This window comes from Seriola aureovittata, chromosome 5 (genome assembly GCF_021018895.1).
Source record: "Seriola aureovittata isolate HTS-2021-v1 ecotype China chromosome 5, ASM2101889v1, whole genome shotgun sequence".
In the NCBI taxonomy this organism is placed as follows: domain Eukaryota; kingdom Metazoa; phylum Chordata; class Actinopteri; order Carangiformes; family Carangidae; genus Seriola; species Seriola aureovittata.
Window position 1 is genome coordinate 25630804 of NC_079368.1, and position 144179 is coordinate 25774982.

Consider the following 144179-nt stretch of genomic DNA (forward strand, 5'->3'; position numbering starts at 1 on the left):
CTTCATTGTGAGTTTCCATGGTCACTCTTGCTTCCAAGATGAGCTGCGATTCTGGCTTTCTTTTTTTTTTCTTTAATGTCCCCCAATAAAAATTCACAGTAGTCCGTTTATCTCATATGCTGTTGTGTGTGATGTGTGCCACGGCGCTGTGTGTGAGATCCTTTCAATCCTTCCCAGGTGACCTAGAATTTTCTGCTCATGCACACCAAGGGAAAAACCTCCTGTACCCCAATGTAAGGGGCCACACACACACAGGCCATTCTCTCCATTTTATTTTTTATACTTTCTTCTTGTGCCCACGTTCCCTGCATTACCATATTCATGTTTATTGATTTGGCAATATTAACATGATGTCTGTAATAGAAAAGTCAAAGCTATCTAATAAAACCAGTCCAGTGATGTAAGTCTGATCGATACTGTCGAGACAGTAGGATCACAGACAACCCTAAAACTAAACACTTTTAGTGGCGTTTTGGGAGAAATAGCATTTAAGGGCACTTGGATATTATTTCTGGTTATTACACTGTGTCATGAAAATATTTTTCATCCACCAAATAAACTTTTAGACACACACTTGCGCATCAGCAGAGGTTTATATAAGCCATATGGATGCTCACTCGCTCTGTCTCACACAGTTAAAGCTAAAGAAGTTAGCACTGTTATGCTACTCTTTGCCTGTTATTAAAGTGACAGCAAATATATTTTTTTCCTGTTGTCACATCTGAGATAAAAAATAGGGTAAATGAGTTTTGTTGTGCAGGGGTGAAATAAGGAAAAATCAATAAGACTAATATGATTCAGGCAACGAGTATTATTTAGTGGAAGAAATGAATATAAGTCATCCACCCTCAGGGACCAAAGCCAGATGATATCATTGAGAGCCTGTTGACGTCAAACATCAGCCGCAGCAATATAAAAGCAGGATAAGTAGCATGAGCTGCTACTGAGTTCATTTGTGTTATTAGTGTATTTCTGTTGACATGAAGTCAGGGAATGAACCAGAGGACATACATTTCAATTACCTTTTTTTCTTTTTTTTATCTGTTTTGCCTATTTACTATTATTATTTTCATGACACCTGCTGTAGCAGAACTACCCGCTGCTGAATAAATGGAATCACATGAGATGTCGCCCGTAGAAGCGCTGAGCTAAACCTCAGCGTGGTCAAGTTGACCAAAGCCAAGCCGTGATGTTTAGTCTCTTACATAATCCACACTAACACAGTCTCTCACACAAGCTCATACAATGACAATAGGCTTGTTCAATTTCACTGAACAAGGAGGTTCATACTGACTCAGTTTAACTACAGTGCTATGTGGTGGCCATCTGAGGGGGCAGAAACACAGAAAAGTGGTTATTGGATTGTTTGCTCTCTGGTTTCAGCCATAGATGTGAGCGATAAATTATTGTGTGAAGCGCGGGCCTTGACATTCAGTGCACGATTTTGATTAAAACTCTTCACATATTACCACTTTGTGATTCAATGTAGGACAGAGAGTGATGTTCATTAAAAAAAAAAACCCCAAAAAAACCAGTTACTTCTGCTATGGTATGGTTTAGAAAAAGTGTTGATACACTATACACAGCCCAGTACAGGTGTTGTCCAGTGATATGAAGTCTGTCCTTTTCTGCCCTACGGCATTCATTACAGACAGGGAAAATGTGAGCGCACTAATGGTGTCTGTTGCTCACTTGTAGCCGGGGCTCTGTTTCTACTAGGTCATATACTCATTCGTCCTTCATTCATACACCACCACCTGAATTTTACCCCATCTGCAGGAAAGCATTATGTTATTTGGTGCTAATTATTTGTGTAAAAAAAAAAATGAAGACAGTATTTAATTGGGACACTTCCAATTAATTAATTCAAGTTAATTGCAAGTGTAACCTATAAAGTCAGTGCACGGTAGGTCAGATAAATATATAAATATGTGGAATTTGTCTATAGGCAAGCACACAATTCAGCATATGTGATGAATAAAGTTCCCACAAATAAATGGGCTTAAATAGAGCAGTTATTCCTCTGGAAATCAACATCTGCTCATAAACTCAGCATAACTAACTAAATTCTAACTTCCTCTATTTTTCTTCCTCTTCGTATCAAATTATATTGTTCTTTTCACAAACTACTTAATTTTAACAGGTTTTACACTGATTGGCCATCGGAAGTTACTATAATTACATATCAATACAATTGTGCGTAGTGTTGTTGCTACTCATTGGCCCACTGGTTTCATTTTCATAACAAATTCACTATTATTTTTTTACTTTACCTGCAAATAGTCTCTTAATCTAATAAACACAGGAAGAAATCTGTAATACATGCCCTGCGTTCAAAAACATGTTACCTCCTGTAGTTTTTCAGGGAAGTGATAGTTCTCTTCACACATTTTTTAAATAAATAAGGAGGACAGATAATGTTAAAATGTTTTTGTCTGTTAAGAGGCAAGTTTCTGGGCAGAGTCTTTAAGGATTTATCCTTGAGATATTATGTCTCTGATCCGTGCATACTGTACTGCACCCTCAGATCCTGGCATGGGTTTGTGGTTTCAGCCTCACAGTACCACAGTTCACTGTACATTTATCTGGAATTAGTATCTAAGCCTACCTAACAGGTGCCCACCCGCCTGCTTAAAGCATATCACACTGCACACCTTTGCTCTGTCATCGCCCACCTACCTACCAAACCCACAACCATCCCAACACATTCTCAACCACTCACTCAAAAGCTCAAACACAGACGGGCTTTGAGTGCTCAACATCTAATACACACACAAGTGCGCACACTCACACTTCACTCAACAGCTACATTCCAGGTGGGTTACCTAATTTAATTTTCTGCATCTAGTGGGTTGGATCTCCTTTGTCCTTGACCCCGTTGCTGCCTGGTCATCACCCCCCCCCCCCCCCCCCCGCCAGGGGGCCGGCCTGCCTGGCATATTTATAACTGGGCAGGAGAGGGACAACAACACTCACACCAAGTGCTGAATAAACACAAATTCCAAACCTGCCAGTCATTGCTCCATTTTCAATAATTACACCAAATGAACACGTACAAGCAGCCACTCTAATGGAGGAGGAGCGCTGGAGGTTAAACAGGATAAAATGCGGTTCCGGATGAAAAGAGAGTTTCGCGATGTTGACACATCCAAACATATCAACTCATCATATGCTGATTTTTACTCGGATGAGTCATGTCCTAACAAGAAGGGCTAAAAGCTCTATGTGTCATTACATATAGCCCCCTTCACAAACAGCGCACGTATTTCTAAAAGTAAATATGGAGAACGCACGACGTCCTGTCAGTGAGTTGTTATTGTTTTCATGCTGCTAACCAGGTCAGTCCAAGTTGTTCAGGCCTCTGCGCTCTTGTTGATGTGATCATGTTACATCAAGACTGTGAGACATCGACATGACTAATCCTCCTACACCCCATCCCAAACTTTTGTGTCTGACCATAAGGTTATAGTCATGACAGGTAGTGAAGTGCACAGCATTTGCTCACACAGTGTATGCAAACTCCCTGTCATATCTTGCTTGCCCACACACCAAGCCGGGCCTACTGCACCTGTCAGATAGCATCTGTTCATCTGTCCTCTGTCTTTCTGTGCTCTCTCTCCCTATCTCCCCCTCTCTCTCACACACTTACTCTATTATATCATATATCTGGAATCAATTTTCATCACTAGAAATATAGTGGTTACAGGAAAGTGTATAACTTTCGCACTGTTTGATAGACCAGCATACGAAACACGATCCGGGCTATTAAAATATTTGTGATACTGAAAAGCTGTTTGCTTTTCCCTGTACACACGCCACTCGACATGAGTAGGGCTTTCAGTAAACTAAATAATGCAGCGTGATGTGATATGATAATTGCTGTTTCAACAACCTGCGTGGAGGCTTGCAAGTGCGTCCAGACGTAAAATGCTGATAATTAAATCCCCACAACAGCAGGACAGGACCCCATGAAAACAACAGTTGCTTTATAAGAGTTTTAGCTGAAATTGCTCTCTTAGTCATTTCATGCCGCGTACAGACCTACATTATTTTTGCTCATTAGGTACATTGTGTATCACATAATTATGTAATATGTTTTATTAAAGTTCTTCTAAAGGACCATTTTAGGAATACATAAAGACTCTTAAACTTTTGTAAAATCTCTGTGGTACCAGAAGGGTGTGAATACTCTATCCTTGCCCTTGCCCTTGGTTTCATCAGCCTCGGCTTCTCAGTGAAGAAAAAGATTTTCAACACTCCATGAAAAATGAGCAGCAATACATTTAAATGGCTAAAAAAAAAAATTGCGCTCGTCCATGTGTGCTTGATCTATCCTGCACAATATTTAAACGGCCCAGCAGGAGGAAACACGTCCAGCATTCAAAAATAAAAGATATGTAAGGATTAAGCTTTTATACCACATGTATCCACTGCATGACTCCACAACATCTGTCTGGCTGATATTCTGTGATATCAATGTCTAGAACACATACAACAGGAGAGTATATGTATACGTATGTACGGATGTGAGGTCACACATAAATACCACATATGCCTGCGCACAAAGTATGGTGACCTAGTGAGTGTGACAGCAGATCAGCTGGGACAACTCATGCACCTATACTTGAATGTTGACCTTAGGACCCCTGACATTTAGGACTACCCCCGAGGGGTAATACAGGAGCGCTTAGCAACCAGACTAAAAAAGTCAGGGGTCAGCAGCGCTGCCAATCATGTTGAGGATCTGACTTCAATGAAGACATGCAGTTGTGAATGTCCACAAAGCAGTGGAAGCCATTTTAATATATATTAGTTTGTTATTATCATGACTCACAACCTGTATACATTTAGCTTGCATGTGGATGTTCCACGTGACATTAACTATAATGTGAATCGGACCAACATGGAGTTCTACCACAGCCTGTCTGATAAGATATCATTTAATAAAAACTAGGGACTAATATTAGAGAATTCATCACCAGCAGTCTAATGTGTGTGTACAGTATGTGTGTGGGGAGAGAGAGAGAGAGTATGTGTGTGTGTGTGTGTATGTAGGTGAAAAAGAGCGAGCGAGGACAGCAGGGAGGAACGCAGAGAGGCGAACGTTAGAGGGGTCATTTGCATGATGTTTGGAAATATCGCCATAGCCTCGGGCTCTCGCTAAGAATACTGAGCTCAGAACAAACTGAATTATTTCCCATACTCTGTGTTCATTCTGCCAAGTCAAGATAAATAAATGCACTTCCATGGTGCATTAAAGCAACCATATCAAGTAGTGCTCTCACAATTAGCTTTTCCTTTCCCCTTAATTAATGTTATTCAGTAATACTTCAGAATAATGACATTTAATAAGATCCAGTAGTGAAGAATATGATTCCTAATGCATAAATTGGACAGTATTACCATAATATTCATTTAAATTTTTATAATAGGCCTACGTTCCCTTCTGTGGGGACATATGTAGCTAGTAGTTTTTGTAATTGTGTATGAATTATGAGCTGATTATGTTAGAAGTAACATTTTAATATTAAATATGTACATGTATGTTTGTTGCCGTATTGGATTGTAAATTATGTGGTAGTTCATTTTAAACATGTACTGTATGTTTAGCAGGTCTTCGCATAAAATAATTCTGACTGTAAAGTGTATAATTTCATCCATTTGTCGATGTAATTGCAGATCTTATTGCTTAACACCCATTTAGAAGCGTGGCGTGTAAAACTTTCACCAGCCAACAATCTTGCAATCAGGTCAAACGATAAAGGGAGGGATGAACTCTTCATTTATGCTTTTCCAATTTGCTTGTTTTTCCATGTATGCAGCTTTTCTTTTATGGGCTATAAAGTTTATTCCCTGCAAAAGGAGCCCATCAGCCTGTGCTTGCCAGGTCTGTAAAATTGAATTTGTACTTGTAAGGTTAGCTGGATGAATGTGCTGTTTCTATTGAATACTGCTACACTGTCATTTGTACTTCATGTCCATGTGTGCAAGACGTTTGTCGCCCTCTGTCTAAAGGTTCAATGAGCTTACACATCCATTAAAGGTGTCATATTGTATAATGTGAGATTTCCATTATAAAGCAGGTCTAGGTTCTGTATTAACGCTGTGAAAGTATCAAAGCTCTCAGTCCACAGAAATGCTCACGGCGCATAGTCAGCAACTGACACCTTAAAACGAACCGTCAGGACTTGCGTACCTTTGTGATGTCACAACAAAGTAGTCTACTCTGACAAAGCAGTCACAGCAGTCTCAGCCATGCCCCAAGCTCAGCCCACTCAGACCCACCATCCAACCTTGCAGGGTTTGGTTTCTCTGAGTGTTAACCTGAAATTTGCTATATTGTTATTTGATTATCAGAAAACCGTCAACTCAGCAACCTGTTGTTGCTAGAGCTACAGAGAAGAGTCTGAAAGAGCACATGCAAAACTACATTAAAATGGTTTTTGTTAGTTAAAACCACAATTATGTCTTCTTATGGATATCAACACTTCAAATAGAACATTTGGAAAAGTGTAAAATATGGGACCTTATAGTTAATCATGTCTATGATACCTTCAGGATGACAAAAGGGGATGAAAATGCAGTGACGGATTTAAATTACAGGTGGTTGATCCAAATCAGATACAGGGTCCATCCATGCAGTGACCATTATTCTAAATGTTTTCAACTTTTATGAAATAAAGGCGTGAAAGGGCTCAGTTCTAAAGGTTGTCAGTTAGCCTTTTGTAAAGCACAGTAGAATGAGTATGAATTTAACGCAATGAATGCAGGTTACTTGAGATGCAAACCACAATGTTGTGTATATTCACACTGGCAATCATCATGTTTTTTTTTTATCATCTTGATGTCTTGTTTCAGACTGAACCTGGATTAATGAAAAACTGGAACACAAAATCACGCTGTGCAAATCTGCTAATCTGATCTCAGACATACTGCGTTCTCATTTGAAATACAATATGATGCTATCGACAGCAGGCGTGATAATCCACCTGAAGACAACATTTGCAGAGATGGAGGCTTCAAAAGAAACTGAGAGAGAGTGACATGATCTACAGTCAGAGGAGGAAAGTCTTGAATTAAGAATCAGATTAAAGTTGTGGCGAGCTTCATGAATAATGCAGCCAACGTTTATTTCCCAAGAAGTCAACTGTAAAACATAGTCCCCGCGCCAAGTCTCCCTGCTCTCAGTACTCTCTACATTTCATCCACACCAGTAATGATGGATGGCATTTTAAAGTAAACTAATTAAACCTGAAAAGGAAAATGGATTGTGTCAATATTTCATCCCATCAACATCATAACAGCCTAAGTGTCAGACTATTTCTTGCCATCAAAAAATTAAAAGCATAAATCAAAGGTTATAGAGCCAAAAAAAAGGGAGACTGGGTTTGAAAGTTATTGTTTTAACAGGATGACAAAATCATTAGAATCTAATTTATGACCCCGGGGCAAAGACTTTTCTATGATCTAGTGTTGGCATGTCAGTGTAATATCCCTGTCATCGCTTTTGCCTCATTCATTCAATGGGCACTGGCAGGAAATATTCTCTTTCCAATGGCACACTCGCTGTGAGTGAAACGAGCTGCCCAGGAGATGTCCAGCCTCCGCTCCCCTCTGGAAAAGCTGATAAATGGGTCAAATTCCACAGCAGTGCGCTACAAATATCACTCAGCCATTGTGTGGAATTAAGTTCTACAACTGTAAATAAACACCAACAAGTTTTATTTAACACCAGAAGTAAATGGTACCCGCTCCAGTATCAGTGGAAAAACAACTTTCTGATCAACACTTCAAATAGATGCCATTGAAAAATCAACGCTTGATGACTGTGGAAAATGTGCCACGTAAAAAATGTTTTCCAACCATTTAACAGACTCGTTTAACAGACCAGTTTTTGTGTGTTGGTTTGTTCATACTGTAACCATTGGTTTCACAGTGTAACTTTTTTTTTTTTTTTTTTTTCTCCTCACAGCTCCCTGTGAAAATTAGCTGTCACTTCAAATGAGGATATCTTCATTTCAGCATGTGTGAATACTTAGCGTAACACATCAGACGTGGTGTGAAACACTGTGTGAAAACCTGCTGTTTTCATAGCTCTTCATAGCATCCGACTGTCTACACGCGGCACGGAAAACATCTATCATCTATCCAGTTCACATTTCACTGAATAATAACCGTTGTTTTCCTTTTTTAGTCAAAATTTGAAAATGAGACTGTGATATCAGACATAAAAGCCTGAGACATGTGATCCCCCCCCACCCCCACCCCCCACCCCATCGAGTCAACCCTCACCTTCCACCAACACCACAATTTCAATCTCTGCCTCTCACCTGCCTTGAAGTTGATATTTTGTAGTGGCGTCACATCTTCCCATAATCCTCCTCTGGATTGGCTGCAGCCCCTCATCTCTCAGCCCTGAAGGTCAACATGTGAGAGGCATCAGTAAAAGAAAATGACCCGTGTGAAACACATTGCAGTAACCTCCACCTGAGCTGAGGTTAACCTACCTTGGATGAGAAAGAGAGAGAGAGAAATCTTGGTCATCTGACGCAAACATCTTTGTAACCCACCGCAAACCATTTCCCTAAACATTTTTCCAACAGAAGCATTTCACCTTATTGTTTCCAGGATGTTACTTTCTAGTAGTAAGAGCCTGCGACCTTTTCAAGGAAGAAACTGCAGCTCAGTCATACAATCCGAACGATCGGGATCTGGGAGTTTCTGTTTTCTCTGAGTTGCTGACTCTGAATATATGATGAAAGTAACTATGACGTTTTATTTTGATCAAACACAACTGAGTGGAAATATCTGCTTTGACAGAGACAGTGTATTTGTAATAAATGTTTTGGGTTTTTCTGATAAATCTTCTGTCAAACTACAGGTATGTCCTGATGGCTTTGTTTAGAGATCTTTTTTTTTACCCAGTATTTTCTATTATATTTCAACTTCCTCTCGCTGTAATTATTTCTATCCTTCTTTCTGAACTTGTTCTTGAAACATGTCAAAGCTGTCATAAATCATAAATCCTGACCTTGAATTCAATTCCAACTTTCTACCCCAGTAACACTGTGACATTCCACACTGTGACTAAGACTCTGAAATTTATTCAGCTTATCAGTTATTTCTGGCACAAGCAGCCACCCCCCCAACTCCCTCTCAATAAATATGGGGTTGACTAAGTTGATATGCCTCGGAGGCATTTTAAATATTCCCCCAAAAAATATCTATTCATAAAGCGGGGCAACGTAATTGGGTGATTTATGACCTTTTCACACCACTGGAGCGATTAACTGAAGACATCATTCAGAGCTGTCAATCAAACTGATTGTTCACATGGAAACGAAACACCATGCAGCCAATAAGGGAGCCGGCTGACTTGAGAATGATGCCTTCAAAAGCCTTTCACTAAAGTGGCCTTTTCAAGAGTGTCACCCTCGTTGTTATTGTGTTAAGATGAAACTTCTCCTATCAGAGAGCTGCACCGGCAGTAAGGGGATTAGGATCAAAGGCGCAGGTAAATCTGTGCACATGCATACATTCATGTTACCATCTCTTGGCTGACATGGTTTCAGCTGAACGCCGTCTCATCCCCCTGCCCTCCTCAGTGCTGGTCACAGACCTTGACTACGTTCAAGGCTTAATAGCACATCTGGGACGCATCCTCACATAAAGCTATCATTACCCCAGATTTAATGATGAGGCGCAGTGATTTGTCTTTATTGGTCTTCACAGACGCACACACACCTGCATCTTCGGAGCCTTCCTTTTGGTAATATCACCGGGAAGAACAACTTGACACTAATTGGCTCATCATGTCAAGTGTGTTCATGCATAAAGCATTTCTTTTTCTGATGCTTAAAAAAAAAAAAAAGCTTTGGAAAAGGATGAGATTGGAGAGGATTGCATCCTGGATGAGATTTTCAACACGTTTTATTCCAGCCCTACAGAGCGACGTCTACTTAATCTTCACTGTAACCCACAGTGTCGCTGAAAAAGCCTTTAATACCGACCAAGATATACTGGCAGCGTAGCTATTCCAGAATACAAGCTTTCTTTATTTTCTTGATCAAATCCAACTGTTTACATGTACCTCCCATATAAAGAGCAATGTTTATATTCGGTTAAGTCAAATTTGACTGATCTTCGTAACATCGCTAGGATTCAATTGGCTTATCAGGGGTCCTTTCCCCCCCTTTGGTCCTCGGGGCTTGCTGGCTCTCAGTCTAATTACCAGAGATAATGGAGGGTGAAGCTAAATGGCGCTGATGGGGTCCAGCAGAAGGTTATTAGGTGTCCTCATTAGTGCCCGACTGAAGTGAAAGGAGGTTTAAGGTCTTATTCTGATCCTGATGGATGGTGTACCTCTCGGTCTTTAGACGGTGTGATTCCACAGACAGCGAGGCAGAGGCACAGATAGGGAGAAAGTGTGCGTGTGTGTGTGTGTGTGTGGTAATGGCATCCAATTTGGCACATGATGAGACACGATTCTGCTTGAGTGTCAGAGGAGTATGTTCATTTTCTGTATTAGTTACAGTAGCAACGTTTAATGCAGTAAATGCATTGACAGATTGGATAATCCTGCCTCTGATACCGTGATCGCAGCATGTTCAAGTTGGACTGACATAACTTTTGTTAAAGGAGACAGCAGCAAAAACAGCATCACAATCATCAAAGCAATGTATTTCCGTTTTATTGTATTACTCATAGTTGCTCAGACACGTGTATATACAAATACAGATTATTTTTTGTCAAATTTTTTTTTGTTGTTTATATACTGTAAAAGAGCAGGTTGGAAATATTCCCCACTGATGTCAAAGTGGGAGCGGGGTTCAAAGGTGAGGGAAGAAGGACAGCAGGTGGTGTGGTGGAGGTTATACAAGCACGAGAAGAATGGGACAGGACAGGTGCACAAAATGAACAAGTGGCTCATCAGCAACAGGGGAGCTGACGAAGAGAGGCTTTGCCCTGGACGCACAGAACCTGGATCGATGATAGGCTTTACTCCGCTCACAATCCAGTTTAGGATTTGGCGGAGAGAGGGGGTGGGGTGGGGGATGGTGGGGGGGTGCAGTAATCCTTGAACTGTACCCAGGACCAATGTATACCGTAGGGACAAGTAATTCAGGGTTGTTAAAAAGGGAGAGAAAGTGAAGGGCCCTGTTGTAGTCTCTTCGACGCCAGCAGCCATTCCATGTAAAAGCACAATGGCAGAAAGCGTCTTGTACACAGACGGGGCTGCCAGGGCAGAGGCTGAAGGGCTAAGGCATGGGAAACACTCTTCTTTGCCAAAGAGGGTTGCCGCTTCCCATTCACTGCGGCAACAGCGAATGAGACACGCACACACACAAACTCAAAGGTCTCACACATTTTTTTTTTTTTTTTTTTTTTTCCACACTGAAAAACGTCCACACATTGATGTATACACTCCCAAATGTCTCCTCTTGGGAGAGCAGAGAGAGGATGAATAGTCAGAGGAGACGGACTGCAACTACATGGGATGAATTCAGTAGATGGGTACAGAAAGAGTCATTCATAGGAAACCAAAACTAAAAGTTGTTTTTGAACTACAAAAATGACCCACCCCCACTGTAACTTCACAACAATGGTTTGTGTTATGTACATTTGTCATCTGTAACTACAACAGCTTAATGACATCACTCAAAAGGGGGGGGGATGCAAAAACACACAGCATGACAGTGATCAGAAAAATCTAATACGTCTTAAAGAAAAAGAAAATAAGAGCAAAAGAAAACCTTCTTTTTTAAACTTTTTTTGACTTTTTTTGACTTTTTTTTTTTTTTTTTTTGTTTCTTTTTAAACATGTCATCAAGTTCATGCGCATGCCACATAATGAAACTGGTGAGATCCTTCAACTAAAAAGCCAACAGTCCACTCATGGCAGAGCTTTTAGCTGACCAACATGCTTTCAAACATTGAAGGCAAAAAAGTACAAAGAAAGCCGTCCATTAAGTCCCAAGTGTTTCTTTCCAAGGCAGGATCCTTATGTGAAGAGATGGTGAGGGTTGGTGACTGGTTTTGAAACATGTAACGGGTGAGCCACTTGTTGGCTAATGTCCAGCCTTCGGTACACTGGTACGCGTACATTTCCCACAGGTTTCCCCTTCGTATTAGCTCAAAGTTTCATTAGGCATTGAGGATCAAAGCACACAATGCATTGTTTGAGGACAGTACACACTCCGCAAAACCCAGAGATAATACCGTATTCATTTTTTAGAAAAGACATAAGAACCAAATTAATACTTTAATATCAAACACTATTTACATCAAGAAGTTTTCCTAATAATAATAGTCATAATCATCATCATCATCATCATCATCATCATCATAACAATAATAATAATTATACAGTTTTAACAATGATGTATCTCATTTTTTTCTTTTGTCCTCCAGAAAGGTACAAAACAGATACTAACCTAACACTACATGTTTTATGGTTGACTACCTCAGGATACACAGTATCCAGTTTATAAGTTGATCCTCATTTCCCAAGTTAAGGTGTGTACAGAATAAACCATGGTAATAATAGCAATAATGACAAATAGTAGTATTGGTAACTATAAGAGAGTACAATTGAAGCTGGTTTCTGATAAAAGTCTAGTGTTAATCTGCTGACAAGCGTCCATTTTGAATCTTATGCGGTCTGATTCCCTGTGGTGTTAGCCTGAAAATTAGTACCTCATTAAATGGCCTTGTCTCCTATTACCCCCCATAGCTGAGCTGCTATTCCACTGTAATAGCGTTGTTACCGTAGCACAAAAAAAAAATGGCAAAAGGCGAAGGCAGTCTTTCTGAGGGGGAAAAAAAAAAAAGGCAGCCACAAAAATGAAAACAAAGCAAAAAACAAAACAGTACATGCCTTTTTAAGACTGAATGGTACTGAACAGTGTGTTTGTCATTGAATCAGTTTTTTATTTATTTATTTTTTCCCCAGTAGTGCTGCATGGATTTTTAGATGTTTTGTCTTGTTTTGTTTTGTTAGGCACTCTAGTCACACTACCTTGGGTTACCTCCCATGTCTTTCTGTCTGTGTGCGTCTCTCTGTTTAATTCTTTCCGTCTCCTTCACTCACCAATTCTCTCAAACTGCAAGGTCATTGGTGCTTTAAACCACCCCCCCCCACCCCCCGCGGTGGAAATCTACACCCACCTCCCGAGACCCCCCAAGCCTTCCACCATCTATTTTTAATACCAGAAATAACTCCCCTTGCCACAACATGGGGTCCACATGCCTGTCATTTTGAACCTCATTAAAGAGTCACTTAAACCAGTAACACTAGGAGCTGAGGGTTGGACACGCAACTGCGCCTGCGCTCCTTTTCTTGCTCTGTTTCTCTCTTCCCTATCTGTCTTTTCCAAACCAATCGGTGCCCTGTTTCTCACACAAAACCTGACTCCGAAAGGCGGTCGCTCTCTGCAGAGTTCATTTCTCTATCTGTCCTTACTTCTTTGAAAGCAAAGGAACAAGCCCCTCCGTTTGAAAGAAAAAAAGACATAATAGCTTTCATTATGCTAACTCACCATGTGCATCAGTGGGAGCTGAAGGAAACTGAATATCATTATAACACAGTGAATTTCTTTGAACGTAAGTGCTAACATAAACCTGGCTAGACTAAACAGAGCTGTGCATTGCCTTGAACTAAATGGATATTTCTCTCTTCATGCAGTGTGTTTTCAACTAATTGGCACGACGCATCAGTCCCGTAAATGCCGCACTAACTGCTGCATTGAACTGAATGTGGGAACTAGCTAACTACTATTTGACGAGCATGATTCAGAGCTGAAGCTATGTTTAAAAGATGTGAAGAAAAAATGTGTGAAGAGAAGTTTCTTTAAACGGCTTCCCATGACCCCTGTTATTGTTCTCATTTAAGTGAACCTCAGCCAGTAGAAAAATACAAGATTTACAGTGTCTGCAATGTGAAAGTCAATGTTTGGAGACACCAATGGCAAAGTACAATAACTTAATGGTTTAGAAAAAAAACAAAAAAAACAAAGTGTGCAATTTAGCTGTGAATCATTTTTAAACAATAGTTTTAACAATCAATAGTGAAGGGGAAAAAAAGCTGCAGATGCAAATGTTTATGGGAGTGTTAATATCGACTAATACTCAAATGGAACAGACAACAATTGCCGCCCAGTCCAGTAAACATAGAATAAAACGACTGTGACCGTTGCCGTGAAATTGTGTGATCAGCTCTCAAAAGGTATTGATCCTTGATCTTAATAACAGGCCCACAAAGTGTCTGGTGAGAAAGTTTCAATTTTCAGCTGTTTTGACGCGAATGCTTTGGGTTAGTGTTAGCACAACGGAGGACAAGAGAAGGTTTTACTATCACTCACTCAGACTCTAAACCTGGACAGTCTGAAGATCAGCGGGCTAAGGTGCATGCCATTGTATTTCTCAGTGCTGTGGTTTCCAGTCTGACCTCTGCCTAAAACCATTACTCTCTCCCCCACATCTTCATCTTTCAGCTTTGTACCACACTTCCCAGTAAAATGGGTGCTAAAAGTCCCAGCAGAACTTGATCAAAAATATTTTCTGAAAGGCTTCTTGAGAGGTCTCGGGGTAACTATTTATTTGTGTATGTATATCATTTCTAAGACCTAGAATCTTCACTTTCCTACTGTGTAACGCTGCTACTGTCTACAACTTTGTAAAAACCCTACTGCTAATGACTGTTAGTGTAGAGGCATTTCTGTTTTTGTCTCTGTAAGCAGTGTGTGTGTGTGTGTGTGTGTGTGTGTGTGTGTGTGTATGTGTGTGTGTGTGTTTGTGTGTGTGCGCGTGCATGTGTGTTTGGGTAAACATCAGTGCTGCAATGACATAAACGTGATGTAAAGGGATGTCAAGTCACGGGAAAATAAGAATCACTAAGTGTCAAAAAACAAGATTTGGCATCTTAGTTGACGGTTTAAGAGGGGGGGGACTATCTCTCCCCCTTCCAACATCAACTTTTTTCACTCACAGACGGAGAAAGACCACTTAAATATTTTTCTGAAAAAAATAGAGGGTTCCTTGAGAAGCCTGCTCTGATGCCCAATCAAGCAAACACGCTGCACCCAAAGCCCTGCCCCCCTTTCCCTGCAGCCTCGGGCAGATTCAGGCCACACTAGGTGTAAATGCCCTCCGGGACAGAGGGAGGCGCTATAAAGTGAAGAGTGCTGCTAGGCAGACCAGCAACAAAGCCAGGAGCGGACTTGTGTTCTGCAGGTGTGGCGCAGCATTCGTTTCACTTCGGGAAGGCTCAGCTGGTTCATGACTGGTATCGTCTAAAGGAGAGAAGAAGATGCGAGGTGAATTGCTGTTTATGGTACAAACTGCAACAGTACATTACAGACGAGAGAAAACATTATGCGGTGACTTTAATCTCAGATGTTTTGTGTTGTGATCTACACAGCTGTAACCTGACAAAGGTAGAGACGGCAGTGCATAATTGAGGTGCCCGGGCTCCTGTTCATAAAGTTTTGTTCAGTGTAACAATTATATTTAAGGCTGTAATAGTGACGTCTGAGTTGCCATATGAACTTCAGTTGCTATATAATGTTTTCTACTCTCATCCTCAGAAACATTTTCAGTTCATCTCTCAGGTGAGGTGCCTCCTGTGTCTGCCTGGCAGTGGCATCAGTATGTGTGAGCAGCCATGTGCCAGCTGCACCATGGGAAAAGAGATGAACCATGCGCAGCAAAGGAAAGATCAGACAGAACCGAGGACCGGACAGTTACATAACTATACAAATGTGTGTGTGTGTGCGTGCATGTGCGTGTGTGTGTGTTTGTGTGGGTGTGTGTGTGTGGTAGCGGATGGACAGGGCAGCAGCAGATGATGGATGAATGTTTTAATTTCCCTCCTTTGGAGAGCATAATAGGGGAATGAGCCAAAAGTAGCATGCGAGGTGAGAGGCAGCCATGGAAGATGCAGGCAGGATAGCGAAGGCGGACAAATAGGCAGGTAGAAAATGAGGCAGCAGGAGAGGCAGGTGGGCATCACAAATGTCTTATGCTCTAGCGTTGATATGTCTGGCTTGTATGTAACATTCCTCGATTTTTAGAATGCAACATCAATTTTTCTTCAATTAATTTTCCAAAATTAAAAAAAAAAAAATTCAGTAATTTTAAATAATACTCAAAACATCAGTTTTAAATGACTAACGTCCTGTATTTGACAGTTTCTTCTCTACTGTATATTCCCAGTGAGGCGGGTCTCTGTGTCGTTTCAGACAATGGGGTGAGCGGGTGCTGGGAATGAAACGGCAGCATGTGGGTGAGATGTGGAGTGTTTCAATTCAGCGACTGGGTGAGACATGTATGAAGACATAAAAGTGCTGCGCGTTCTGAGCACAGAAAATAATCAGTGCTGCGCTACAGAGCCAAACCGCAACTCAGTGAAGAGTAAAACGTAAAATTGAAATTCGCCAAATGGATTGTTGCTGCGTGAATGTGTATGTGTAGACATGTCATTTAATGATTTTGTTTTTTGTTTTTTTTACACTGGCCATGTTAATTAGAAAACACTCAAGTGAGTGATCCTGATAATCAAGACTAGAATATGGCGCTCAACATGCAGCTGGAAGTGACAACAGTGTGAAACATGCGCGTCTATGAGAAAATCATACGTACTGTAAACTGACACATCAGCATGCAGTAGAACCCCACAGTATAATTACACAAACAGCAATTTATAACGCGTAAGCAGCGACGGTGACGTGACACCACTTTGGAAATGTGGCGTACAGTCAGTGTAAGAGAAGCATCAGGCGGGGAGGTGGAGGGACACAGGTCAGCATCCAGACAAACGGCTCGAAAGGAAAGAGGCACAGAACAAGAGACACATGTACAGATGTATGGAGGTCACACTGAAGAGAATCAAAAAAGGAAGCAGGAAGCCATACTAACCTCGTGGTTCTAATGTATTGTCTACTTTGTCGTTTACATCAAAAACACGGTCATGTACGCCTATAGTTTTCACACAGCTGTCTATAACAGAAAATAGGGAGAATGAGAGATCATTAGAGGTATATGCCAAATAGGTTAGTGACATTTGAAGCCCCCCCCCCCGACCTCCCCCCCTTCAGCCCTGAAATCAAACATCCCAAGCAACAAAGCTCATGGCAACATTCAGATGAGGTATGAAGTGACCTGAATTTCCTTTGATGAGATCATCTATCATCCTTCTCATAAAAAAAAAAAAAAAAAATAGCTTAGAAGTAAAGCAGTTCTGTGATAAATGTAAAGGGGGTATGTTGGACAGTGAGCAAAAGGTAATTGAGGAGGCAGCGAGGTAACAAGAGACCTAGACATAAATTGTTTTGATTTTCAATCCAAAATGTATACTTCAGCAAGCTCTATTACAAAGCCTTGTGTTGCATGCAAACACTTACTTGATGGTCGGACGAAAACTTTGAGCTTCAGGCATGTTTTCCTCCCGTTCTCAGCGATGGTGGAGGCTGAAAAAAAATGCAATAAACACAGGTAAAGAGGGTGTTACTACAATACCACAAGTGCTATCACGTGTGCAGTAAACAGTAAAAATTCCTCGTTTTCATTTCCACCTTCTGCATGAATAGATTTTTAATAATTAATATATTTTCTCTCCTGTAGACGAGTTTAAACTGAGGTAGTTTATTCAGGAAAAAAAAACCACTTTCAGGTCGTTAATGTTGTCTCTTAAGTGGATTTAACAGGGTTAGTCATGGTTTTTGTGGAATAATAGGTAGAAAGTATTTGCAGATGTGCTGGAGAACTCTCTCAGGGGAAAGTGAAGTGCTTTACTCACAGTTTAATTGTAGCATTTTAGGTTTTTGCTTTTTCTTTTTTTTTATACAACTGGCAGAAGCTTAGGAAGGATCAAGGAATTTGCATCATTTCTTTAAAAAAAAAAAAGATATCATGTTGTGCCAATGCTTTGTAATTATACATTTATGTATTTTCCTCCCATAAAGACCTCAACACTTTTCAAGAGACACAAAGTTCACACGCACCGAGGAGGATGTACGCGGTGCATGTACGGATGGTTTGCGGTTGCTGTCAGGAAATGGATCCTTTCCTGTCAAGCCCATGGGGTGTGAATCTCTGAGCGTTAGCCTACGTAGCGGTTGAATCACATCCCCTAAAAATATCATGTGGAGAATGCGCGTGTGTGCGTTTGTGCGTGTGTGTGTGTGTGTGTTGTGTGGTTGACCACTAATGGTGTTGTGGTGAGACACCAGGTGCTGTCTCCTGTACACGAGGATAGGGGTCAAACACATGGCACCGCCTGCATCCATCATGGCAGCAGAACATACAGTGGTTTAAAAAAAAAAACAATATATATATATATATATATATATATATATATATATACGGTTGGCCTCGTATCAAATGGAGAATAGTGTAGGCTTTTCCACGCTCTGGTGACAATGATGCAATGATGCTAATGCTATTTGCTGTTACTAGTTTTCATTACTATTTTCCCCCCTCCAGCTCCACAGAGACCATATTGTTGCTGTCTTTTGGGCATCATTTTATGTCTTCTGTGGATCATTCCACAGCTGATGCAATGAAACCAAGCATTTCCAAAGGCTACCATTTGGGATCTGTCAACTCCTCTCTAGTGAACCTTTACCTAACCCCTCCCCTCCCTTCTCTCTCTCCCAGCTGTGTCACCCTCTCCACTCGTCTGTCAGCGTGGTCATATCCACTCATCAAAGCTCAACTGACTTGCCGTCATCATATTTACAGCACGTGCACTAGCAAATTTGCAAACATGCAAACAAGATACAGGTTTTCATATCTGTGTGGTAGTCTTGCTACATGTTTTTTTTTTCTCTCATCTCCTGTCAGCAGAATGTTTTACATTCACAAATGTCTCTCTACATGTCACTGCAATCAATGTCCCAGCATCTGTTTCATGTTGAGGCAGTGGTAAAAGCAGTGAGCTGTCTTCTGTAGCCAGGGGATGTGTTTATTAAGAGCATTACTGACTAATAACTGCAGGAAAAATGGTCAGAAGAAATGGAAATCTATTCCATTTTGCATGCTCTCTACTCCCCTGATTTACCCTGAGATCCAGATGACAGTTTCTTATCAAATTCACGCTGCATCCTCTTTCAATCATTTCCATTTTGCGAAGCCTTCTCCACAGCTCATCAAGTTCTCTCTCTCTCTCTCTCTCTGTCCCTCTCTTCCTCTCTCTCTCTGTCCCTCTCTCCCTCCCTCTCTCCCCCTCTCTATCCCTCTCGCCTCATGACCTCGCTTCTACCATTTTAATGTTGTCGCTTCATCAGCTGTTATCTGTTCCTTAGTCATGTGTCAGTGTGCGAGAGAGGTGACTTGAGATCAGATGCTATTCAGCAGATGCAGGGGGGAGGGGGGATGAAGACAGAGAGAAAGAGAGGGGGAGAGAGAGGGCCTTATTATTTCGGTGTGGAGGCAGCTGATGACACGCTAATGAACCTCGGCCACCGTCGCTCACCCACTCAGTCACATATACACACCAGTACCCACACAATTTATGTCACTCCTCTTATTGCTCCACTTCTCTTTTCCACCGCTACTTTATGCTCCCATTTTCAACGTGCGCACACACACACACACACACACACACACACACTATCTCCAGATGTCTTATCTTCATCATTGTTGTGGGCAGAGCTGAGTCACAGCCATCGACACCAGCCACTTAGGAAAGGCAGCTGATCATGAGAGAAGTATGGCCCTGATGAAAATGGCAAAGAGCATGTGGGAGACTCTGTCATGATGACAGTTTGCGAAGCTGTTGTGATGCTTGTAGATTTGACCGCAACACGCTTTTCTACCTCCTACACGAAAGAAAATCGTGGACAGGAAGGCACGAGAGTGGACACATATCATGATTGTGTCACCGGTAATGCATGTGGCATTCAGTATTTATATGTTTTCTTTTAGATGTTTGCCTTAAGTATGAAGCTAAACCAGTTTTAGAGTATAAATACAGCATATAACACTTTTATGTTCTTTAACGTGGGAAAAGTAAAGTTGAACCGAGCCTGGATGTGGCCACTGTGTTGACACGCTGTGGATGGCTGAGGTGTGTTGCTGTACATTCTTGACTACAAAGGAGAGATCAAGCTTTGGCTCTACATTCCTTTCTTGGTAGCAACTCTTCATTCTATGTTTGATGAGGATCCCTCCGCCCGGGCCCGAGCCGTCCGCGCCAGCTCCTGTTTATTTTGGATTAACATGCTGCAGAGGGCCAGCTTATTGTTCTTGTAGGCCGTAACATCAACACCTGCTATTCTGGTTCCCATCAGGCGCACAGCCTCAACCATCAATCCATCTAGTCTGAGCAAGTGGCTGCTTTGAAGGACAGGGACCCTGAAAAGAAGTCCCAGGGACAGGGAGGGAGGGGGTAGAGGGGGGGAGTGGGGGCCGGGGTGGCGGATGGCGAGAGCGAGGTCAGGTTACTCCTCCAAGCCTTGTCCCCTGGCTGGTAATGGCTGGTCCCCTCAGTACGCTGCATTATGCATCAGCATTAAGGCAAATGGAATGAAGCAGAATCCAATTACGGAAGAACAAACAGGTGGGCTCAGTGCGGCTTAGGCGCGGTATTGTTTCAATCACAGGCCAAGCCAAGCTTTATTGCAACTGTAATGTTATCTGGAAAACACATTTCCTTTCCCCTCTCAATGGAAGATTCAACAGCACATTCCAGACACGAGGACATAAAACCACGTGTCTGGCATGATGGGGAAGCTAAAAGCAAAGTTTAGGTTGGCTAAATACAGCATATATTATCACGGCGGGATATTGATTTGGCGTAATGGCTCAGCTGTAAAAGAATACTGTAGGGTGAGGCAGTCCAACTGCTACAAGAGGATTTGTTTGTTATGTTTTTTTAGCACTGAATCCGGTGTCATCTGGGATCTTCTCGTAGTCCGTGAACCTTTGCCAAGATTTGGTCTGCAATATCGCAGACTACCAAGGAAGTAATCCACTGAGAATACTTGTGCCAAATGTCTGCAAATCTAAACATCCACACTTTATATGAAACTGTATTTTACTGTAAAGCATTCCTTCAAATTGAGTTTCAAAAGCCAGGCCTTGTATGCCATCATGTGAGAGCGTAACATGAGTAGCATCATGTTAGCATGCCCCTGCATCACATCTCCTGATGGCTTTAATAACGGTGCTCTAATCCTCTGATCCCTGCTTATTTGTTGGGATGGTCCGAGTTAGACAGAATGCCCTGTGATGCTGTGTACAGCGTTGAGCTCTCCTAGCTAGCTAATTCTGCTAGCTCACTGAAAAACAGGCCGCTGGCCTTGTCTTTGATTCACTGAGATTGCTCATGTGGCTTACACAGTACAATCCCTGCCAGAGTTTAGATCCAGGAGTCCGAGTTTACACAAACCTGAGTCCAAGGCAGAGAACATACATAGACAAATACCCACACACACACACACACACACACACACACACACACACACACACAGCATTACTTTCCAGAACCTTTGAGCCATCTTCTGCCTGCGTTTCCATCTAGCTAATTAGACAGTTTGCAGCCAGAAGACATTTCTCCTTTCCGTGTACAGAAATCACTGCTGGGATTCATTAATGTTGGTTTCAGGGTGTGGAATCAGTCAAAAGAGGCCAATTTTCAGCTAAACACGTGGAGGAAAAACCTTGAATTCAAAAGTTTCAGACAAAGAAAAGAAGAGAGAGAATATTTACATGCCTCCTTCAATAGGTAATATTAGCTGCTCCATTGTCCAACTCTTTAATACCTGCCATAGCACACACACACAGTGTGAATTCCAATTAAATGTACATATGCACTGATATAATTACTGAATGAACTTGACAAAATGTCCTTCCCACTTTCAAAGCAGCATATTTTTCTATTAAGACACTTTAAAAAGAGGGAAAAAAATATGATAAAAAGATTTGAAACTACAAACCAACAGACCAGAGATTGTGTACGTGTATGTGCATGTGCATGTGCCTGCCTACACAATATGTATGCGTGCGCGAGAAGATGGAAGAGGCTATCCACTGAAGAGGCCCATTAAGCAGATGTTACAACAGCGAACACACAATAGGAGGGAATGAGGGAGCTGGGAGGAGCAGTGAAAGACGAGGACATGGATTCAGGCAGCAGAGGGAACATAAACTCTCCCCCCGGTGAAAGCTGGCCTTTTGCTCTTCCCTCGCATCTTTTCAGCTTCCACCAAAAGTGATCCAAAGTCATCCCTCATTCCACTTGCACCGAGACAACAAGGTCACAAGCAACGAGGAGAAAGAATGAGAGAAAGAATAAGCTTAGCTTGCCTAATTATACAATCCGCGAGTTTGTCATGATCATCTCCCTTCACTATTGTGTCAATGTACATCAAGCCTCATCATTTTGTGAAAGACAACATAATGACGCTTTAACAAATTACTCTGTATTCTTGAAAATGAAAAGCGAGGAATGCAAAGACTGAAAACTTTTGATTTCCATCATCTCATTCATGTCTTCATACTCAATAAAGTTGGTGATTTATAAATCGAAGGGGGAGTTCAGCTTTTTAAAGCAGCCACTGAATGATAAATCACTGTACATAATAATGTTTCATTACTGCACTTAGTGTATCACATAGAATCATAATATTATTGTTATGGCCTAAGTATCCACCCACTGAATAAACTGTGCCTGTGTGTATGTGTGTGCGAATGTGTGTATTATAATAGAGGAAAAAGAACAAATAAAAGAAGAATAACCAATTAAACATAATGACTAATGCACTGGGTTAATAATATATGTGTTAATGGTTTAATGGCCAAGGATAAAATGTCCTTGCCTATGTGATGATGAATCCTAATCAGCTCCTGAAGACGGCTGTTAGATGCATGAATCATAATGGGCCGAGAGGAACCTCGTGCCCTTTGCATCGCAGCCCTCTCCTGCCCTACTTTCCCCTTCATCTCTTGGCTTTTCACAGCCTTTTCCTGTTTTTCGGCAGACAAAGTGATGACTACTTTATTGCCGGTCAAACTGAAATAACTTGATTAGAGACTTTTCTCTCTCTCGCCTTGTCTTGGCTGTCACCAAGTGTGCCATGACCTAGCTCACGGTCTATTATTAGCCAAGTGTGGCCAGTGGGGTAGCTCGTTGTTTGACTGTTTTCAATTTATTTTTGAAAAGCGGACTCTTGGAACACCAGTGTGCTTGTCACAGCCAAACCTTTAACAGGTTTTATTCTTGTGTTATTGGATTTTCTCAGAAGCCGGTAGACCGAACTGATTGATTTGTTACTTATCTTCTAATATGTGTTTTATGGGCATATGCAGATGGGAGACAAATTGAAGAAACTTCAAAATAAAGTGTCTTCGTATAAACCACGAACCACCAGAATAGCTTCAATGTGACTTGGCATAGACTTTGTAAACGCCACTAGATGGATGGGAAAAACAAATGATACTCCCTCATTTGGCGTTTTGATGATGCGCCGTCGAACATGAGCGAAAATATCTTATAGGTATTCATTGTGTGTTGAGGCCACTGCATATCATTCACATCATTTTCATACTCGACAAACTACTTAGTCACCTTGCCATGCCCTGTATGGAAATATTTGCATTTGCAAAGTTTTCCCATTCATAAATTCGGCGCTGTCACATGCAATCTGCGCAGCGAAAACTAAATATCTGACAGGTATCTGATGTAAAAGTGACACGGGGAGGGTTAGTTAGGGAGTTCTGTCCTAAAATCCAGAGAGAGAGGTGGGATGAAAAGGGGAGACAAGAAATGATATAGTATCCAGGGGAGATGAAGGGGGTGGCACGCCTATCCATCTATCAGGATTATAATAATGCATTCCAGACAGTGTGCATCTGTGTGGCTTTTCTGTCCATGCCTGTGTATGCATATTGTAGATGAGAGCATGTGTATCTGTGTTTGTGTGTGTATGTGTGTGTGTGTGTGTGTGTGTGTGTGTGTAGCTCTCTGTCACATTACTCCATGTTGCCGGATCATTTCTGAATGCTGATGACGGGGGTTGATTTTTCATGGAAATGGATGAAAGGGCTGAGTTATGATGGTGTCCATATGCAGGTTCCCCTCCTTGTACCACAAATGGAACGGCACTGGCTCTTTATCATTATTAGCCACCCTCCCATAGCTCCCAACAAAATACAGACTGCATACACCGTCCCCTGCCTCTGTTTCATTTGGCCATTAATACCATTTTCCTGTTGCTGCTGCTGCTGCTGCTCCTGCTGCTGCCTCCGCCTTCTCTACTATCTCTACTCCTTTCTCTTCTCGAGAGCAGCTTGAAGGCGCGCAGTGTATCACAGGATTTATGATCCATCACAAGACAGCTATAGTCCATGTCTTGGAGAATCTGTTTGAGCTTTGTGTGCAGTCCAGTAAAGCAGAACAAGACCTTATGAGATCTTGTGAAAAAAAGAAAAAAAAAAGCCTTATGAATATCAGAAGGTTTTCTCGCTTGTTAGCTTGGTATTTATGATCAATCTTTATTCTTGTGTTGCATTGTGCATATTTGGCATACAGGCATCTGCCGAGTGATTGAAGCCTCACAGAATGTTTTTCATTTTCGCAATCTAACCCTGTGCAGAATCATCGCCCACCAACTCCCTCTGGATTTTGTCGGCCATGTAGCAAAGTGTTCATTTGAAATCCGGTGCAGACTCCACTGCAACGTCCTTCTTCCTTGCAGTGTCAAACCCAGAAATATCTATAAAATAACTCCAGCTGCAAGTGAGACACAAAGGTGTTATTGATTGTTTTCTGCGAGAAGCAGTTCCAGTCCACGCAGGTGAGCGAGTCAGATGGCGAGAAAACGACATCTTTTCTGCCGCCAATCTGCCACTGCATGATCACACCGAGTGGTTTCCCATTTACCACACATTTTACACGCCTAACAACACCATAACGCCGCTCACTCATCTCTTGCAGTGAGCTGCCACTGATATTGGATTTCTGCCCTTCTCAGATTAAAATCACTCAAATACAAGATTGTGGATTGTGTCCATATTAGAAAAAATGTGCTTGCGTCAGCATTCTGCGAGATGGGTTTCACTTAAACCATGAATGCACTGTGAACTGCGACCCGAGCAGAGCTCCCGACTGTCCTCTCTTATCCTGTCTGTCTCTCATAGAGGAATATCGTTCCAAGGCGCAACTCACTCACTGCTAATACTGCATTTTGCTGAGCTGCTTGCATATGTTTTCAGCGTTAGACAGCTCCCTGCGTCTCCCTGACTATGGTCAGAATGCACATCTTTAATGTATTGCTCTGTTAATTCTTTCTCTCTGTGACCCCCTTGTTAGTCTGTCTTGTGTTGACCTGTAGAGAAAACACAGCAGGCTGTTGTCTACAAAAGCATCAGGCTCCTGACTGGCTGTAGTTGTTTTCCTCTTGTCTTCAATTACCTGCCTCTGACAGAAAGAAGAGGCTGACGCTAACAAAAATGAAGAATTATGACCTCCATTTGAGTAAATTCCCTCCGTACTGCTCGCATTGATTAAGCTGTTTCTGTTGTTGAAGCAGATGACAGCAGAACCCTGTCTCCTTTATCTAATTTTATCAGAGATGCAACAAATCAACCTTCGACCCGCATCAAACTCATAGGGCGAAAACACCATTAACGGGCATTTTCTCTGCAGGAATATGATTTGACATCTTAATTTTCATCTACAAACAAGAAAGCTAATCAATCACATCACTGAGGGCAGATTTTTCATCCCCCGCTTCCCTCGGGTCATTTGGCTACAGAAAGTTATTAGAGATGAGGAAAAGATGAATATTCTGATACTGCAATGTTTATATACATGATAAAGTCTCTGCTGTTCTCTATGTGGTTGAATACTGGGTTACTCTAACTGAATCAAATCAGTGAAATATTGATTGGGAATACATTTTTCTATCTTCATAAGACAGTACAGTTACAGAAACGCTATAATAACGTATTTCATCATTCCCCCCTGGATGATGAACTGTTACATCTCAGGGACATGAGCTCATTTCTCAGTAACTGATGCTAACCTCTGCCTCGTGTGCTCCTGTACAGCGACCTCTGCCTCAGGTCACATTGAAATTTCCGTCTAGTGCAGGTGCGCAGTATAGCCGGCTTCAGCGGGTAATGATGCATAAGATTTCCTCTGTTAGCCACGCTACGCTACGCATCCACAGCCTGTAGATAAATGGGCAACAAGGGCAAAGTCTGACCACTGACTTTGTGCTGACCTGGAGATATCACCGTACCTCATACAGTAGAAATGTTGAAGCTAGCCGTAGTCACTGTTTGTGGTGTAATAAGTCGACACTGGTGGCCAAATGAATTTTAAAACGTGACTCATTATGGACCTTATGTTAATGAAAAAGAATAAGTCACTAAATATTTCAAATATGAAAGCAATCAGTCACTAATTACTGTTGGAGGTTCATTATTTAGACACTTGCCCCGAGGCGCTTCAGCATTTCGCCTGTGTGCACAGTATGTGATGATAAGATGAACATTTAATGATCCTCGTGGCAAAATTGTCTAAATTCACCACAGCAGGTGAGGCCATTCAGGACGATTGGCTCTCCCACATTCCTCGGCTGTAGATGATAATATTAGTAAAACATTCTCGTTTCACTTAAGGCAAAACATCTCTTCAAGTATCTCTGTAGTACTTTGAGCATGTTGTTGTTCATTCAGGCCACATCAACAACCACCATAGTGTGAAAACTAAACCCAAGATTGGCGTCTGTGTGTCCGAGTAGTAGTACATGTAGAACTAAAGAGCTCCTAAAAACAAAAAGATGCCTGAGCCAAGAAGCTAGAGTGGAATCAATGTTTACTCATGGCTGCACAGCAGTACACATTGATAACTTGAAATTTGACAACAGAGTCTTTATTCTCATTAGTAACAATAATGAGACTGGATATCATCACAAGAGAGCTGGCAAACCGCCGTCATAATAATAGTCTTAAGTTCAATATCAGCGAGACTGCTTCATAGTTCAATAGGCATCGAGCGTCTCGGAAATCAACCTGGATGCATGAGATTAAAACGCGCTAAGCTCTGCCTTCACTTCATTAAGCAGGTATGACAAACGACTGACGCTACACCGCTCAAAGTGTTTCATCAAAAGGCTTTTTGGGCTCGTTTGTGACAACAAGAGGCTGCAACAACTGCAACCGCTCCCCTCCTTTCCACACAGTCTTTGCTGCAGAGATAACATGCATGCAGGTCCTATCAGGTTTATTGTTCCTGGACACAGACACTGTTTTTTCTGGCTGTATTTTTCTAAGCTCTGACAGAGGTTACCCAAGATCTCTAACACTGAAAGGTTATTTATCTCCACGCTGGAGTTTATCTGCAGGCTGTGCTTTACTGTGACATGACAGGCACATTTAGAATTCTGAAATATTCAACATCTTGCTTAAGACCATTTCAGTAGGACAAGATGCTTGACAACGAGCATCTTTTCACACAGGGGGCTGTTTTCCCTTCTTACGAGACCACGCCCATCGCTTTTTTTTTTTTTTTTTTTTGGGTATCATATAAACTCCAAGGATAATATTCTTTGTTTTAAAGTTTATAAATATTTTTAATGTGCACCCACTGGATGTTGTGCCAAGCAGCTGACGGACCTGTTTCTATTGGACTGTGTAAGCGAAGTTATGAAATGTTTTATGGACGCATCAGTCAAAAGCACTTAATAAGCTGATCAATATAAATGCCTGAAAGATCGCAAAAGGAATATTTTCACCGTCTAATTTAATGGAGTTGTTGTGAAAGCGGAGGAAGCCCCATAAAACAAAGTACAGGCAAAATTTGACCAGCAGTTGGACTTTGTTTGATGTTGTTAAATAAATGAACTGTGCATGCAAATATATGGCACACAGGGGAAATAGAACTTGAAAAACCAGCCAGAAAAAGTTTACTCAAATGACCATCGGTTGTTGCAGTTGATGCCAAACAGACCTGCTTGTGGTGTGCCAACAAGATTAGGGAAGATTTTCAATTGCTGTGTCGTTCAGTTTTGCTGTTTTAAAAAGATTAGAGATAATCAAGTCTGAGCCAGTGTTTTTAATTTGTTTTTTCACCATCTTAACTCCTGAATATTTATAATAATAGTATGTTAAGCCAGAATGTAGTCCCTGAGAAAATGACAGTAATTAGGTTATACTCTTTTGAAAAATTCCCTGTTGTGATTTAATTTCGCAGCCTGTTTACTTATTCCTCCGTTACAAAGTTGTATTTATCTGAATTCTGAAGATTAAAGGAGAATAAAAAATGATGTAAGTCGATGCAACCTGAAAAGGTCTTGTGTGTTTCTAGTGCCAGGGCATGGGGAAAACTTCCTCGTGGTGGTGGTGGTGATGGAGGATGATGATGATGATGAATGATGATGATGATGATGATGGTGATAGTGATACAAACCGATGCCGCCTATGAATCGGCAGGTGTAGCAATGTAACTACCTCTCTCCCTCTCTTAATCGCCCTCCCTCGGCTTTACATTCTGTCCACTAAAGAGACAGTCGCCGTCTCCCCTGCTTCTTTCTGGACATTCAGGTTGGACACAATGGCGCTGGGAAATCGCATGTCAGATGACTTCATGGTAGATGACTTTAATATCCGGCACAGTAGCCAGAGAGGCTATATGCTAGAATCGTTCAATAGCCAATGAAGCCGCGGGCCACTAAACCAATATGGCGTGCTACAGCAGAATGGATGTGTTCCATGGAAGCCCTGTCGGTCGCAGTGTAATTTAATCCAGCCCTTAGGACAAGCATCTCTCAACAGAAATGGAAAAAAAAAAATTTGTTAGAAATAGAGACTTGAGGGAGTGGATGAATTGTATAACCCTTCGCTAACCCCCATCTACGCTCCCAACTTCAGAGACTTCCATTTTTCCCTTGTCTCATTTAGTATGACCGTCAATGCAGATTGGCTATAAAAGCAAAGGAAAATCTGGTTACTTTTGAGCAGACAAATGGGCAAACACCTGGCTGTTGAAAAGCCTGCAGAGAGGATCTCAGGCTATTTGTTTTCTGGACAAGCTTGAGAGAGAAAACACCTATTCACCATGGAAACAACGGCAGACTTTTTTTTTTCTCTACTCCGGTCTGTAATTCTTAAATTGTAACAGAGGAGAGAGCGAGAGCGAAAACATGTGAAATGAATAAAGGGACAGAGGTCCTGGCTGGCTGTCAGCTTAACTGCTTCATAAAAAAAGTGCCAATTTAGAAAACAGATCTCGGCTCGGCTCGGCTCAGCTACGCTCCTGACTCTCTCAACGCTGTCCCTGAGATCAAGAGAAAATGAGAAGACACAAGGGTTTGACAGCCACCTGGAGCTGCGTCAACATAAGAGACCAAACTTTACAGATAAATAGACACAGGTAGTGTGTACAGCCAGCAGCATTTAGCAAAAGAGTGTTAACTATCAAGACTGACGCCCCCTCACCTCAGCAAAGTGCACAAACCTCTAAACCTTTCCCTCAACAGCTGAGGCAATAATACAAAACACTGTGTGATACTACGCTAATGCCACCCATATGAGAACATAATTGTGCTTCCTGTTTTTTTAATATCAGCGAATCCCTACATGACAAATGTGTTTTGAGCGAGTGACAGCGACTGCGCCTACTGACGGTGACTCCTCCGTCTCCCGTGTGCCTACAGTCTGTGGTGGGAGGAAAAAACTCAACTCAATTCCACTCTATCACCTTGCTTTGATAAAACCTAATTTCCCAGGGGCTTCAAGTTCAGATGAACCCAGTTAGGCTCGGTTCCTACGCCAAGAAGCGGACAACTTAACATCTAACGCGAGCTGAATGGGAGCAGAACATATAATGCGGAGAGGGAGGGCACTCCTGTTTGAAGGATACAGTATTGTGAAGCAGGGCGAGTGAGCTATAACTTTCAAACTGTCTCAATTTAACTCCCCCCGTGAATTCCATTGCCATTTTAGGGAAGAGTTTTCCTCCAGTGATGAGAGCGGAGTGAAAAGCTCGGCTGAAAGCAGAGCATGAAAGCACCTACTCGGATCACTGTCACGCCACTCTCAAAGCTCTAGTAGTCAACTTGTGAAAACATGGTTGAAGGGTAGTATGTGTGTGCGCCTGTGTGTGCGCCTGTGTGTGTGTATGTGTGTGTGTATGTGTGTGTGTGTGTGTGTGTGTGTGTGTGTGAAAAAACCCCATCACGTCAGGAAAAGGTCATGTAGGTTGTTTAGTTCGCATAAAGTTAGGTTACCTTCGGTTTCATATTCTCTCTGTGAATGAATGTGGGCTTTTGGAAAAATATCACACACTTCTAATATTGACATGAAAATTATATTGAGATCAGCTGCAATTGTCTCATCAGTCTTTGGTGTCAGGTGATAAATCAAAGGAATGTGAGGAAGAGCATGGCACATACAGATAGATATATTACGGGGCCCTTTGCTAGCATGGTTGGGGTCCACTTTTCTCCTTTAAGTGAAGGTCCAACATTAATCAGTACAACTTCATTCTGAGTGATAAACTTTATCCTGTGCTGAAATATTTCTGTCCTGACTTGATGAGTGAGACTGACGGTAAATCACACGCCATTAACTTTGCAGTCACCAGAATTCGGGGGGAATACCGTGAGAGCTAACTCCGACATCTTCAAAACACAGAATGATGTAATACTATTTTTAATGATGGTGCTCCGTCTCTCCATTAGTGTTCTGAAGACTGTGAGAATCTACGCCAGGGAGCGTTAAAAGCTGTTCTGTCTGTGCGTGTTGGCCCACTTTATATAATGTTTTTTTTCTTTTCCTTTAATTTCTCACCCATCTGCATATGTGCTTTGTGCAATGCAATCATGACAAGGACTCACAGATGTAGTAGTATTCTCTGCCCGGTCTGAACTCGAAGCCCAAGGAGAAGGGAGTGAAGAGCTGGAACTTCTCTGAAAACTTGAGCGGCCCGTTCGGGGAGTGCGGCCTGTTGCACTCCCAGCGTTTGAAGCCCTTGGCGGTGTGGTCGCACGTGCTGTAGCCATCGTAGTTGACCATGTAGAGGACGTAGCGCTCCGTCCGCTCCTCAGGCACTGTGTCTTCGTAGTGAGGACAGTAGACATCCAGGTAGTCATTTATGCACACGTCGATGTGGTAGTCCCCACGATGGAACCTACAGGAGAAGAGAAGACAGGAAGAGGTTAACCTTTTTGATATTTACACAAGTACAACTACAGAACTCCTGATTCGCAATGATTTTCATGCACTTCAAAAACAGACTCAGACAAATCTAATAATCTTGATATATCTGTGTGTGATGCATCAACATTGCTTCAGATATTATGGTTAAAAGTTGGTTTGAATTGAGAATGTATACGCGGCGAAAGCAGGTTTGATCTCTCAGTATTTTTTTCAGTGGTGTGGAAATTTACAAGCACCAGGGCTCTCATACTCTGGCTTCAATAAATTTGGGTGGGTTGGTTTATCTATAAATCTATCACTGCAACAGATATTCACACACACACACACACACACACACACACACACACACATACGCACACATCTGCCCTCCGAACAATAGCAAACTGAAGTGTCTAACTCAGAGAAAATATTCTTTCTCGAAAAGAGTTACGTTGAAAAAAAACAAAAAAAACACAGACAGACAACCTCAGGCTGAGTGCAAAGTAGAAATGATCACGGGGATACAGGATGGTCCAGACAGTAAATGTCATGATAGGAAAAATACACAGCCTGGCTGTCTCTGAGGGCTGTGCACTGAGGCATCTTTACAGCTGCAATGATCTAGAACAGGCCACACAGGGTCAGAGGGCTTGAATACATACAGGCAGATTCATCAAAAGGCCACACACTGTCCCAAGCTTACATCTACACACACACACACAAACAAACACAAACACAATTTCTTCTCTGCCGCCCACAAAATAGGTCTCTTGCCTGTGGAATTTTCACAGCTACCAAAATTAGAGAGAAATTCCTGCGTTGTGAGTTCCTGGTTGGGTCTAGGATGGTGTGACCCTAACTCTGCGGCCACAGGGGACCTCACAGAGAAAATATTGGACACCTGTGAACCTACTAGGTTTGCCCTCAATTTGGCACACACACTCGAAGCGCTCTGAGAGTGACGACGCCAACCACAAAGTTGCACAGCTACAGACACACACACACACACACACACACACACATGCGCGCACACAGCTGGTGCCACTGACTCATTTCACCCAGAGGCCAGGTGGTGTGAGTTTATAATTGAGACCCAGTCTTTAATGTTGTAAGAGCACAACCTGACAAGAGTTTTGACAAAACTTTTAATTGAAAACCGCCACTGCTGCCTATAAGAAGAGCTCCTCAAGCCCCAGAACACACAAGGGGCAGGGCGTATAACAGGCTAAAATAATTTTATCCTGAGGACTCTGGAGCCTCAGGATTAACATACTGAAGCAGCACTCTTGCAGCATGGTGACCTCTTTCTCTACCCATGCAGTCTTCTCTAAGGCTCTCATGTACAAAATGTCCATTTCGTCCTATAAAGATTTTCTGGCTCCTTTTGATAAGGGTTATAAAGGATGAGGGCTATTTTCTAAAACAGTTCTTGCAGTTAGTGGAAAAAAAGTATATGTGATTTACATTGATTGGCAGTAAATGTCTCAGACATCGTTATATGCTGATGAAAGTACAGTGCTGCACAATGGTATAAAAATGTCTCTTTCTCATTCTCTTTTTCCCCGTTTCTGTGTTTCCACCCACTTATTTTGCCTTCCCTATTCAAAACAGCTCTGCTCTTCTCGCTATTTCAATGTGATGTTTGAGTTCTGACTCTAAAGAATGGATTTTCTAAGATCAAATCGCTGTATATGTGCTGAAAATGCTTATCCTGCTTGGCTGCTTTTACTTCAATCTGCAGTACGTCCAGACAAAGTATGCGGAATTGCAATCACAATGTAAACCACACCACTTGTTTTTGAAGATCAAATAGCAATTTGAGCAAAATCTGGTTTTGGCGCCTTCCCTTGTCACTTAATTCATGCTGGTAATCAGATGATTAATGTAACAATCAAGCGACAAATCGAAACACTGTCATTTCTCATTACTGTGATCATATGTGTCCTCTGGCTCTGCTCTGTATGCCTATGTATGTGTGTGTGTGTGTGCGTCTATGCGAGCAACAGCTAGCATGAAATGCTGTTTTTTCTGTGTTTACCCATGTAGGGTAAAAACCAATGTGAGGGTGTTTACAACCAAGGCATGGAGTAGCTCATCTGTAACATCTCATTTAAAACATGTCTATGGAGGTCCAAGAGAAGCCATGCATCTCCCTCACTGCTTTAAAATGTCACTGACTTAATGGTCACATCCTCCCATCCGCTTGCCACAGCATCTGTGTGTGTGTATGTGTGTGTGTGAGAGAGAGAGAGAGAGTGAGAGAGTACGAAAGAGAATGAGTGTGTATGTATGTGCATGTCTGTATATGTGTGTGTGTGTGTGTGTGTGTGTGTGTGATGTTTCAGCTGCCCTTCTCTCCCTGCCTCAGCAGTCAGAATAGTGGCTCGTGGCCCTGACTGCAAATGAAGCTGAGGATGTTTGGGTGAGTGAGCACATAAAAAGGGACAGGACAGGCATTTGTAACACGTAACGCACACACTCACTCACTCACACACACACATGCGCGCGCACACACATATATATGCAACAAATACACAAGCAGTACACACCTCCATGCACATACACACCCACGCACATACATTAGGTTTGTGTTATCAGTTCAGCGAGCTCCCTGGCACACTGGCAAAGGAACAGAAGTGAGACAGCCAGAAGCTGCTAATGGCACCGAGTGAGAAAGAGAGTGAGGGTGAGAAACAGACAGGGAGGGAGAGAGAGAGGACCTGGTTCCAAAAAGAGAGTGAAGGAATACAAAAACGAGGCAGCAAGACTGAATACTGCTGATACTATTGCCAGGCTCCCAGTGAATCCAAGTCTTTGCCGGAGTTATTCAACCATGCATTTATCATTAATCGAGATTGACTGTAAATTTTCTCCAGATCTATTCAGCGCAGGATTGTCATCAAGATGTGTCCCAGAAAACTTCTTGAATTTTGTAGGGAGCTGCGTTTATTGTCCTTATAAAAACCCTGTTATCGGGGGACTGATGTGGGAGCTTTAGATGTGCCCGGTGTCTTGTTTATAGCGACGGCAGCCTCAATCGGCTGCAGCAGAAAGAGGAAAGCGTTCTTCTCCACAAAATGGACATGTGTTGTTCAAACATACATCAGCCTCTGTGCAGGACACACGAGCACCAAGAGGGTTGCACCAGTGGAATGTAAATCAAGGCTGTGCTCTACAGTTAGAATCCCAAAGAGTGAAATATAGGCAGGAGTGACAGTACAGTAACACTGGAGTCAATAGAAGAGAGTAATTGCAAAGATACTGCAGGATCAACTAATCCATGGGGCACAAAAGAAAATGTAAATTAAAGCTCCATCGCAATTGGCTGTTTTGTGTGCATCTGTCAGCGATATAGTTCTGGAGTTAGCCACCAGAATAACTATAGATTTCCTCAGTGTTTAATTAATTAAATTCATCAATTTCAATGAGCAGTTATATGTTGATATACAGTTACATTTACATGGCAACAATGCATTAAAAGTATAATTAAATTGACCACATAAAAATTGATTTCCTTATTCTGTCTGTGTTTAATGAAATAAATATGAAACTTATAAAATGACCAGCTGTTGAGCTCTGTCACAAGAAGGGGGTGGCTACCTTCAAGAAGGTAGCAGCAATGTGCAACATGTAGCAACAAGCCTGTCAGAGGCGCCGTGGCTGCATTTCGGTGGCACGCCCCAGAATCCATACAGTGATGGCTTGCCTGTTTATTTCTATTAATGTTCCCAAGATGAAAGATAAAAGCTGGTAAAAAAAAATAAAAAATCCCATCAGAAACAGTCCAGATGGAGTTGGCACCGTGTACCCCCGTGCTCCGCTTCCAGCGCCACACACATGCACACACACTCCACCCAAACCACCACTGTCACTTCCCTGTATTTTACAACATACTTCTGGGAAACTTCATGAGCAGCAGTCTTCTCCATCCTTGTGAGAAATGAGTAGCAGCACAGTGTGGCAGCGGAGGCCTTCTAGCAGTAAAATAGATAATTAAGGAGCAAAGTTGGATGCCAGGCTAATTGTCAGATGGTGATAATTACATGTCTTTGTTATGACACAGCTGTCCCAGTGATCTGGGGATCACAACACAAAGCCAGGGAAATCAGCTGGACACAGTGTGTGGGTGCATATGTGTGTGAGTGAGTGAGTGAGTGTGTGAGTGAGAGGGAGGGAGATAATCTTTATTACCGACTGATTACATTTTCACACTGTGCCCTCAGGGCTGAAACTGAAGGGCCAAGTATTGTCAGCACGAACACACTTACACACACACACACACAAACACACACACACACACACACACACGGATACACACACAGATACACAGAGACACGCAAACATAGAGTCACAAACAGAGAGAGAGACTTTGGAAGAGCTTGAACAGTGAAGTGAATGCAGGGTAAGGTGGCACACCACTGCAGTTGCTGATTGGCTCATTTCCATTTCAATTACACAGCCCAGTGACACTGCTGTGCATACACTCGGGCACACACACACACACACACACACCTACACTCACAGGAGAGACAAACACACACAACTGCATGTACACGCAAAGAACCTGCGTGCGCACGCACACACACGCACTGTACCCAATGAACTCCCAGCAGCCACTTCTCTGAGCTGTGCACCGGTGGCTGCAGACAGAAAGCAAAGAAGGACAGGGAGAGATAGCTAACCTGAGTGAAAGAGAGAGACAGAGAAGAGGAGGAGAGAAGAGCTCGGTGGCAGGTAGAGGCAGAGAGCAATCCGAGGCATCTAACCAGTTGAATAAGTGAGACTCAATAGAAAGAGGAACTTTTCAGCTGACAGCCGCATACATTACAAAGTCGGCGCCCCATCTACCTGAGTATAAAAGATAATCTTTGTCTTTTTTTTCCCTCTGTTTTGTTTTCTTGCTTTCTTGTTTTTTCTTGCTCCTACCGCTTCTCTTTCTTGATTTTTTTTTTTTTTCGTCTGCCTGAGATTCTCGCGTGGCCCAGTCTCGCTCGTGACCCCCAAATCAGATCTATTTACATTATTTCACCTCTCCCTGTTGAAATTCATACATCTGATATATTTTCAATTCAATATCCTCAGGCAATGGAACGTTGCCTGATAAATCAAATCGCAGTAACCCAGAAACTAGAAATGTACCGGATCCTTAAGCTAATCTGTGACTGTTTTGTTCCCAAACGTTTTTCTGTATCCTTTTGAGTGTGTGTACACTTAACGCAGGTGTGTGTGTGTGTGTGTGTGTGTGTGTGTGTGTGTGTGTGTGTGTGTGTGTGTGTGTGTGTGTGTGTGTGTGTGTGTGTGTGTGTGTGTGTGTGTGCGTGTGCGTGCATTTTCCTAAAGTGAAAGATCATTTGTTGATTTTGGTCCAGAGGGAAAATATGTTTAGCCAAGAGGAGATGAACTCTGACTGAACCCTGACCAGAGTACACATGCAAAAGGCCTTTTCAGGACCTTTCAACACATACGGCTCAAATGCAAATCACAAACAAGTCTTGATATAGTTTGTGCAGTTGCCTAATTACGGATAATTGGTTTGGGAACCGGGGATGAAAGGCGGAGAGAGTAGAGGGAAAGAATTGAAAGACAAAGAGAGGCAGAGGGAGTGAAGAGAGAGACTGTCGCGATTGATCATTCCTTGTTTTTAACAGCAGTCAGAAAAGGGCTCGGCCTTCTATCCAGAGAGGTTTTCTCCGTGTTGTAACTGAAGGCGAAAGGAGTGTAATGGAGAGCAGGGAGATGGGCGAGGAACAGATAACTGCATCCAATATTTACACTCCACAATCATCTTGACTGTAAAATTAAATTCCTCACCAGCCGACCATTTCAACAATTGTCTTTTCTTTGGGACCTGCAGATGGAAAACATTCGTTTAGTCTGATGGACTGGCAAGAGATGACAATACCACCTTCTGGGGATATTCATATTACAGCTCGTAACTCACAACAGGCTATTTCGCAACCAGTCCAACAATCACACGAACCTTAACTGTAACTCGGCTCGAACACTGCTCAAAAAGATTAAATGTCAAATGTCAACGTCTCAGACTCTCAAGAGACACGAGTGTTCAGACAGGTTGTAAACAAGCCGGCGGTGCAGCCAGATTATCTAGACCATCTGAAATGTTGGTAATAATCCCTCCTTGCACAGTAAAACTGTGGTTGTGCACCATACTGGGTTATAGTTGAACCAGAAGTAGGTCTGTACGAACACTTGGACAATCATTTTACCCCGCGCTCTTGTTTTCTTCCGAGAAGGCTGGTTCCAGGAGGTTCTCTTAAAAACCTGCACTATCTCACCGCTTGTGTTTTTACTCGCGCCAACGGACCGGGTTGAAGCAGAGTTGCCACGTTCCTTGATCTCAGTTGGTTCTGATGAGAATGAGTTAACCTTTCAAACTCTTTAAGATCTCGTATCACATTCACGACTCTGCTCTGACTCGGTTGTAACACCGTCTGAGAGAGAACATGATGCAGCCACCCCAAATACTGCTACGGAGATAGAGAGGTGTCCCAGGAGAAGGAAAGGGCAGTGAAGTCAGAGGGAGAATATGCGCGAGTGTCACTCCTTGATATACAGTGGGGTCCGAAGATCTGAGACCACTTGTGGTCTCGAGACTTTTTGGGACCCCACTGTATGAGTTGACAGCCACATTCCTCTCTGGCTAACTGGCTGATAGGCTTACAGCACCGGGAGGGGTGTGGGGAGAAGACAGAGAGAGATCAGACCTATAGAGTATCACATATTAATCATATGGCCTCTGGGACATGGTGGAAGGCTGGGCTGTGTGTGTGTGTGTGTGTGTGTGTGTGTGTGTGTGTGTGTGTGTGAATGTAACAATATTTTAATATATTTACACAAGATATCTGCTGTAATGGACGAACACACACACACACACACACACAAACACACTCACACACACATATACATATGAGTATATAGTTGCTAGTCACGGTGCATTTTACTGTGTCCATCTGCTGTAGCTTTATGGAGGGTGTACTCCAGGCTCAGAGCAGGTGGTCAGCCCAGTATAATATACGGACTGTCATCAGTGAGGGACACAGAGACGTACCCATGCATTCCTTCATCTCTCTTTTTCACATCATCCTCCCATCCCTTCCCCTTCTTCTGCACTTCTCCTCTCTAAACCTTCTCCCTACTCCACATCTCTCCATCCCTTAACCCCCCCCCTTCACTGCTCCCTCACTCTTCTCACCCCCCCCCCCCATCCCCCCCGTCACCACCAACACCGCTGCCACCCTTGACTGTGATCTTATGATATTCATTTCTGCCATTTATGTCTGTCAGCGCTCATTTTGCCCCAGGGAGACAATGAATTAAGAGCAGTGACAGACAAGTTCTTGTTCTGCTCTGGGTGCGGAGTGAAGCGGCGAGATGTAGGGCTCCAGTGAGCGCTTGATGTCGTCTGCATCAGCGTGCTGAAGCTCAAATCCAAAACAGAGGAAAAAAAAAAAAAAGACAGATACTTCCTCTGAGCTCATCTACTCACAACTCTGTCAAACAACCATTTTTATGGGTGTATAACACTGATGTGTGTTGGCCATATATGTGAGTGAATGACTGAGTGTATGTATGTGGGTCTGTGTTTATCTCCCTGTGTGTAAAAGGGTTTCTTTATGTCTCCGCTCGTCACCAAGGGAGTCGGGGGAGGAATGACACATCCCCTCCCCGACATCCTGTCGGACCCCGGGGCCATTCTCCTGAATCACTGCTGACCCAAACCTTCTTCAGTCCCTTTTGTAAATACTGTACTGCTCCGACATGTTTACCGGGACCACATGTGGTAGTATGTGCACGGCTGTAGATGCGTGTGAGTTTATGCACAGTCGCACATGGGCAGTTAGTGTCAATTAATAGCTATCCATCATTGAGTGGGGGAAACGTGTTCGCTATTAATCATAAGTCATTGTTTTATAGTGACCAGGTATTTGGCAGCTGAGACGGAACAGCAGCAATGAAACGGCTCTGAGCCGTGTAACATGTCTTCCTAATGTGAGAGACGGAGAGATAAGCGCTCCCTATACGGATGGGGATGGAGATGAAACCTTGGTTTGCTGTTTACCCCGTCACCTGCGCCCGGGCCAGCGAGCAGCAGTAGGTTCCAGGGGGTTAGATAAACACAAACACCCCACATGGCTGCTAAAAGTTCCCATGTGTCTGCAGCAATTAATGCTTACATAAGTAGAAGTGACATAACTAAACACATGGATGGGCGTGTGTGTGTGTGTGTGTGTGTGTGGTGTGTGTGTGTGTGTGTGGGGGGGGGGGGGGGTGTAACATGCGTGTGTAAACACAGATACAAGAAAACATCCCCAGGTGCATGTCTGAATTTGGAAACAAACAGTAGGTGATATTGCACAATGTCCCTGGATGGAAACCGTAAATGGAGCTAAAAGGGTCTCTTCAAAGTAGATGAAGCAGTCAGTGGATTTAAAAAAAATGTATATATATATATATTTTTTTTTTTTTTTTTTGGGGGGGGGGTTCAAATTCAAATGTGAACCATGTTCCATCACTTTCTTTCTCTCATACTATTTTTCAAAATTCGCCATACACATATTACAATGCTTAGGTGCATTACATAAGGTCTCCATCTCTTCAAATGGGCTGAAGCTGTAACTGGAGGATTTTTTTTTTCAAAAATTCAAAATATGTAACATTTCTATGACTTTCTCTCGCACTTTTGAGTAACTCGCTGCACTCTGGAGACGATGTTTAGGTGCGGAAAGGCCAAAAACGCATATACGGAGAATAGAAGCCTCTGCTCACTTCAGTCTAACGCTAGTGTTTCATCCCACCAGGGCAAACATGCAGAACGGCAAAATAAGTACATTTTGAACAATGAAGATGATCTCTTGAGAGCTGAACTACTACTATACACCCACACTTTCAGACTAACAAAATAACAGTTGATCTCAATGGGTCGACACATCATCTAACATGTCTTTGCCATCTTCTTCCTGACCTGGGTTGAGCAAAGACCGGGCATTCTTCTGCTTTTGTGAAATGAGGCGTTTTTATTGACTTTTAAAGACCTATAACCTACTTCCTCAGTTTGTCTAAAAGAGACAGAGTAACAGAGAGATGCATGTGTTCAGTACACCTACGTCATATCTCCTGTATGAGGGGGCTATTACACACATACCTCTCTCCTCTACCTCCTTTTTTTTTTTTTTTTTTTACTTCATCCGCCTCCTTTGACCCACCTGTGTATGGCGCATTACAGAAAAAATGTCAGCCCACTTTTCTTCTGTTGTTCCTATGTAAGCCCCACTCACTCCCTGTCTCACTCTGCCTTTCAGGACAAATGATCAGCAGATGGATGGAGGAGTGAGATGAGTAGGAAAACTGGCAACAAAAAAAAAAAAAGGGCAGAGATGGACAAAGAAATAAAAGAAGCGCACCATGTGGGAGACACAGGAGAGATGCAGAGTGGGAGGAGGGAAGAGAAGAAAAGCACGTCTGAAAGTTTTAAAGCTGGCGAAATATGGACGGGAAACATGAAGGGAGAGGGGTAAACATGTGGGGAAAAGATTACATAGAAGCAAGGATGAAAGGAGTAAGAGCGGTGAAAAAAAAAAGAGGACTCACAAACATGTAAGTGTCCTGCTTGTTTCCTCTCAGCCCGCCGGTATTTTCACCCAGTGCATTGACCATTAGGACTCACATCACAGCCATGCGCATGCTCATGCACATGCACATGCACTGAACCCCCCCCCCATACTGTATATACACTGACCTTCAAGGTAGGTTGCCATGGAGCTGTGTCAGGGTGTTATAATGTCACCACTTTCATAAAACCCTTGCCCCTTTCACAGTTCACAAACCACTGATATGTGTTACTGGTGTGTGTGTGTGTGTGTGTGTGTGTGTGTGTGTGTGTGTGTGAGTGTGAGGCTTTCTGTGCTCTAGGCTGAGTTAGGTATGCAAAACTTAAAGAGGGAGCCATGGGAAGCCAGATGGTAGCAGTTATGCGTTATCTGTGGGATGCAATTGCTTTGCTGACAGAGTGTAGCTATAGTTGTGCCTTGTCTCTACATCACTGTTGTCATGTGAAAGCCCTCATTCCTTTGGGGATCCCTCTTATCAAGTGAGAAAACTCTACAGTTAATACAACCCTTTTTAAATCCCTTCAGAGAACAGTAAAAAATGTATTGTCATCAAGCTACCAAAAAAATGGTTTTCCTCGTCTATGCTCAGATTTTTACCCAGAATAAGCTGAGACTAAATGTGTGTTAGCTGTTCGCCGCTCATATGAGATGCTCAAAGCACACAGCTGAAGAAAATTCCCCATACGTGCATGCATTATTTTTCTTCCTTTAGATAAATGTTTTTGCCTTTTATTTGGAAGTCTGAGTGTCGTTACTTTACAATCATATTGTAATTTTATGTGACATTATCGCAAAGTTTACAGGGAAGATTATTCATTTTACTTCCCTTGCCTTTGAAATTGTATAAGCACATGGAGTTATCCCAGCATGTCGCTATTTCAATCTCCACCAAGGAGGTTATGTTTTCGCCCGTGTCTGTTTGTTTGTTTGATGTTTGTTTATAAGCAGCATTACACAGAACGTACTGAGCCGATTTGCACCGAACTGGAGAGCGGGATGGGTCATGGGCCAGGGAACAACCCATTACGTTTCTGGGCAGATCCGGATCATTTACCATGGATTTGAATGTTTTTCCTCTGAAGTCTGGTGTATGTTGTTTTACATTGGCCTTGGCGGAGGTATGCGCTCTATTGAGCGCATTTTCTAGTAGGCTGCTTATAAAGACAGCAAGTGCTGCTGGGAATCTTAAAGATGTTAACAGTCTGCATCGGTTAAAACTCTGTCCACCTCCCTCAGCTTAACTTGCATATTTTCAGGGTCATTCCTAGATTTCATTCTTGATTACTCCTGGATAGTTTCATATTACACGAGTCTTCACCAGACTGGTTTAGATAAAATCATGTTTGGAAATGTGGTGTTAGGCGTCAAGCACCCACCCCGCTGAGTTAAAACTACATGACAAAGCTTGTTGGGATTCTGATCACAAATGTTTGCTCCAGGCTCATTTTCTCAGTCTTTCCACCATGATCTATGTCTTTCCACCGCTACAAAGTGTTACTTCAAAAGTATTTAATTTAATGGATTTAGCTTGTTCACATAATAAGATGATGCGTCAACCATTCATTTTTACACTAATTACTGTCTTGGGGAAATATAAGTGGGCTGTGAAGGGAAATGCAGTACAACACTGGCATCTTAGATTAAAGGAAGCCAGGCCATTGATCTAAACTCTACCCGGATAATTTAAGAATAGACTCAATCGCTCTACCTCCATGTTGCCCAGCAGACAGAGTTTTTGCTTTATTTTTTTTGTTTCCTGTGGCCTCCATAATAAATAAATGTAGGCTAATCCCTCGCTGTACTGAAGGATTCTTACTTGTGCCAAATGATTACGTGTTTACAGCTTATGTGATGACATGTTTTCTCACATCATATCATGTTTTGCCGCTGCTGTTATCTGCATCAGTCTAGACGGAGTACACCTGCCTTAGTCATGGTGTAGTCTACACAACACAACGTTGGGAGACAGTGCTGCCACAGCCATCAGATAACAGAAAAACAGCAATATTTCCTTATAGCTGTCATCCTGGCAACTATCCAAATCAAGTTTTAAAATTTGAAACTAGGATTTATTAAGGTCTAATACTTTCAACTTAACGGTGAAAACCTATCACAGTGAACACAATCAGATTAAAGCGAGCTGCACAGCCCTGTTTTCTCACCAATCAGATAACAACTTTCAAGTTCAATCGCAACTTTTAAGAACAATCGAAATTCACCAACGTCCTCGGCGTTATGACTTTGTTATTGAACTGAAGATCTGGCAGACAGGAGATGTGGTTGATGTGGCGGCAGAGGGAAAGAGGAGGTAATTTCCAGAGCATCTGCTGATTGTAAAAGGCAGAGTGTTTTAAAGAGCAGATGGTTCTGGGGAGATGATGGAAGTCCTTCATAACCAGCCTCGGCACAAAGCAACAGCAGCAATGCTTTCCATAAAGGGACTGCTGCTTCTAGTTATTACAAAGTTGTTTTTGTTTTGTTTTTTTAATCACATGCTCAGCCGCAGAACAAACATGTACACATAGCCATGCATAGCCGTCATGTATGTAGGCATGTGCATACTTTCATTATCTGCGAATCTATCAATTATTTCTTCAACAAATTGATTAATCTTTAAATCTATTAAATGATCGAGAAAGGGGACCCAAGGTCAAATTGCTTGTTTTGTCTGACCAACAGTTGAAACCCCCCCCCCCCCTCAATGTTTTCTATTCACAATGATAGAAAACAGATGTAGCACATCTTCATATTTGAGCAACTGGAGTGAGCGAATGTTTGGAATTCTTGTTTGATAAGAGCAAAAACATGGTGTGTGTGTGTGTGTGTGTCAGAGGGAGATATATAGAGACAGCGCGATGTGGCGAGGCGGTCAGGAGGACAGAGCAGTAGCTGTACCTCCGGCAAGGGGCGGGGGGGTGGGGTCAACAGCGTTTTTTGTCAGTGGGGGGCTGACACATGGGCCTCTCTGCTAATTCCTCATGCCTGTTTAAAAGCTATATGTTCCTTTAGCTCCCACTGTATAGGCATGTGTGGAGTGTAGGTCTGTGTTAAAGCAGTGAGTTCATGTGTGCATGTATGTGTGTGTATGTGTGTGTGTGTGTGTATGGTATGAACAAAGCCTTCTCCGGGACCTTCAGGGTCAGCCTCCCATGGAGAAGCTGTCAAGGTCCCAGGCAGGGGGTTAAGTGGTGTGTCGGGTACATGGGGCTGTGTGTCTTATTGTGGGCAATGCCTGTCTTATATAGGGCACAAAAGGTCACTATATAATATAGACATATGCATGCTCACACTCATACACATTGCCCTCCTCACACTTACACACACACACACACAGATACAAAATTGAATGCATACATTCACATGACACGCATGTAGGCACATAAATCCCTCAGAAGTTAAAATGTATAGTTCAGGGCCAGTTTGCAGTTATCCTTGTATTGCCCTCTTTATAAATGGCCATGGGCTCTTTTTTTGTATTTATTGCAGACAGACCTTGTTCAGTGTTAACGTACAGACTGGTCTGCATGTTTGGCGTATCTGGCAGACAACTCTATTCAACATCAAAATGAAAAATCTATGCTGTTTTGAAAAGAAAACTGCTTTATTCAAAATCTTGACTGGTTCATTGCTGTGATGATCAAAAAATTTGTCGCACTACAGTAGCGGATACATGCTCCAAATTTGAAAAAGCCTGAGTGACCTCCGAATGAAAACAAAGTGTATGAAAAGGTTTCTTTCTGCTGCTGGTGGTGATGACTCCTGTTTATTGATACTTTTGCACAGACGGTGGAACTTTCCTTCCCTTTCCTGTTTCCCTCTGAAGAGACTGAGTGTGTTTCTCTTTGGAAAAGAGCAGCAAACAGGATCAAAACGCGCAAAGTGGGAGCAGTCAGTCCTGTCCTTGCCTTTGATCCCGACTCAGACCCGTTTAAAAAGCCCAGTTTGACGGAGCAGGAACTCTGTCAAGTTAACGGAGCTTTGTGTCACGTCAAACAAGCTAAAAGATGCTCAGTGTGCCTTTGTTCTGCTGTCCTACGGAGCGGGCCTCGGGCGATTAGTGTTGCAATACACGCTGCCTGTATGTGGGAGGCGGTGACCTTACTGTATGTGCATATATGTGTGTCTGTGCAGTGGTGTTGATGGTGGTTGTGTGATAATAACTGTCCCTATTTGTGCAAGCTTCAGAAAAGGGATAAACAGTCCTTATCCAAACCAGTCATTAGGAGGAGAAAAAGCTAAGCAATGCTGTTAATCCATGTGCGCACACAAGCCAAAACCTCATCATTCCACTTGTCCAAATATATGCACACACGCACAAAATCCCTCCCCATATCATTCCTCTGACAATAAAGATTCTGATTGATTCCTGCTGAACCGGCATTCAAACTAATTGGCCTAGTTGGGTTCCCCCTGTGGAGGCAGACAGAAGGTTTTGGCACTAAAACAAGGTCTGTAGGTCATGTCTTGGTGGGCACAAGCTACATTCTGTTCACACTTCCAACTGTGAGTTCATGAACTTTTGAACTCGCCTCGCAAAGCAGGAAATTGAAACAATAAGCTTTGGAAAGAAAATGAAATTTCAACACAGAGACAGGATTTGTTATACTAGCAAATGATTTGGCCCCTCTGTGCCTGTTTATTTATTCACTGTGGTTGGTTTTGGGCAAACAGAGAATTCCCCCCGATCTACGCACGCACACACATACATATTCACAAAGGGGTTTTTATGGAAGCAAGTGGTGACACACTGTGGACAGGTTTTAGGAGGTTTACCGACATGTGTGGTCTAAAGTTAGCGCAGTTGGAGAATGCCTTCCATCCTTGCGTCCATCCATCCCTGAACGTACACTCCTCCCCAGCTGTCTCCTCCATCTCATCCCCTGACCTGAGCTGGCTGTCAGGGCCTCCTGCTCCAACATAGCATTCTGCACATTCGCCACATACCACGGCTGGGTACAGCAAGACCTCATAAAATAAAATGACTATCAATCTGTATTATCAAAGAGGTTCCAATTGTCACTTAACGACTACAGCTAGGACCATATGTTGCACTGGGTATGGTACATATGGCGTATTATTACAATAATCTTTAATAGTTTGGGGGGGGGGCTAAATGGATTTCACATTTTTTGGCTTTGCAACATTAAGATAATGTAAACTGTCTGTTCGAATGAATTCTTTCAACCTTCTCGCATGTTAATTGCAGCAATATCATTTTGTTCATATTCACATTAACAACGCGACGGTGATTCTGGCCAGTATTATCCCCTCTGTCTGTCCTCCATTTTGTCCCTTTCTCACTCCACCTGCTGGTCTCTCTCCACACTCCGATGCCAGTGTGTCGAAAGCCTAAACCGCCTGGTATTGATGTCCCCATCAGGACACAGCAGGGGCCCCTTCATCACGGACACACATGCAGACACACATGCAGACACACATGCAGATGCACAGATGCTTGGGTGAGATGTCCCAGTTGACGCATTAGTCAAGCGCTTGTGTGTGTGTGTGTGTGTGTATATACGTATATGTGTGGAGGAGATGGTCCACATCAAGACAACGGCGTAGGTTTGGCTGAATCCTCCCACAGGTGTTAAGGTTCAGTTCAAACACAAATCATTTCTCACACTAATCCCCGCTCACGCCCTCACCTGCATGTTTTACAGTTTCTGACATTACACAGCTGTTAACAGATCCAGCCATATCTCCTGCTTGTTTTTCTACGGACGAGTATGCCTTTTTCAAGCAGTGAGATAAAAACATAAATTCCCATAAATACTGCTGACCTTTTGTTTTTCTTTTTTTATTGCGGGGAAAAAAAGAAACATCAGGCAGATATTTGGAGAGTGAGCAAACAGACAGATCAAGATAAGGAAAAGACCAAAAAGACCAAACGATCCAAGACAAACTTTTTTTTATATATATGTGATGAAAGTAAAAAAAAAAAAAAAAAACTTCACATTTCAAAGAACATCATGGGTGTGAGCTGGAAAAATATGATTTTCAAAGAGTGAGAATGTCATAAGGTAACAGACAAAAGAAGAAAAGGGGAGGAGATTATCAAAGTATTAAAATGAAAATCATATGTTAGTATCTAATTGACCATCTCTGCAGTTCAGCACATCAGCGTGCTGTGTGAGGCATTCACAGGGGTTGGTTTAATATCAGACTCCGGTTTCATGCTGTTTGACTGAAATAGGCTCATGAGAAACACTAACTTATGGAAATGGAGAGAGAGACAGAGCGATAGAGAGAGAGAGAGAGAGTGAGGCGGAGGGAAGAGACATCTGTTAAACTACAGAGAGCACTCGCACGTCTCATTTGAGCAAATTTGACAGATGACAATGGATCAAAGTAATACCAGAAACAATCAGTGTTTTACAAAATACTACAAAAGTCGAGGCTGCCGTTTAAATCACTGACTTACAGATGGTCTTTAAGACAGACAGACAGACAGACAGACAGACAGACACACACACACACACACACACACACACATACACACACACACACACGTCACAGACACTTTCACAATTCATCAGCCCCAGACTCTGTATATCCCCCCCCCCCCCCCCCGAATGAATGAGTGGTGAAATATTTTGATGAATCACGAATAAAACAGCTGAGGAAATTATTTGATGGAAAAGCTTATTTATTTATCAGGAGGATGCGGCAAAGGGTGGGGAGGAGATGTGGGCGGTGAAGGGAGGGAAACCTGGGATTTAGTGAAGTGGGTTATGGGTAATATTTCCACATGCTTCCCGGTCACAGTTGGTTGGCCTTAAATTAAACCGGCGCGCAGGAGGGCATGGCAATACTTTTGAACATGTATGCATGCGCACAAAGACACACACAAACACACACAAGCGCAAAAAATAACACGCATGTACTGCGCAGACACACATTTCAAACATGCCACAGACTCGCAAGGGACCGAGTGAATCAACAGAAATTGTGTTTATATGCCTACATCCAATTGAGCTGCTCAGATTTTCATTATGAGCATCTATACTAAACAAATAGTGTCTCACATTAGAAACAAACTGATGGCCCAACCACCAATGAGCATCATGACGGGAGAAAAAAACACACACACACACACACTGAAATGCATACACTCAGGAAATGCTGTAATATAGCAGGCGTACACTTCTGAAGCTGAGCGTGCTCTTGCATAAAACATCAGGCGTTGAGCATTTTAAGTGCTTCTATTGTAATCAGGCCAAAGCCATAACAGCTCCCATAAAAGGCCTGGTGAGAGTGGCTGAAGGTCCATTTAGGCATCCAGAACAAAGAGCATCACTTGATCAATAGACAGCCTCGTTAGGGCAATATGCTGTGGCGGGCACATTCTTAGACACAAGGGGGATGACGGTAGGTGGGTGTGACAGGGCAGGGGGTAGATGGAAGATGGTCCCCGGGGTGTTCCTCTACTCACGTGCGGGCTTTGAGCAGAAAAGCAACAGTGCACAAAGTTAATATTACAGACATGAGAACAACAATCGCTAACCAAGTGCTTTGTGCTTGTGAAAAACTCTAATGAGGCCCTGTGTGTGTTTGTGTGTGTGTGTTTGTGTGTGTGTGTGATCGAAAGCCACTAAAAGCTCTTTAGGGGCACCTTAGGGAGCTATCCTTCATGACTTATCAACTAGGCAGACAAGCAAAAGTGTGCATACACATACACACACACACACACCTACACGCACTTATACGCACAAAGTGGATCCTTAATGAACCCTTGTCAGTTTGAAGGGAACAAAGGTTAGAGAGAAAGAAGAGAGGGAAGAGGAGTGGAGAGTGGGGAGAAAAGAAAAGAGTGGAGGGATGGAGGGAGGGAGGGAGGGAGGGAGGGAGGGAGATCCTCCCTGGGTTGTTTGGCCTTGAGATCGATCGCTTATCACTGTCACCTAATCTGTCCATCTCTCCTCCCTCCTCCACCCCCCCCACCCCCTCTGTTTCTTTCTCCCCTCCCTTCCCTCCATCTCGCTCCGGTGCAGAAAGGTGTGGAGAAAATGAAGGGCAGACGGAGATATAGGGAGACAGAATGATGGAGTGTGCACCTCTCATGAATAGAATTAGAGAGGAGAAAGAGGGAGAGGAAGTCAGTGCGGAGATGGAGTAAAAAACAAAGGCAAATAAAGACCAACAGAAAGTGAAGTGGAATGACAGTAAGCGCCAAGTGACAGAGAAACACAGAGAGAGAGAGAGAGAAGGGATGCTGTGCAGCCTACCAATAAATCTACAATAAATCTTTTCAGCAACACACTTCAGATACATGAACAAAAACAGAAAGACCAAAAGAAACGATGGAAAGAATCAGACACGATCACATCCCCTGGTCACTCACACTGGCAGAACTACTTTCCACTATGCAGAGGCAGTATCATCTCAGGTCTGACTGGTAGCCTAAAGAGCGGCGGATCAGCTTGGCAGCAGCAGTTACATCCCCGAGTCAGACATTTGCATTAAACTAATTTAGTTTTAAACTTCAAAAACAGCACGTAGAGCTTTTAATCTTCCCTCTTAACAACATTTGTACAATTGCTTAAAAAAAAAAATGTAAAAAAAAATCCCCATATTCATGCTGTAAATGTAACAACTGCAGAATAATCCTTTTTGTGTTTGTTACTCTTTACACGCACTAACAGAAAAGAATAGAAAACATAAATGATACGTACATACACTTACATACAGCAGTAGCATGCGGTAGGTGAGCTATAAAACTGGGTCAGACCCAAATTCTGTCAACCTAAAATAAAATACTGATATTAATTATATATGATGTTGTTTTTCCACCGTAATTCAAAACTTAACAACATCTGAAGCCACACCTGAGCTCCCCGCATGGCCACAGTGCAGCAGGTGAAAAACCATCGCTCTGTACTTTTCTCAACTACCCTCTATTGCACAATTATTACACACTGCTTCCCCCTTCCCTTTCACGATCTCCTTCCCTCCCTTCCTTCCTTCCTTCCTTCCTTCCTTGCTTTCCTCCCTGTTATTACCCCGCTCCTGTTCCCTGCCTCCTGGCTGTCTTTTGGCAGCACGGGAGGGATGACAGATGAGAGCGAAGAAACGAGAGACGGAGACATCAAGGAGAGAAAGAATGGGCTGTTGTTTTACGGTTGCACCTCGAACATTTTATGGTAACGCTACGAAGATTTGACTCCAGTGCTCACAGCAAACGCACTGTAAACAACAGTAATGAAACAGCTCCGCATGCAATTTTGAATATTTCCCAAATATTCACCAGCCTTTAGAAAAACTGATACGTAGCTCTGCAAATGTGCCTCGTGCAAGAGAGGGAGACAGAGTGAGACAGGGATTGACCAAGATGTGAAGTGGCCCACTGTATTTCCCAGAGGGTCATGTGGAAACAATAGAGGACAGATGATGGTGTAAGAGAAAGAATAAAGGACATTAAGGATGGTGTGAAAATTCCCTCTTTAGCTGCAGTCGGGGCTCCACTTAGGGCTGCAATTAACCTGAACACTTAACCCCCATCAGAGAGACAGAGAGAGAGAGATGGGTGCTGAGACAGAGAGAGAGAGAGAGAGAGAGAGAGAGAGAGAGAGGACAGTCTAAAACTGAGCAAAAGCAAGAAAAACTCCCAGTTTTCTCAGACAGCAGTGAACGTTCTCCAGACTCACCACACACACGATTCCATTTAAGAAGGATGGGCCATCTGATGAAAAGAAGATATCTAATGAACCGAACGGCAAAATTACACAAACTACATCCACAGCGAGCGAGCACTTTTGTCTCGTCTCTTGAGTGTGCTTCTCTACATACGCTGAATTATCCTGTATTAAAAGCACTCTTTGCCAAACTGCCAAGCCCACAGCATGCCTCCACTTCAGACACAACGGATTTGTACTCTGTGGTTGAATTTGTTATGACTCTGACGTGGTTTATTAGATGTCTCCCTTTCACTTTTCCTCTTTCTCAGAGAGGATTTGTTACATATTTTTTTTTTTTTTTTTTTTTTTTTTAGTGATATCCTTTTAAATCCCCACATTGATCCAAGCCAAAACTCTGAGAATAAATTCCTCTGGCAGGGTGATAAGCAGCTGAAGTATTGCCCTGACAGCAAGAAAGGAAGCCGAGTTGGAGTCTTTCCTTTTGTTTTCCTGCACTCAGTTCTGTTCCATGAAGTGAAGCTTTAATGGCATGACCATTGATTAAAACCACTGCCAAAATGCATGGCACAGGGGAGTAGAGACAGGACAAAGATGTCCAAAGGAAAGAGAAACAATATGCAGGCTGTGAGTGTGATGTTTGATGTCAGGAGATTTGGAAAAGAGACAATAACTGGAAGACAGACACTGTAACACAGGGCTATGCTTGTGCACTGCATATGACAAGCCCCCCCCCCCCCCCCCACCCACCCCCCACATACACACACTGCAACAGATACAGGACCACTGCTGAGAGCAAGACTTTTTTTTTAAAAGACTGTGTGTATGTGGTTAAGCTGTTCAGATAAGTCACACACACACACACACACACACACGTTCTTCTGCGTCCTTCAGTCTGTCCATCCGCGCATCCTTTCCCTCTGTCAGTGCAAGTCCTGTCTCAACATGTATCTCCACTTCCAGCTCTGCCTTGCCACTCTATCATTATATCTTCCACTGCCATCCTACTCCTACTCTCATAATGCAAAGGCATATATACACACACACACACACACACACACAGTACACACACACACACACACACAGTACAAAGTCCTTCTAGCTGTTGGTCTCCAAGACATTAGACATTTGCTAGAGAAAGTGACAGAGGACAATACCGGAGAAAACAATTTGTTAAAGTATTATTACTCATAATTGTGCAATTTAGCCCAAAAGCACAAAGAGAGTTTAATTTAGTCTCAGTGTCTACTAAAAATGTCTCTCCTCTTGTTTAAGTGCCTGCGAGACACTGCTGAGATGGGACAGACTCGGCCAAGTTTAATTGCCTTCCCTTGCGTCTGACCTCGTCTGGGACATCCCAATCATTAACAAACATGGCTGACATTTTCATCAGTTGTCTTGTATTGTCAGCAGCGGAACGAGCTCCATTATCAGCTCAGCCAACATCAAGACGGAAATTATGCTTGGTGATGTGACAGGAGGTGAAACAATACGGTGAATGCCCGGATCGAGATATTGGCACACCTTCAGAAGCCAAGTTCATTTTTTATTTTATTAATTAAGTATTTTGTGTGGAATTTTACACTTGTTTTTTTTATTTGTTTCACAGGGACACATTGCACAACTAATTGTACTATATACACTCGTCAGTTTATTAGGAACAAACTGTGTTAAAGAGGTGTTGATTCAATTGCACGATCATTTCGGAGGCTGCAATTTGTGGCGCCGTCTAATTGCTTTCCATTCTGCTCTGCTTTGTTCACCCCCATTCAAATCAATGAGGGCAGGCCAAATAACACAGCCACCTCTTTGTATAATGCAATGCAGTTAAACAGGAACTCAAGAGTCATTTAAGGGGAAAACTGAGTGTAAACTAAGAAATCTGAAGAGTACTTCAAGATAATCTGACTGAAAGCTGGGGCATTTTCTAATCTGGGATGGATTCATCATGTATTGAGTAAAAAGTAATCTGAGAGAGCTCATCGCTGTGATATATTACCAAATACCATCTGGCAGGGAGGACCACAGTTAAATGTTGACAGTAATGACAATTTAGATCACCGGCCTTATTAAATAAAGAGCTCATTTGTGCAGACATATGGCCAATCAACTCATTGCCTGGCACTTCATCATGCACGCACACACCCACGTGAGTGTACACACACACACACACACACACACACACACCAACAAAACAAAAAGCATAAAAGAGAGAGAAAAAAAAGAAAAACTCTAACTGCATGCACATTCACACACAGATGACAAGATATCAAGACATGCCTTTGGCTGAACATTCACTATGACGTGTTTCGTCGTAAGCCAAGTCCTGTTCGCTGAACATAATTGACACTTTTTGCATCAGCACAGTGAATCTTGTAGTGTACTAGATAAGTTGAAGACACAGACTGGCACATGAACACATGCAGTTTGTGGCTGCGCATGCTTGTCCAAAAAAGCATCTATTCTTCCCAGTTTAAACATGATCTTTCTCTATTTCTCCCCCTCACCCACCACATAAATCAAGCATCTGCCAGTTTGCTAACCAGCAGAAGCTAGGGACTGTAATACTGTTTTCAAAAACAGAACCAAGTCCTGGAGGAATATTCTCAAAAGCCCAAGAGTAAAATAAACATTTTTATAGCACACAGACGCACACATTACTCATACGTGTACGACTCTGTGGAAGCGAAAAGAAGAGTTGTGCGATTGTTGGTGTGGGGCCTTAGAGCGAGGACAGACAGACAGCTGGGACTATCTTTATTGGATTCCTCATAAACACTCCAAGTGTTTGTGAGAGTGGGTGTCTGTCTCTCTGTCTGTCGTCCACATGCCTGGTTTGTAGGGTGGGTGCAGGTGTTGATCTGTGTAAAATGCTCATGACGCAGCTCCTGTTTTCCACACTTGCAACTGGCATTAAGCTCTAAGTGAGCGAAGGCACACACACACACACACATACACACACACATGTACGGGGATAAGTGGAAGAACATGAGAGGGACAGAAAGCGGAGAGGGAGGGAGACAAATATCCTTTGTGTTCTCCAAACACAACCATCTGCATCATCTATCTAATCTTTTGCCTTTCTTTCGTTTCGTCCATCCTCTGCTCCTCTGTAGCTTTCAGCCGCCTCCAGCGACACAATAGCTCCTGTTACGCAGAGATCCCGCTATATTACTGTTAAGAAGACCCTTCATTATTCCGCCTTTGCTTGTTTACACCGAAACCAAACAAAGCTGGCATATTGCCGCCCCAGTATGTGATTTTTAGATAGCATGCCGGCGTTTCCTGAATCTAGAGGCTTGACGTGTAACACAACAGTGTCAGCATCTGTCCCCCCGCCACGCCGGCTCTGACTTTTACATGGACGCCAAACCCTCTCACCCCACCCCTGTGCATAAGGGGCTGTTGTGATAATCAGTTAGCTCGTTGTGTCTGTGAAAGAAGGGAGCAGGTTAGCACTTTAAATGGAAAAAAAAAAGATTCAGCACGAAACTCATTACTCATTTAGATCGAGCTGAAAACATCAATAAGAAGAGTATTCGGAAGTGACTTGGTCCTTTGTTTCGGTTGTATGTCCACATACGTACAGACACTATTAAGAAATGGTTTTGTCTGGTTTGATTTGCAAAGACTGCAAAAGCTCGAAGTTATGTCTGTATTCATGACAGCCAGAAAAATATCTTTGCGGGAATCAGATTACTGACTCTCAAACCTGATAACACGCAGTACAACTATTACTAAGCTTTCAGTTGTTTTTGTTCCACCGTGTATTCATAACTGTTATTACAGTCTTCCCCCCCACGGTGTCTTTCACTCGGTATCGCTCCTCTTTTGTCTATTTCTCATCTTCACACCTCTCTTGCCTCTAATCCTCGCCCGTCAGCATGTCACTCCACTCTTCCTTCCATCTTTCGTTTCCACATCCCTCATCTAACCATCTTACTTTTCGTTTTCTCTCTCCGCTCACACCTCTTCCTCCACCTTTCTTTTTTCGTCTCCCCTCTCCTATGCTCTCAGGTGAAGTTTAGATAAGGTTAGAGGAGGGGATTAGTGAGAGCTCTCTGCCATGTTTGCCTTTGGCACAGAGGACAAAAGGACTGGGACGTTTACACTGCTCCGCCATCTCCATTCACCTGCCTGTGTGTGTGGAAAACAGCTATGCAAGGACACACACACACACACACACTCACCTGTGTAATGACTGTGTCACCGTGCCCCAGTTATGAACTGAATCAGCATAATCCCTTCACACTCCATTAATCAAGAAAAGGCAGGCTGTAGTCTCACAAAAATGCACAAACACACACACACACACACACACACACACACAGAAAATACAGTGCTGACACATATCCTCACCCTGTGTGGTCTGCCAATTTTAGCTGGTCCCATGGGCTGATATTACTGGTCTAGTGAACCAAGTCAGACACAAAAGAATCCACAATAGCATGCACAGTCTACAGGTGTGTGCACATATTTTTTTTTTTTTTTTTAAGAGAATATGACTCAAGCTGCTGAAGACGACATCCTGTGCAGGGATATTACAATATGATTGGCCTTGTTTCCACCACAGGGCCGAGCAGAGCTTAGCAGGTGGTTCTCATTATTGTAATATTCGATATCTCTCAACATTTCTCTTTCTGTTCTCTTTTCCCCATCTCGTTTCCCGCGGAGATGATTAGTTAGCTCACACTTCAGCCTTTAATGAAGAAATTTGACTTTCGATCACGCGCTGTAAACATCCCGTAAACTCGTGCCACCTGACCAACGCGGGTCCCGTTTGCTGTGGCAGTTCCCTTATAGTGCCTGTCATCCATATCGCTCCCTGTGCTGTGCCTAAACAACTGCAATGATAGCTCACGCTTGTGCATGTGCCAGCTGAAGCCACAACACTCAGGTATTGCTGGTAAGGGAAAAGCTGCCAGATTATCCCGTGTTATGATCACAGATTTCTCTTTTTCATTTGCAGAACTTTTCCATTTCTCTTCCTACGTGTCTAAAAAAAACAAAAAAAAACCCCCCAAAAAAACAAATACAGTGCTAAATGATTCTCTGCTGCAGGCCGGCGATGACTAATCCTTTACCCACGACTACTGGGACAACATTTCTGTTAGTAGGTCAAGTGAAGGATGAGGCGAAACATCCATATCATAGTGCAAATTTATATTGGAGTATTTTTCAAGCCAGTAACGCCTACACTCTTAACTATCCGCTGCCTATCCGTCTATCCATCAGTCTGTCAGTCCCAGCTGGGCATAACCTCAGGGCTGAATTGGTTGGTGGTCCAGAGCAGACTGTAATCTGGAGCTCCTATCATCGGGGATTCGCTCGTCTGCCTGTGTGATCAGACAGACAGAGTGCTGAGCATTTGATCACCACTGATACCGAGCCCAGTGGGCGTTGAGCCACCGCAGAGAGACACGACAATCAGTGAAATATATACACAACAACACCAGAGAGCATAAGTACAGATTTACACACACACACACACACACACACACACACACACATATACGCGGGCCACAAGAAATCGTATACATGAAGATAGACTGATTCAGTGAGTGGGCAGAAAAAATATTGAGTTAGTTTGGAGAAAAACAAAGACAGAGAAAAAGAAAATAAGCAAGGGAGGGGGACGAGTTTGTGTGTGTGTGTGTGTGTGTGTGTGTGTGTGTGTGTGTGTGTGTGTGTGTGTGTGTGTGTTGTTTTTCGAGCACCCACCTATCAGTCAGGGCCTGCAGGCAGGGAGCAGAGCAGTGTGGGTAGGAGAAGTGTCAGCTAATCTGCCATGATTGATGTGTAAGTCCAAAACTGATGAAACTTTACTGTACACCGCAAAGGTCCACGCAGCGTCGCGCGCACAGACACGCGCACGTCCGCACACAATACACACAACGCGCAACAGTGAATGACTGTTCCTGGGGGTTGGGGGGATGCACACATGATAATCGCACGTGCACCTTGATCTACTACCACTCACAGCTCATCTCTAAGCCGCTGTCTGCATCCTCTAAAGCCCGAGATTTTCTGCCATAGCTGAGGCTTTCGGTGAGACATGCTCTCCATTTCACCTAATTGGCCATGAAAAATGGAGGACAAACATAAACAGCGACTGTCATTATGTGCGTGCATGACCCGCATGTGCTCGTGTGGTGCGAGCGACATTGTGCGTGTCCGCATTTATGTATATATATATATATATATATATATGTGGGAGCCTGGAAAGCGTAAACTGAGGGTATTCTATTTGTTTTTAAGCCTAATTGCCGAAATAACAGTGTACTTTCAAACAGCACCCAGATGTGGCGAGCTGGCTCGACTATCAGAACACCCACACAGAACTGAGAGAGAGAGGCAGAGGAATAAACAGAGAAGAAGGGACAGAAGGAGAAAGACAAGAAGAGTTTTCTGTCAGAGGATAATTTTCAGAAAACAATCAGTTGAAACGAATAAAGAAAGACAGGAAAGAAAAGGTGAAATACAACCACATCAACCTCATCTCTTCCCTTGTCTGTCATGTGCTCAAAGTCCTTTTCTCCAAATAGTTACACACACACAAACACACCCTTCACCTCCTTGAGAAAGGACCTCCTAAACAGTGATGTCACCGGTGTGAGAAGTGAGCAACAAGGGGTGTGGACAGAAGTTTCTTGTTTTTCTTTGTTTACAATGATTCATCTGGGTAGCTCTCAATCACAGTGTGTTTATAAAGGAACGATCATCATTAAATATGCTAAAGGTCTGCGCTTTGAAGCAAAAAGCAGCTTGAGCAAGTGAAGAAATAACTTTAAATGTAAGCCTTTAACTATTTATATAATGACTCACTCGATGTTTTCAAAAGAGCACTTCATAATCGCCAGTGCGGTCTTTCTGCAACACTCTCTATTTCTTGTTAATTCCTCTCTTCCCTGGAGGCTTTGAATCATAACCAGACTTTGGTGCTGGACCGCGGTCAACCGCCATGCTGCACAGATACAGTGTCCTCTATTCAAACACACACAGCCACAGTATATACAGCGATGAGCGTGGTGTAGGTGTTGCTATCTGAACTCAATCTGTGTAGGTCAAACAGGGATTAAGTGTTCTGTACAGTACAGATGCAGGTACACACACACACACACACACACAAACACCGGCAGTGGCTATGGTATGTCAGAGAGGAGAGCAGTGCATGTGGTCTTTACCGTAACTTTAAAATCAAAGAGTGATGATGGTGTTTATGAACCTTATTGTGAAAAGTATGAACATCGCTCTACAAGAAGCACAAGCCCAGCTAAGAGCTTTCAAATGATGTTTTAATTTGCTCTTTTTGCGATACAGCAGATGTTTGACGAAAAGGAAACCAACAAGTCCTTGGAGGTTAATGACAAAATTGGTGTTTTGCCTTTGCCGAAGAGAACCTGTATGACATTTACAAAAGTGATTCATATGACTGTTTGCTGAGCTGCATCCTCTATGGTAATGCTTGTTAGGGAATGATCATTGCTAAAAGAAACCAAGGTTAACTGTCGGGCAGAGACAAAGTAGATGTCGAAGTCCAATATTCTGTGCATCCATCCATCCACCGACCTCGTCCCTACAGCTTTCTGCGACGCTGTAACAATGCCGAGGTTCTTCTGGGACTGGAGCAGTCATCATTCACAACCACAAGAGGCTGCTTGTCAGGAAAAAAAAAACCTGAACATGGGTCTTTTTTAGTATTTGAGGCACAGACCAAGTGAGGTCAGTGCCAAAAGATAAAGGAGTTAAGTTGCGTGTTCATCCCAGTCTCATGTCAAACTTGTGAGGACAGGCCGAGCAAACTTTCTCCAACCTCCTGCTGCCTGAAGTGTGTGAGGGGAGACGGCGTTGAACGGTGATGCTCAGAACTAAACATTAATGTAGGAATGTTGTTCTCTGTTTGACCAAATCCAAATTCCCACAACAACTTACGAACACTGTGTCATACACACACACACACACACACACACACACAAACAAACGTTTAAAACCACAGCACACATGCATGCGCACACACTGAAACGGCACAGGTCCTCTCTCTTTTTTTCCCTATTGCAATTAAAACTTAGAGTGTCCAGACAGGCAGAAAACAAGGAGACAAATGCAAAGGTCCTGCACATTTCAAAAGCCTCCCAAACAAATCTTCAGTAGGTCCCCAGAGCGAAGGGGGCCTGGGTTAGGATTAGAATCAGAATCAGTAGTAAGGGACATTGACATTCTACGCAAGGTTTGTTGATGGGAAACTTTGGCAGGCTTGTTCGGTCGTGCCGGCCTGGAATTCCTGATGAGGTGATGTCTATCTTATCAGGGAGAGATGGTAATTTCTGAAGTGTTTTACATCAATTCAGCTAATTCAAATGGGATTTGGACAAACAGCAGTGCTGCATCCAATCAGAAAGGGAATGCTGGCTGTCGCACATATTATCCTCGCCCCGCCCCCAGAACAGCCTCGCTAACACGCTCGTATGCACGTAAACACATGCCCCGTTAATGGTCAAAGCCTGGTAAACTGTGTTCCCGCTACTAGTGAGATGCAGAGTGAGAGCGGTAATGGTGGTCCTGCTGCAGGATAGGAATGAGAGGAAAGTGTCCTCCTTCAGCAGTGAGTCTCTTGAGGGCCAATTAGTCAGAGGGGCCATGGTTAATGTAACACAACCCTCTTCTCTGCTTTATTTCCTTTGATGGCTCCTTTACCCGCTGCTAAAACATGTATAACAAAGCACAGCAAATTGGGGTAGACAGTCATTCAGAAATTGGCACATGTAAGGATTTTACACATTGTGAAACGTGCAACGGTTCTTAAATCGTGATCTGGAGCAGTTCTTTTCTGGATGTTAAACAAATGAAGATTATTCCTCTGAATGAAGGTGCTACTTAAATTACTTAACGTGTACTCTGCGGATAGTTGTGTCTGCCTTCCAAAGTGTGAGTATTGATACGTCTGAGGAAGCTTTAATCAGAGGTCTAACACCTGATTGGTTCTTGCCGGCTTGCTTCCTCCTCTCCACCGGCATTCTTTCCTGGTGCAACAAAAGTAATTACCAGAGACCTCTACCTCGCCCTAGGGACAGAGAGGAGAGCATATGCTATCAGACAGACACACACACACACACACACACACACACACCTACATACACACTCAGATTAATACTGTCCAATACGTGTTCACCATTTCTAGCTCCCTGGCCACTGAATGACAGCCTAGCTAATTAGAATCTGATTTACCCATTTAATGAAAAAAGGAATAATTAGATAGCTAGATAGCAGCCAGGAGACATTTATTCAGTATGCATTGTGAGTCATTTTGTGTGTGTGTGTGTTGTGTGTGTGTGTGTGTGTGTGTGTGTGTGTGTGTGTGTGAGTGTGAGTGACCTGGGGGGGATAGAGTTTTGAAATGGGATGCCTGATCATGCCCCCCATCTAACTGCTTTCTAAATGAAATTACTGTTCATTAGATACACATACGTAAACGCTCTCGCTCTCACAAATGCACACACACACACAGACACTGCACATACTGCATATATACAGATGGAAGTACCAGAGCATTGTGTGAACATGTAATTCTTTCCCATCACAAAGCAGTTACACTTTCGTCTCTGCTGCTGTGTAACACTGACTAGGTGATGCTTCCTTCATTTTCCTTTTTTTAAAAAAAAAATTATTTCCATATGGCTTTCTCTTCAAATTGGTGTGTTATTTCCATGTCAGATTGTGATTGGACACAGACTAATTTGATTTAGACATTGGGAATTCATTTTGTCTTGCCACATCTCCTCCAAGTGTTTCAGAAGAAGTTTGATGCTATTTTCAGCTCGAAGCCTCATGAAGCCTTTTGCCTCTGAGATACCTACTGTGTGAAGGTTTTGTCATTACAAGCAGGGACTTCTTAATTCCATAGCTCGAATTTAATGTCTCTAAAGGGTATGGCACATGGGTCTTTTTGAGGAAAGGAAGATAGGCATTATTGCTTTAAATGCAACAGGGAATGATGGATGGGATGGAGCTAATGTGGATAATGCAGTGCACTAGGGCAACATATGAAACATAGCTGTCACGGTTGATAGTTAAATTGTTAATCCTGACTGGATTTGAAATCTTGTGTGTAGTCTTAAGAGCTTATACTAAACTCTGGGTCTGGGATAGGCAACCTCTTACGAGATGAGGATGAAATTTAGAAACTCTTCAAGAAGCACAAACTTTGTGCTGAAGCATTTTCTTTTTCATTATCAGAGAGCAAGAGTCATTCAATAAACAAAGCACATTGGTTCTTGGATTATTTCGGTGCGTCCCCTTGCTTGCAGCAAACTTCAACATCCAAGATTCAGCTGCCAAAAAGCATCACTTTCACAGGCTATTGTTGTCAGAAAATCAATTCTGAAAAAAAACAAAAAAAACATGTGGATGATGTGAAAAAGATAATGAGAATTTGGTCGTTTGTTGCACAGGAAAGATTGCAGTAGAATCTTAAGTCTTAGATGTCAGCTTCCAACTGAGCAAACCCAAAAGAGAGACTTGTCAGAACAGAGTCTACTTGCATCTGAACCGTCCAGAGATTAAGCAGCCAATAGGTTAAAAAAAAAGAAAATCAGTCTAAAAACTTGTAGTAGTATGCATTGCAAAATCTTTCGCAGTGACGTGAACTATGCGCGGTTTTGCAGGATGGTCTAAAACATGCAGAAAAATAAGCGGTACAAACCTTTCAAGTGATAAAAGTCGTGGACAATTTATGACATTTGAGCAGGTGAACTGAATGCAAAATACTTAACAACAAGATGGACTGCACACAGATGGACTGAGAGGCGTCTGCTGTTTGTCCGTGAGCATGAAGCTTAGGTAAATACTCATAATGGGCAACCTCCCGGTGTGAGTGTATGTATGTCTCCAATCCTTTCTCCCGTTGAAACTCTTCCTCTGGCCTTTGATATGCCGATGTTTTCTTAGTGAAACTCTGAGCACGAATAAAAGGTAAAATTTAAAAAGAAATTTCAAAGTGAAGGTCAAAACTATTTGAGATGTAAAATGAGTCAAAACCTTCTTTTACCCTTCTGGCTCCAAACGCTCCATATGGTGTAAACAAACACAAAGGGCATTCGGTAATGAGATGGCATTGTTACAGTCTCAGGTTGTGGGCATAAGAGATTATGACTAATGTGTGAACGTGTGGGGACGGGAAATAAATTGTCACAGAGGCAGCCTCAAAGAAAAAATATGCACGTACACAGATGTAGCTTAGGTACACAAGGTTTGGTTCATGTCTGTTGACAGCAAGTAAAAGAGCAACACAAGTCCACTGGCCTACAGTGAGATGCCAAAATTGCTTTGTTGCCACCCACACCCTTCCAGAGAACCACTTTCTATGCTGGAAGTTAGAGTAAGCTGCTCTCGAGGCAGAAATGCCCGCCCATCCTCAGAGAGTTGATGGAGCATTCACCTTATGCCTCATTGAGCTGACTCACTGTAGCATTGCAGAGGATACGGCATATGGGAGGAAATAAATAAACAAATGCCCCAAGTGTCCTCTCTCCATCTTGGCTCTGTGTCGGCTCACAGCCGGGGGCTGTTTCCCCTCCCTTCATTCAGCTCTAGTGAGAGCAGCCCCGAGCGGCTACTGGGACCTGTGTTGATCCATCATGGTTCATCATTATGCTGGATCAACCACCATCCTGATGCCTGAAGAGCAGCGTGTGTCACAGAGGAATCTGTCACACTGGTCTTTCCACTCTTAACTCCCACAGTCCTCTGCCCTCTCTTTTCCTGTCTCTCGCTTTTCTTTTTCTCCCTCACACACACACACACACACACACACACGCACACACACACACAGCTATACCTATATAGTTATATACAACTGGTCAGACAATGCGTCCCTTCTTTGCCATGCCCCCCAGCGTGCTTAGTCTGCCTGTCAGGAAACTGTCTCACACTTCCAAGACAGCACACCAATGCCTTTTTAAAATATCCAGATACACACAGAACTGGTAGGCCAGCTGGTAGACAGGTACATGGCAGGAAAAGTAGATAGACGGCTATGTCCTCAGGGCCCCTGATTAGATGACTTACTGCTGGCAAGGGTTGCGGCATATTGGTATCTGTGGCACTCCTCAGATCAAGTCCCTCCTTGTTTCCTGCTCGGGCTTCAGAAACATCCCGTCATGACTTCAGTGCAAGAAATAGGGCGTTTGCGTGCAAGTCAAAAGAAAATAGTTTTAAGTCAATATGTGTTTGTGTGAGTATAAATGTAGTGTTGTTTGTGGAAAATGCAAGTGAGACATGCCTGCGTGTATCAACAAATGTTCCTGCATGTGAGTGCAAGCTTCAACCCAAAGTTTGAAACTTGCCCAGGGCAACACACTAGCTCGGAGTCACAGTGCTGAGAGGGAAAGAGAGATAGAATGAGTGGCATGAGGGTGTTTACAGTAAACAAGAACAAGGGCTGGCAGGCTGGCTTGCTATTACGCAGGAATGCACCCTGCTCTCACCTTCATTCTTTTTTTTTCTCTTTTCTTTTTTTTTTTTTTTTTGGCGTCTTCGGCTGGCTCTATCCACCAACACAGCGGCATATTGTCACTCTGACATACAGCATGTGTGAGTTATCTACTTGGTGCCTACACATAACAAGGCTGACCTCAACAGTATGTGGCGGCGTGTTTAATTGGAAACGGAGAGTAGAGTTAACAAAGTAGTACTAGACTATCTATGTTTGCGCCCACACTGATCTGGGAGCATTTGTATGTATGGGGTCAAATGACTTGATGTGGCTCTTAATTAGAAAGTGTGAATAAAAGAATGTTACGAAGGCAAAGTACCGCTGAGAATCCGTCTGCATGTGTTTTCCATCAAGGACAAGAAAATATACTGTGCATGACTATAGCTAATAAATATCCCACTGATGCAGCTCTGTCTTTTTCTACAGCTGACGAACAGGTGTTGCCACTGTCATTTGTAATCATTATGTCCCCTCCTTTGACAAGCAGCTCTCAATCAAACAAATTCACAAACACATTTATACATAGGTACATGTTCACACACACACCAGAGTGGCTGTCGTTTGTCTTCCACAGATCTATCTGCCAAGTCACTTTTTTTCCTCTCTATCTGTCTGTAGGTAGGGATGTTAATTATCTTAAGTCAAGGGAGGCACCACCAAGTCAATTTTGAGATATGATCTAATCTCTCCTTCTTTGATCCCCCCCCTCCCCATACTCCTTCTCTTCCTGTCTACTTCTGTTCCATGCCAACTGCGCTCACCATCTTCATCATCATATGACATACTGTTGTTAAGCAATCACTTGGGGCATCATTAATATAAAGTGTTATTTATAGTGACTTGTACCTGCCATGTAATTTTTGACTGTGTAATTATTCCGAAAAGCATACTCTGTGTTTTGTTTTTAACTGCTGTTTACTGTATATTTCTGATCCTATTATCTATTGTTCCTCCTGGAAACGGGTCTCCACTTATCTGCACCGTTCCCTCTTGCTAAATGAGACGAATACTTAAGCACACAAAGCGATTACATATAAGCTTACTCTTATATACAGATGGGTTTCCTCTGATCTCTGAGCTTGTGGTGTCCCAGATGAGTTCCTTTGCTCACAGTTTGTTTTTACAGAGACTGTAACAAAAGCCCAAACTAACCACGTCTGCATGTACACATTGCATATAGTGCAAATACAAAGGCACGCAGCAAAAACAAAAGTGCAGACAAATGCACGTGCACGGCCATTCCTCATTTTCTTAGCTGGACTCTCTGTGGTTTTGTCAACATGGCAAAAACAACAGGAAGACAAAAGAAATGTCAGGGCAGCCTTGCATTGTTCCCTCACCCTTGAATTTATTCCCATTTCTGTCTCTTCCCTTCTTCCCTTCTTCCTCCTACCTGCCTGCCTCTCATCCCTCCTCCACTTTTTACCTCCACCCACTGCAACTTTGCGATTTCTTCCCAGTCCGACCCCTCCACCCCTTTTCCCCCTTTGCTCGCGTTGTCTGCCACCAGTGGCCCGACGTCGTCTGAGGAACTTCAAGCTCGATTGGATTGCGCAAAGATCATCGTCTTAATAATTCTGGCACTTCTTCTACCACCACCCTCATCTCCACCCTTTTTTTTTTCCTCATTGTCGCTTCGTTACAAAATGTCTGTTCTGGTTAAATGTCTGGCCTACATTCCTTTGCTCTGCCTCAGCCCGCACATCATCCCAAGACAGGTCCAAGTCCTCTCTTGTGACAGGGTGTGTCCTCGTGTCCTGGTTTTGGGCCAACCCTTCTCTTCACTTTACTACCTTTTATTCCTACCAGTCACTTCTCTATATACTATCCACTTCCAGTCGTCTCCCTGTCGTCCCGTCATCCCATTCGCCCCTAAAACTCAGCCTTCTAAGAGATATAGTAAATCCCTGTTGTTGTCCCTTTGCTGGTCCATAGAGAACAAAACCGCAGTACTCTTCTCCTAATCAAAGTGTATTTCCCCTTTCAGTCTTTTAAAGGAAATCAAACAAAGAGAGAAGAAATGCATAGCTGGTCCCGGTTGCTAGGAGACCCTGTGTCCACGCTTCAAGCAGCTATTCACAAGCTTTTATTTACTTCTCCCTCCCTCTCTCTCTCTTTCTCTCTCTCTCTCTCTCTCCCTCTTTTCTTCCTCATTCGATTTTACTCAGATTCACTGTATCTGCTTATTGTCCTATTACTTTATCTCTCACTATCTGGCAAACTAAGACAACGAGAGAGGGGCCAAAAAGACGAGGGATGAACTTAGGTGGAAAGAGAGTGCTGTCTGTTGCAGAAAGATGAAGGGAAACTTGAAGAGGAGGAAAATAAAGTGAAAGTATTGATTTTTCTCTCTTCTCCTCCCATCTCCTGCTTTGTGTCACACAAGGGGACAGTTAAGAAATCAAAAGCCCACCATACAATTTCTCTTTTTCTTTCTTATTTTCCTCTTTTACTCCCTTTTCTTTCCCCCACGCTCTCTTGTTTTTAACTGCCTTTTTTTTTTCCTCTTCCTCTTTCTCTCCCCTATCCACTATCAACATCCCTTTGCTCTGCCAGATTTCTATCCTCATCTGTCTCCACTCCCCTCCCCTCTAGTCACCTACAGCCCCTCCTCCTCCCTGTATATTTTTTCTGTCTGACAGCAGCGCTGGAGGCCTGGGGCAGTTGAAAGGAGGTGTGGTAGCCATTAGCCAAACACCTCGAATCTGCTACAGGGTGGGAGGATGAAGCAGGAAAAAGAGGAAGAGGAGGAGGACGTAGTGTGGTAGATCCAAGATGATCTCAGTTGCATGTTTCCTCCCCTGTTCTGTTCCGTTTCATTTTGTTCTTCCCCTGCACGCTCCTAATGGCTTCCTAATGACAGCTTGCAGGCACCACACACCCTGCCATTTATAACCATCTAGAAGGAGAGACTGGGTGGGTGGGTGTGTGTGTGTGTGTGGGTGTGTGTGTGTGTGTGTGTGTGTGTGTGAGTGAGTGTGTGTTTGTGGATTGTTTAGAAGACAGGGGGGACATTAAAAAGCAGATGCACCTCATCCACATTGGGTGCACAAACACACACATGCTGTTAGCTATCATCCTACGCCGTCCCTGAGTAAACAACAGTAGCCCGAGGCGGCTCCACATGAACCTGGAGGTGACAAAGAGTTTTAAAGTCTTAAGATTCATTTCTAGCCACATGTAGAGTGAAAGCCATCAGCGGAGGCTAGTTTGTCTAAATACCTGCTGGCAATTTTTTTTTTTTTTTTACATGCAATTCACAGTTTAGCTCTTTTTCTCTTTCTTTCTCCACACAAATCACACAGAGGTGCAAACAAACCAAACAACTTGGCACCAAACTGTCAGATTCTTCACGGCTGGTTGTTAAAGTAAATGTTGACCTGTGACTTATAAAACAGAGTTTTAAAAAAAAAAAAAAAAAGAAAAAAAAAAGCTCAGACTTTTGCCTTCTCTGTATACAAGTAGTATCCACACTTTAGTCAGGAAGACTGTTTGTAGTTATATTCGACAGTACAGACTCTCCAGCAGCATGCTGAAGATTTAACTCACCGCCCAGGGCTAAGAGAAGACAACACAGCAAACACTTGTTATTGACATATGGATTACATAACTTCCAGAGACAAGCCTGGCCATGGCAAGTGTGGTGTTTCATTAGAAATTGGACTATAGAGGAAGCCCGGGTAGTGGAGGCAGTATCAGCAACAACAGCAGTGTGTGTCAAGTAAGAACCGGAGGGATGAATGAAGAGCTGAGAAATTCAATTGAACCACCGGATTTTTTTGTTTTTTGTGTTGTATTTCATTGACAACCAGCGGACATGTGTGTGTGAACCGAACGCTGTCTCTAAATTAAAAATTGAACATGTTGCCATTTGTGAATTTCAAAACACATAGAGGGAGTTCTATAACAACACACTAGCTGCATACATGTAAGATCCTATCTCTGTTTGAAAATCATTAACTACATTCTTCTTGGGCTGGGAAGGGAATTCCCTCGGCGGATAAAGAGTGTGTATGTGTGTGTGTGTGTGTATTGAGGGTGTGGATGGGGGATCAAATCAACACCTTCTCACAGGCTCTCTCTGATGTCTCAGCATCTGTTGAAAAGGTACGCCACCCCACTCAGGAAGAAAGAAAAAAAAACTGTAACAACACACATAACCAGACAGACCAGTTACCTGAGAGAAGGTAACTTTAATGTTCAGATTCCTAATACAGAATAGCTAATAATACGTGTTTGCCTCACCTCCTGCCGCTCTGTATGCCTGCCTGTCAGCACGTCCTTCTTTACGGCAGATTCATCTCTTCTACTGAGACTTAGATTCTCCTGAGATTACAAAACACAGAGTTGCCATTGGGAGCGCATCCTCAGCTGTTAGCAGAGACGGTGGCAGCCATATGATCACAGTGTTGACAGGCCTCCATGACCTCATCCATTTAAGTCCATTTTCGGCTCAGAGGCAGAAAAGGAAAGAATGGAGGGAGTGAATAGAGGAATTGAAAAAAAAAATGAAGGAAAAGGGAGGAAGACAAATAGGGAGGTGGAAAAGGTAAGGAGAGGCAGAGAAACACAAGGAGAAAGAATCAGAAAGAGTGCAGAAGGGAACAAAGGGGGAGAGAGCATGGAGAGGAGAAGAAGGGGGAGAGAGAGACGGAGAGGGAGAAGAGAGAGCACCTGGCAGCCACTCACAATGCAAATACACTTCAAAGCGTTGCTGCAAAAGATGGGATCAAATAGTGTACGCTGCAGAGAGATGGGGTTCTAGGAGGTGACTGGGAAACTTAACCTGCATCTTCAAAACCCACACAAATGCTGGTGTGCACCTGAGTAAGCCACAACGTGGAAAATAAAAGGCAAGAGGAATCAGAAATTCCCAGAGAAAGAGAGCGAGCGCCAAGCGTGTACGATGACGTTGCGAGAGTTCAAGCAAGGTAATCAAATTGGACACACGGATCATGTGTATTATTGTTATTATATTGTGGGCGTTCGATAAACATCATCTTAATGTTCTCTTTAAACTTGTGTCAGCTTCTCACTCGGGCTGTCTCATCAGCCTCCTCTCTTTCAGTTCTAATTCACTTAACATGGCCGGGATGAGAAAAAAAAAAAAAAGAGCTGATGGACGAGATAATGGAGCTGACTCGCAACCTGTCTATATACCAGTGTGTACATGAGGCCAACACACACACACACACACACACACATATTAGCATACACATGCACTCATGCATATACCTGCATGCACACAGACAGATGCACACGGCCACAAGGCGGAGATCAGGATGGAGTGGATAATGAAACTGCTTCTGACCCTGTCCACTTATGATCCTCTGTCCATTACCCAAATGGACACCACTCTCCTATTGATCACAGCCCCTTTCTCTTTCACTTCTTGGTTGCTCTTGTCGTTTTTCATCTCGTTACCTCTCCGTTCATCTGCATCGCTTCGCTGATGGTTTCCGTGACTGTTGATGGGACTATAAATCAGGGGCCGCGCCTGCCGATTATCACCGCGGAGACCAACTGAGCACACACTCCTCGACCCTGAAAAACCCCAAATGTCCTCATTGGGAATCATAGACACCTCCTAAGACATGCACAGTGGGTCTCCAATGGGCAAGTGTCCTCTAGCTTAAGTCTACCTTTTGTGAGTAGGTAGCAGACAGAGGCATGTGTGTGCGTGTATGTGTGTGTGTGTGTGTGTGTGTGTGTGTGTGTGTGTGTGTGTGTGTGTGTGTGAGTGAATTATGAGTTACGAGGGCAGTAATGGAACCCCTTCCTTGACGTGAGGTGCTCGGCTCATTCGAAGTCCCGTCAGCCGTGAAAATGTCAGCCATGATCTAGAGGGGCTGGAGCAGGTTTATGACATCATCAGCATGCTGCCACAGCAGAGATATGGCAACGAGAAGCCTGATATAGTCTGATCTATCCACAAGGTCTCAAGTCGTGCAAACAGTAACAAAATGTTAGAACAGGCTATGTTCCGGAGAGCTTCATTCTTTCCCGAACAGAATGAGACACTTCGGATAGTGAGGCAGCATGAAGAGCGGTTTGAACTCAATCAAAAAGGTACACACTGAAAGCCAAACAGGAAACCTACGAGTGTGTTGCGGGTGAAACAGAGGGACATTGGATACAGGCATTTTAACCCGGTATTTAGTCTGTGGCAGGGGCTTTGCTACTTGTCTGGTGTTTGCCTGTGCCACTTTTGGTGCCAATCCAAGCAAACTAGCGAGGCTGTAATCAGAACAGGACAATCACAGGGGATTGATACTAGCGTACACCCTTTCACCGCATATGCACATTAAGACACTTAAAAATATGCAAGTACACACACAAAAGCATGTGCACACATACACACTTGGGCATACACGCAGAAAAGGAACCCACAGATGTACACAGTGGGCGCTCTAACCCTGAGTCTCGCTCCCGAATTTCTAAACATATGGTTGTCTCCATTAAGCCGGTGGAAACGCGAGAGGCTGAGCTTATGGAAATGATGTTTCACTCACTGTCAGGGGACTAATGTAAATAAATGTTCTCACAACAAGGCCTCACACCCACAGGGAGTTTGAATCTAACATGTTGAGAAAGCATTGGCTTCGCAGTCTATCTTGGACGGACAAATGATGTCGGTTGCTGTTCAAGGCCGCCGCCCCGATTGTTGTTTACCAAATTCCTTGGAAACACTGAGTCCACTCTACCATTAGTGCCAAAGAATCATGGTCATTCATCTTTTCAGCACAGTGAAACAAACACCAGCACGTCTGTTTGTTTGCATGCACTCAGGCCTATGAGTTTCTACTTGGCTGTAGATGCGTCACCTTTCACAAGAGAGTGTGTAGTCTCCATGGAAATGAAATTTTCATAACGCCCGGGACCCTGACGAGGATGCAACATAACATTGAAGGTCTCAGAGGAACCACAGGTGGAGAAATGGGGAGACATAAATGAGAAAGAAAGCAGACAGAGAAAGGGGTAGAGAGGGAGAGAGAGAGAGAGAGAGAGCACAAACGAGCAGGACAGAGAGGAGTAAAAAAGAGCACTATGTGGATAGTGGTAAATGATAGGGTACAACTAAATGAGGGTATGTAATTTGGGGTGTTTAGTAATTACACTGGTTTGACAGAGCCATGTCAAACCATCCCTTCCTTGATCCCCCGCTGCTTGACTGCCTGCGTTTCTGCCAGCATCCTCATGTTTTCCACATTTAGCTCTTCTCACTCTCCTTCCTGCGCTCCCTCCCACTTGCTATAGCTTTTAAATGCTCCACTCCAGTCAGCGAGCATCAGTCAAAACATTTTACCAGCTGTATATCCCGTCTACCCCCACCTTGATTTGACAAGCTTGAAATATAGAGGAAAATGTTAATATATGTTTTCTACTGGCCACTGGTCACCGGCCAGGTCTATGAAATTCGTTTATATTGGTGGATGCTGTGCCAAGGGGTTGACTGCAGGTGTGTGTGATCTTATGGTGATTTATTTCATCCCAAAAGCATATTATTCTGAAGTGTGAATGTGGTGAGTGTGTGTGTATGTGTGTGTGTAAAAGAGCAAGAGAGAGAGAACGTCAGTGTTTATGTGTTTATATACAGGACTTAAGTCTATGTGTGTCCAAGAACGTTCCTAAAGCTCGAGCACCGACTGTGTCATAGAGGGTTTAGTTGGAAATGTTCAAAAAGGGAAACGTTACTTTTCTCTCAAACATCTATATTCACATGCTGGGTTGATAAAATCCACATTAGTGAGGCAGGAAACCGGCAATAAAACCCGACACATGGAAACAGTCAGGCTCCTGTGATTTTGCAGTAGTATATGGGCTCCAATGAATATAAACTATGATACACCAATGATGAAAGACTAAATAGAGAATAAAGTGGGGGTATAGAGGGATAAAGAAATAAAGAAGGAGAAATGTGTGAATGTGTGTGTCTGATTGTCTTGGATACAGTAACAGTTGATATCACCGAGCATCTGATTGAGGTTTTCCAATCCAAAGTTTTTCTTCCTTGTGAATGGTGAACACATTTAAGTTAATTTGGCTGTTTCCATACGCTGAAACCAAAGGACAAATGATAATGAGTCCCTGCTGCAATCTGGAGCCCGAATAGCCACATACAGGCGCGCACACACACACACACACACACACACCACACACACACACACACACACACACACACACACACACACACACACGGGTACAAAAGGACTGAAAGGGTGTTGAAATGAACATAAAGCCGGCATTAGTTTAACCACTCCAAAGCCCTGGGAGAGCTGTTCTTCTCAACCCCACCCCCCTTATTACATTACATGACCACAGATTTTTAACAATTGCACACACAAGCATATAAACCCATATCCACATACCCAGGTGCACACACAGAAACACATGCACTACGCTGCTTCCAAGTTCTATTTGACTGCCCCGGGCCCCCCGACAGTGTTTGAACCCTGACCTTGTCACATTCGAGTGTGTCCGAGGGGGAAGGGGAAAGGGGAATCGGGGGGGGGGTTCCTAAGGATTCGATTTTACATGGAGGAGGTCGCGGAGAGCTCGATCCTCAGACAAAAGCCCCGGTTGTAGCGGGTGTCTATGGGTCGGGGTGGGTCACGGGTCAGCCCCACACTCTAACCCCCTCTTTCTGTCTCTTGCCTTCTTCTCTTCCTCTCTTCCATCCATCTCCCTTTTCAATGGAGAGGAAGATCCGAGAGGAACAATGGCCTTCTTCTGCCCCCACTATCATCCCAGCAGTGGGAATGCATACTGAACAGGGGCCACCGAGAGCCAAGGGGTTCTTCTTGCTGCTTAACCTATTTTCTCCTCTTCTCCGTGCTTTTCACCTCCCCTCGTCCATTAAACTCTCCGCCCTCCATCTTCTCCACCCACCCCTCCTCCTTCCCACATTAGCCTCATTCTGCCTTGGCTTGTTACTGAAGCTAACAAACAAATGTTTTTTTGTCTTCTAGAGGCATCATCTGCTTTTTATGTGTTACAATGAAATAAACATTACCCAGTCAAACAGAGAATCTGTATTTTAAGCTACCTGCCTCTACATCATTTCCTGCATCACGCTCCGACCATCTCCCTCCACCTCTTTCAAAGTCTGCCTGTCCAGTGGGCCTCACAGGCCTCTCTCCAGCTGGCACTACAAGCTGACCTTTGCCACAACAAAACAGCTAGAACGCTCTCTGTCTGCTTACACGCACGCAAACACACACTCACGCAAACGCACAAAGACACACGACTACCAATGCAGCAGGAATGCCAGCAGGAGCACGAACGAGGCCGTGCTAGAATACAAAATGACAGCCTTGTTCCTCTTTCAGCTGAGGGTTAAACTAAAGAGTTCCCCCTGTTCTTCCCTCAGCCCTCCATTTCGTGCTTGTCTGACCCCTCTGGTCCTTCTAGTTGCACCTTAGCAAGGGGGCTCACACTGAAAGGTGGCAGCCAATCCGGGTCCAAATGTGATTAATTTGCTGCATTCACCAGGGTTGTTCCCCACACACAATAGAAATGGACTGTCTAGGAGTCCATTAAAAAGCCTCACAAGCCAGAGGGCCCCCATCCCAGGCACTTGGCAACAACCAGGAGGTCACACACTGCAGTCAAGAAGTTTTTAAAGGTGTGTGTGTGTGAGAGAGAGAGAGAGTGCGCAAGGCTGGGCGTGCATGTGCACATACTTTAAAGTTTTTTTTTTTCCTTTCTTTTTAACACGAGAAATAATATTTTTTTGATAGGCTGGCATGTCACGATATCTGACAACAATTCCACATAACAAGGGGTGCTTCTTCGACTGTGTGATGGGAGCCCATTAAAGGGATTTCCTGTGGTAATCAATCATGAAAGGCATTTAATGCGACAGCCATTAAAATTAGCCCCCATATCTGACAGAAAAACCATAGAAAGCACTTTGGTAAGCCGCTCTTTAATATGTGTGTTGTGCATATTGTTGGCTTGCATGTTTTTGGACCTCCTGCTAAGTTGGAGATGGCAATCTCTTGTTGTTGAAAGCAGTGCATTTAATGCCAATTTAAATCGCAGAGAGAAAGCACTAGGAAGGAAAAAGTTCAGTTCAAAAATAATGCAAGACTGATCATAAGACAGGGATTTCTCTGAGGCTTAAAAGAACTACACAGAGAGTAGATATACACTATCTTTTATATGCTGCACATCCTCACTTGCATTTGTATTCGTGGTTCTGCTCCACTTATGAAGAATCCCTCTGTCTTTGTTTCCCATCTCTCTCCCTCTCTCTCACTCACTCGATCTCATTCGCAGAAACACGGCTGAGTGCTAAACAATGTCATAATTAGTCCTGATTGATGTAGCATATTAAGCAGCAAACAATTAGCATACAGTATATTGCCACTCTGGCCATCTGAGAATGACTGATGTGACTGACCCGCGCTAAGCACAAGCTCAATAACAGAGAGAGAGAGAGAGAGAGAGAGAGAGAGAGACGCACACGAGCAAACGCGCGCTCAGAGAGAATGAAAGAGTGTTGCTTCATAGGCAGGGCCACAGATTCAAGCACATTCTGTTGGTAACCTTTTTTCTTTTTTTGGTCTGTTATTTTTCTCACAAACAAATCAATTCAATTTGTAAGATAAAAGGTTTAAAGCTCTCATGAGTAATTTTAACACTGCATTGAATACTAAATAAGAGCCCATTTCCCTCAGTATGCCAGATAGGGTTTTTTTTTTTTTTATTCCCCCCTCTTTCTCTTTAAGGTTCAAATGGTGACTGGAGGGGGGGGGGGCTTCATATTTCAAGCATGAAAGCAAATGTTCATAATTCATTATGTACTTACACTATATTGTACACAGAGAGAGTGAATGAAGAAAGCACCAGGATTTAAAGACAAACACATCGGGGAGATTATGCGCAGCATGGTACATTTCAACTCCAACCAAGCATGTTTAACATTTGTCATTGTTCTCTCACGGTTAAGTATGGTCTGCCATTAAACATCAAGAATCCTCCATTCACACAGAGTGAAATGGGAGAAGCCTGCCTATTGTAAAGTTGTCCATCACAGCTGAAAGTTTACACCTAGGCTGTATAACAAAGCAGAAAAGATTACAGGGTGTATGTGTTCAGCTACTGGATGGCTCCCCGGCACATCAGCGGAAACGCACCATGCAGGCGAGGAGACCGAGAACGACGACACGCAGCTCACGTTTACCCGCGCGCTGTTTTTAGTTCAGTCAAAGGGGAAACGAGCGCGGAACAGGGGGAGGGGGTCAATTATCCAGCTTTGTTCTTAGTACGGGACATCATCTTATCCCTGTACAAAGCAGAGACTGAGGCAGGGCCCCTGAAACCACTGCGGCCAATTGTTCTCTCTCAGTCAAACAAATGGGAGGCAGGGGTTCACTTGTAGGAGGGGTTTAACGCATGCATGCCGCGGGCCTTTGCCTTTCCATTCCAGGAGTGAAGATTTACGGCAAAACACAAGCCTTTATGATTCTAAATGTACACAAGAAAACCACTTTGTTCCCTCAATTTCTTTTTCTCCCCCTCTGTCTGTCCTGCTCTCTTATTTTTTCCCCGCTCTCCTTCTATCATTTCTCTCTGGTGCAACACAAGACCTCATGCATCTACTACAGAATCTCTAGGGCTCACAAATCCCTGTGAGGGCTCCCTCGGCAGCTACAAGCCCAGCCCGGGGCTCCCTACCTGCAGCTCTGTGCTTTGGATGCTTCCTTAGGGACCTGGAGACATAGGGGAGGCAGGCTGGAGGGATAAACACAAATTTAATACTACTGGGAGGATTTAAGAGGTGAGAATATGGGAGAGAGCACGGGAGGTTATAAAAGCAGATGAAGTCAAGAGAACAACTGAGTCAGAGAAGTGGAGAAAGGAGAGGGATGAGTGAAGGATGAGTAAAGTAGTCGCTCGCAAAGAAGTGTTTTGTGTGATGTCAAAGTATGTAGCTGTTTCCCATGGGCATGGGCAGGTATGACTGGGCAGGTTTCCCAAATGTAAATGAAACAAGTGACAGCAGGTGAATAAGGTGTCTTTCTTTAACAGAACAATGACTTGCTGAGAACACCCAGCAAATTTGTTCCTGCGTTTTTTTTTTTCCTCCTTTACTTTTCTCCCACTTTTGAAGCTTGCAGAGTCGTCTAGCCTGTTTCTGGTTTCAGCTATACAGCAAAAAGACGTTTCACTATCACACACCTATCCTGCTAAACAAATCAGCCCCTTTGTAACTGTTTGTAGCATCAATGGATGCAGACAGAGGTGCAGAAGTGACACCTCTGAGTGTCTGTTTTATATATGTGGGTGAGGTTGGATTACTGTTTCTGACTCTGCCATGCATCTGCCGTTTTAGAGAATGCTGACGATGACTCCATACTTGAGTATATGCAAGCTGTGTGTGTGTGTGTGTGTGTGTGTGTGTGTGTGTGTGTGTGTGTGTGTGTGTGTGTGTGTGTGTGTGTGTGTGTGTGTGTGTGTGTGTGTGTGTGTGTGTAAAGCACCATGGTGTTGAAAGAATGCTAGAATAAAGCCACAGGGGATGGAGGGCACTCCTCATCTCCCGCCAACAGAAAAGGTCAAACTCCTCAATATTAACTCTGGCTCAGGTCACCACGCTGATTACGCTACAATAACCATTTTACCCCAACCCCCACCCCCCCACCCCCCCCACACACACACACACACCCACATACACACACTTTTCACTCTGCCCGTCCTCACACGTCCATTTGGAATTAAAACCCTCCTCGAGCGAGAGAGAGAGAGAGAGAGAGAGAGAGCCCTGTCGGCGCCCAGCGCAGACATACATAAACACATTCTCACACAATCGTCCGCAATCACGATCCTTTACGAGGGTCTTAGCATAAACCCAGAGCCCTCGGAGACCCCCGTGCTCTCCATGCCACGCCGCGCAGTGGAAACATAAGTTGATACGGTCCAAGTGTGAAAATGCCCTCAGACACACATACACAGATCGCGGGAGGCACGATTGCAGTACACACATTATAGGCTTGAGGAATGTTGTGGGTTTCCATTGGGGACTTGACCTAACCTCCAGCCACTGCCTACACTCAGCATTTCTTCACACGACGCCAGATTGGAGGTAGATTAGGATAAGGCCTAAACCCCTTCACCCCTCTCAGTCCTGCTACCCCTTCACCCCTCCCCCGAGACCCCGACCACAAAAATGACTTTTTCCTCACCAAACTTCAACTGAGAGGAGTGTGGCGTAAGGGAAACTGTGTTTTCTGTCATACTGAGAAATCTGGATCATGATGAATTATGGCATGCTATAACATTGTGGGTGAGATGATGCAAAACTGTTTTGAATTCACCACTCCTTGTGTTTGCTGGATTCTTCAGCACGCCCCATCGTCTGACCAGTTATGAAATGTGGTAACCGTTTCCCTGCGTGTGCATATAAACTATCTGACATCAAGTCAACTGTCTAGATGATAGTAAATCACGTCACAGTTTTTCTTGGCAAACCTGTTGACGGAGCAAGCTGCAGCAGACTTCAAAGAAACCAGTAATGGGCATGTGTGAGTGTTTCAAACACACCCACTCCCTCCCCTCATGTCAATAATTACAGAGATAAAATGGACTAATTTTCTTGCAAATTGGTGGTAGTCTGATTGCTGCCACACTGGGGAAAAAAAGACTGGTATTATATAAATCCATTAAAACTGTGAGGAAAAAGGGCAAAAAAAAAAGGGGGGGGGGACATGGGCACAAATGCAACAAAAGTAAATATATAAATAAAGAAAATGAAAGGAGCAGAAGTCATCATGAGTGAATTAATTTTGGCTCAGCAGTGCAGCTGTATTAAATGACACCTAGTGAAACGTGTGGCTAAAGCTGTCATCTCTGGCGCCTCCTTTCTACACTGAATCATCCTAATCCTATCTAATACTCTGCTGCTAAATGTCTGTCTTTGCTGCCTACAGTGTCTTATATTAGCCTAGTGTTGTGTTAAATTATGTGGCTGAGCTTTTCCTCCCATTGTGGCAGCAGAGAAAAGGAATGAGGATACAAATAGGACATGATTATATTTAATACTATTCATAAGGTCGTAACATTCATGGTCACAAAGGGTCCTGGGGAGTCTGAAGTTGGTATTTGAATTTCCATCTGTTTCGTGAGTCAAAAGATCAAAACTTAATTCTAAAAAAAGGGATGAATTATTAGTGTATTTCACATGACATTTTCAAATTACACACTCTGGACAAAAACAAGACATGAATGACTTAATGTCTTTTCCCCACACGCACACACACACACACACACACACACACACACACACACACACATACAAGCACAAGTGGACATCTTTAACACAAAAAAAAACTCCAATAGAAGCATCTTCATTATCGGCACTGCTGATTCAGAGGCTAACAGTTGAGCTAGGAGATAAATCTGTGTTAATTGTGAGTCTGGATGCTCCTATTGCCACGTTAAGACACCACACCAAGCAACAGCTTAGTGGATAAATCACATTTACCACTAAGAGATGCCACACACTCGCCTATCCGAGAGCTGAAAAATTAGTTCCAGGTACAAAGGGGACTTGTGACGGATCTCCTCCCTGGTCTCATATCTGCTCCTACTGTGATCTGGGCCATCCGTGGGTGAGGGATGAGACTCCGAGAGCAGAGAAGAAACACTTTGTCATCTCTGACGATGAGAAGGAGGAACTGTCAGGTATAATCAGCAGGGTGACAGGGGTGGAAGCAGAGATGGGCGCAATCTGAGGATGGATGGAAAGAGGCTGGCATCCCTCTTGTTAGCGCAAATTATTAATCCCGCTCTGCTGGCTGCAGAGTTTAGAGTAAAACAAGAGGGAAAGCAATCATTTATCTGTCACAACCCCTTTTTTAGGAATTTATGAACAAATCGTACAATGTGCTGCATGTTCTGACACAGTTTCTCCGCACTACATGGATTGATGTTTGTTCTTGTGACCGTGACCTCTAGGTGTTCACATTAAGCAAATATCCGGTCAGGACTTACTCGCAATGAGTTGCATAAAGAACAGATTATACAAAACAACTCTGCATTCAAAGAACTGTGTTTGACTAACCTGCTTCTTTTCCTTTCAAATGACTCGCTATGTGTGCCAACATTAGGGTGAGCGGGCGGGAGGAGAAAATCCCAGGATGAACTTCTTTATTGTAGAAAATAATAAGGACATTTACAGGAACGCCCCTACACCACACACCACGCATTGGTGTCTTATCAAGACTGCAGGACATGTAGAAGAGCTTCTTTACTTATTTCATATCACTTTGCCCTGTTTTGATAGCAAACATAGAGCCTGCAATTTGGCCTGAACTTAATTATTTACTCATTTTCCCCATGGGAAATATGAGTAAATAATCTCTGCTGATAAACAAGCTTTAGCTACAGTGCACACACAGACACATTGAGCAGTAAACAAAAGGGGGAAATGCATCATTTTAAGCTATCAATTACCTCGTTTGATTCCCCCGGTTGTAAAAGAGACAGTGTGAGCCAGGAAGCCCCAGGGCAGACCACAATGTGATCCAGAATGGTACAGAAAAAAAAAACCATGGAATCACCACTGCTGAACAGCTACTGAAAGACTGAATGAAAGATGTATGCGTCTTGGTTCATCACAAGTCATGCACATTGTAAATAAATTCAACATTAACGAGACTGCACAGAAACTGGTTGCACCACATATTCAAATTCATGCACCTCCACTGGATGTTTTACTTACATAACATTCTAATACATTCTCAATTCTACTTCCTTTCCTCTTTAATCCCCCAAGTCTCTTGCTCTTTCACTCGAGTGTGCAAACACACACGCTCACAAAAACACAAACCTGATGTTCTGACCACAAGGGAAAGAACTTTTTATCACAGTAGACAAGGGGAGAATAAAATGCATCCATTAGCTTGTAAACAGCTGTAATCGCTCTGTAACAATGCTTATCTACCCTGAAACAAAAAGTCACACACATACACAAACAAGCACGTACACACAAGCGCACACGTGCTGTCATTCTCATGTGTGTCTGACTTGCCTAGTTGTATTTAGGAGGTGTCTGCATTTGCAGAACAAGATGTGTTGACCCTTTCATTAAGGGAAGAGCTCACGATCCAACTAAGTGAATTTGCAAAGCAATTCCAGGCTGGATCTTATTTTGCTGTTGCAAAGCACCGCTCTTAATTTCTATTGATTGGGGAAGATTGATGAGATGAGCAGAACAAAGTTTTTACCTTTCTGTCAGGCTTGAGGCCTTAGAAAAAGAGAGCATGATGGCCTTGGTATAGTGTGTGAAAGGAAAGAGAGAGAGAGAGAGACAGATCTCTTTTTATCTCTTTTCCACTCTCTGACCTCCAGATGGAATCAGGGAGCTGTCATGAAGAACTGTGCCCAGTGAGGGCATAGGTTCCTGGGCTACCTTTTCACCACGAGGACCCTATGACCAGAGTCCCCCGTGTGGGAATGAAAGAGGAGAGACAGATGAAAGCAGCAAAGAGGGGATGACTCCCCTGATCCCCTCCTGTCTTCTCCGTCACCCACCCGGAGGAAAATTTAATAAAGTCCACATACCAAGAGCCACACAAGACAGAGATGAGAATACATGAAAGGAGAGATGGAGAGATGGAGAGATGGAGAGAGGAGGAGATGGAGGGGTGACAGTGATGACTGACCCCTCTCCCACGGTGTCATCTCTGACCTTCAGAATAGCCAGAGAGCATTGAACCCCAGGAGGCAGGATGAAACACAGAGAAGCCACACACACACACACACACACACACACACACACAAAACACAAACAATGCTGACACAAAAATAGAGCTTGTGTTCAGACTAACGTACAAAAATACACGCACGCACGCACACACACACACACACTGCTGACACAGGCGCACTCCCTCACACACAAGTATGCGCTCATTTATTTAAGTTCAGCATCAATTCCTGTGAAATTGGTCTGCGGATTATATGCCAATTTCAAAAATAGGATTTGAAAAAATATGTCTGTGATTCAGCAGAGAATGAGCCCTATTCATAAAGGTACAAGAAAGCAAGAGTCATGGGATCAGCAACAGACTGAGACACACACACACACACACACACACACACACACACACAAGCAAGGAGAGAGAGAGAGTCTGGTCCGAGTGGCTGTGTCCTTGAGGGAGGATTTGGTGAGTGTGTGAGGAGGGAGTGCTGGGTGAAACAAAGTGGGCCATGTTGGCATCACGGGCCACTCAGACAGCGACACACACACGCTCATGCACAGAGCCAACAGTGTTAGCTGTGGTAACATTAATGTGTCCTCTTTCATAGATGATTACTCCCAGCAGGAGAGGGGGCATCTCTTTAATGACAGTCTTTCACACCCAAACACTCCCGCTAGACAGAAAGGGAGGGAAGGAGGGAGATATTTAAGGAGGAAGTAAAGCAAAGAGTTGAGGATAAAGGACACATGGAGAGCGGTACAACATGAGGCAGTGAAGGAGAAGGATAAAGAGAAGGAAGAAGGGAAAAAAAAAAAAGCGAGGGCAAATGAAATATGGAAAAACAGCAGAGGCATGGCAAAGATAAACAGTGGCTACAGGGGACAAGAAAAGGACGAGGTGAAAGCGAAAGACCTGAGACAAAGTCAGGAAGGATGAAAGAAAAAGAAGGTGAGAAGACTGTGGTGAACATGGGGAAAGTTTAGAAGAAAGATAAAAGGAATAAATCATGTAGAAAAGGGTGAAAAGTGCAACGGATGTGTAAGTTTTGTGTAAGGTTGTGTGTGCTTGTTGTGTGTGTGTGCAAGAGGGCTATGTGTTTGTCAAGTGCCAGCCAACAGATGGTGTCTAATCTATGAAGGGCACCCCCCCTCCTTAGGGCACAGCGGGAGCTAAGGACCCCAAGTGGTGCTCATACACTCATCACCCACTAGTGGACTTGCACTCTAAAAAGAACAACAGAACAACACACACAGACGTGTAAAACGCAGACCTATATACACTCACCCATTCATGTATTGTATTGTATAGACATACCAATTAAAGGGTCTGTTCACCCAAAATACAAAACAAAAACCAAGCTTTCTGATTTCCCTCTGTGTGCAGACATGTGGATAGTTTTGGTTTTATTTCTCCCTGTTTTTAGATACCTGAGATCTCCATCTTTAACCAAATACAATGGAAGTGAATTGAATTTCATTGAAAAATTCAACAGCAACATTTCTTGCCACAATGCATGTCCCAGTTACTCTGGATAAGCCACAGCACACCCTGCAAATGTTTCTTATTGAAAGTTTTTCTTTAACCAGAGAAATAGTGCCTCTGAGGACTGTTGGCGGATTAATGGATTATCCAGGAACGCTGCTTTTAGAAAGAGATCTTGCTGCTGAATTTCTTTAAGGGCATTTTGTCAACGCTGTGAGCAACACAACCCAAATTTCATTCGCCTCCTTTTGTAATGGCGACGATTTCAGATTTGGGTGAACTGGCCCTTTAAGTTAATGCCAGAGGTGAATTTTTCTTCGGAATAAAATCTCTGAGAGGCATTTTGTCATGAAACTGCTGTCACATCCAATCCGTCTCAAAATTAGGTATTTCACGTGATGCTTTTATCCAGAGCAAATTACATTGAATGAGCAGGTGAGGCTCCGGCATCAAGAGCACTCAACACTTAATGCCGGCTGTCAGATCTGCCTTTTTTTTGTTTTTATGGCACCATCTCTCCAACCGCAAGAATAAAGAATAAAGCATAAAGTGAATTAACCTAAACCACTCATGCATGCTATGACACATATCATATGCACCCCCTCTTCCTCCTCAAACACACACACCCACACACACTATAATGTCTACGTGGCTTTGCATGGTGTCTGTCTGGCGTAGCCCCCAGTGCTGATGCTGCTGTGACAGCTGTCTGAATCAGCAAGATCCAACATTGACTGACTTGACTGGGGAAAGGTACAGCCAAGCAGGAGCCGAGGGTTGAAGGTGTACGCTCGTGTGTGCATGTAATTGTGTTGTCTTTGTCTGTGTTTGTACATGCACACGGCTGCTCAGACTCCAGGTGTGTGCAGGTATAATCTGTTATGTGTGTGCCTGAATGTGAAAATGAATGACAAAAAAAAAAAGGACGAAAATGAGAGAAGGAATTGGGAACCATGTGGGATGAATTAGGCATTTCTGTTTAAAAATTGAGGTCCTGAAGGCCTGATGAAAACCTTGGCATGAACAAAGAGGAACTGTTAGTCACACCGGCCCCCCTTGGGTTCCCCCGTCCTGTGACAAGCAGTGAATCAGAGGCCATTTACTCTGTAATACACAGAAATAATAGCGTCTCCAATCAGCAGCTATTCTAATAGGCCTAAATTACTCCGCAATACCACCTTGTCAATTTTGAAGTTATTTTTTCTTGAGCTGAATGTGTAACGGGAAGCTATTGTATTCTTTGTGGTGAATATCCAGAGGACTCTGTGGAAATTGCAACAGCTTCATTGTGTTCAGTAGGTGTGTGTATTTAATTGTGTTACATTGTTGCTTGATAAATGTTTTCTTAACTGACAGTATGACTGATGTTTTAACTACACGAGAAAAACACACACACACACACACACACAATGCATTTTGTAATAGAAGGTAAAGGTGACTCAGTGAAGGGAAAGGTGAATGAAGTCTGCGTTGTTTTAAAGGGTTCATTTCTCACAGATATGGGTCATTCCATCTCTCCATGCCTTGTTTTTTTTTTCTTTACTGCCTTCTACTAGTACCTTTTTAAAATTCAGTCCATATAACCGGGCACTTTACACTATTAAACCCTCCCTCACCCCGCCCCCAACAGCAGCTCGCACTGTCTGATCTAGAGACACAGGTCATTTGTCATCAGAGAGGGGAGCCGGAGGAAACAGCAAGCCCAGCATGGGAGCTCCACACTGGGCCTGACAGCTCTCAATGCTGCTCCACAGAATTGCTGAATATAGTCAAGTAGTCAAGTAGCAGTCGGAGAGAAAGAGAGGAAGAGAGACAGGGATGAAGAAGCGGTGTCAGTGTGTTTGCAACTGTGTGTCAGTCCACCTCTCTGATTGCTTTTCTGCGATGTGTGTATGTGTGTGTGTGTGTGTGTGTGTGTGTGTTTGGGCCTACACGCGCTTGCCCGTTTCTGTTTTCTCTCAGGACAAAGCTTGACTGGGGACAAAGAGAAGGTTAAAGCGGAGAGGACTGCAGATAGAGTCAGCTCTGCATATATAGTGTAACCTACACAAACCACACACACACACACACACAAACACAAACACACACTGAAATGCATATGCTTATAGACTCACACTCAATATCCACACAGGGTGAGGGGTTATAATGGCAAGTGTTATGCTCTGTTGTGCGTGTTCACTCTCACCGACCCTATAAGAACTGATATGACTCTCATTACTTACACACACACATAACACACCCCCACACACACATTCAAACTCTCATTACAAGCCATCCCAAAGGAGGGGGAGGAGGAGGAGGCACACAGGAGAAGAGGGGCACTGTAAATGCATTCTCAATCTCTTAACTTTCTCACCTTTCTGCATTACATCCTCGCTGCGATAAGAGGGAGGGAACAGGGAAGGAGAGGAGGCAACGTAAACTGAATAAAATGATCAAGAAGGTGTGTAGAGACTGGTGGACTCGGGGGGGGGGGGGGGGGGCAGCAACAAAAGAGTGCATGATAGTCAAGAGAAAACAGGTAAAAGGATGGCCGACCCCTCGCTGTGACACTTTTATAGCGCGCGCTTGTATTTTATTCCAGTGTACATGCAGATACTGTATTGATTTGGGCTGTGAGGGGTAGGCGATGGCAGAGGGGTATTAAATAAAAGAAAGAGGGGGGGGGGAAAGAATGAGAAAATCAATTCCCCCTGCTTTAATGGCAGGCAGTCCTTTGAAAAGGAGGAGAGAGAGAGAAAAAAAAGAAACAGGGGAAGGAGAGATAGAAGGAGAGGAAGGGAAGAAATAAAATAGAGGGGTGTTGGTCAGCAAGCCAGGCCAGTTCATTTGAGCCAGGCTGTTCATGGTATATCTACTTTCTCTGCACCCTTGCCTCAGCCCACACTCCTCACTCCTTTTGTGGCTGGATGCTCTGGTCAGCACATTCTGCCTCTTTGTCTGCAGAACCTTCACCTTTCCTGCTGTTGTCAATACCTGTATTGCAAAACCAGGGGTGGGTGGAAAAGCAGCGCGCCGCACTCGGATGCGCACTCACACACACGGATACAGACAGGTGCGCAAAGTGCACAGCGCAGTTCACACATGTCCACCCCAATCAGTGTTGGAAGCCAGTAAAATGATGGTTTTCGGCATCTGTGTGTGTGTGTGTGTGTGTGTGTGTGTGTGTATGTAGAGTTCAAAAACATTGCGTGCCAAGAATCACCCAGGGAAATCTTTTTTCTTTTTTTTTTTTTGTGGGTCCGCCATGTGACCCAGCCTACCCCAGCCTACATCGACAGCATAAGCCAGACATCGACCACTTATCTACCGGCTGCCACCCTCCTCCTCCTCCTCCTCCTCCTCTCCCTTACGCCTTCCTCACTCCACCCTCCACCCAAACCCCATCAACGACACGGGACCAGGCAAGCGTGAGAGAAGGGCTGGCGATAGACACGAAATGTGGCACGAAATGCAGAAACGGAGCCCCCTCAGACACACATAGAGTCAAGCACACAGACATCCCAGCCTTCCAGCCAAGCCTACAGTGTGGTTAACTCCTGGCATGCCACGCAGGACCAGAGGCAGCTGTTCTTCAGAGAGACACCATGGCTGGATGGAAAAAAAAAAAAGAAAATCTTCCTGGTGGTGTCAAAGCAACCAAGAGGCCTATTTTGCTTACATCTAAATCTTTCAAAATAGCGCAGTATGTATCTTTCAAAGTAAAATACCCTCTGTGCATGATAATACATTCATATAGTGTTATTTTACTTAATGCAAATCATGGAATAGAAGGAGCGTATTTTCAGCCTTATTCCCTGGAACTTTTTGAAAAGAAATTATTTTATACGGTCTCATTTAAATGATGCTTCAAAGTTTCGGCCCACTTTTATAATAATAGCATAATAACTGGAAAATTACATTTTTATGTCTGCGGGGGGGGGTTTGGATAACCTTTAAATCTGCAGTGCGCGGGTGATCTCCTGCTACTCTGAAACACGTCCCCCTGACCTTCCAATTAGAGCTCACTACCCAACAGCGGCAACACACTAAATCTTCCCCAGGCTGCAGGTTTGGACACCGGCATAAAACAGCCTGCTATAAAATCATTACTGGGCTGTAAAACACTGGAAAAATTCACAATTAAAAGACCAGCAGAGACACAGAGAAAACAAAGGCAGAAGGAGAGGAATTATTGTGTGTCCAGATATGTGAAAGTAAAACATTTGCGCAACAGACACAATAACATGCAATTCCACTGGGAGATCAGGAGGCAGCGAAGTTCTGTCTCTCGCTGAGTTTCAAGGACATGAAACAGAAAAAAAATGAAATTACCACCGAGATATAAACAACTCATATTCCAACAATGCAAGTGTTTATACATTAATCCATATGATAAGCCGTGACAGGCAAATAACGCTGCATCAATCATGAATCAATTGGCTTTTCTGGAATTCTCATACATCACAATATGCAATGTAGCAAATAAACATACGGCTAATCTGAGCTTTGCTGTGACATTTACTTAATTGGCTATTTACATAAAAACTGCACATAAATAACACATGTTCAGACAAATGTATCAAAAGGACAGTAGCTCATTCTTCCATCAGCCATGTGGGTGTTTAGACTAAATGCCATCCGTGGGCATTAGCAGTGACATTTCATGATGAGACTTTTTCTTGATAATACACTAATTAGGTGTAGACATTCGAGGGTTCCTCACAAAATAGACGGGGGAGAAATACATTCCTATTGCTTTGCTGCTAGACACATAACACATACAGGCATGTGGAGTAACTGCACAGTTACATGTAAGTATGTAAAAGTAAACCATTAAGTGAGGCAATTAACAGGGGAGTAGGATGATAACACATCTAACTGCTGTACAATCTAATTAGTGACACCATAATAAGCCATTATATCATATTAATGACATTACATTAGAGGCAATGGGGGGGCTTGGGAGCTGGGGGGGACGAGAGGGGGGGGGGGTTGACGAGGAGGGCTTGTTTCAGATGAAGCGTGTAAAAGGTCACAGAGAAATGATTTATCGAATGCGGTCTCATCAGATTGGAGTCAGAAATCGTCCACTCAAATTAAAAGTGAAACTGTAGTGCTTTGTGAGCTGAGTCTGCATGCAGATCTGAGTCTCAGTCCACTGTGGGAGGAGGATTCCCTCAATTAACTTCACAGTGAGACAGAAAGGGGTCTAATCCATACCTGCTAGTACTGATAGCGTTCCAGCGCTGGCACGCTGAGCCAAGCTGTAAATAAATAAGCATATGAGCTCAACTAGGCATACTGGCCTCGTCACGTATCCCACTGCTGGATGACCAGGAGTGTACTTCACATGGGGGCTGCCACTACTATCCCCATGCACCACAGCAGCAGCGTTGTTTACTTAATATCGGACTGTTGATTATTGATGTTTCCTTTAATTAAAATTCTTTTCTCATTTGGGATATCACAAATGAATTATTCTCTTATAAAAAAAAAAGACTACTTGCAATAAAAAGCATTCTGCTCCCTGCAATTTCTCTTTTAATATGATAAAGGCGACTCTCTTAAGAGTTTAAACACTATAAAAGATAAACGCATCCATTCCAGAAGACCACTGCGAAAACAGCTCAATGCAGCATTTAGCCCGAAGTAGGAAGAGAAAAATAAAACAAATCGATGGTAAGCTTGTAAATGCTGCAATTTTAGTTTGAAAAGGAACTAACTAACTAACATTAACAGGCCCTCTATCACTTATCGATCCACATTTATTACTTTTAAATGTGGGTAATGGGGAGGGTTTGGTGCAATCTCTGTCTGCATCTTTATAGAAAGGCTCCAGTAGGTGTATGGGCCTTAAGTGCACTCGTAAATTGGTTTTATGAGTTTCTGAGACATATCGCTGCTAATGTTTCCACTCGACGGCTTTATGGCCACATTGTAGTGACTCTGGTGAAAGATACTTTCTAATATATTGCAAAAGTGATGTTGACAAAAAAAAAAATATGGCTTAGATATACAGCTTTCATTTAAATGATAACAGTGTGTTTGGCACTGCCGCTAAAGAAGTTCCTCTTTTAGAACATAAAGGAGAGTCACAGAAAGTGAAGAGGAAATAACCACTTTCAATTTCAGTTGAATTTAAAAGAAACTGTTTATGCATTCGTTTGTGATTAAGTGCATTTGCATACATGTAAAAAAACACATGTAACAAATAGTTTACTTTTCACGTAATGCTAAATTATAATGATATTAAGAAATGATCATAAAAAAACAGCATGCAACACTGCTGTGATACTTGAGTGAGTGTGTGTTTGTGTGTGTGTGTGTGTGTGTGTGTGTGTGTGTGTGTGTGTGAGCGAGCATTAGTACACAACTGTATTGTTCTCCAGATGTTCTCTTTCACAGCTCAGTAAAAGACTACCGGCATTCAGCTGGCTTTCTATTTTTCGTCATCCCCGTTCCTCCTGCTCACACCATCCGATCCCTCCATCAAAGCAGGCCACTTTGCCAAACATGATCCCCGCCTGTTGTGTATTGGTTTGGTTTCGAGAAGCGGATTAAACAGTTCCCACCAACCCTCTGATGTGGACCTTATCTCAGGTTTCTCTTGACACTGGCAGTGCTGTGGTGTTATTAGAAGCTAAAGGGCTTTGTTATGAAACACAAAAGGCAGAGCTAGGCAGCAGTTAGTAAGGCTTTGTTAAGGGTCAGAGAGGTGTTAAATAGACTACACCTGGGGCTGTGTTAACACCTTCACCTGAGCCATTCTTACTTCCATGGAGGTGTGTTCCATTCAGCTGAGGAAACTCACAGAGAAGACTGGACTGGAGTTATGAGGAGGCAAAAAAAAAAAAGCTGACAGAAATATCAAGACATATCTGGCTGTAGAACATGATGCAATAAAATTAAATAAATGTAAATCAATCACTGCTGTTTATTGATCGGTGTTTCACGTGGTTGTAATGTAATGTCAGTGCCTCTCTTATCTACCCGAGCAAGCGGGTAGTGAGAGAACCTGCTGGATTAGGTCCAAATGAAAACAAACCCATGAGGTCTAGCGTGAGGCTGCTCAGATAACAGAACACTTGTGATTAGTCCTCTCATCTGATATAAAGGATGAAAATAAACTTTTTCATTCTAAAATCAAATTAAATCCAATTTAAAAAAATATATATATTTGACCACTGTGAAGCCCCAAAGTAACTTTGAGGGGGTGTGTGTGTGTGTGTGTGTGGGGGGGGGGCACATTCTGGGCCAGCTCAGCGTCAGGCCTTGTTACTCTAGTTCCCCATCTCCTCTCCCTCCCACCTCCTTTCATCCCTCTCTTATCCCCCTCTTATCCCCTCTCCTCTCCCCCCCTCTAGACTAGTCTGGCTGGCCTACACACGCGATCCTCACGCTAGCTGGGCCTAAGCCCCGTAAAGGCTAACACAGCCTCAGTGTAAAAACTCCTATAGGGGCCCACCTCCATCCCTCTATCCCCCCTCACTACCCCACCAATCCCCCCTTTTCCCTTCTTGTGCTGCCTGACTACACTTTCGCTTCGCATTACTTCTGCTATTCTAAGTTTTCCACTTCTGAGCACTATCAATTATGCACTAGAATAACAGTGGGGCCAGGCTTGGCAGGAGGACATAAAGGCCGATTATGAGTGTGAATAATTCAGCCATCTTCGTGCCATGTTCCTCTTACCACTGATACAGGCAGGAAGGCTTTGCTGCTAATGTACGACAGCAGACACAATCTGACCTGGCCTTAATGTAAGGACGGCTCTCTACATCCCAGAGAAAGGAGAGGATGGAGAGCAGAAGATGATATAAAAAGTGTGGCTGTGCTGCATTATTAAAGCAGCTGTGAACCTGATGTCATTCACAGATCGACAAGTCCGTCACTGTCACGGGCTTTGCGACTGACACCTGTCAATCTGTTAACAAGAAAACTAGAAAACAAGCCGATCTTAAAGCAAATTGATTATGATATTTATGTTTTATATTTATTTAAACAACTTATGAGAAGTACAAAAAGAGATATTTAGAAAAAAATGCTGAAAGCAGATAAAACTCCCATAGAGTAAATGTGTGCAGTTATAGTAGCCACCATGAATGTTTATGGTTAAGGTCATACGAACCAGACAAGCCGACAACCTTCCATCACCTTCATGCTCAAAACATCGTCTACCTTGACTTCATTTTTCATGAATTGCGTGCGAAGGTTTGCAAGTGCTACTCTTCTTAGAGATCACAAACAGAAATGAATATTTCATCACTCCACCCCAAAACCCAAGCACACTCTCTGAGGCAATACGAGAATTATGATGCATCTCTTTTCCCACAGGCTTATAATTGACTTCAACTCTGTACCTCATAAAAAATAATACTACTCAAACATGTGCAAATTGTCAGGCTTTTCTATAAAAAAGGTATAATGAATGTAAGATAAGTTTGCATTTTGTACAGCTAAGCCAAAAGTTAAACAGTGGAAACTTTCAAATTCATTAAGTTTGACTGAGGAAAAATATATAATAATGAATATCTAGTTAAAAAAAAAAAAATCTGAAATCATGGAGTTTTGTTCAACGTAAAAAAAAATACACAGGATGAAAAAAAACAATTTTCCAAAGTATTGTATTGCATTACACTGTAGAATATTATTTTGTGAAGTGTAATATATACATATTTTAAGAAAAAGAAAAAAAATTAAAGAAAAATTAATTTTTTTAAATAATTTTAATTACAAATCAGTGTAATTTTTTTTTTCTCAAATGTATTCAAAGTTTAACTTTTAAATGTGTTTTCAATGCCAAGATGCACAATATGTTAGTGCGCCTTTAAAATGTCAAAAGCATATTAGCCACAAAGCTTCCAGGCCAAACGCTATTTCATGTCTGAAAAAAAGGCTCCTTCACTCCCTCTTATTTGTGCTTCCGTTTGCCATGCACGCTCTAATCCTGGCTGGAATGTCTCCGGTCGTGGAGTCCTGCGGCCCAGAGGAACAGAACAGCAGGTGAAACTGAACTCTCTGAGGACTTGTCCCGCCTCACTGCTACTCCAGTAGTTCTGACTGTACAGTTCAGCCAGACCCTCTGTTAAACAAGAGCCCAAATGTCTGGAAAAAACTATTCTTTTATTGTTTTCTCTGAGCCAGGAATTTGTTTTTCATAGGACAAATAAATTAAACAGTTTTAAAAAAAAATATTTTTTTTTTAAATGCATGAACTTTTCCAGTTGAATTTAAAAAAAAAAAAAATTATTAAAAAAAAAAAAAGGGTTTCTTTCATCTCTGTCTTCATTGTTCCCATCCAGTGGCGTCTACACCTGGTTAAGTATGAGCAGATTATTACAGATTATAGATAGTTTTATTTGCCTAAGAAGTTTATCCTTGCTGAGTAGCTTTAATCACAGTTGCCTAATTAATGCAATTTTCAAATGTCTCAGATTCTAAATAATCCAAAAACAAAAAACGATTCAGACATGGCAGCCATATTTACCTCTTTGTGTCTGTCTAGTGCCACACACACACACACACACACACACACTGTAGCTCTGTCTGTCTGTCATGGGGTTGAGTGCTTAAGTAGAAATGGGACGGAGGTTAGGGTGGTGCATGTTATTAAAAAAGATTAAAAGGAAAAGAAAAAGAAACAGAAAAACAGGGGGGAAAGAGAAAGAGAGCGTAGGCGACTGTCAGTCAAGTGCGTCAGCCACAACATTGAGCCTAATGCTGACAGTGGGCATGCTGGGTCACCTCAGCAGGACCCCCAGAGCCACGAACAAGCACAGCACAGTTAAAGATCTGCTAATCCCGGAGAGAGGAGAGAGGAAAGGAGGGAGGACGGGAAAGAGAAAAAGAGGACAATATGGCACGAGGAGCAAAAGAGCGGGAGGAACCAGACTGCCCTATATTCCAGGGATATTTGGCGGGATAAGGAACAGAGGGCATGGGCTGGGTGGGTGGGTGGGTGGGTGGAGGGGGGAGTTAGGACAAAGGAGGGAGTTATCGAGGAAAAGATCTGATGGTGGTGAAATTCACAGATCTTCTCAGCCCCTTAACAATCCCAGAACTAAACCAAAATCATCAAACCGCTCTATCATTACCTCGACATTCACGAGGTAAAGTGACGATTGTCTCTTCAATAAATCTAGCAGAGTGGTGTTTTGGTTTGCAAAGCTCAACAGTGAGATTAAGGACATTAAAAACTTTAGTATGCATGACAATGCTGGCGAAAAACACACACTCCTGAGGATGTAGCCATAGGCAGCGCTCATCACCTCTGTTTATCCGGAGGGCTTAGGCCACTTTGGGGACTCCCCTTAAGTCTCACTTATCTCATTAGACATTTAAAACTGATTAATATGAATGCCAGCAGAGGCCAGCTCAAGGCATTCTTAAGAAAGGAGGGAAGGAGGAAAAGAGAAGAGAAGGATGGGGGGGGATTTTAGAGGAAGGGGGTTTTTGTGTCTCCGGACAATGAGCTGATGGCTTTTTAAGCCTCTCAGTGGCTCTGGGTTAATACCCAGGGCTGCAGTCATGGGATAGGCCGCGGTTCAAAGGCTGCTGCACTCCAAGGCTCACTGCTCGCTGATTTAGAGGAAGAAAATAAACAACCAGAATAAATACCACATCTCCTGCAACTTGAACCTCACTAAAGAAATAATGAACTGCCCTTCCAAACGAGAGTTTTGTGTGTGTGTGTGTGTGTGTGTGTGTGTGTGTGTGTGTGTGTGTCTGTGTGGGTTTGTCGGTCTATGTTCTTTGGGGTGTCATATTTGGTTATGTGGGATAATGTTCGGAGTAAGCCAGACCAGTCAAAGCTGCACTCAGATGAGAGGAGAGGGTGAAGATGGGATTTATCACACATTCTGGGGATCAATCGTTTTTCCTTCAGGGGAAAAAACACACTCAGTACAGTTTCACACTGGAATACCAACCACCACACATAAACAGAGACTGACACACACACACATACACACACACACAATGCAACTTCACAAAATGGGAAAACTATCAAGCAGCTCTCAGAGGAGCAGGCTCAGAGAATTGGGTCAAGAATAGTGCTGTGCTCTGCTATAGTAAAGGGTGTGTGTTTCTGCTGCTTCATTAAAGCGGGCCTCAAAGCAGAGGTCGGCTCAGGATAACTGCGCGCACGCATGCACACACACACACACACTTGCACATGCGCACAAGTAGGCCTAACTATGCAGATGGGCATGCGCAGGAGTTGCAAGCAAACACGTGGACGTGCCCACGTAAGGTGCACGAACATCGATACACACAAAACGCAAACCACTCGCCTGTCTGAACATCAAACCCAGATTCAACTGAAGACGTCAGACTCAGTTCTGTGTTCTACATTTTTAAACATGATTTATTATCTGCTTGATTCCAGATTCTTCTTAGAGCTCTGATCAGACAGGCATCTGTTGCCTAATAAAAGGCTCGGAGCCAGGAGACTAGATCTGAAAAAGAGCTTTTCAAGCCAAAGTAGTCGCCGTTGAAGTTCAGTTTGGTCGTTCTTAAATTTAAACATGAGACACTTTTAATACAGTATGAGAGATTAAAAAATTATTTTAATTTAGCATTTCATTTTTGGTCAAAATTCCACTTAGCCTTGTTAGACCCCAAGCCTTCGAACTGATGCAACTAGAGAGACAAGCTGAGTCAAAGACAAATACAAAGAGATTTGTTTCAAAATGAGATATCCACCATTTGAATTATAATCATGCATAATTATCCACATAATTCATCACAGTGAAAGAAAGCCCATCATTTTATGACCATCACTTGCAAAGTAGATCTACTTCTGAGGACAAAAGCAGCTCATTCTTATTGTACCAATTTGTCTCCATCGCAGATATATAGCACTTTGGAATGAACCCCTCCATTAAGCCGCTACATTACACACACCCTAGTATTCCAACTGTGCTACATGCATTTCAGTGGAAAACTCACTTTCAAGGGCACGGCGTGCAATGTGTCACAGCAGTGAAGACCGGGATGCAACTTTGTACCACAGCACCGGCTTCCAAGTAAACACAGCCCTGTGTGTGGGACGTCTTCAGTGTCAGGGGTAACAAAGCAGGGGTCTAAACCTGAGCAGGCTTAATCCTGTCTTTGTAGAAAATAGCCCCGGTGTCACCAAACCCCGGACCGCAAAGACAACACCTCCTCGGGGTGAAGACCCAGAGTCTGTCCCCTGGAGAACCACCACCAACCGAACGACCGGCCGACCAACTGCGGTCACCGCCAAGGTTGACAGAGACAGACAGCAAGCCACATGCATCTTTAAACCTTGGCAAGGACAGAGAAGGAAGGTTGGGGGTGGGGGGGGCAGATGAGCTGGATGGTGTGGAAGGAGGCAGATGAGAGAGGATGGATGAGGCTCGTTGGAAATGAGGGAAACTGCCACCTCGTCTTTTCCACACACTGTGTCACCCCTGGCGACTACATGCCTCTCTCCTCGTGTCTGGCGCTCGCATTATACTCCTCCTCTCCTCCCTTTTTCTGTCTGAAAGCGTACTACAACTTCAGCTGTGCGCACTCTCCCTTTCCCTTCACCATTCACACCATTCTCCCTCACTCCTCTCCTTTGCCCTCCCTTTTTTTTTCTTCTTTTTCTTTTTTTTTTTTTCTCTGCCTCCGTTTAAAGCGCATGCATTACTTTCAGCCGTGGCTATGTGGAGTGGACAGAGAGAGCAGAACAATGGCCGCCTTTCAGTCTCATGGCCCAGCATTGGTGGGGTGGGGTGGGGGGTTGGAGAGGGGGGATGCGGGGCATTGGCTGCTAGTATTTTTCTCTACTGTCAATTCAAACAGGCTAATGCGGCTAGCTTATTATTGGCATGTCTCGCCACAACGGTAGACTGAACAAAGTGAAAGCGACATTGTTTGATTGTTTGTTTATTTATATTTATGGCAGTGGAAAATTGTCGCAGCAGCGGGAACTTTATAAAGGAGGTGTTCACATTAAAAACAAGGCCAGGGTAACAATTAGTCCTTTCACCCGAATTCACTTCACCTTTTTATGCCTGTGCCAACGCAAACAAAGAAACGCCAAACGAAAACACGAGAAGCTGAGCACGCCATCCAAGGATATTCACCACAAAACAGGTGAGGAGGTGATAACACCATCTCTGGCTAAAAAGCAGCATTTTATGACCTCGAAAAATTTCTATTTGGGGATATAAAAGTCTGGAAATAAAACAAGTAGACTCTTTCAATTCCAAAGGGAAAGAGAGACCTCACAATTGTACAGTCCCTGTGTGTTTCTCAGTCTGTCTGTGAAGACGAATTACCTCATGAGTCATTTACAACAGCTTACAACCCGTCAATTAGGTCTTTATTCACAAGTTGGAGATGTGTTCTCTTCTGGGATCTATTCTCCACACTGCTGCCCAGCTAGAAAAACATCCAGTCTCTCCCTCGCAGCCCCCCAAGTTAAATAAGGAAAACGGCAGTGTAAGGTCCGAAGCCAGCCTACCATGAAAGGAATTATCTGTGGAAAATGTGTCTGGCAAAAAAGCGAACAGTCTCAATCGTTCCCGTCACATTTTCCAGTTGAATTGTGAACAGTGACAGAAACAGAAAAGAAAATTGAAACCCATCCGTCGTTTTGGCCTTTACATACTGAAGTGTAGGTCCTGTAAATACAATATGACTTTGACAGTAAATGAGTTTAACGAGGTCAAATCAACCAAAGCAGAAAGAGCTTTCTTAAATCAAGCACATGTATGTGGCTTTCTCTCCCAACTGTACACTTGAAATGCCTTGGGCTGAGAGCAGAGGGCACGAGAGGCTGTCAGACCCCTCTCAGTAGCGCCCCTTTCTGGTCAGGGGTGATAGATCAACCAAGCGTTACTACAGTAACAGCTGCTTCTAAGCCTCCATCTTACAGAGGAGAGCAGAGAAGCTGAAGACGGATATGGTAGCGCCATTTTCAGCCATGAACGAGGACCTATAATACACGATGGCGAGATTCCTGAACTGGCGTCTTGACCCCTTTTTGGACCTGCAGCGATCCTGTATTCCTGTTAATCACTGCTTTTTAGGGTCTGAATGAAACATGCTTTTCTGTGATGGGAGTCAAATGAACCTGACAGCAAAATAGTTTTTTCTCTTTCTCTGTCTACTATGTTCATATTAACTGCAAATCTACTGGAGTGATCACAGTGAAAATACAACTTTGGACTGACTGCAAGGTCCCACAGCTGTTCTGTGGTGGCACAAAGTAACTTTAGGAAAAATAAAGAAACAGTCGGAGGGAAAAAAAAAAACTTTCCCCAACTATGAAATTTAAGGTGAAACTGAGACAGCGAGAGCAAGGATAGAGAAAAAAATTGCCCCTGAATAAATACATGCATCTAGTAGAAAGGCAACCAAATAGCAAGAAAGGGAAAAATTATTTTTATCGCTCTCATGGCAGAATATAAGACTCGCATCGGGCTACGCATATGTGGGTGTTGCATAAGCTGGTTAATACTTTATTGTTTCCAAGTAGTGCTATACGGACTGTTCCTCTGAAAGCCACGGGTTGAATGAGGGCTAAAAGAAAGATCTCTCAGCTGATAACAGTGTTACAGCACTCCATCTGACCTTGGAGTGATTACTCTGAAAACAAAAACCTGGACATTAAAATCTGGTTCCCCAGGCAAAGGAGGGAAACATGTGCAACTGAAATGAAACTGCCAGTCAATACTGTCCATTTCTGTCGGTATAATGAGAGACTCTGTCTGCTCTTTGGTGGATAACCTAACATTAAAATTGATGATGGTATTTTTTAAGGCTCTTAATACCAATTTAACACATTTAAACTCAGTCAGGCTGAGCGATACCTATCTAATCATGAGCAAACACAGGTTTTCTGGTGTCGTGTTCAGGTAAATGAATCAACGCAGTGAAGGTCAAACAGCTGTAACAATTGTTCAAAAGTATAAGCACAAGACACAAGACAGATTTTAGAAACAAAACGTTTGAAAGTACCTATTTACAACAAACTAGCCTACCTAATAACCTAACCCAATTTTGAAGCAAAAAAAGTATTAATTAAATAAATGATTTTCAAATAAATAAATAATGTTCATATATATATATATATATATATATATTACCAGGGCTGAATGATGAAACACTATCGAAATCGCAATATGGCCAACTGTAATATATAAAATCGCAAGAGCTACGTCCCAGCCTACAAATCATATTCTCCACACGTAATGGAACAGGCTAGTTTGGTACAAGACCCAACAAAAATCACAAAAACAAAAATCACATGAACATCATATTTTTTATTGTGTATTATACAGGGCTGAACGATATGCAAAACAAAAAATAATCGAGACATATATATGCCAAAATAATTGGAAATTTTTTTTTTTTGTATATTGCCCTATATAGTACATAAATAAAACCTATATATTTATATTACAGCTGAATGATATGCACACAAAAAAAATCGCGATTATTTTGGCAGATACTGTGAGTGCGTTATGAGTCATAATTTCAGTTGGAATGGTTTTCATTTCATTTTCACTGAAAAAATGTAAAAATGATGATGATGTGATTTTCAGATTTTTGTTGGGTCTTGCACCAAACAACCATGTTCCTTTACGTGTGGAGAATATGATTTGTAGGACAAGGAATCTCTGTAGCATCACAATGTGACACATTTTACCTTTATCAAAAAAAACTGCAGCTCCTGCGATTTTGGATATTACACTTGGGCGTATTGCGATTTCGATAATATTTTGATTAATTGTTCAGCTTTAATTTATATATATATATATATATATATATATATACATAGATAGATAGATGGAGGCTGCTTTTATTTCACTAGAATTAGCATATCCAAGGCTACAGCCTGCCCACCAGGCACCCCCGGCGACAGGGCTGCTTCTGTCCGCCGCATAGCACCTCCACAAGGGTCACGGCCAAGAGTCCTCCCCCTCTTCCACCGCACGCTGAAGAACAGCTGCTCTGCCAAGCACATTGACTAAGCATTGACTACTGCCTGCTGGGCTCATTTTCTAGTTAATAGAAAAAAAAATCTAATTTAAATGGAAAGTGCATTTACAGGTCTGGTGAGAAAACAGAGTGCCATTTAAACCTAATAAAAGTATTACATCGCACAACACCATCATTACAGTTTGGTGGTTTTCCGTCAAGTCGTGTGTTTATTTTTCAATATCCTCTGTCTCGCGGTCTTTGTGTCCCCTACACTCACTGTCCCCGCTGCTCGGTTGGTGCCTGTGCTTGCCAGAGCCACAGGCATAAAAGAATGACAGAGCAAGGGGTCATTAACGAGAACTAATCACTCCGCAGACAGAGAGCAAAGGAGGGGGGAAACGAGCGCCAGAGCAGTGGAGAGTAAAACAGCTCCAAGCGAGTTAGTATAAAAATGATAAGGTGGACATGAAAGACTAGCATGGGGTCAAAAACTACCCACATGAGCAATCAAAGGCAATATAAATTTGATTTTCAGAATTTACATTTTAAATAAAAGCTGGTATTGTAATATACAGTACAATTTTCACATCTTAGATGGGTGTATGGATGAACTTTCCACCTCCATGCGTACGTGCCTTTGTTAGTGTACAGCCAGCATTTGCGCACGCACACACACACACACACACACACACACACACACACACACACACACGCACGCACAGACAGACAAGGCGTTTATTCGTGTTCCATTGGCTTCTGACAGGTAATGATAAGTCCAAAGGAAAAAGATGAAATTATTCTGGTATCTATGAGTCTTAAGGAGAGGAAACAAGCCCTATATGACCTCATGGCTCTCACACACACACACACACACACACACACACACATACTCAAACACAGACAAAGACACGACTGCAACAATAGGACACAACTACTTTATGTAGACCTCCAGTTACAGCACATTGTAAGAATGAAAATGTGAAAAACTACACACAAAGCAGCATGTTAGAAAAATGTTTGTTGCACTACAAATTATGCTGCAAAATACATATCACCTTGAGCAATTTGCATGATCACAACCGCATCTAACTGTTTATGTTAATAACACCTTCCACTTCAAGGAGAGTTCTAGTTACTAGTTTGTCATTCACAGGCCACAACTTTTTTTTTTTTTTTTGCTTCGTTATTCCTCGCCGTATGTGCGTGACCTCTCCCCTGAGCTCCTCTCAGAGCGTGCCTGACCTCTGCGCGTCTTTTTCCACCATCAACCGTGGAGGGACTCCCGAAATATCTAATTGTATTCATTCATTTTCTGTACCCAGCAAGGAGAGACGGAGCGAGAGAGAGAAAGAGAGAGAGGGAGGGAGGGAGGGAGAGAGAGAGAGAGGGGACGTGGAGAAGCAGAGTGCTGAGAGGCAACACGGGAGAAAGGCGAGGAGGGATATGGGGAAGAAGAAAGGGCGAGGGGGGAGAAAGGAAGGAAAGAGCCATCTCTTCGGTGTTCCAGCTGAGACATCATTAGAGCAACGGTCTGTCCCCTCATTAGAATAAATACTCACAAGCAAAGAGAGTCAGAGAGATAGCAGAGGTCAGAATCCACCGAGAGAAATGTCCCTTTATTTTTTAACTTATTTCAAGTTGAAGGATCTCTCCATAGACAGATAAAACTTGAAGATTTCTTACTCTTCTCGAGAGTAGCACCAGAAAATAACTTTTTGATGGACAAAACTCTCAAAGTGGAAATTAAGGTGCTATGAGAAAAGTTCGAAGGAAAACTGAACCACAGGCAGAAAAATGAAAGAGAAAATGTGAGTGTGTTGAAGAGAGGGAGGGAGATAAAGGTGTTATTCAGAATAACAAAGAAGTTAGCAAGTTTCTGGTCTCAAGCTGGAGTTGTGAAACACAACGGTGGAGTGAAGCCAACAAAACAGCGAGGAAATCCCCTTCGGCCCCTACCCAACTCACCAACAACACAAACACTCAGCAGACACAACCGTGGCACCGCTAACACAAATTACGAGACTCCAAACCGATAAAATTCCACACTAATCCACCAATTGCTTGTAATTTCGACCGCTGGAAAAAACAAATGTAAGACATTCTAACTAGCAAAAACATTTTTGCCAACAAAAAGCTTCCATTTCAAACACAAAAAGTCCTTATTGGAGATCCTCCATTCGATACATCTGACCCTCTAAACTGTAAAGGTCTCTACACCAGAGTGTTTCGTGCGCCAGTTGTTCAAACAACAACAAAGTCACCTCTTGAGCTTCAAGCCACGTCTTATCCTTCACACTTTCCCCCGCATCATTGCGCGTTACACACATGTAATGTAATATTTACTTTATTTTGATCACTTACTAATGTTAGGTTTTAAACTTTTATCGTACTGTAGTTAGACGCACCCTGAGAAGTGAAACAGATGAGGCGAGGTTTGTGAGCAAAAACAGTTTTTAGTTGAGGTTCACTAGTCTGTGTCTCCATGTACAATCTCTCATCTCTGTCTGTGCGTCTCAGGTGATGAATTACAAACACTGATGGGAAATATCCAACTTGGGCACAATGAATTGAAATCTAAACAGATTCTGTGACAAACTCAAACTACAGTCTCAGTGTGATGGATTATCTCGCTTGGGCAATTTTCAAGTCTGTGGAAGCTGCAATTTTTACAAGGAGCAAAAAAACATTAAAAAAAATGAATGGCAACAAATGACTTCTTCTGGGTTGGGGGAGAGTGGGGGGGGGGGGGGGGGGGGAGTAAAACAAGCCCTGAATGATCTTGTTCAGACACCAATGAGAGCGAATGAGAGTCAAACTAGAATGAAGGAAAAAACATTGAAATTATCCTTTAAGTTACCTGCTAACATTATCCATGACAAATGACATTATTGCTGTCACACGTCACTCGGGCTCGAATGTGACTATTTGGGCGTTCACAGAGGAAATTCTTGGAGCAGCCGTACTTTGGGTGAGACCGTGCAGCCTCAGAACAAAGGCAGACGGGAGGCAAGTTACGTTACAGTGCCACACCAGCCTTCTACAGTAATGCATGAAGAAAGGGACTCGATATTTATTAACTGAGTCATCAATAAGACGGGTTTGCTATCTCTGCCTCTCTCCGTCTCCTCTCTGCTGTTACGTTACCTTTCTGGCTTCCTGCCTCAGCCCTGTAGGGGTGAGAGTCAAACAAACTCTATTTAGAGTAAGTATAACGGAGTGACTGGTGTTAGCCGCATTACAGCCTCTGTGAAAACCTGTTTCCTTTCCTCAGGCAAGTCAGAGCTTCAGAAACAGATGAGGCTCAGGAAGCTATCTCTTCCTCGAGACTTTACTGCGGACACAAAGAGAGTAAAAGGCACAACATGCATGCAGACTAGTGGATCACAAAGTTCTTCATTCCTCTCACCCTCTCACTCTCTCTCTCCCTTTCGGTGTTAGTGTGTCAGATGTGAGATTAACAGGATTTACTTAAATTTCCCTTTTTTTCTAACTACACTTTTTTTTTTTCTTTCACTGAAACTGAGAAAACTTGTCAGCACATCTGGAAGATATCAAGTTAACTGAGCAGCCAGTCAAGTCAAAACTTTTCTTCTTTCTTTTTTTTTTTTGTCGAAAAAAAAAATGTACAGTCTAATTAAAGTAGGTCTATCAACAGCAGGAATCAAGATTAAACTGAAAATTGTGTTTGCCTCCATTGAAGAGAGCGCTCCATAAATAAACAGCCAGGGTAAGTCGGAGCAGAGACCAAGACCACAACAGTCATGGTCTACGGTATATCAGGCCGAGGATCTACGCACCCTGCTAGACTGGCCCTGACTTCAGGAGAGCGCTTACAGTCAGCCCTCCGTTTGTACCCCTGACCACTAATTGCTTCGAGCAATAAATCATGTTTTCCCAAACTTCAAACTGAATATAAATAGTTGTGCAACAAATTCAGCATGTGCTATTAATGGCTTTGTGCGCACTTGGAGGCTAAGCTGAGGATTTTATTCAGCAAATACTAAGTGCCGGTGGCAGTTGAGTGAAAGATCTATGTAAACTCCACCAGCAGTGTTTAGACTTAATAAGCCCGGGACAAGGCTGTACAGTCTAACTCCATGAGGGACTTTTAGCGAGGAAATGCTGTCTCGACAAACACGTACACCGAACACCGAGACTGTCTCGAGACTGTCCGGGCAGAGAGAGGCTCGACCCGAGGGCTGAGGCACATCTGAGAAACTTTTACTTTAACTTTTCTGAAGACCTCTAGTGTGGCCCGTCTGAGTCAACAGCACATAAAGTCTTCACTTCACTGCTGGCAGATTTTTGCTGAATCTTTATTATGTTGAACACACACTTGTCCTTTTGTTAATTTATATGCAAAGTGAAAAGACTACACTTTTAATTCCTACAACTTGTGGCAATATTTAAATTAACTGTCTGAAAAAAAACTCAGAAATAAATACTTATGTACATTTTTGAAACATTAGTTCAGGACAGTGTGCCTCCAAACTTCTGAACGTGTAACCATTCGTCTTCGCCAACATGTAGAATATGGGAAAAACAATATGTAAAATTTCATTTTAGAATAAAGAAGCTGTACATTGTTAAACTGAGAGAAAGTTTTCAAAAGTTTTCAAAAGGGTAAGTCCCTGGTTTCCACTGTTCTTACTTTAATGAAAGCCTTTTTATGCAGTTACTGCACTGGGTTTTATTTCCCAGAATTGATTTGCATTTTTTAGGTTTGATTTTAGTAAATAAATCTACTATTAAACCACATTTAATTGGAATTTTTTTTTTCTACTTCACAATAGTGTGCTTCAAATGTCGAGTGTCCGAATACACAAAAGTACATTATAATGCTGCACAGTTTTTAAAAAAAAAATGTGTTGTATTGGCTGGAGAATATCTAAAATTTAACATAAATTAATTACAATTTGTTCAACTTCTCTAGGAAACGTGTCTTCACATAAAAAAGTCATTCAATGACTCTGTTAATGAATAAATGTTAACAGAAAAAAAACTGAAGCTCTTTGGAACCATAAACACTCACAAATTCTAAAGTAAAATCATCATAATACTGCACTTGGGCTTCAGCTTACTGAGTTTTGTCATTTGATGTAATTCTCCTGCCATGGTGCCTCTGTGATATTCATGAAGCTCTGCTTTAGATACTTTCAGAAGTGCTGAGACCGCTCTGTGCCCAGTAAATGACATTATGATAACTGTAGTGAATTTCCTGGTGGAGCTGTTTAATATTGACTGATACATTAGGCTCTTAACGGCTAAATTTAGTATTTTCTAGAGGTGAAACCTCACAATATACAAACTCTGAGCACAGAAGCTCATACCAAAGCTTTCCTTCTCACTGCACAGGGCGTTTGGCCTGTTTGACTACAACTGAAGTTTTTTTTTTTTTTTTTTTTCTTCCAAATCAAGTCACTGAGCCTTCACGCAGTCTGGTGAGGAGGTGAGCGGCCACATTTGGTAGGAAAATTGACTTTGTAGGATTCGTGCTGATGTGGATCTGTTAGGTGTTCAGCATAGAAGAGACTGGTTAGATACTGGGGTTAATGGTTACATTGGGGTTGTCTAAAGACCCTGCCTGAGTCCGCCGGACAGAGAAACAACACAAGATAATGCTCCAGGTTTTACAGCTCTGTCCCTGTACCTACAGCTGAACAATTCACAGTGAAACGGTAAATTCCCTTATCGGAGCAATATCGACAGCGAGTGGAGCGATGCAACATCAGACGGTTAATGTTATGTTCGGGCCTTATTACGCACGGTTTTAATCTGTAGTTTCCTGGGACGCGCTGTTTGTGAGCAGCCACGTATTTAAAAAGAAAAAAAAAAAGACACAGCACAGCTTACTCTCTCCTGTTCCTGTCCTCGGCTATAGCCTGTACCTACAGCTACTGGCATTATGCCCTCACTGCGGAGAATAAACACCGATGTGGTCCAGCAAACCTGCGAACCCCGTGGCTCATGCAGATGCGAGGAGAGGAGACGGAACATCGCCGACTCTCCGCGGTAAACCTGCCCTGGTGTGAGGCCACTTACTTGGTGTTGGTCCGGTTCCAGAAGACGGCGTAGCGGTCGGCCACCACTTTGGAGCTGGGCTCCTGGCTAAAAACACACATCAACAGCACCAGGCAGACAAAGAGGACCATTTCCACTTGCAGCATCACTACGGCGAAACTTCGGCACGTATTCCTCTTCAAGTATGGGTCAGTCAGTCGAGTTGTGCGAGCGCTTCAACCGGGACAGGTGACGAGTCTCATTCACCTGTGGCCGTGTGTGTCTGGCGCAGTTTGTGAATGCTACACAAATACAAACGCGCGCTGCACAGAAAAGGCAAAATTGTGACCATTCAAGGGGACACTTGAGATGACACTTGTTCGGTCTGACGGAAATGTAAAGTTAGAAAACCAGCGCGTCAGTGTTGTTTTCTCTCTGATGCAGGGCGAGGGTCCAGTTGAATCATACGCTTTATTTCATGCGGGATGTCAGCTCGGACAAATCCGTGGTGGGCTGACAGAATATCTCTCTCCCTTTAACGCACAAACAGTGAGATCGGCACACACAAATGCGCAGCACAACAGGCAGTGTCTTCTGTGGTGTGGTAATGTTCCCTTTCTGCGGGGAGCTACTGGATGTAGCCTGTGTCAGGACAAATGACAACTGCTCAACACTTCTTCTTACTCCAAACCCAAAGCGCAGGGGATTATTCAGTCCGAGATGTGATGGAGAAAAGAGAGAGAGAGAGAGAGAGAGAGAGAGAGAGAGAGGCTCAATGTGTCCAATGACGCCGTGTGGCGCACGTCAGATGTCCATGTTCTCCAGGCAACTTTTTAAAGCCATACAGTCAGTCAGTCACTGGCATCTGAATGGCAGTGTTAGACCCGGTCTCTCGTCTCCAGAAAAAAAAATCCGAAAAAAAAAAAAGGCTGTTATCCTTTCTCAGCGATTTACCGGGAGGTGTCACGGCCGAGGTGGGGAGGAGTCCTTCTCGGTGTCGGAGACTACGGACAGCGTTGTGTTTTCTCATGCGCTTCTCTCCGTGGAGACGCTTGTTTATGTCCACATCCCAAAGTGTCCTCCTCATATATAAGCCATCGTGCGACGTGCAGGCGTGAAAAAAACCTCGCGTTCTCCCATGTGCGTTTCGTGTAGTCTTCCTCTATTCTTGTGTTTGGGTTTGAAACGCCGGGACACGCAGGAAGGTGAGGGCAAAGGCAGGCAGCTCCAGACGCCGACTGAGAGAGTGGGTTTGGTTACGGAGGAGCGGGGGATAGTCCCATTGGTTTGAAATTATTTGAATGGGCGTCACTCGAACAAAGCCAAGCCCCTCCCCCGCCTAAAACCGAGCTAATTCAATTACCGAGAGGTAGAGCTGGAAGGGGACGGGGGGGAGAGGTGCACAGGACAGGGACCGCTTTTAGATACTCTACTGTCAGATCCGTCCGATAAGTGCGCGCGGCGCTATTTAATTACATGCAAACGGACGCAGCGGACCAAAGAAGACCGTGAGCTCCAGTTACTTTCTGTCTGAGTTCAATTTGACTCAATTCCAGTGTGTTTTTTCTAATAACAAGAAAGAGGCCTGTATTGAGGTAATACAGACTGGACGTTAAGATTGGCTAATAACTATATAAATCTAAATATTTGTTCATGAGAAAAGATAATAAATAAGTAATCGGGCTTTCCCCTTCAATTATTAATATTGAGAATTGATTGTTTCAGTATTAGTAATAAAAATCTTCATATTTGCTCTATAATTGTAATTAATTCTGCTCCAGAAAGGTCACATCTATCCCACAGGTTAAGGGGAAAGAGAGGCGGAGGGTGGTGATGCCTCTCAGCCTGTGCGATAGCGTAACTCTGAGAGATGATGGCCACGCGGGCTCCCTGCTTAGGTGCAGCCTGGCAGTCAGTTGCGGGGAGCGCACCGAAGGGGGTTCAAGGCGCCGCTCCAGCGCCCAGACGCCCCGCAGTGGCAAACAGCCGGGATAGCTGACTCAGCCGAGGACAAATCCAAGTCCGAGCGCACCAGAGGAACCGCGTCTGTCGTCGCCTTAAATCAGACAAGTGCTCACAAGGAGGATTTATGAAACTTTAGAAAATGAGCAGCAGGCCAAAATTCAGGTGGGAAATCACTAACGAAAATAGCTGTAACATGAATTCATTTGGATACAGTGTGCAGAGCGTCTGGAGTAGATTTATAGTGACCTGGCCCTGTGGCATGTTTAAAAAGTGGGGCTACTTCTCCAGATTTAGGACTGGTGGAACAATCCACGTGCACATTTAAAAAAAAAAAAAAAAAAAAGATATTTGTGTGTGTGTGTGTGTGTGTGTGTATGTGTGTTTATAAAAATGAGGGATTAAATTAAATATGACAAATGGTTTTTAAAAGGGATGTGAATTTATTATATACAAGTTTCTGTCCACATGTAGGCTGGAGCAAGTGTACAGTCTAAACAGAGGTGGACAATTGTGTTGTTGCATTAGAAAAGGACACAACAATACCAAGCACCAGGTTGTAGGATTTGAAATATCAATTATACCAAAGCAAAAAAAGAATATATATATATATATATACAATAAAACATATAAATTGATGATTCTAGAGTTAAGTGAAGATAACTTTTTTTAGTATGTACTTTATACTTATACTATCTCTTCTTACTTTTTCTGTGATGTGTCTGTCAGCCATTAAGTAATATATGAACAGTAATAAAAAGAAATAAGTAAATTCAGGCAAGAAAAACCTTGACATTTACATCAATGTTTTTATTCATGCAAAGTCAAGAAAATCAAATGCAGTTAGTTCTAAACACCTACTGTGTGTGAGTGTGTGTGTGTGTGTGTGTGTGTGTGTGTGTGTGTCTCTGTGTGCAACAGGTGCTATTTGCCTCAAGGATACAGGAGGAGATAGAAAAGGGAGAGAGAAGAAAGGAGGAGGGAGGAAAGGGTGAGAGGGCAGCTAATATTTTAAGATAATCCTCTTGACCTCTTCCCTTGGACTAGTGTAAACTTGGGGCCATTCACTTACAGCTATCAACACACACACACACACACACACAGAAGAGCGCTCACGCTGCAACCACACACACATACACCACCACCACCACAGAAACTCAGGCAAGTTTTATCACATATTTTCTCAAGCATTTTTTCGCGATGCACACACACACACGCACGCATGCGCGCACACACACACACACATACACTCTGAGAGGACACTATCAACTACCAGGGGAGGAGGGGTGGGGAGGTCAGGCTGGAGGTCAGTGAACATGGCTGTTTTCACACCCACTTTACAGCCATGACTGCATTCCTCTCCTGCTGTGTCCCATCTCTCTCCCTCTCTCTCTCTCTCTCTCATACACACACACACACACACACACACTCACACTTGATAACAAGCATATTTGACTGACTAGTGCACACAGCGTATACCCCCAACTGCTTTCATTTTCTCTGGCATAGAAACAGAGCTCTCTCCCTCCATCCCCTCCTTAACCTGCTGTCACTATCATAGTGGGCTGCGTTGATTACTTCTCATGCGGCCCTATTTTCTCCCTCACCTCCATCCACGCGATCCAGCAGAGCGCCGCGAAGACGGCTTGAACTCTTCAAAGCTGCATTTATTTTGCTATCTGATTGATTAGTGAGAAGTGAAACAATGTTCGCACACGGACTCTTAAGTGATCAGGTGATGTGGTGTGTGAGAGGGATGAACGTTTCGCTTCGCTTCGTCATTCTCGCTCATAAATTGTTTACATTCACATTACTGCAGAGCCCTTTTTCTTTTCCTCTAAAAAACTATTTAACTTTGAGGATTTATTGTCCAATTCAATTTTGTGTCATGATTCTCGTAATGCCTTTTTGATGCGGGATAACTGGTTTCATCAAGGGCTTCAATTTTATATATATAGAACTCATTTTGGCCAAAATTGACAAGTGTCTGGCTTCAAGCCTGAGATTTTCCTCCTCTCACACGCACTGATCTGTACACTCACACCGCCAGGGTCACAGCAGGGTTAGATGGGAGGGCTGACTGGGTGGTTCATACCCTTTTTTTTTTAATGTTATTGTTCTTTTGCCAACGGGACAATTAGAGACTGCATCATAACACGGACTCATTAAAAAGATGTGAGAATGCGGCTCGGTATGTCTGGTGTCAACATGGCAGGTCAGGCATGCCAACAGGCAATTACGGACATGAAAAGCGAAAAGGATCCTTTGAACAAGTTCTCTTGAAAATATCTGTCAATTAGAGGTGTGTGACAGCTGAAAAAAAAAGAACATGTCACACTGTTTGGCAAAGCATTCATTAAAACTATGTGCACAATTTAATCACCTTTTCTCGGTTGGGATCTATTGCATCCATTAGATGTGACTTTCATTAATCAGTGATGAGATGCCCTTACATCAAAAGAGATATAAAACTAAACCACAGACAAAGTGGCACCTTACAGGTATTATGGCTTGCTATTAATGCTATAAACCATAAAAAGGAAACATTAAATCTGCTCTCAAGGCACCTTTAAAAATCACCGTCATTATCAAATTTCTATAAAGTATACCTACACTCTTACAGTGCATTACTTTGCATTGCAATCTCCTAATGTTATGTCTGTTTACAGAGATTCAGAGCAGCGTTGGGATACAGTAGCTCTAGCAGTGTACAGGAGACCGGTGTAATGATCTATTCAGACAGTGTAGCTCCAAATCTCATTGATATACAGCTCACACATCCATAAATATGATGCTCTCTCACAATCCCAGGATCCTTGTCAGTTAGGATTACTGATAGCACTGTGCATGCGTTGTGCCCTGTAACCCCATTCACACATCATATTATATCACATGCTCCAAACTGCAAATGCAGATTAGGCTGGGTTGCATATAAGGAGGAAATAGAATTCCATCTCTTTGGAGCACAGATGAGAAATTTTCAAGACTATTTCAGAAGATAATGATCATGATTCGGCTTTATGCACGAGGAGACACGTTCCACCAAGAGTTTGAAAAAAAACAATAAAGCACTGCACCTGTGTGTATTCATTTGATAACTAAGAAGACTGCTTGACAAACCGTTCAAAGCCACCTCTTACACCCAAAGTCATTCTTTCTTCTGTCAGGAATAAAGGAAGAAAAGCAAGTGTAGTATTCAAAACTTTCGTGTCTGTTTCCCGTATCTTCATAAACTTGACACAAACCTTTCCCATTACATCTGAGCTCATCGAGAACATTACCTCCCTTCTCCGCCTCGCTCTCTCGCTCTCTCTTCATTCTCCACCGCCTCCCTCTTTAGGATGCATATTAGATTAAAGATTTTATTGTCACACTCAATGCACTTAGAGCATTGGCAAACTAAATCACAGGGAGACAGCATGTCATAGTAGAGACACCTTGGGTTGACTAAGTCATGACGAGCCAGCACAAATCGATGAGAGGGACTAATCGGATGTATCTGCTGGGACGGGACCTGCCCTGAATCCAAATGATGGACACCAGATGGGGACTGATGTTGCCATTAGTACACCATCAGTGCAGTGGACAGACCGATGTAAGGACAAGGGCTTCCTATTCAATGAGGAATCAGGTTTTCAATAGGGACAGCCAAGGTCCTTCTATTCATGGAGGGAAAGCGGGAATCGACAGTGGTGATGGCTTGCCTGTGTTTGCGCAGATGTCGAGAGAGAAAAAGATGAGAGAAAGGTTTTGTGTGTGTGTCTGCATGCATTTGATTCTTGTGAGGGCCACATGTCCCCACAAGGACAGAGAAAGTAGGAAAAGTAAATCCCCAAAAAACTGTTAGGATTTGTACCTTCAAAACACCCATGTGACTGTTATGAAAAGGATTGCGATCTAGGGTTCTCCTCGGGTTAAGGTTCGGTTGAGTAAACACATCCAAGTAGCTTTAGCCTGGATAAAGTTAGGGAAAGGCCGCGGTGATAGTTTAAAGACCTACTCGGAGAAGGTGTGGGAACAACCATGGTCATTATTGAAAAACTATAAAAAAAACAAAAAAACAATGCTGGCTGAGTTGTAGTCTGGTGTCAGAGTCAGACACTTTGCACACCTGCAGATTGAGTTACCTTTGGACAGAACCAGCTAGCTGCCCCCCCCCCATCTCCAGCCTTTGTGCTAAGCTAAGACGAGCAGCTGCTGCGTATTTACTGTACAGACATGAGAGTGGTATCGATCTTCTAATCTAATCTAATTCTCTTCAAGAAAGTGAATAAGCGTACCCCCCCACACACACCCCCCCCCCCCCCAAAATGTCTAACTATCTCTGTGATGCATTCTCTCTCAATCCCCGTAAATTGTACAGACGTTCTTTGCCTTCACTAAAAGAAGCTCCATTAGAGGTCCTCACAAGCATAAAGAGCAAGAGTACACAAGTGTAATGTATGTGGGCGCCTCTACGAGCATACATACCTCGTAGCTGAATATTTAGACTCAATCATATGTGTGTCTCAGAGAGAGTTTTGCTTTTAAAGTCTTATCTTGTATAAGAAAAGTAAATATTCCAAAGAGCAGTTTTACTTTCTAGGATGAATTAGGATGTCGGCACAGGCTCGTGTCTCCAGGGGGTTTGGGACATACCATCAGCTGATAAAGAATTAATAAGAACATTCCTCATTCTTCAGCCGGACGTTATCAGCCAACACTGGTGTGAAAACAGCTGTTTTATGTCTGACCTGCGCCCGCTTTTTCGGCAGCCTTACAGTAATGCTGTCTTTTTTTTTTTCCCCATCCCATTCTGTCCACAGTTAAATGAATGAAGGCTCGCTCACAGACACAGACAAATACCACAAACAGCCCGCTGCCCCAGTAGTATAAATGTTTATTTGGCCTGCAACAAAGCAGTTTGTTTCTCTATGTCTATGTTTGATGCATTATATTGTGCAATGCTTTATCACACTGCACACTAATGACATCAGCTCCAGCTGTGTGTGTTCCCAGCTTCACTTCCATTCAAAGTATATAACTCTGTGTGTGTCCACGTGCGTGAAGCATACACACTACCTATGTTTGTTTGTGTGCATCCCTCTCTGTGTGTGTGAGTATGTGTGTGTGTGTGCTTAAAATCTAAGGGTTATATTAGCTACAATTGTATTGAGCTACCTTTTTTTCTTGGTGCCATTTTAAACCAAACCCATTTATAACCCTGAAGTGTATTACTTCCAGTGGGCAAATACAGGGTTAATGATCAAGGATACATAGCATTGTGGCATTTTATCTTTAGATCTAATTCAGAGAAGTCTAACTTATCCTCATTACAGGGACCTGTAGAGGAGCAAATGACAAATCACAGTATGCGATAATAAAGGTGACACTGTGAAAATCCCTTGGCTGGGATCCATCTCATCATTATGAGAGCATTATGAATGGATGTAATAAAAGTGAATTAAGACAGGACACCGCTGATATAGATATTATGAGCACATTGTCCCTTCCCTAATGTGAATGGTGCTTCAGCTAGCTTCTGCAATAAGGGCTGCAATTTGGAGAGGCTATCCTCAACTCTGAGTAATACTTACATACAATCATGACCGAAAAAGCTGGGAGGAGAGAGGGTGGGCAACTATCAAGTCCTCTTTTGTACTCTCTCTGCTCTTTCATTATAGCTATGAATGTAAAAAAGCCTTTGATATCCCTGGCTACAGTGTGCAACGCAGCAGCCATTCGGCTCTGTGGGGCCTCACATCTCTCTTTGAAGTCCCAGGAAGAAATTGATGTTCCACTGTCCCTTTATGACTCTTCTGTCGAAAGAAAATATAGATTCATAGGCCCAGGACAAAGCTAATAGCCAGACTTGTTCAAAGCAAAGGAGCAGAATAATAGTGCCGTGTGTCAGTTCATGCCAAAGAACATTAATCTCTTATTAATACCAGTTGATTCTCTTTTCAAACTGTACTTTTTCTGCTTCTGTCTTTCCCCCTCTCTCCCTCTCTCTCTCTCTCATTCTCTGGCGGGTGTTGCTCTGCGGAGAAGGCCACCATTGAAGAGCTCAGCTATACATCATTGATGAGGGTACAATAGCATTAGTGTATGCTTAGCCTGCTAATTCTCACTGCCATTATGGAAAGTTTTCTAATCGGGCCATTTGTAATTCCGCACATAAAAGGATAAGCTGAGATCCAAGCTTGCAAGAGGGCTTATGACGCTGATCAAATTAAGATCATTTTCTCCCAACAGGAATAACTGATAATGAGAAATACAATTGCCACAGAGAGTATCACTGACAGGCTATTGACAAAGAGATTTGCCCTGCGGTATTTATGAGTCGGTATTCGTTATGCACATTGCATATGCAAGAATGTTTCCAGCTACAGGCCATCCATTTTCATATACAGTGCATTTCCTTTCCAGAGGTGTTATTACAAACAAAGAACTTCAACGGAATAACATCATTTCATGTGTATTTGTTAGTGAATCTTGGCCCCATTGTGTCAGTCATACATTCCTGACTGTCTGAACGAATGTCAGAATGTTTCATAGCCCCCTGACGCCACAGTAATCCCCTCTCTCCAGATATCACTCCGTCACCGAGATAGACCAATTCCTTCCCATGTTCTTAATTTGTCTTTCTTTTAATGGAAGGAATGAAGGACACACTCGCATCTGATTTCCTGCTAGTCGTGTTTGCATGCATTTGCACACAACTGGCAAGAAACACACACGCACGCACGCACGCACACACACAGGCGTACATACATACACACGTACACACGCGCACACAAACCCATTACGATGACATGCCGCACAGATTCATGTCTTAATGTTTGTGCGCATCTAAACACGTGTAGAAGTAGCAGGGCTGACGTCCTCACATGCATAATCACAGATGTGAAAATACAGCCTCTGGAAATTATGGGGTAGAAACCTTCAGGGTGTGTTTTTCCTCAAGGAAAATGTTTTGTATAATCGCATCTGATAGGAAAGTGAGAAAGCACATTTTCTGGTGTTGGCACACTGTTTGGAATAATGAAGATTTAGTATTATGACTCCATTCAGCTCGCATACTGTATACCGTATATATATATATATATATATATATATTATATATATATATATATATACACACACACCCATTCACAGCTCTGGCCCTTTTGCTTTGACTCATGACTTTCCGGTTTGGGAGCGACGCCCATGACACCTGTGTTGTGATGTCATCAATTTTATCCTCAGTTTTTTTTATGAAATATGATGTCATTACTCACTTGCCCTGTCCACTGATATGATCCAGGGAAATGTGAAGTCACTCCAGTTTCCCCAAATGTAACATCAATCACGATGACGTACTGAACACTAAAGTACAATCCCAGGCAGTGGATCAGCACCTCCAAACCACATGGATCGGGAAAATAATATCGCTGCCATTTTGATTTAATCACAGCGTAGGCCCTATATTACTACAGTGTGACATTTTAATTACAATGATTAGCACAAGTGGAACAAACGTATTTGTTCTCCTCAAGATTCATGGCAGCAAAACTGAGTAAGTCAACTCACACACTCACTAAGAAAATCTGTGCAAAATGTGAAGGATAAAAAAGAATTCACTCAGATTAAAAAAAAAAAAAATGTTATCACTGAACTCTTAAGGTTTTATGTGCCCAGGTTTTGACATATCCTACAGTGAGGTCTGTGGATTATCCAGAGTAATTGTAAACAGCAACATTCTGTTCACTTGCATCGAAGAGATGGATTTCTCAAAATCTGGACAAATAAAACAAAAAGTATTTGGATGACTAGATATCACAAGAGCTAATTGAGAAAGTATGCTTTGATTTGACCAAACTAAACCTTTATAGACTTTTAATTTTGAGTAGGTTTTGACATAGTTTTTCAAAACATTTCGATTCTCCCTCAGAGAGTGAGTAAGGCTCATATTACGCAACCTGATTATCCCTGTGTGATAAGTATCAATGTTACACATCCACACACCAGACTCCCACACCTGCTGGCCAGCGGGCCAGCAGAACACAGAGCTGCCCTCTGAACCGCCATGTTTGACTAATACCAACTTGTCAGCACTATATATCCCTGCAGCTCAGGATATTGGAGCAATTACCTTCATACAGCACCCCCTAGGAGCACAGGGGTCGTTGGAGCCCAATTCATCTCTAGGACCCAGTCAAACAGACCCTAACAGCGCCAACGCCGACTTGTTAGGGAACAAGGAGCCTGTCATAATTAGTAGTGACATTTGCTGACAGAGAGGCCAAGCAGGCCTGGCCTCCACTGAGATGTTTTAGCATAGAGAAAGAGAGAGAGAGATCTATCAGATAGAGAGCGGTCTTTCACTCTCCTCTCAAATGGATGCCGTAGCCTGAGGGGCCTTTGTGCCAATCAGCGACTTTCCAACCAAATCATTTGCATCATAAACAGCCTCTCATGATGAGCTTTGAATTCATTTGTTGTGCAGTTAATCACCGGAATGAAAAAATTTTAAGAGTTTGTAACAATGATTCAAAATCAGACATTTATGTTATAATTACAGGGTTTTTTGCAAATGGTCACTGAGGAGCAAACATACAGCAGCCGTCTCTCTCTTCCAAAAGTTTTAGTTTAACAACAATTGTGGGTTGTCTGTTTCATTTGAATCCCACACAGCCAAAAAAAAAAACAAACAAAAAGAGTAAGTTTCCTCTTTGGCCTCTTCTTACTCCTTAAATAGTAGTTAGAAGCGATGATTCAAGTGTTGCTGCATGCTAATTATCAACCCCTGTTCCTCTCCATTTTTCAATTTGACCTTTCTTCCCTTCCTCTTCAAACCCTGCCATCTCCATGGGCGGATTAGGATGAGAGTGTGTAAGAGGAACCTTGGTGGTGCGACTGATAATATACTGATGAGACTGTTGGTATTTTTACCATGTGTTTCTCTCCGTGGGTTCCATACACACCACCACCACAGAGAGAGGGATGAGTGAGGAAGGAAAGCGTTGAAGATGGATAAGGAAAGCATGAAAGGAGGAGGAGAAATCTAAACTTCTTTATGTATCTTATGCTGCATTCATGACACATCAGAAAGTCGGAAATTACAAGCTCCGACTCGGAAGAAATTATTTGAACGCATGAACGGGTTGAAAATTCAGGTCCCTGATTTAACCGACTTGACTTCATAACAACTACAATCATGGCATCCTCTGTCGTGAGTGGTCGGGACACTAATATTACAAATGCTATTTAATTCCTTTTAACAAAACAGTTACTATTGTATATGCTATAAGTCACAAAACACAAAACTACAAATAGAGTTACATTCACTTCCGCACTTTCCGGACATTTTGCGTCTCACTCAACCGCGGCAAGCAGCTGCAATAAGTCAAAGTCAAATAACTTGTCTATGTTTCTTGCAAAGACAACAACAAGGTGCCGAGATGTTACAGCGGGCCTCCACATTGTTTTACGAGATGAACATGTGAACGCATGCTTTTCGGAACTCGGATGTTCCCGCTCAGAAGTTTCCGTGTTCACCGTCGTCTTGACAGCAGTACAAACTACTGCATGCATATGAGGGCCAACATGCTTCCATGAAAACACATCTGGTGTCCATCAGAAACATATTCTGAGGTCAGGGGCCACAGGATATTTAGCATTTCCATCAAAGAATCCAGATGACAAGGTAATGTCTTGGGCAGAGACACCGGCTCATTAAATTACTTGTATTACTCTTGTCTTTTTGTGATCCAGAAGAGAAATGACAGTAATAACTTTTAAGACCATGAAACATAACATTGTCACAGTCAAGATGATAAATCTCCTCCGGCAAGCTTCTCATGTAGTTTACAAGTTCATGCAGGATGAAAATAGTGAACATTTTTGTGTCCCCCCTCCATGTTTGCCTCGAGGTAGAAATGTAACATGTATTACACTAAATATATGTTGTGTCGGTGAGCCTCACATCACCCATTTCTGCGGCTTGTGTCATGTCGGAGCATCTGTTAAACAAAACAGGTCTCCCTTCATGTCAGTCACTGTCACATCTTGAAGAAATGCGGCGATGAAAGGAGACGGATGAATCATTTTCAAAGGTAAATGAGCCCAAGCGTGTCTCGATTTGCTCACCGCCACCCATGAAGTATGTTCACTTTCTCACCTGTAGCAATATCTCACTGGCTTCTCTCTCTCTCTCTCCTTCCTTCTTTCTACCTCTCTCTCTCTCACTTCCTTGCCCCGGGCGGGACATGGGACCACCTGCCACTGGTGGAGAGGGAACACAGGCAGCAATGACAGCTCGACAATGGATTTGCACACCACTGCAGGCCTCGAGGCCCCGTGGTGAAGGGGAGAGGAGGGGGAGAGAGAGTGGAGGAGCAAGAGGAAGGAGTTTAGAGAGGGAGAGAGATCATCAGCTGCCTACACCAGGAAACAAGCCAATTAATTATGCAAGTCACACAATGACTCTAACATTTGTGGCAGAAGCGCATGCTGCGTGGTAATTGGTCATTTAGAGCAACATATATGATACAGTAATGGGGTCACTATTCACTTGAGTTCTGTCACACACTCGCATGCATTCATTGCTGCTATTACAAAAACCCATGGAGACCTTTTTGAACCTCTCAGTCTCACTGTTGCTGCTCTGCATGTTTTTGAATTAAAGAGACTGTCCTCACCAGAAAAAATCACAGCCCTAGTTGTTTGGTCCAATTCCTAAAATAACCTCTCTCTGTGTTTTAAAAGGAATTCTTTTGTCTCTGAGAAGTAAATAAAAGGGGTCAACCACAATCTTTTTTTAACCTTAACCAAGTAGTTCAATACCCTTATTCCATGGTCAAAGTTTGCTCCGATTTAAATGGCGTCATGCTGCACCAAGCCCTGAACGCATGCACTACTTACAGCGTCCTCATAGCAGAGAATAACCACCGTGACCTATTCTACTGTGGTCCCGCCTGGTAGCGGGGGCCGACCATGAACATGAGACGGTGTCCCGCCGGTCATGAGGCGGTCTCCCCCGTCAAACCAAACCTGTGTCTCACACTAATCTGATTAGCTCAATGCATATGTGATTGTGCTTTTTAAAACTTCAGCTCTTAGTAACTTGTCATTGAACTTCTGTGGTTTGAAGTTTAATTTAATTCAACAGATATCAGCCTTTTTTTTCTTTCTTTTTTTTTTTTTTTTTTTTTTTTAGAACAGTTTACTGATTGCTTTCCAGCCCTGTTGGATGGAGCTGTATTGAGTTACTGTTAATGCAAACCAAAAACGTCCTGCTTCTGCTGCTGCTGCTGCTGCTGCTGCTGCTTCACATTAAAAGTATTCCACCAGTGAACTAGCAGGAGGCTTTTATTGTGAAGTGGCTTTAGGAAATGTAATGTGTTTGTCACAGTGTTTGAGGAATTTCATTACATGTGTATTCTTCAAAAAAACAATATAAAATACACACTAAAATATGGACGTATTTGGCCGGCTCATCAGAAAAGAACTTTCAGATATAGTTCAGCGTGACGAGGGGATCTGCACATCTATCAAAAATGGCAAAACTTGGTCGAACTATCACCAAACATTAAGCACAAAATCAGAAGGATTTTGGAAGACACTGATAAACTATGCTGTCCTGATGATAGTGGCTCCAAAATTGGAAAATGCTCATGTGGGTTGTTTGAGAAGACAATGACAAACAACCTGTTTTACCATTTAATTTGGAGGCTTTGGCGCACATACAAGGAACTTTTTTTCTCAAAATTTACAGCTGCCATGACGCATTTTATTAAAACACATATATTTTCATTATTGCTGAGCACTAATCCCCAGCTCCAACATTACCACTATCTATTACCATCGGTTATCGGTCGTTTTACACATTGTCAGCTCTTCTTTTACTATTCCCTTGGCCGGAGCCATGCAGACCGATCGCAGGCTGACAAACCTGAGAGAGATTTATCGCCTGTTCCATTACAGACTTAACACAGGATATATTTCAGATAGGCTCTCTGTGCCTGTGAAACAATGGCACCTCAGACGCGCCACGTCTAATGTTTTTCTGGTATTAACTGGAATCAGCTGGGGATTTTCCTCTTGGTGCTCTGAGGACCCTGCAATCCTTGTGCGACTGTTCAGTTCACAAATGCTTGCTGTACAGGAAGGTGTGTGTGTTAGCGTGCATGTGGGTATACTCCCTTCGAGGGTCTACCATGTAGGCATGACAGCACCAGCAAGATAAAGGGGATAAGAAAATGGAGAGAGACAGAGAATGAGGCAATATATATGGAAGATATGGACAAAGCTTGATTCTAAGACAACAGATCCCCTTTGAAAATCTCCAATCATAAATTAAACATATGCATCTTATGCATAGGAAAAGGAGTGCCACCCTGAATGGGATCTCCGGTGCTTTCTGCAGTCATGGTGAATCAGATGTCTGTCTCCTACAAGCACAAAATGCATGAATACCCCAACAAGGGCTGCATCCGCATTGCAAGGCTACAGATGAATAGGAGAGGACAGATTGAGGAGTGTTTGACGGCGATGGGGGAGTTGAGGGGTAGAGAAGTAATTGTTTTGGCAGGCCAACAAATAATGGCAAAAGGTTAAACAATGCAGTTGGGTCATTAAAAGGGAAAAAAGCTAAGTCACAAGGAAGGATGTGAGCTAAGTCCTTAAAAAAGTCATTTAATTCAGATTTTTTTACATACTTATTTTGCACTGCCGCCGTATTGTTCTTTGCGTTACTAAGCTTTACCGAGGTTTCTGCCATCACAATTTGATACATATTAGCAGCTAAACTCCCTTCCTTCTATATAATAAATGTTGAAAATGTTGAGGGTACAGTCGAGTGTCCTTTGTCTATCATTTCAGATTTTTTTTTTCCTGTTGTGAGCATGCAGGCCGATGTGAGAGGCTCATTGCTGTTGTTGTTTGTTCTCTTCTTGTCTTCCTACACAAGTATCTGTGCACCTGTTGGGGTTTGTGTGAGTGTCAGAGGGATATATTGTTTGTGTGTACACAGTGCAGCTAGTGCGAAAGCTGTAGGAGCAGACAGATCGGAGCTCTCTGCACAGTGGTGCCAGAGGCAAACCATTAATTAAGCAAAGAGATAGAAATTGACCCAGCTGGTGGTACAACCCACACACCCACATACATTCTGCACGCACACACACACACACACACACACACACACATACACACACACACATACAAATGCATTTACATACGCTCACCCCATGAAAAAAAGCATGCACACACCCACATTTGTGCATGCACATGTACGCAGACAACCTCTACACTGATGAGAGCCTGGCTGCAGGCGAGAAACAATTAGTCAGTGAGCAGGGAAACACTTTCACATCATCATCTAACTATGTAGGTTTTGCAGGAATGTGTGAATCGTTTAGCTGCTGGTAGCTGACTTCATAACACAACCCCCCTACACACACACACACGCACCCTCCACAATCAAACCTGCTGTTAAGATATATGTCCATGGTTGCATAGACAAGGCCCGCATGTATGGAGCTAACGATTGGTTGTGAAAAGAGAGGGGACTTTTATGGCTTGGCTGTGGGAGCTCCCAGGGAGCCACTGGGGCTTTGCTTTATCTCTACTTCTTTGTCCCATTCATCATGTCAAATACTGATAGCGAAAAGCTTTATGCACGTACACTGGCTGGTCTGCCACATTTCCTACATCTACCTACCTACAGCTACCTCTCTGTGTCTCTCCCGCTTACACACACACACAACACACACACACACACACACACACACACACACACACATACACACACACACAGTCATACTGAGGAAAAGAAGTTAAATCAGGTTGTTTAGATTGGCTGTCTCTGAGTAAATCCCCAGTGCTGGACCCTATGGAGTGAGGTCATGGAAGAGCAGTCAATATGGATTAAGGCAAATTGCTGGGTTGTCTATGGGAGGAGAGGAGATGAGAGGAGAGGAGAGAAACTTCAATGGGAGGGTCCTGCAGCGTAAAAACTCCTTTCAGAGCAACACACCTATGCAGTATCTGGAGCTTTGACTTTGAATGTGATACCTTAAAAGTGGACCTGGGGCCAAACACAAACACAAACACAAACACAAACACATCCATACAATAAATAACAGTGGCAGAGAAGCAAACTCACACACACACACACACACACACTCTCTTAATACCTCTTAAAACCTGCACACGTAATAGAAAACTAAGCCTTAACGCACTGACTTAGACACTTAGCTTTTTACCTTAACACCTGCGCACCCTCATGCACAGTGGAGACACCTGCACCCACACAGACACTACAAACAAGCCTGCACCCACACGCACAATTAAAACAATACTATAAACAAGTCTCCACACAGTCACTAGCTATCTCTCTCTCTCTCTCTCACAGACACACACACAGACACACACACACACACACACACACACACACACACAAAGACAGAAACACACATGCCTGCCCTCTGTTTCTTATTATCTGGGCATCGTGAGACTTTTTTTTTTTTTGTGACATTTCCAAAGATCTGTCACTCTTAACTCTTTCAAAATACCACTCTGGAATGTGGTGTTTTATAATAAAAAAAAGAAAAAGAAGAAAAAAAAAAAGGTGCCCCTGCTGTCTTTCCTTCACACATTCACAAAGCTCCATAATGGTAATTACTCTTCACATCATGATTAGAACATATGCAGCCAGTGAATGGCCAACAGATGTGGCCTGATAATCCTGTGATTTGGGGATGAAGATAATTCTAACCTAGCCTTGAATACACAATCACCCTCCTTTAGAGAATTTCTGCGGCTCTGCTTTCACTGTCCCGTTGTGGTATTTACAGAAGTGATGAATGGCTTTGGTTCCTTCATATGCTCAGGGAAGATGCCCCCAAGAGTTTATTTGCACTTTCGATAAAGGGATTCAGATAGATGCCACTTACACTTTTAAAATAACATACTGATACAACTTTTGCACGCGAACATCACCGCAGTTCCAAGAGGCAGAGAAAATGAAATCTGCCTGACCTTATCTTGTCCACATCTGTCTGCTCATTTCACCCATTTATCCAAGTATCTTGGAGTGCTGATCTAGCTTGTTTGTCTTGGCCAGTGCTGCCATGTACTGTTATTTCCTTATGGTTCCTGTTATTGTTGCAGTTTTCCCATCTCTCTTACCCAGATTTAACCCAGAGAACATTCAAATTGCATTTACACAGGCCTGGAAAATCAGGTTTACCCAGTGTGACCCACATGTTTTCCACATTTAGCCAACGACAAGAAATAAATTACACATTGCCAGACATGAAGCTAGATGGATAGATAAGGAGTCATATAAGTTGGGAGATCAACAATTAGATAGATAGTTAAATACATGAAAAGATTAACGACATGTATTTGTATACAAAACATGTTATTCAGTCCAGTCTCAGGTTGTCCAGTGCAGGTGGGTAGTTTGCCCCCTCAGACACAGAAGAAGGATCAAATTACTGTCACTGAATTCTAACCTGGACGATTAAAGGATCACATGCTAAACTGGTCCTCTATCAGCATGTGACTGACAATGTGCCACAATCCTCAGGAAGGGCCTTGGGCTCCATGGAGTAATATCCATTACCCATCAAGCACTATGGCAGCCCTAGGCTGCCCATCACAAATGAAACCATCTGCCTCTTCCATCTGCACTCATTTTGTTCATTATTCTTGGGCCAAAAACACTCCTTCTCTCCATCCTCTCCCTCATGCTCCACAAGTCCTTTTCAACCTTTTTAAGTTTCTCTTACGTCTGTGCTTACTTAGACACATGTTTGCTTCTTTATATACAATCATTTTGTCCTTGTGTCTTTTTGTGTTGTTATGTATCACCTTTCCTCATTCTGGTATTTGTGTGTGGCCATTCATGGAGCAAATTCCCTGTGTCAGGCCCGACTGTATGTGGGACTGAGAGTGTGTGTGGTGTAACGTCTTGTGTCTTTCAGCATCTTAATAAAGATGGAGATTGCATCGCATCTCAACTTATTAATCAGCTACCCCCGCTGCATCACTCAGCACGTCTGCATGTGAACATGTGTGTCTCCATATATTAAACTTCATAAAGCACAGTGTCTTATCTGATTAAGCGATTAACATCTGTTTAAGCAATAAGTAGCCTTAGGTGGTTCACATTCATTAAAACTGGCATGTTGAGAATACTATGGTATTTTTTCTTGCCTCCTACCCCCCCACCCCCACTTTTTTCTTTTAACTTGTTATTCGTTTAGTATTACTTTACCAAAGCTCAACAATTACAAATTTTACATATCCGTCAGACCCTACTTCAAATATCAGCCTCAACACCTTACAAGTGTTTTTTTTTTCTTGCAGATGTGATGAGTACAGTCCTGAGGAACCACTAACATCCTCACCCCAATTAGCTGGATTATTCAGATGTCCACACACCAGTAGTGCTCATGGTGGTAGCGTGATTTAGATGTACTAGGGCAGCGCCTCCTGACACACTCAAGATTCATTTTTTAAGTCTTATCAGATAAACTTGAACAAAAAAAAAAATTCTTCTGTTTCAATTAAGTGGAACTGGAGGAGGAGGAGAAGCGTGGACATGTTGATGATATACTTCAGCATCTGGGAGAAGGGCGGAGTTGTCATAAATCCTGATTAATCAGTTTCCATGTATCATGATAGACGATATTTCCTTATGAGACTTTACCAGGAGTGTTCGCAGAGTTTCAGGTTTATTTTGGGGAATTTTCATGAATGTACAGTGTCAAGATATTAAATGAATCATCTGGGGGAGCTGGATGAGTACTGACTCTTCTTGATATCTGTGAGAGGGTTTTCAAAACAAACTCCGGCCTCTTCCTTCCTTACCTTCCATAACTCCTCACTTCCTTCCATGCCTCCTTTTTTTACGCCCTTAGTTAGACAATGAAATGAGGAAGTAAAGTAAGTCTCTACTTCCTCAACTCCTCCTTTCCTTTCTTTCCCTTCCTTCTCTGTCTCCCCATATCCATACTAACCTTACCTTTCCTATCTTTCCCTCCTTCTGCAGCCTACCAGACCCACTTTAGTTCAATGGTGTCCATCTGAAAAGGAGAGTTGAGTGCTGATGCCAATCTGTGCTGATGTTATCACAGGGCTTGTTTATGTTTTGACATATTCACACACAGACATCATTCCAAATGAAAGCTGCTGTCATAATACAATATGGTGCAATAAAACACAATTTGTAATGGCCTCCAACCCTCAAATGGATCATGCTTGGACCAAATTTTGGAAATGACTTAATGAAGGGCGGAAAAACAAGAGACGTATACATTTTTTAGGGCGTGTGTGCCTGTGTGTGAATGAGTGTATTTAGAGGGAGAATTTGGAGAGATACAGGGCGAGTGAAGCTGGAGAGTGTCGGACGGATGCAGGAGTTTTACAGCCTTGGGCATTGACTGGGGGAGTGTTTTATTAAAGTTAACGAGAGCAGGCCGCGCCCCTTCCACTGCCCATGCCCAAGCTTAAGTGCTTGTTACCCCGTTACTCTGCACATGTGTAAATCTCCCTCCCTCTCTTCCTCACTGTCTGTCTCTCTTTTTCTCTCCCTCACACACACACACACACGCGCTCAGATGAAGGGGTTCAACAGGACAGAGGAGTGTCCAATAAAATCTCACGCTGAGTGGGGGTGTTGTGGGATCCACAGGGCATATGTGTCTACTGTTATGTTTATGACAGCAGCATGTCCAGCTTTAAACACCTCAGACCTCACATTCACACACATGGAGACACACACACACACATACCAAATTGCTGTGATTGACCCCTGTGACCTCCTTCTGTCAAACTTGACATGTAAAAGTTGCCATCCAATTTGCGAGCGTGTGAGGAAACGAAATAAAGAAAACTAGTAAAAGGACAAAGATGGCATAAACTGGTTGTAAAAATGACCCTGTATATGTCAAAGTGAGATGTGCTCTCAGGCTCCTTATCCGGGTTTACAAGTTGTCTAAGTTGTCTGTGCCTCTGTGTGGCATTAGGAGGAGGAGGAGGAAGACAGTGTGAAGGAGAGGGAGCGAGACGAGAAAGGCTGAAAATGAGATCATAAAAAATGATATGAGATGAAGAGCAATGTGTCTCTTGCCGTTGATGCATATTGCTCTTTCACACTAATACCAGCATATTAACTAGTTGCTGAATAATGACAGTCAGCAATGGGACATGAGGAGATGTTTGATGTTTGACGATTGAGGCTGTTCAGCTTATCCAAATTTTAGATTGGAGGAACTCTGAAGTATCCTAAAACGTGCGAGTGGACCCCAGCTAAGAGTGCGTACATGGAAAATAGTGTTCATACCTGAAGTGCTATAATAGAGTCACACAAGCATAAGCAAATATACTGTACCAAATAATAGCTGTGGGATTTTTAGCTGTTGCGGATAAGCCAGTTTAATATTGTGTTAATATCCTCTAAGCTATAACAACAGCACAAGGCTACTGCAGTGCTTTGATGTTTTCAGGTGGTTTTATAGTCTTTTTTAAAGCCAGTAATTAAACACATACCAGGAGGAATTTGTTAACTAGTTAAACTTGTTTTTTTATTGACAGAGTACAGTGGTGCAGGCCATAAAAAACAAATGGCGTTGCATTCATTGTAATCATGAAAGTATCTTATAGCCCGTCTTGAATTCCAGGTGGGTCTTTACTGATGTTGGGCGTAAGTAACAGCTGAGGTTTAGATGTGTGTCTGGATTCATCATATGGAAATATAGGAAGATTTTTTTATTTAAAAAAACAAGCAAACTGTGGTCCCATAATGTAACTGATATACAAAACCACTGGAAGATAGAGGAGAAAAATGACCAGAAGTGGCCAATTCAGAAGAGGGAGTGGAAAAAGACCAGACAGACCAGGCAGGTTTTTGTTGTTGATCCAGGATGAAAGAAATGTTGTACACTGTTGGGATTGTCAGTGCTTTTGTGGTCTTGTCCCTTGTGATGAGTAGTGCTATCAAGTGTCTCAAAAGTTTGTCCTGTGCGTGTTTGTGTGTGTGTGTGTGTGTGTGTGTCTGTGTGTGTGTGTGTAAGTGGTCATGGAGGGGACATACGCTGGCCAGACTTGAACTAACGATGTTACGGTTCATGGTATGTGGAAGAAATTTAAACTGAGATTAAGCTCAGGGTTTCAGGGATGCCTGTCATATGTATTCATAAAGAGCAAACTGAAAACACTGAGACAATACAATATACAATATAAGCTTCTAAAAGTGTATGAATGTGTCGTTCCACATGTGTCTTCGTCACTGATTTTTCGGTACACCTGCGCTAAGCCTGGGGAACCCTGGTGTGCCTCACCTCGTCAGTTGACAAGCATTGATTTACACTCTTGGCTTGTCTGCCGGGACTGCTGCAGAGTAGAGCAACTTCAAGCATGGCATGAACTGAAAAACACTAAAGAGGGCAGAGTAGCGTGACATGTTGATGGTAACGCTTGCGTGCCTGCAGTGTAAAACTTTTTTTTTCTTTAAAGGAGACACACAAACCAGTTTTTTTTTTTTGTGCAGAAGTGTCCTTGAACTTTTTCACCCTGACTGAAAGTTTGGCGGGATCCTCTGCAGTCAAGACCAGTCTGAGACGAGACCTCTCTTCACCTTCCCAGTCAGTATCAATACACTCCAGCTGAGACTTGCATGCTCTAGGAGCCTCTCACTCTCACTTTCTGTTTGTGTGTGTGAGTGCTTGTGTGTTAATCAGGGATATTATGTATAACATGCATGCATACATATGTATCTGTATGGATGTTTTGTTGGGTAGTGGTAAACAGCCACAAATCACACATAGAAAAAGAAATGGAAAAAAAACAAAAGGCGATGGGAGGCAGAATGGGGTCAGATGGACACAAAGTCTTCTGTTTAGTGAGAAACCCACCACACAGAGGAAAGGAAAGAGGTCAGGCATTTTAGCTGTCTGCTCTGTGCTTCCACTTTAACTTTGAGAAAGGCAAAGGGCAAAAAAAGAGGAAGAAGAAACGGAATAAAACACAAGAATAAGAGTCCCTAGAAGACCTGGAGTCTAAAGGACCCTGATGGAATAATAAAAAAAGAACAGATTGTGAAATACTATATAAGAAAGAAAGTTAGGTTTTTTTTTAAGCCAGATTACATCAGATATGTGTGTATGGGAGACGGAAGAAGAGATGTGATGAAGAAAAGGAAAGAAAAAAAGAAGCGTGAGAAGCGCAGAAGTCAGCAGGGTGGAGTATAAATACAGCAGGGATTATAAAGTCACCCTGTTCTGCTTCCTGCTCCCCATCTCTTGTGACAGAACACAGAAAGAGGCTTACTACTGAGTTATGCATTGCAAACAGGGTGCGTATGTGTGCGTATGTCCATGGCCATTAATAACATCTTTAAGGGATCCAGTCAGGCCTCGCCTTGTCCTCTGTGCCTTGTCCCGGGCTGCATATCACTGACCTCAGAGTCTGTTTATCCACCCACGCAGAGAGATAACAAATGGACTTTAATGTTGTCATTTTTCTCTCTGTTTCACACTTATATACCCCACACAAACCTGAGAATGCACATACCCTCAAACTGGCCTACTCCACTGTAGCTCAGTGGCTAATAGCGGCCTGGCCAGCATCCAAGATTTGATTTCACTTATTAAAATAAATGATAAAACACTGTAACAGTCGATAACAAGCTATTGAGACTCTATTTCATATCAGCAATTTGGTGGCTGTCTAAAATGTCTGGATGAATGACTCTCCATCAGACCTCTCAACACTCGCGGGCCCAACCGAACGACGTCGTAACAAACAGCCGCCTGAGTCTGAGACGCCACTCAAGTTTATTTAGAAGATATTGATTTTACGCCACCGCTGAAGAAATATCACAGCCTTACAGTAAACGTCATAAGTATGTATTCAGATGCGAGCTAAACAACAATAAATATTTTTTAAATTCAACTAAGCTGATGTAGCAACCTGGCTGCTGAGTGCTACCGGCCGAGCCAAGCCGTATCCAAATATTCAATCGGTTTAAAAGTGTGTCGTTACAGGCTGTTAAAATATACAGAGCGGCTACATGCGTACGTCAGTCACAATGAAGGTGAACAAACATCTGAAAGATTAACAAAGATAAATAAATAAATAAAAGAAACTGTTATAAAGAGAGTGTTCTTAATTAATCCAAAACCTGCTTCTGAAAGACAGAAACACACCATGAGCACAATTCTTTGTAAACTTTGTACGATACAGCCTGTCATGAAGTGAACTTGTGCACCAAGCTCCAGTCAACCTTGGATAGACACCAGTTAAATAAGCATATGGTAACTAATTATTTCAGCCAAACTTGATTAGGAGCTGGGTTACGGTCTTCCTCATTTACTTTAGCATTAACACAACCATTAAAGAAAATTCAGTGCAGCTTTATGACCTAACATCCAACTTCCACCCCGATGCAGTTGGGAGAGGACTGCCACGCGGCATTCCTGACTCCATTGATTAACATTCTTGTTGCCTTTTTGGGTCATTAACATCCTTGTCATTCTCATTAAGCTGAGCTATGAGCTTTTGTTTTGTAGCTGTAAAGAACACAGCTTGTACTTCTCAAGTGTTTTTGACATTCATGATTTTCCATTGTGCATTACTGCATTTGACCTGCTTTTAAATAGCAGGCGCGCACATGTCATCTGACTCTCACAGACTGGAGGGATCACAAGTTTTTCCTTAATGGCACTAATCTAACAAACTTAATGAAAGAAGACTTTTATTGATAGATCTTGCATTTTTCTCCTCCTCCTTCATGAAATCCTCTGGAGTAATGTCAGAGTCAAAGGACAAAATACTGTTTGTCCATAAAGGAAACCTCAATTTTTGATGTTGCTCTTAATTTTTTTCGAAGATATGAAGAATCATCTACTACTTTTTGAATTCTGAAGATACATACATACATCCATCTATCCGCTTTCTTCCGCTTATCTTGAGTCGAGGTTAGGCAACGTTGTCCAGACATCCCTCTCCTCAGCAACAATTTCCAGTTCCTCCTGGGGAACCCAGAGGCGTTCCCAGGCCAGATGAGATATATAGTCTCTCCAGATGAGATGTATAGTCTCTCCAGATGAGATGTATAGTCTCTCCAGTGGGTTCTGGGTCTACCCCACGGCCTCCCACCAGTTAGACATGCCCAGAATACTCAGCTCCCTCCGGATGTCTGAGCTCCTTAGACTATTTATAAGGGTGAGCCCAACCACCTTACGAGAGAAATTCATTTTGGCCGCTTGTATTCATGGCTTCATTCTTTCATACATATCTCATACATACATATTTCTATATTTTTACATTTGAGCCAAACTAGACTGGAGTGGCTATTGAACAAAAATATATGTTGTTTTTATGGAGGGTTTTTTGTACAAAAACTTGCCAGATACATACATGAAAGAGTAGTTCTTCTGTTCTGTAGCAAACACAACAGTCTTTATCCTTGAGTGTGCTTTTGTCACTCTCTGTCTTAAGTTCAACCACAGGGGAAAACTGTTGGAAACCATAACTTGTTATTTCAGGGAGAAGATTAACAGCTTTTAAATGGTTTGAGTGCCTTGGATTCCCACAAATTCGTTAACTGCAAAGACTCCTATTGTCAAAAAAAGCAGCTAAAGTGCTGGAGGTTTTTTTTTTTTTTTTTTTAAAGCAAAGGCTGACAGAGTGACCTGTGGTAGAATAACACTTGCACAGACAAAACCTCCAGTCTATGCAATGAGGAGACACATCTGTGTGATTACTAGGACAGAGAATGGACCGTCAATGCAGCAGGAATCAGGCCTCAAGCTGTCTTTCTTATGACACTCAGATTTTTTGCTAACTATCCCTGCTTTAGCTTCAGCACTGTTTGTGAAGAATTTTATCTGCCTATCGTTAACAGCACCTTGGTGCCCCAGAGACCGAGATCAGTGTCCCAGAGACACCTATCCTCGTTTATGGCCCTTATGACGAGCACTCTGATGCTCTCAGTCAATAGCCCATACTATCAATGATGAGGTTAGCTAATCAGAGAGAGTGCATTGACAAGGCTATTTTCTCTGCTCAATAAAAATATCATTGATTGGCATAAGTAACATTACTTCCTGTCCTGTCCTGTCCTGTCTATCTTGGACACATGCTGTGTGTTACACTGAGATGGATCCATACTGCAGTTTCTCTTCAGACCTGAAAGACAGCCACACACACACATCTCTGTTTGGACTCAGGGTTGTCCGGTTGTGCCGTTCGGTTTAACACCCAAGCTGCTGTCTTCACCACTTTGATTTGCATTGAAATCTGAATGAACTGGATGAATGTCTGTGAGCTGAAGCAAAAAAATAACGATTGTAACCTACTGACCTTTTAAATTTAACCTCAGCCATAACCTCCGACCCCGATTGAAGATCAAACGGATAGTGTATTTACTTATTAACATTCATGACAGTGACATACCCTTTCTGCCGTAAACTTTTAGCTGCTTACCTCCGTATGGCCTCAGGGGTCCTCAAAGTGTGTCTAGGGGTTATTAAAGGAACAGTTCGACCCAAAATTAAAATTCATTGTAACCACCATGTGTAATTGGTGTTCATTTCCTTTTCCCAACTCTAGAGTCCACATGTTGTAAATTCCAAATGCGGGAAGTGAAACAGTTAACAGATCTGGAATATTCTGACTGTGTGAATTCAGCAACCCAATTTGAGTCAAAATGCCTATTGAAGTAAATCCCAAAGCAAACACAACTTTGCTCCTATTTTCTTTTCTCTTTGTATTTAGAGGCATCTTAAAGGGAAAATAAATACATTTGTCCCAACAGCTAATGCAGCCTAATTAAATTGGTTGTTTTTTGGGGCAGAGAAATTACATGGTGGGTCAAAATGTCAAACGCTTTCTTTACTCTATAACAAAGAAAGATGAATCTGTAAGCCCTGCACCGAATGTCTGAACAGCATATTATAAGCATATTTAGATATTTTTAGGTGGGCAGTGTTCCAACTAATCGTTAGGAGCTCTCTCTTGAACAATGCAATTAGATTGAACTACAGGGGATAATTTGCTCTCTTTGGTTTTGAGATGAACTTATTGGGAGTTCAGACCAATATTGGTGGTAAGCAATCAACAATTAACTTCTCATTTTGGTGTGAAAGAATATCTTTAAAGACTGAAAACAATGGAATGTGTATAGAGAAGGCCTCATGAAAAAGTTCGCCAACCATTTGGGACCAAAATTCATCTCTCTCATCGCCATCCTATCACAGATTCAGACAGGTTCAAAAAAGTATGACATGACAGTAATAGAACTGTCTCAGAATCAACTGTAGGAAACCCACTTAGGTACCTCGGCGGTTTTTCCACCCACACAATCCCAAACGAACCCTAAGGGTAACACTTGTCAATCAGAGACAATAGATTGGTCACAGTCCTTCAAAAATGTTTCTTTACCTCTTTCGCTTCTCTTCTTCTCCTCCCTGTGGGTGGGCGACATTACATTATAAGTGTAAGATTTTACTTTACAAGAGTCTTTTCAAGTGATAGCTGTTAGCTCTCTCATTCAATGATGGTCTCCTTTAGAACAGAGTGACACATTGAAATATTGTCATTTTGACGCCCTAGAATGAACTGTTTCATCTCCTTGTCAATCACATCCATTGTCTATTCCCAATCTGCAGGCTTTTATTTAGTATCACGCATATCCTAAAGTGTTCTTTCCGTCAAAGGAAAAGAATGTATAAATAGATTCTTCTCTTATTTTCTCTCAGTAATTATCATTCAGCGCATTTTATTCCTCACACTTTATCTTCAGCTTTTTGTCTGTTTGTGAACTCTGAAGCCGTGATGTTAATTCATCTGTCTTTCTTTCCATCAAATGCACAGAATCATCACAGGACATGTATTAAATACGTCAATCATATCATGACTCAGACAGTAAAAAAATAAATAAAAATAAATACAAATATGCACACACACAGACTACACCACATTACACCTTCTACACGCACTGCCCCGTCTCAGGGAATTGCTGTAAGCACTAGGCGTCGTGTGCATATCCAATATTCCTGCCTCAACACTGATGTTTGTTGTCTTTTTTTTCTGTCGCCTCAGTAAAGAAAGGGAGCGTGCATGAGGGGAATTTGACAGTGATAGCATAGCGAGGTGGGGCAGGACAACATTGACCTCCAGTCACCTCATACGCACGGTGCATTCTGGTCAGGACTTAATGCTGGTGGTGGAAGTCAACTTTACATTTCAAGGTGTAAGGGAAAATCCAGCTTACCTAGATGCAAAAATACCATCACTCCTTCTAATACTAATACTATCTCTGGCTGTCTGTGTGTGTGTGTGTGTGTGTGTGTGTGTGTCCCAAGTGTGTGCACTCATCCATTTATGTGTCTTTGTACCAAATGTATGCATGTGCATGCGCGTGATCATTTGTTTGTGTTTTGTAATGGTTGCATGCAGGATTGTAAGTTCAGGCTCACTGTCTGTGTGTGTGTGTGTGTGTGTGTGTGTGTGTGTGTGTGTGTGTGTGTGTATTCTTGTGTGTTCAGGTGTCCAGCATCCCAGGCCTGCCTCCATAGGGAAATCTCCTCCACTCCTCACTGTCTGCTCGGACACGGTGTATCTGTGTTCGGACTGTCGCTCCCAGTCGGGCCTCTGTGCCCCGATGTACTCGTCATGCAGCTTTAGTTTACCTCTCCTCTCCTCCCCTACTGCTCTTTCCTTCTTTCTTTCTCTTTATCTCTTTCTCTCCCTCTCTCTCTCTCTCCCTCTCTCTCTCTCTCTCTCTCCCTTTCTTTCAATGCCTGCTTCCTCTCTGAGTCCCACAGCAGCCAGACACACAAACACTCACAGCACACAGAGGTATACAAGCACCAGAGCATTCATGCGCATATTCACATTCAAGTACACGCACACGCATTACTCATTCAGTTGCACTCAGGGATATATGACTGACAATATCTCAGACAACTGCTGTAGTATCTGTTAGAGGTGTGGCAAAGTCATGAGACAGTTTCAAGTCTCAACTCTAGTCCCAAGTCAAGTGCGCAGTCATAAAGTTTTGGTTTGAAGTACTGAAGGAGTCACAATGCATTCTTCACCATACTTTTAAAAAAGTGACATCTTGTAAATGGCACCTGTGTCACACTACATTTAACTGGCGCACATTTAATCAAGAGGATAATTGAAAATGTTTGACAGTTCTTGCCTCCGTCTCTGACATCTACATGTGGAAATGCCTGTCTTCAGAGGCTCGGTAACAAAACTGTCAAATACACTCAAGAATGGGTCGCCTGTCCCTGCGAAATGCATAGATCCGTTTTCATAAACGCCAAAGGTATCAAAGAAAACAAAGCAAAGAAATTGTGAGTTAAGACAAATATAATGAACACTGTGCTGAAAAGGCTTCCAGAAACTGCATGCCCTTTAGTTTCCTGACAGCTGCTTTCATATTGCTTGCACTGGCGTAGGTAATATAGTGATCAAATTAAGACATCGGGAGCTTCCCCTTGGATCTTGGCAAGCTTGGTGAACCATACTCGAGTGTATTTGACAATTGTGTTATTGAGACTGGGACTGGGCTGTTTTTCCAGGCAGATGTTTTTAGGAGATACCTATCAATGTGGTAATATCCTCTGAGGCATAAATGCATGAACAGATGTCTAGTATAGTGTAGACACTCTTAAGTAGGCATACTGTGCTCCAGCACAATGTTGGAAATTGTAAGTCACACACACACACACACACACACACACACACACACACAAACACACATTATCTCATACATACAGCACCCTCTTATTCTTTTTACCTGTTTTTTTCATTTGTCTGAGGACCTAAAGTACATGTGACATCAGAAGAGTTCAGGGTACTTTTATTGTGTATCATCTTCTCTTTTTCTAAAGCATCTTGGCTCTTTTATAAAGGTATGTATTCCACGAATAACACCACACCTTGTACCTGTTTCTGCACTCAGGTTATATAAAAAGTCCAGCTAGTGAAAAGGATGATAGTGTAGTGTTACAAGGCCAACAATCTAGCTTACAATCTAGCATTCTTGCATCACATTCTATCAGTTTGAGCTTCATGGGAAAGCTAAGTTGTTGTGATATCTTGTGACCTATCTTGGCAAACTTTTCGAGTAATCAGTATAACTTATGTAAGTATTTCAATTTAAGTTTCGTGTTTCGATGGCCATGAAAAGGGAGTTGATTAAAGCTACATATTTGCTGTCCATATACTCGCCATTGGGATTTGAAAATGCTGTGGGGGCTTTCATATCTGGAAATGCCATTTGGATGAGATCGCTTCCATATCGGTATCAAGATTTATAAGCAACATTTATGTGGATTTAAACCCATGCACAGGCATTAGACACCAGGTGTGTCCCCATGATCAATTTCCTTAATCCAGCCTGCCACAACCTTGTTCCTCAGCAAAGACTCAGAAATACGAGCGGGTCAGATTGAGAAGTTGTACTCCATCTCTCGCTCTCTCTCTCTCCCTCTCTCTCTCTCTCTTTCCTCATTTGCAGCCTTGAAAAACAGCGGTTAACACGGAAATGGAAGCAAAGTAGCGTTTCATTCCGCCCGTTCCTATCCTTTAGGCAGTGATTGAATTTTCCCGTTGCCTGCACAAAGCCAGTCCCCACAGGAGCATTGGCATAAATGCTGTTGGAAGCCTGCCTGTTAATCCGCTAAGGAGAAGCATGTGATGAGATGTATCATGTTCGTCATGCCCGTCGCATCAGACACACACACAGACACTCATACATCTGTCCATCCAGCACTGGAGTGGGCTGGGTATGGAGAATGCCCACGATAGTGGCGAGAAAGCGTCAGCTGACCTGTGGGAAATAAAGAGTGTCTTTTTTAGTCGGCCCTGCGTCTAACCCCAGTCTCTCTCTCTCTCTCTCTTTCAACATGTTAGGAAGAGTAGCCTGAATGCTTCTTTCTCTTTCTCACTATGTTTACTATTTACTGTATGTGGGAAAGCAGAGGGAGATGAGACATGGAGGATACCAAAATAGAGACGGGGTGACGAGGGTGTGTGGCGCTGCAGGGAGAGAGAGAGTATGATTTTGACCCCCTGATGAAGACTATAGAGTTATACCCCTTCCTCCTTTCTCACTGAATATGTAGTGTCTGCATTTAGTGTCGTCGTGGAGAATGCTGGTAGAGCCTAGAGATACTGCCGAGAAGCAGACTGTCTCCAATGGCTGTTTCATATTCCTCTGAAAAGAGCTAGATAAGTTCCTCTCAAGATCAGGACGCTGATCAAACTATAAAGGTTTATGAGATTGTGTGCCAGTGCGCCTGTGTGTGTATGTATGTGTGCATTGTGTGTGTGTGTGGCATTCCTCACGTTACACAGCAGGTCTTTGATGTGATTGATGCGATTGGACCTGATCCACTCTTTCATCAACATCAAATAAACAGGCAAAGAATAAATGCAGCCCACTCGGAGCAGTGGCACAAAGGGACTTAGATAAGTAGTGTTTCTGTGCGCAAGTGTGCTCACAGTCAGTACTTAATACTAGACTGTGTAAGAAAACAGCCTGGTGCCCTGTCATGCTAATGCTGCCAGAGATATACAATAAGAGGCTATGAAAGCACAACATTAAACAAGCTTGTATCATACAGAATATGCTCATATGCATTTGCATAAGCATGAAGCATAATGTCACCCAGATTATATTTGTTTTTAATTATTTAACATAATGCGAAAATGCTTATCTGCAAACTGCTGCCAGTGCAAAATGTTCATACTAAATGTACTGTATCTGCAAGATGTTCACTGTGAATATATATATATATATATATATATATATATATATATGTTTCTGTCCTCAGAATCGACTCCTTGCAACTGAAGAATGATTCACATTTTTATGGATATGTTTAGGCAACTCGATGAGCGTGGTTAAGGTTATGGGAAGAGTGTGGCTTTGGTTAAATAGTGAGGAATGCTGACTTCAGACAAAGAATTTGTTTCATCGATTTGTTCTTTATTTAACCAAACCACAATTTTCTTTTTCCTTCGACTCAGTGTTTTTCGTAGCCGAAACCAATAACAAATCCGCGTTCTGTGTACGCCTAAACACTGACTTCTTCCCTGTACGGTCTAAGGATGTCACACTACTTGGACTGTCACACTTCATATTGCCAAATATGATCCTGGCAGAAATTACACATCCTCGAAAGACCTTTGGCAAAACGAATGAGAAGTACATAAACATATTTTGTAGGCGATTCGGAATATGGTTGCATTATTGCCACGGGAGCACACTGAGAGTATATTAAAGAAAACATGGCGGCTCAAATTTTACACACGCCACACAAAGCGATCCCATTGGCTGTCGCACGTTTCTCATTTTAAAATGTGTTTTCCATGCCTTCACTTGATCCCAGCCTCGTCCGGACTGTCTCAGCTCCTCCTGGCAATCCTGGTGTTATGACTGTCTCATTGTTCTGCACAAATAAGTCTTTTTCAAAATGCTGACCACTGACCCCTGAGAGGATTAACATAGCTACATTGCATGACACAGTCACACCCCCACTGTTTACCAAAATGTCTTGAGTCGGACGCAGTTTCTCATTCCAGCAGTTTAACATTAAAACTGCCATCTGAAGGGCGGGATGTGTACACTTTTCATGCCATTTGAGTCATTATTGCCATACAAGGTCTCATATCTTGTGCAATGCAACATGCACTCACCTCTGTTTGAACATAAGCCTGTTCACATAAATTTTCACTGAGGGCCATACAGTAGCTTTCAGATCCTCTTGTATATATGTTGGAGGAAATATCCTCTGCCAGTGTTATTAGGCAGCCTGTGTGTTTGCTCCTAGTAGAATAAACACTATGGCTGCTTTGATAAACCATGAAGCCTTCATTTCACTTTGTATATCTGGGCTCCAGCCGAAACTCATCCACAAGAAATTTGCTGTGCCGTTCTGAGGGAGATTGGTTTGGCTGTGTTGCTTTTTGAAAGGACTGGAGCTAAACACTGGGTCTGCATGTTAAATGCCAGCACTCCTTCCTCCAGGGAGGTCTCTTAGCTCTTAATAGGCATTTTGTTTCGAATTTCAATTTACTGGAAAAAAGCTTTATTCTTTTGAATAATATGAACAGAGACAGAGTGAGGTCCCTCTTGGCCCCCAGCCACTCTCGCAGTGTACCGCTGGCCCCAGGGTCAAAACACGTGCTGTGTTTGTGATACACGTGTGTTTGTATGTGTCCGTGAGCTCTCCGCCGGTTTGAGTATATACGTACATTCCCAGCACTGAAACAAAAACGAGACGTACTGAACTTAGACCTCCGTTCGGCTGAGCTCAGACATCTCCTCCACAGTATATGTAGCTCTTATAGAACTATCCAGTACTTCTACTAATTTATTTCAATGAAAAAACAACTGTGAAATACTGACATTTGAATGCGTATGTCTGGTCTCTCGGGAGTGTTTTAACATTTTTTGTGTGCGTGTTTGAATGTGTGAGGGAGAATATGCGTGTGTTTATTAACCTTTTGGCCCTGTCTCTGCCTTATGTCTCTGCGGGTCCCGGGAGCCACTTCACAAATGCATGCACTGACATCATAGGACATGACACCGTATACACACAAAAACCACACACTCGCACACAAAACAAGCAAAATAACACGGCAAAATTAACCCTGCGGAGGAGAGAAAGTGACAGAATGAGCGAGTAAATTGAAAATGTTAAATCTTGCTTGAAGATTAAGCAACAATTTAGTTGTGATAAACATAGAATAATTAAGCAGTATTGAACATTTGGCCTCTGGGCAGCCTATGTAATTACGGAGTTAAGAAAATCTTCCATCACCCACAAATTTTCAGTAGTTTGGAAAAAAGATAAAGAGTCTTTTGAACAATAACAATCAATGGTCTTTCATGAGTTTTCTATTTGTGTTCATCCCAAACACACATCTGTGCACATACTGTACTCACAAGGATATGTCACTCAGTTCTCATTGTGTATCTGTGTGTGTGCGTGTGTGTGTGTGTGTGTGTGTGTGTGTGTGTGTGTGTGTGTGTGCAAATGCTTCCTTGCAGGTATGTTTGTGTGGGTGTGTGTTCCAAAATAAAACAGTCCCAGAATACAAGTTTGCTGCAAGCGGAGCAATCAAGGAGAGAAACAATACAAACAGATGGAGCCATCTCTCCCAACAAGACACACACACACACACGCACACACGCACACGCACACACACACATACACACACACATACACACACAGATGTCCATAGTTTCAAAGGTTGCTATCAAAGCATCTACTGGCACCATGCTCCCCCATTAACAAGGCAGATGGTTTTAAATGGTTTTGTTTGTTAGACTGACAAACACCCACAGACAAACTGTAACACATCTCAACACCCACACACATTTGCACCAGGTACTGTAGCTCACCATCCATATGCCATACTTCCTCTCTAGTGAAAGAGACCACTGTCACCTCCCTGGAAGAGGCTGTTTTTCTAATTAAAAGTAGAGCCTGTTTCCATCTACCTGCAACAAAAGACCCGATGAAAACGATCTGCTGCACCCAGCCAGCCAAGTTTGGGATGTATGCCTGCAACATTTATTTTTTGTGCGAATCAAAGCGATGCGCACATCGACTTCTTTTCTGAGGATGGCCATGAATGAAAGTCTGCAAGGACGAAGTATGAGAAAATAACGTTTTACTTTCATCTTTTTTTTTTTTTCACGTCAAACATTCACTGCAAGACCTGCTTGAGCAGTGTTTCAAGAATATTGTGTCAGTGGTCTTTAATTTTTATTTTTACAATATAATTTAAAGACTGTGTTCATGGGGATGTTTATTGTGACCAAAAATATGTAGGACTTATTTATGAGTGGAAATGCTGGAGCTTGAAAAACATCATCTGAGAGAAAATTCTGAGAGTACCGTCAAGCCCCAACAATTTATCAGGTTTCCTGTCCAGTTTGGGATGTTTTTTTCTTTCAATTCTGAGCTACTGCCAGCTTATTAAAATACATTTTTTTAGGAGAAGAAATTGGTCTCTCTGTTTCTGTCACTGTGCATGTTGACATACTGTGAGTAATATTGGGCCAAAAACACCAATTTACCTCAAAACAAAGTGTCTCCCTATGAATGTGGAGTTGCTATGTGAAGAAGAGATAGCAATCCAGAGAGGTGCGCAACGTCAGGCATTAACTAAAGCAAGCAGGTCTATTTTAACTGGTTGGGTTTGTGTTTCAGTTGCAGTGTGCAGTTGGACTCAAGTGATCACATCCTGGTTTAGCCGAGGCCAGAAAAAAAAAAAAAAGAATAAATGTGGCAATATTTAAGATGAATCTTGTGGGATTTGAAAGTAGCAGTTAGAGGTCGGGCTCTGGCTTCTCCTTAATGTCCATGAAGACCTCCATCTCACAGACTGCATGTCATGCTGTACTCCGGCCCAGAGGGAATCACGTTCATAGTGAACACAACCTATGTACATCCAGTGCCAGTATTCAGTGCCAATGCAGGAAGCACGGTATTCTTTATTTAGAGAGGCAAAAAGTAAGGGGTGCAGAGGTCAGGCTGGTGGATGGAGACTAAAAGTTTCTGCCCTGTCTCGCATGTCCCCCTTTTTGGAAAAAATGAATGTTCAACAAAGAGACTACATTTTTGAGGTTTTGCTGAATCATCCAATATGAACTTGGACAAATTGGAATGCTGTGGATTTTTCCATTGTTGTGGATTCTGTTGTGCAATTCTGACACACTGTTTCTGGATTGGAATCCACAATACTTGCAAAGATATATCTACATACATACATAGATGTTGTATTTACATAGGTCAGATTTCATCTGAGTCCTCTGAGAAACCAATAGTCAGAGGAACTGGCAGGGATAAGCAGCAGGTAAACTACAGTGTCAACATCCACAAAGCTGGATTCAGTGGGACCAAGGACCTCGTCCTCTGGCGAATACTGGACGAATATAATCCAGATGAAAAGGGTATGAGTCCACTGCATGTCCTTCAATTGGACTTTGGTAATATTGTTTTTACTTAGATGAAAATAGCATGTGCATAATTTCCTCCTTTATGACCCTTCTCTTGTTACAGGTCTTAATAGAAACACTCTAAGTGGGATTCTGATGGCATGCCACTCTTGATCCTTATTGATATTCTCTGCCATGCACGTAAGAGGTGAGGATAAACTTTGGAGCTGCAGGTTGTCAAAGAGCACATGAACTCTTGACCATAAGGTCGGGTCAATGTGTGCCAAACTCTCCAGCAGACAGGTTTGTTTGTGTGCTTGGGAGAGTCAAGCACCGCTCGCATCCTGATCGAGAGCTCGTCTACTCCATTTCTCTCTCATACTCAGTGGCTCTCTGTGCCTTTCTATGTGTCCCTGTAGCAGTCAGGTGGAGTGGAGTAAAAGGAGGAAAGACGGGATGGGAGGGGTGATAGAGCGCGGTATAACGATGGAGGGAAGAGGGAGCTGGCCGAGGGGAGGTTTCACTCAGTGAGCTTGGCAGTTGCTCCTCAGCAGTGGAATGCCAGGTCACTGCTCCGTTCTTTGTTCTGGGAAGTTTCTTTCCGAGCTGGAGCTGTGCTGAACTCACTGGACTACTATCAGATGGTAGAATCGGCCCCGGCGGTATGGCAGAGGAGCATAAAGGGAGGGAGACGGAGAGGGAGGGAGACAGGCAACTATTCGACAGAAGGGCCGGGCAGGTCTTGCCAGGCCCAGGGCTCAGTTGAGACATTTATAACAAGCGACTGAAAACACCACTGATTCGCTGGAATCCTCTGCCCAGCCTGACAAGTCAATTCGACTGGAAACATGGTGTAAACAAACAGGATCACAGGAATGCACAGTCTTGGGTGAATATGCCATATAGGCATCTGCTGTAGCTGCCCCTAGGAAGGCTTCTTTTCCTTATTATAATTTTTTTTTCTACAGAGCAAACTGTGTCCACTGTCCAAATTACACTTTTATCAACTTAATGAATCTATTTCCACAATGGTCTCTGCCAAAGCAAAAGGTCCATGCTGAGAGTATCTGCAGAGCGTTTACTGTTCAGATACAGTATTTCATTTGTTTCCTCTTCGGGCACCCGAAGCATGATTAACGGTGTTATCTTATGTTGAAGCGTTTGGTAATATGTGGAAAGATTTACAATCGACTTCAAGCATGAAATGGGATGTACTGACTTTTTAAAAAACCATAACATCAATAACCACAAACCCATAATCTTTCCCAAGCCTTAATCAAATGTTTTGAGATCCTGAAGCAAAAAGTGAGATGGAGGAAACAAACCCTGGACTGTGCTTTGTATGCACAACCACACACCCTGAGTTTTTCCTCGTGACTCCTGTGTTGAGGATGTCACATTTCCTGGTAGGGAAAAAAAAACAACACACTGTCAGTGAAGGTGGTCCAGGCAGCAAGTACATTATAAAATGTCACTGGTAAATCAAATAGGCAGTACTTCACTAATAAGTGATGTTTGAGAATTGCATTTGGGATATGAACCTTTCAAAGTGTAACACTGACGGAAGTACGCACAGTGTAAGTTAACTATCAAAGAATCAGTGAGAAGTGGAAGCCTTCAGATGAAAACAGGCGAGAGGAGTCAGTAAGGATTTGCAGAAAGCTATTAGTTCACTTTTGCAAGCCCGCTGACCACACAGTTAAAATTTCTCTTACATGTTAAAAAAAGAGATGACTTCCCGCAGAAGTAGCCATACATGTATTTCATACCACCTGCAGCATCAGTGATGGATTCGCAGTTTGAGTTTTCAGATTTTAATGAGTCAGTATTGTCATTGTCGACCCAAATAACTTGTGTGTCCGTGTGTGAGTGTGTAAAGGCCACCACTGGCTGTGTGACAAATAATGAGCACGTTCCGAGCTCGCTGCTCTCAGCCTGCTGCTGGAAACCAGACGAGACAGCCTCCACAGCCCTGGACCCGAGCTGGCTCTGTTAAAGCACAGTGAACCCCATAACCCCTCAACCTGCGCAGACTAACGGCCGGCTAAGACTGTCAGGTAAAGCCATGATTCAAGAGGCAGGAGAAGGAGATGAAATAAGAGACAAAGCGAGGGAGGGAGAGTGATGAAGTGGCGAGAGGAGGCGGAGAGTTTCGGAAGACAAAAGAAAAAGAGATAAGGAGAAATCTGTTTTGAAACCACAGATGGAAGAGAAACAGACGAAAAAGATGGTGGAAGACAGACAAATGGCAGAAAGAAAAGTGGAGGAAATGGGGAGAGTAAGACGGAAAAGGAGTGAATAAGAAAGCGATAAGGAAGACAGAAGAGAGTGGAGACAGAATAAACACACGCACGCACACACACACACACACACACACACACACACACGACAGCCTGGGCGCCAAACCATCTAAATTGAGTGCAAATAAAGAACTGCAGTGTTTGGCAACCTTCCAATTGCCATGCAGGAAGTGTAAAGACGGGATGATTGAGTAGTTTTTGGACTAACAACATTCTGCCTTCAGATGAGCCGAGCCCTCATCCTTCATCCCCCACAAGACAGCCAGTTATTGGAGCTGTTATGAGCGATGATGTTAATTATGTATCTGACTATTTTTACACCAAGAAACAAGGGCAGATCGGATCATTACTCGGGCTCTGGTTGCAGACAGGTTGGCAGGTAGATGGTGGTGATTTGAAAGTAGAGCAGACAGATGGGCGAGTGAGAACTGCGATTACCAGAGGATGAGAGATGATTGCTGTAGAGTTAGCCACTGTCATTAATCAAACAATGGTCGATATGTTGCTCTGTGGCAATGGCCCTGATGTGTAGGCAATATTTTGAGGCTAAACACTGGCGATACAAGACTATGCAACAATCACTAACATTGCTTTGGCCCACATACCAGAAGATTCCACAGTTTAAGACACGAAGAGCAGGTATGGCTCATCGTAAATTTAAATATGTATGTATATGATTTCTTTAATATTAGTTTGCAGTAATTATAAAGTCAACAGCAGCCGTAGAATGATGCTTTAGTTAAAGGGGGATTGCCCCTTCTTCTTCTTCTTCTTCTTCAACAAGAATATGAAGTGGGGGAATACCCCCTTAATCTCTAATCCTGCTAAACACTGAGATTATACACACAGCAAAGAATTTGGTTGACAAGTCGCTTCTCTGTGACATTTTATAGACCGTTTGAGGGAGTCAGTCTGTGTAATTGCAGCTGGGAAAGCAAATAGATAACCACCTTCTAATAATTCATACTTTATTTTTTATTTTGTAGTTAATATCTTTAATAATTGTTAATGTTTCATAGATCCATAGTTAGGACAAATTTTGGGTTTCCAGGTTGAAATCTATTTAGATGGTGTAAAACCTCCTCCTACATTACTTGCTTTGTCCTTCTGGCTATCTCTTTAATATTTCAGGACACGTCTCCAGTGGATTGTGTGACCACGAGCAAACTAAGCTAAAATAAATTTATTAGCAACTTAACATTTACAACTGCAGATTTATCATCTTAAACTATAACCTTTACTCAGGACTTGCTAACATTTATACAGTGATGGCCATTAACTTGTAAAATATGGACTTAACGTAAATACATTAGTATCTATAGGTTTCTTAGGCAGGTAAGAGCAATGGTGTTTTTTTCACTATCTCTTTTATTCATGTAAACTGTAAACTGTAAACATCTTTCTATGAATTTTATTTGTCTTGATTTTACACCAGTTTTATTGGTTGTACTCTTAAAGCTTGGCCATGCATGCATGCTTTGCAGAGCCTGTGTTCATATAACCAGGGCTACAATACATAATAAAACATTAATATTTAGTGGGAAAAATTCTGGCTCATGTTGAATGCTCATCTTTGGGTGATGACTGCTGGTTAACAAAGCATGAATATTGAACTACACAGAAAGGAGAGACTCTACTTGAAACCTGAGAGTTTTAGAAACCTGCAAATTCAGAGAAGCTGATAGATGTAATCCATGTTTAACAAAAGATAGCTGGAATTTGAATGTTTGGGCACAAAGCATCTGTTACATTTAGAGTCCAAAAATACAGCTTTCATACCCCTGTTCAGCACAACTGCTCATTAGCACTGGTGCAAGAAAACATACTTTTTTTAAACATACTGTTTAACAATTCTAAATAGGAACAAGCTGAAGTTAACATCTACAGTTGCACACACACACACACACACACACACACACACACACAAAGTCCACTGTTGAAAAGAGCACCAACAACATAATAAACACTGAGAAGACAGGCCAGCAAACAGGTTTGTTTCTTACTTTTACAGACTATCAAAGTAAGTGGTAGTTTTACAGTAGAAACATAGTTGAGCCCTTTCACAGACACTTTGACCAATCATCCAAGCACAATGTTTTGGTCATTGATTTGTTGATTGTAGTCGAGATTAGAGAGAGATGAGAGATTTCTTCGTGGTGTAATGGATGGAGCTGTTTGTGTGCGTTCGTGGTGCCCTGACCCCGCTGGCAAATAAACCACAGCTTGCTCAAAACACTCATTCAGACTCTCTCTCTCTTTCTCTCTCTCTTTCTCGCTCACACACAAACAAAAGTGCATATGACCATGTGTGCACTCAAATACACACACACACGAGCAGAGACTACTGACTGTCTGCAAGGTCAAACCGGTGGATCAGCAGCATCCCCTACTCCCCTCATCCTTTTCTCCATCTTTCCCCCATCCCTCTCTCTCTCTCTCTCTCTCTCTCTCTTGCTCCCTCTCTCTCTCTATGTCTGAGCACGCCACCTTTCTGCCCTCATCCTCTCCTCCCTTCCTTCCCATTCTCTCTCCCATCTCCATGTGTCAGTGCTCCAGGTCCCTTCCTCCCCTATCACTTTCCTCTCCTCCTCCCTTATTCCTCTCTTCTTCTTCTCCTGGCGGGTCGACTCCTGACCTCTTGGCCTTTGCTCTTACTCTCCTGCTCTTCCCAGTAACACCAGCTGCCAGTCTAGTTTGCCCATAGCAGTAATCCAAACATGACAAAAACTGAGCCCCACTACAGAAAACTAACACTTGGAATTCCAACCATTCTTATTTCTTTGAACACAAAACATCTGTCTTATTTAGGGTCCAAAAATTACTGCTTCTTTTCTTTGTACTTTCATACTTCTTTCCAGCAGTGGTGTACATGAGTAATAAAAATAAGCTCTGAGCTGCTAATTGTATTTGTTTATTTATTTTTTGAGTTAAACAGTTTGAAATGGGCTTGTGCTGGATTCAAAGTTAACACAGTATTGATTCTGGCCACAGTTTCAAATGAGCCGGGACCTTGGAATCAGATTGAAGTTATGAAAGTAAAGATTTGAAACTTCACATATACTTGCTTGCAGTGATAATTGACTTCCCTGTGACTTGACTGCCTGAAGACTTGACTTGAAAGCAAGTCGCAAGTCACACGATCCATGCTGATGATTGATGCGAAAACGTAATTTTTGACCCACGCGGGAACAATAAAAGCTGGATGGGACAGCAGGCAGGCCTTGAGCTGGGCTATTAAACACACTGGGGCCTAGAAAGTCAATGAAGAAGATAAAATGGGCATTTTAATAATTTTATGGTCTTGGGAAGCTCCCAAGGTATTCCCAGGCCTTATTGGAAATGTAATCTGATAGTAATGCCTAATGTGATCGACTGCCTCTGATCATTGCGGCATCAGATGAAGCTTGTGATCTGACCTATTAGGTCTAACAAAATTGCGTGAATAAAATAATGTGCTAAATGAAAATAAGCTTTGCGAGCTACTGTGACTGACTAATGCTACCATGTTCCTGGATGGTTAGCATGTTTGTGTGTGTTAGCTCACTATAGTCCAGCCTAGGCTAACTTAGTCAAACTTAGGCTTAGTTGAGCCCTACGAGTAGTCACCTTCTGATGTGCCTTTATCATGTGCTTTGGAAGACAGTTGATGTTGCTTGATCTCCAGCACCAACTCTAGCTCCTGCACTGCCAGAAAACTGAGGTTGTAGAACCCAGCTACGAGTCTCTGTAGCCAGGGGTCAGTTTGCAGAGGTGACGTCTCTGTCTGCCGTCCAATTGGCAATGCACCGAACCCATGCGGGCCTGCACATTTGTTTCTTTTGGGCTGTTTCTGGATCTGGGCCTCATGTGACTTGAGACTTGCCCTGACAAACTTAAGACTTGACCAGAGCTTTTGCAGAATTCTATGGGACTTGACTTTAACTTCCCCCAAAGCTTTAAAAACAGCTTTGTAAATAAGTCGTCTGCT

General features: G+C 42.8%; 1 protein-coding gene across 2 annotated transcripts; it reads right to left on the bottom strand.

The window, feature by feature from the left end:
- Positions 1-13993: 13993 nt before the first annotated feature.
- On the bottom strand, positions 13994-104267 carry efna5b (ephrin-A5b). 2 transcript variants are annotated; one of them, XM_056375898.1, is made up of 5 exons: positions 103052-104261; positions 30843-31135; positions 17400-17465; positions 16915-16995; positions 13994-15290 (listed from the first exon to the last, which is right to left on the bottom strand). In XM_056375898.1, exons 1-5 carry the CDS (start codon positions 103174-103176, stop codon positions 15166-15168), a joined length of 690 nt encoding a protein of 229 aa, XP_056231873.1. In that variant the 5' UTR covers positions 103177-104261; the 3' UTR covers positions 13994-15165. The 2 variants fall into 2 exon arrangements, with proteins under 2 accessions (XP_056231873.1, XP_056231874.1); XM_056375899.1 differs by lacking the exon at positions 16915-16995 and having other exon boundaries at positions 103052-104267.
- Between the last annotated feature and the right edge of the window lie 39912 nt (positions 104268-144179).

Bases quoted from the DNA above. Each gene is read 5' to 3' on its own strand.
- efna5b (XM_056375898.1), bottom strand. From the start codon at position 103,176: ATGCTGCAAGTGGAAATGGTCCTCTTTGTCTGCCTGGTGCTGTTGATG. The intron at 17,466-30,842 runs GTGAGTCCTTGT...ATTTTTTTTCAG, and splicing joins CAGAGAATACTACTACATCT to CCTCCACCATCGCTGAGAAC. The intron at 15,291-16,914 runs GTTAGTATGGCT...TCTCTCCTTTAG, and splicing joins CAATACATTAGAACCACGAG to ACGATACCAGTCATGAACCA.